The sequence below is a fragment of the Pseudophryne corroboree genome, assembly GCF_028390025.1.
Source record: "Pseudophryne corroboree isolate aPseCor3 chromosome 12 unlocalized genomic scaffold, aPseCor3.hap2 SUPER_12_unloc_1, whole genome shotgun sequence".
Classification (NCBI taxonomy): domain Eukaryota; kingdom Metazoa; phylum Chordata; class Amphibia; order Anura; family Myobatrachidae; genus Pseudophryne; species Pseudophryne corroboree.
This window is the reverse complement of record NW_026967485.1, coordinates 111,322-244,978: the sequence shown is the minus strand read 5'-3', so window position 1 is coordinate 244,978 and position 133,657 is coordinate 111,322. Positions and strand designations below refer to the sequence as shown.

Below are 133,657 nucleotides of genomic sequence, written 5' to 3'. Positions count from 1 at the left end.
CTTACATTAAAGCACACTCGTTCTATCTTTAAACCGATAAAATAAAACCCCAATAAGATGGGGCATGCAAAATTTGAGATAAAACTCAGTTTTGCTCCTCTCCACGGAAATCTTTAGTAAAAGGCAAAGATTTGTTCGTTCTGAAGAGAAACCAGAGCATGACCAAGATTCCACCTGTCGCCTGAGTGCCATGCCAGCAGTCCTCATTCAGCTCAAAGTGAGCACCCAATTTGAAAGAAAGAAAGCAGATTTCTCACCAGGCTTCCCCTTGCTATAAGCATGGTTTGTACTCTTTTCCATGTGCTCCCAGATCTTTCAAGCAATTAGTATGGTCAAGAAAGTTCTGCTTGAAAAGAAACAGACATTTACTGTCATTGTTATACAAATAAACTTACATTAAAGCTAACAAGAAAGCACACTCGTTCTGTCTTTAAACTGATAAAAGAAACCCCAATAATATGGGGCATGCAAAAATTGAGATAAAACTCAGTTTTGCTCCTCTCCACGGAAATCTTTAATAAAAGGCGAAAGATTTGCTCATTCTGAAGAAAAACCAGACCATGACCAAGATTCCACCTGTCGCCTGAGTGCCATGCCAGCAGTCCTCATTCAGATCAAAGTGAGCGCCCAATTTGAAAGAAAGCAGATTTCTCACCTGGCTTCTCCTTGCTATAAGCATGGTTTGTACTGTATTCCATGTGCTCCCAGATCTTTCAAGCAAGTAGCATGGTCAAGAAAGTTCTCTTTGAAAAGAAACAAACATTTACTGTAATTTCTATGCAAATGAGCTTTCATTAAAGCACACTCATTCTATCTTTAAACCGATAAAAGAAACCCCAAAAAGATGGGGCATGCAAAAATTGAGGTAAAACTCAGTTTTGCTCCTCTCCACGGAAATCTTTAGTAAAAGGCGAAAGATTTGTTCGTTCTGAAGAGAAACCAGAGCATGACCAAGATTTTCATCTGAAAATATGTGTTCTCCCTGCAGTTGTTGTCCCCAGATGAGAGTTTCCTTGTGCTGCCTCAGTTGAATCTCCTTTACTTGACAGAGATGTGCCTGAGCAGCGGCCCTCCCCAGCCCTATCCCAAATCATACTTATTTTGCATAGGAGATACCATGGTCATGAAGATTGTTCTCCCAGGGTGAGGTTCATTCATTGCATTCTGGGTATGCTGACCCCTGTGATTTCCCCAAATGTGGGAAACTCGACTGCATTATTTGTGGTAGTGGGGGACTGTGTTTGTGCTTTCCTCTGGTTAGCTCTGGTAAAAGTCAGATTTCTTTGTCTCAGATCTTCCTCTAGCCTTGTTCTTCTTTCGAGAGTTCCCTTGTGCTGCCTCAGTTGGATCTCCTTCACTTGACAGGGGGTGCCCGGAGCAGCAATCCTCCACAGCTCTAGCCGAACTCCTACTTACCTGCTAGGTGAGATACTATGATCTTCACTGTTAGGGCAATCAGGATGTGGAATTCCCTGCCAGGGAAGGTGGTAATGGCGGACTCTGTAATTGGATTTAAAAAAGGAATGGATACATTTCTGAATGAAAAAGCTATCCAAGGTTATAATACTTAAAATATCAACTTGGTTAATCCGGGGGTAACATGAGTTATAGTAGCTAACTAGTCATAAAACATTATTCAGCAAGTATGTAGAATCATCACAACTTAAAACAGGTTGAACACGATGGGCAATTTGCCTCTATTCAACCTCAAAAACTATGTTACTATATGTTACTATATTACTATGTTACTGTAGTATACAGAAAACCAAAATGCAATAAACAGTGATAGTGAGCACTGATGAGGATACTAGAACTGACACTGAGCAGCAAGATGCAGCACTGGACTATTAGTAATGTACTGTAGTATGCTGAGCACCACAATGCAGCACAAGACAATGAGCAGTGATACTGAGCACTGATGAGGATACTACTGAGAACTGACACTGAGCAGGAGAGACACACTACTAGTATTACTGAGCAGCAATAAGTAACCACTGATACTGAGCACTGATATTGAGAATTCCACTGAGAGAACATAGCCACGTCCATTCCGCTCTATCTTCAATGCACGAGTAAAAATGGCGGCAACGCGCAGCTCTTTATATGGAATCCGAATCTCGCGAGAATCCGACAGCGGGATGATGACATTTTCCCTTGTTCAGGTTTTCCGAGTCAGGCGGGAACAACCGAGCCTGCCTCGGACCAGTGTAAACAACGTGGAGTTCGTGGGGAATTCGGTTCTCGGAGAACCGAACCCGCTCCTCTCTACCTTATACCTATCAATTTTTATATTTTCAATCTAAGCCCCTGCAGTTTTCTGTAAGCATCTGCTTCGCTATGATGATCAACAAGTCACAAGGGCAAACACTCAGGGCTTGAGGCGTAGATCTTAGGACCAGCTGCTACAAGCATGGCAGAGGTGTCACTATCACTGGTGACACCCAGAGAGGTGGCGAGGGAGATTGTAATGCAGTGCGCGCAGATAAGCAGCGCAATGGTAAAAAGGAGGCATGGTTTCATAGGTAGGGGCATGGCCTGGTGGCCTGAATCTACATTTTGTTGCTCCGGGTGTCCCGGGGGTTGGGGGCTGCACCCGGGGACTAGTGTGTGAGCGGTGCTGGCTCCTGCACAGTGAAAGGGCATGGCCACCCAGCATGACGCCTCCCTTCTTGACCATGCTGTAATTGCAGTCGCACTGCAGTTCAGCGTGATCATAAAAAATGGTGTAGCCTCCTGCTGGTGCAGACTGTATGTGCGCGCAGGAAGCCGCCACCATTTTTGTGATCACAGCGGCTGAATGTGATGTCATACAGCCGCTGTGACCACGCCCCCTGTGTCTCCTCCGTTGCAGACCCCATTTTGAAGCCTTGCCCCCGCACCGCTCCATCCCTGACTTGGAAATGGAGTGTTGCTGACCCACCTATCCCCCCCCCCCGCCTCGATTGACAGGCAGAGGCGATCGCATTCTCTGCGGGGTGCCGCAGAAAATGCAGGCACATGCGTATGCTCTTAGCAATTTTTGCAGTTGGATCGCTTATTGTGATTGCAATCCAACCTGAATCAGGCCCTAATACCTATCACAATGCGCTGCGGGCAGTACAAAATTGGGTTAATATAGGAGAAAAACCCCCAGACCTGTGCTCCTTAACTGTACCTGGTGGCTAGTGGAGCGGCTGCCCAGTAATCAGTGTCCACGCTTGTGCGCACACGGTCCACCCCCTACGGCCACGCTCCCCTTCATCAGCGGCCTCGTGATCCGGAAGGGTGGTGTGTGTGTGACTGACCTTAGGATGAAACCGGAGCCTCCGCTGCAGTGACCCAGCAACCAGGGCATGGGAGTATACAGCGCCGCTGGGAGTGATGAAGCTGCAGTAAAGATGTCTATTAGACCTAGCCTGCTGCAGCCCTTGTAGATTCTCATAAAACAAGTTCTTCTTTTCTTGTCAAAATTTATAGCTAAGAATAGGCTGCCTGAGGCAGGCCCCTGTTAAGTGGCCTGCTACTGAAGGCACCAACTACAAACTGAGCTCCCTGTTCATGGAAGCGGGGTTATAGAGGAGAATGCACTGAGCATCTTGGGAACAGTCAAAAGCTTTGAGCCGGTTGGTGCCTCAGATCAAGATCCTACTCTACACCCCAATGTGAATCCTTGTGGAGTCCAGTGTACCCCACAGAAGAAATTAATGTGTCACACCCATTGGCAGCAACCTTAGAATAGCTGCTGACGGGCACAATTGAGAATGGAAGGGGGGGGGGGGACATTTGAATCCAGCACATAAATGCAATTCAAATATGTAATTTGTACCTTCCTATTTTAAAATATAATGGATGAACCTCACCCTGTGAGAACAATCTTCATGATCAAGAGATCTCATATGCAAAATAAGTATGAGTTGGGATAGGGCTGGGGAGGGTGGCTGCTCGGGCAGCCCCTCCCCCGTCAAGTTAAGGAGATTCAACTGAGGAAGCACAAGGGAACTCTCGTCTGGGGACAACAACTGCAGGGAGACCACATCTTTTCAGATGAACATGGGAGGGCGGAAGGCTGCCTAATACTGAAGCACCATCAAATATCAAACCATATGCAACATCTAGTACAAGCATTCCTGGGGGAAGGTCTGCAGCAGACGGATTTGCATACAGTGATGTTATCCAAGCAGTGGGCCAAAGTTGGCTGGAACCCTCATCTGCATATGAAAAGAGAAAAGGGGCGTGCAGGGCATGGCGGCCTTTTGCAGTGCTTGGATGACCCCTAGTTCTCATTAAACACCCCCACCCTCCTTTGGTGTGGGGCTCATGTTGGCCATGCCCCATCCCCTGAAGCATTCAAGCTGATTTCTGGCAGCAGCTGGGCACTGTAACAGCTCCAGAGCTGTTCTGTAAGGCAAGTAAAAGGGTGTGGGCCCTGCAGCACCACCTGTAGTTTGCATTGTGCGTTGGAAGGCACAAAGTAAGCAGACGGGAGGAGAAGTCAGGATAGTGCGCAAGGGCATCCTTTTCTCTTAGTCCGTAGAGGATGCTGGGGTCACATTAAGAACCATGGGGTATAGACGGGATCCGCAAGAGACATGGGCACTTTAAGACTATCAAAGGGTGTGAACTGGCTCCTCCCTCTATGCCCCTCCTCCAGACTCCAGTTATAGGAACTGTGCCCAGGGAGACGGACATTTCGAGGAAAGGATTTATTGTTAAACTAAGGTGAGCATCTTACCAGCTCACACCTTAAGCATGCCGCAGAACATGGCATTCAACAGAACACAAGCCAACGGCATGAACAATTGCAGCAAAAAGCTGACCAGAACCATAACACAACATGTGTATAACCACAAGTAATAAATGCAGACACAGTATGGACTGGGACGGGTGCCCAGCATCCTCTACAGACTAAGAGAAAAGGATTTACCGGTAGGTATTAAAATCCTATTTTCTCATACGACCTAGAGGATGCTGGGGTCACATTAAGAACCATGGGGTTATACCAAAGCTCTTGAACGGGTGGAAGAGTGCGTACGACTCTGCAGCACCGAATGACCCAACTTGAGGTTATCATCGGCCAAGGTATCAAACTTGTAAAACTTAGCAAAAGTGTTTACTAAATAGCTGCTCGGCAAAGTTGCAATGCCGAGACTCCCCGACCAGCTGCCCAGGATGAACCCACCTTTCTAGTAGAATGGGTCTTCACCTAAATCAGTAACGGCAATCCTGCCGTGGAATGAGCATGCTGAATCTTACCACAGATCCAGCGCATAATGGTCTGCATGGAAGCAGGACACCCAATCCTGTTGGGAGCATACAGGACAAACAGAGCCTCTGTTTTCCTAATCTGAACCGTTCTGGTGACATAAATTTTCAAAGTTCTGACCACAGCCAGAGACTTTGACTCAACGAAGGTGTCAGTGGCCAAAGGCACCATGTGGAAAGATGAACCACCTTCGGCAGAAATTGTTGACGTGTCCTCAATTCTGCTCTATCTTCATGAAAGATCAAATAAAGGCTCTTGTGATACTGCATGGTTTGTACTGTTTTCCATGTGCTCCCAGATCTTTCAAGCAAGTAGCATGGTCAAGAAAGTTCTGTTTGAAAAGAAACAAACATTTACTGTCATTGTTATGCAAATAAACTTACATTAAAGCTAACAAGAAAGCACACTCGTTCTGTCTTTAAACTGATAAAAGAAACCCCAATAATATGGGCATACCTCCCAACTTTGTCGGCTCGCAAAGAGGGACACACGCGCGGCGAAGTCGCGCGCGCTCCCAAAAGGGCGTGGCCTAAGTAAAAGGGGGCGTGGCTTCGCGGGAGGACCCGCGATCGCGAGTCACGCCCCCGTTTTCGGCACTGAGGGGGCATGCCCAGCGCTTTGTGAGCCGCTGGCATGCCACCTCTCCCTCTGACTTCAGTGAATAGACGCTGTGCGCATGCGCACAGCGTCTATTCACCGCTGCTCTGCTAAGCAGGGCAGCGACAGACAGAGCCTCCCAATTGTCCTCCCCACCGCGGGACACTGCGGCCCGCAGGTGGGACAGCGGGACAGTCCCCAAAAAACGGGACTGTCCCGCGAAAATCGGGACAGTTGGGAGGTATGATATGGGGCATGCAAAAATTGAGATAAAACTCAGTTTTGCTCCTCTCCACGGAAATCTTTAATAAAAGGCGAAATATTTGTTAGTTCTGAAGAGAAACCAGAGCATGACCAAGATTCCACCTGTCGCCTGAGTGCCATGCCAGCAGTTCTCATTCAGCTGAAAGTGAGCACCCAATTTGAATGAAAGAAAGCAGATTTCTCACCAGGCTTCCCCTTGCTATAAACATGGTTTGTACTCTTTTCCATGTGCTCCCAGATCTTTCAAGCAATTAGTGTGGTCAAGAAAGTTCTGTTTGAAAAGAAACAAACATTTACTGTAATTTCTATGCAAATGAGCTTACATTAAAGCACACTCGTTCTATCTTTAAACAGATAAAATAAAACCCCAATAAGATGGGGCATGCAAAAATTGAGATAAAACTCAGTTTTGCTCCTCTCCACGGAAATCTTTAGTAAAAGGCGAAAGATTTGTTCGTTCTGAAGAGAAACCAGAGCATGACCAAGATTCCACCTGTCGCCTGAGTGCCATGCCAGCAGTCCTCATTCAGCTCAAAGTGAGCACCCAATTTGAAAGAAAGAAAGCAGATTTGTCACCAGGCTTCCCCTTGCTATAAACATGGTTTGTACTCTTTTCCATGTGCTCCCAGATCTTTCAAGCAATTAGTATGGTCAAGAAAGTTCTGCTTGAAAAGAAACAGACATTTATTGTCATTGTTATGCAAATAAACTTACATTAAAGCTAACAAGAAAGCACACTCGTTCTGTCTTTAAACTGATAAAAGAAACCCCAATAATATGGGGCATGCAAAAATTGAGATAAAACTCAGTTTTGCTCCTCTCCACGGATAATCTTTAATAAAAGGCGAAAGATTTGTTCGTTCTGAAGAGAAACCAGAGCATGACCAAGATTCCACCTGTCGCCTGAGTGCTGTGCCAGCAGTCCTCATTCAGATCAAAGTGAGCGCCCAATTTGAATGAAAGCAGATTTCTCACCTGGCTTCTCCTTGCTATAAGCATGGTTTGTACTGTATTCCATGTGCTCCCAGATCTTTCAAGCAAGTAGCATGGTCAAGAAAGTTCTGTTTGAAAAGAAACAAACATTTACTGTCATTGTTATGCAAATAAACTTACATTAAAGCTAACAGGAGGGGAGGGGGGGGGGTGTGCAGCGGGAGCCTAATAGCTGTGGGGGCGCTTGTCACAAAAAGAGGCAGCAGCAGGTACTGATGCGGGAGCCGGTCGCGGGATTGGGGGGGTAGCGCGGATAACAATTTGCACTGGATTGTAGGGAGAGGCGGCGCCCGATGCGGCAGCAGTGCGGACCAGGCCAGCGGGTGACTCTCCTTCATGTGCCCTGTGCCCAAATGCAGGGGTGATGGGGGGGGGGACGCGGCGCGGGAGACCATCGCGTGGGGGAGCGGCGGGTAGTCAGTGATGCGGAGCGGACCAGGCCAGCGGGTGACTCTCCTTCATGTGCCCTGTGCCCAAATGCAGGGGTGATGGGGGGGGACGCGGGAGACCATCGCGTGGGGGAGCGGCGGGTAGTCAGTGATAGGCTGATACTGTGGGACCCGGGACCCCGGACTCAGGAGCACAGGCGGCAGCAGGCTGCACATAGCCCACATAACATAGTGGAATGTGTTATGATCGCAGAGGTGGGGGGGCGGCGGCACGGCAGGGTTGCAGAAGTAGGCACACAGTCAGTCAACTCACTTTTGAAGGCAGAGTCAGACAGACGTGTTGGGCGCACACGAGCAGCTCCTCTGTTTCTGCTGAGGCACATGATAAAAAAGTGTTCTCTTTCACTTTCGTTCACTAAGCAGTGCCGCCCTCCAGTGGTCGCCGCCCATAGGCAGCTGCCCAAAGCTGCCTAGTGGTAGCGCCGGCCCTGGCTGAATGAGAACTGCTGGCATGGCACTCAGGCGACAGGTGGAATCTTGGTCATGCTCTGGTTTCTCTTCAGAACTAACAAATATTTCGCCTTTTATTAAAGATTTCCGTGGAGAGGAGCAAAACTGAGTTTTATCTCAATTTTTGCATGCCCCATATCATACCTCCCAACTGTCCCGATTTTCGCGGGACAGTCCCGTTTTTTGGGGACTGTCCCGCTGTCCCACCTGCGGGCCGCAGTGTCCCGCGGTGGGGAGGACAATTGGGAGGCTCTGTCTGTCGCTGCCCTGCTTAGCAGAGCAGCGGTGAATAGACGCTGTGCGCATGCGCACAGCGTCTATTCACTGAAGTCAGAGGGAGAGGTGGCATGCCAGCGGCTCACAGAGCGCTGGGCATGCCCCCTCAGTGCCGAAAACGGGGGCGTGACTCGCGATCGCGGGTCCTCCCGCGAAGCCACACCCCCTTTTACTTAGGCCACGCCCTTTTTGGGAGCGCGCGCTACTTCGCCGCGCGTGTGTCCCTCTATGCGAGCCGACAAAGTTGGGAGGTATGCCCATATTATTGGGGTTTCTTTTATCAGTTTAAAGACAGAACGAGTGTGCTTTCTTGTTAGCTTTAATGTAAGTTTATTTGCATAACAATGACAGTAAATGTTTGTTTCTTTTCAAACAGAACTTTCTTGACCATGCTACTTGCTTGAAAGATCTGGGAGCACATGGAAAACAGTACAAACCATGCAGTATCACAAGAGCCTTTATTTGATCTTTCATGAAGATAGAGCAGAATTAAGGACACGTCAACAATTTCTGCCGAAGGTGGTTCATCTTTCCACATGGTGCCTTTGGCCACTGACACCTTCGTTAAGTCAAAGTCTCTGGCTGTGGTCAGAACTTTGAAAATTTATGTCACCAGAACGGTTCAGATTAGGAAAACAGAGGCTCTGTTTGTCCTGTATGCTCCCAACAGGATTGGGTGTCCTGCTTCCATGTAGACCATTATGCGCTGGATCTGTGGTAAGATTCAGCATGCTCAATCCACGGCAGGATTGCCGTTACTGAATTAGGTGAAGACCCATTCTACTAGAAAGGTGGGTTCATCCTGGGCAGCTGGTCGGGGAGTCTCGGCATTGCAACTTTGCCGAGCAGCTATTTAGTAAACACTTTTGCTAAGTTTTACAAGTTTGATACCTTGGCTGATGATAACCTCAAGTTGGGTCATTCGGTGCTGCAGAGTCGTACGCACTCTCCCACCCGTTCAAGAGCTTTGGTATAACCCCATGGTTCTTAATGTGACCCCAGCATCCTCTAGGTCGTATGAGAAAATAGGATTTTAATACCTACCGGTAAATCCTTTTCTCTTAGTCCGTAGAGGATGCTGGGCACCCGTCCCAGTCCATACTGTGTCTGCAGTTATTACTTGTGGTTATACACATGTTGTGTTATGGTTCTGGTCAGCTTTTTGCTGCAATTGTTCATGCCGTTGGCTTGTGTTCTGTTGAATGCCACGTTCTGCGGCATGCTTAAGGTGTGAGCTGGTAAGATGCTCACCTTAGTTTAACAATAAATCCTTTCCTCGAAATGTCCGTCTCCCTGGGCACAGTTCCTATAACTGGAGTCTGGAGGAGGGGCATAGAGGGAGGAGCCAGTTCACACCCTTTGAAAGTATTAAAGTGCCCATGTCTCTTGCGGATCCCGTCTATACCCCATGGTTCTTAATGTGACCCCAGCATCCTCTACGGACTAAGAGAAAAGGATGCCCTTGCGCACTATCCTGTCCTGACTTCTCCTCCCGTCTGCTTACTTTGTGCCTTCCAACGCACAATGCGAACTACAGGTGGTGCTGCAGGGCCCACACCCTTTTACTTGCCTTACAGAACAGCTCTGGAGCTGTTACAGTGCCCAGCTGCTGCAAGAAATCAGCTTGAATGCTTCAGGGGATGGGGCATGGCCAACATGAGCCCCACACCAAAGGAGGGTGGGGGTGTTTAATGCGAACTAGGGGTCATCCAAGCACCGCAAAAGGCCGCCATGCCCTGCATGCCCCTTTTCTCTTTTCATATGCAGATGAGGGTTCCAGCCAACTTTGGCCCACTGCTTGGATGACATCACCGTATGCAAATCCGTCTTCTGGTCGACTCTCGTATAATTCAGATCTCTTTGTCTCAGGTCTCTCTCCAGCCTAGTTTGCTGTCTGTTTCCACTTCTCTTTTCTTGAGCCGCTCCCTTCTATGCCCTTGCGCACTATCCTGACTTCTCCCGTCTGCTTACTTTGTGCCTTCCAACGCACAATGCGAACTACAGGTAGTGCTGCAGGGCCCACACCCTTTTATTTGCCTTACAGAGCAGCTCTGGAGCTGTTACAGTGCCCAGCTGCTGCAAGAAATCAGCTTGAATGCTTCAGGGGCTGGGGCATAGCCAACATGAGCCCCACACCGAAGGAGGATGGAGGTGTTTAATGCGAACTAGGGGTCATCCAAGCGCCGCAAAAGGCCGCCATGCCCTGCATAACCCTTTTCTCTTTTCATATGCAGATGAGGGTTCCAGCCAAGTTTGGCCCACTGCTTGGATGACATCACCGTATGCAAATTCGTCTCCTGCAGACCTTCCCCCAGGAATGCTTGTACTAGTTATTGCATATGGTTTGATATTTGATGGTGCTTCAGTATTAGGCAGCCTTCCGCCCTCCCATGTTCATCTGAAAAGATGTGGTCTCCCTGCAGTTGTTGTCCCCAGACGAGAGTTCCCTTGTGCCTCCTCAGTTGAATCTCCTTAACTTGACGGGGGAGGGGCTTGCCCGAGCAGCCACCCTCCCCAGCCCTATCCCAACTCATACTTATTTTGCATATGAGATCTCTATATCATGAAGATTGTTCTCACAGGGTGAGGTTCATCCATTATATTTTAAAATAGGAAGGTTCAAATTACATATTTGAATTGCATCTATGTGCTGGATTCAAATGTCCCCCCCCCCTTCCTTTCTCAATTGTGCCCGTCAGCAGCTATTCTAAGGTTGCTGCCAATGGGTGTGACACATTAATTTCTTCTGTGGGGTACACTGGACTCCACAAGGATTCACATTGGGGTGTAGAGTAGGATCTTGATCTGAGGCACCAACCGGCTCAAAGCTTTTGACTGTTCCCAAGATGCTCAGCGCATTCTCCTCTATAACCCCGCTTCCATGAACAGGGAGCTCAGTTTGTAGTTGGTGCCTTCAGTAGCAGGCCACTTAACAGGGGCCTGCCTCAGGCAGCCTATTCTTAGCTATTAATTTTGACAAGAAAATAAGAACTTTTTTTATGAGAATCTACAAGGGCTGCAGCAGGCTAGGTCTAATAGACATCTTTACTGCAGCTTCATCACTCCCAGCGGCGCTGTATACTCCCGTGCCCTGGTTGCTGGATCACTGCAGCGGAGGCTCCGGTTTCTTCCTAAGGTCAGTCACACACACACCGCCCTTCCGGATCACGAGGCCGCTGATGAGGGGGAGCGTGGCCGTAGGGGGTGGACCGTGTGCGCACTGGCGTGGACACTGATTACTGGGCAGCCGCTCCACAAGCCATCAGGTACAGTTAAGGAGCACAGGTCTGGGGGTTTTTCTCCTATATTAAACCAATTTTGTACTGCCCGCAGCGCATTGTGATAGGTAATAGGGCCTGATTCAGGTTGGGTTGCAATCACAATAAGCGATCCAACTGCAAAAATTGCTAAGAGCATACGCATGTGCCTGCATTTTCTGCGGCACCCCGCAGAGAATGCGATCGCCTCTGCCTGTCAATCGGGGCAGGGGGGGAGAGGGGGGTCAGCAACACTCCATTTCCAAGTCAGGGATGGAGCGGTGCGGGGGCAAGGCTTCAAAATGGGGTCTGCAACGGAGGAGACACAGGGGGCGTGGTCACAGCGGCTGTATGACATCACATTCAGCCGCTGTGATCACAAAAATGGTGGCGGCTTCCTGCGCGCACATACAGTCTGCACCAGCAGAAGGCTACACCATTTTTTATGATCACGCTGAACTGCAGTGCGACTGCAATTACAGCATGGTCAAGAAGGGAGGCGTCATGCTGGGTGGCCATGTCCTGTCACTGTGCAGGAGCCAGCACCGCTCACACACTAGTCCCCGGGTGCAGCCCCCAACCCCCGGGACACCCGGAGCAACAAAATGTAGATTCAGGCCACCAGGCCACGCCCCTACCTATGAAACCATGCCTCCTTTTTACCATTGCGCTGCTTATCTGCGTGCACTGCATTACAATCTCCTTCGCCACCTCTCTGGGTGTCACCAGTGATAGTGACACCTCTGCCATGCTTGTAGCAGCTGGTCCTAAGATCTACGCCTCAAGCCCTGAGTGTTTGCCCTTGTGACTTGTTGATCATCATAGCGAAGCAGATGCTTACAGAAAACTGCAGGGGCTTAGATTGAAAATAAAAAAATTGATGGGTATAAGGTAGAGAGGAGCGGGTTCGGTTCTCCGAGAACCGAATTCCCCACGAACTCCACGTGGTTTACACTGGTCCGAGGCAGGCTCGGTTGTTCCCGCCTGACTCGGAAAACCTGAACAAGGGAAAATGTCATCATCCCGCTGTCGGATTCTCGCGAGATTCGGATTTCATATAAAGAGCTGCGTGTTGCCGCCATTTTTACTCGTGCATTGAAGAGAGAGTGGAGAGGACGTGGCTATGTTCTCTCAGTGGAAATCTCAATATCAGTGCTCAGTATCAGTGGTTACTTATTGCTGCTCAGTAATACTAGTAGTGTGTCTCTCCTGCTCAGTGTCAGTTCTCAGTAGTATCCTCATCAGTGCTCAGTATCACTGCTCATTGTCTTGTGCTGCATTGTGGTGCTCAGCATACTACAGTACATTACTAATAGTCCAGTGCTGCATCTTGCTGCTCAGTGTCAGTTCTAGTATCCTCATCAGTGCTCACTATCACTGCTCATTACATTGTGGTGTTCTGTATACTACAGTAACATAGTAATATAGTAACATATAGTAATATAGTTTTTGAGGTTGAAAAGAGGCAAATTGCCCATCGTGTTCAACCTGTTTTAAGTTGTGATGATTCTACATACTTGCTGAATAATGTTTTATGACTAGTTAACTACTACAACTCATGTTACCCCCGGATTAACCATGTTGATATTTTAAGTATTATAACCTTGGATAGCTTTTTCATTCAGAAATGTATCCATTCCTTTTTTAAATCCAATTACAGAGTCCACCATTACCACCTTCCCTGGCAGGGAATTCCACATCCTGATTGCCCTAACAGTGAAGATCATAGTATCTCACCTGGCAGGTAAGTAGGAGTTGGGCTAGAGCTGTGGAGGATTGCTGCTTGGGCACCCCCTGTCAAGTGAAGGAGATCCAACTGAGGCAGCACAAGGGAACTCTCGAAAGAAGAACAAGGCTAGAGGAAGATCTGAGACAAAGAAATCTGACTTTTACCAGAGCTGACCAGAGGAAAGCACAAACACAGTCCCCCACTACCACAAATAATGCAGTCGAGTTTCCCACATTTGGGGAAATCACAGGGGTCAGCATACCCAGAATGCAATGAATGAACCTCACCATGGGAGAACAATCTTCATGACCATGGTATCTCCTATGCAAAATAAGTATGATTTGGGATAGGGCTGGGGAGGGCCGCTGCTCAGGCACATCTCTGTCAAGTAAAGGAGATTCAACTGAGGCAGCACAAGGGAACTCTCATCTGGGGACAACAACTGCAGGGAGAACACATATTTTCAGATGAACATGGGAGGGCAGAAGGCTGCCTAAAACTGAAGCACCCCCAAACAACAAACCAAATGCAACTACTAGTGCAAGCATTCCTGGGGGAAGGCCTGCAGCAGATGGATTTGCATATGGTGATGTCATCCAAGCAGTGGGTCAAAGTTGGCTTCAACCCTCGTCTGCATATGAAAAGAAAAAAGGGGTGTGCAGGGCATGGCGGTCTTTTGCGGCGCTTGGATGACCCCTAGTTCGCATTAAACACCTCCACCCTCCTTCGGTGTGGAGCTCATGTTGGCTATGCCCCAGCCCCTGAAGCATTCAAGCTGATTTCTTGCAGCAGCTGGGCACTGTAACAGCTCCAGAGCTGCTCTGTAAAGCAAGTAAAAGGGTGTTGGCCCTGCAGCACTACCTGTAGTTTGCATTGTGCGTTGGAAGGCACAAAGTAAGCAGACAGGAGAAGTCAGGAGAGTGCACAAGGGCATAGAAGGCAGGGGCTCAAGAAAAGAGAAGTGGAAACAGACAGCAAACTAGGCTGGAGAGAGACCTGAGACAAAGAGATCTGAATTATACGAGTAGCCGACCAGAGGAAACACAAATTATGCAGTCAAGTGTCCCACATTTGGGGAAATCGTAGGAGCAGCACACCCAGAGTGCAATGGGTGAGCCTTGCCCTGGTAGAAGCACCTTCCTGATCATAGTATCTCACTTGGCAGGTAAGTAGGAGTTGGGCTTGAGCTGGGGAGGGTCGCTGCTCGGGCACCCCCCTGTCAAGTGAAGGAGATCCAACTGAGGCAGCACAAGGGAATTCTCGAAAGAAGAACAAGGCTAGAGGAAAATCTGAGACAAAGAAATCTGACTTTTACCAGAGCTGACCAGAGGAAAGCACAAACACAGTCCCCCACTACCACAAATAATGCAGTCAAGTTTCCCACATTTGGGGAAATCACAGGGGTCAGCATACCCAAAATGCAATGAATGAACCTCACCCTGGGAGAACAATCTTCATGACCATGGTATCTCCTATGCAAAATAAGTATGATTTGGAATAGGGCTGGGGAGGGCCGCTGCTCATGCACATCTCTGTCAAGTAAAGGAGATTCAACTGAGGCAGCACAAGGGAACTCTCATCTGGGGACAACAACTGCAGGGAGAACACATATTTTCAGATGAACATGGGAGGGCAGAAGGCTGCCTAAAACTGAAGCACCCCCAAACAACAAACCAAATGCAACAACTAGTGCAAGCATTCCTGGGGGAAGTTCTGCAGAAGACGGATTTGCATACAGTGATGTCATCCAAGCAGTGGGTCAAAGTTGGCTTCAACCCTCATCTGCATATGAAAAGAGAAAAGGAGCGTGCAGGGCATGGCGGCCTTTTGCGGTGCTTGGATGACCCCTAGTTCGCATTAAACACCTCCACCCTCCTTTGGTGTGGGGCTCATGTTGGCCAAGCCCCATCCCCTGAAGCATTCAAGCAGATTTCTTGCAGCAGCTGGGCACTGTAACATCTCCAGAGCTGCTCTGTAAGGCAAGTAAAAGGGTGTGGGCCCTGCAGCACTACCTGTAGTTTGCATTGTGCATTGGAAGGCACAAAGTAAGCAGACGGGAGGAGAAGTCAGGATAGTGCACAAGGGTATAGAAGGGAGCGGCTGAAGAAAAGAGAAGTGGAAACAGACAGCAAACTAGGTTGGAGAGAGACCTGAGACAAAGAGATCTGAATTATACGAGAGCCGACCAGGGGAAACACAAATTATGCAGTTAAGTTTCCCACATTTGGGGAAATCGCAGGGGCAGCACACCCAGAGTGCAATGGGTGAGCCTTGCCCTGGGAGAAACACCTTCATGATCATAGTATCTCACCTGGCAGGTAAGTAGGAGTTGGGCTAGAGCTGGGGAGGGTCTCTGCTTGGGCACCCCCCTGTCAAGTGAAGGAGATCCAACTGAGGCAGCACAAGGGAACTCTCGAAAGAAGAACAAGGCTAGAGGAAGATCTGAAACAAAGAAATCTGACTTTTACCAGAGCTGACCAGAGGAAAACACAAACACAGTCCCCCACTACCACAAATAAAGCAGTCGAGTTTCCCACATTTGGGGAAATCACAGGGGTCAGCATACCCAGAATGCAATGAATGAACCTCACCCTGGGAGAATAATCTTCATGACCATGGTATCTCCTATGCAAAATAAGTATGATTTGGGATAGAGCTGGGGAGGGCCGCTGCTCAGGCACATCTCTGTCAAGTTAAGGAGATTCAACTGAGGCAGCACAAGGTAACTCTCATCTGGGGACAACAACTGCAGGGAGAACACATATTTTCAGATGAACATGGGAGGGCAGAAGGCTGCCTAATACTGAAGCACCCCCAAACAACAAACCAAATGCAACAACTAGTGCAAGCATTCCTGGGGGAAGTTCTGCAGAAGACGGATTTGCATATGGTAATGTCATCCAAGCAGTGGGTCAAAGTTGGCTTCAACCCTCGTCTGCATATGAAAACAGAAAAGGGGCGTGCAGGGCATGGTGGCCTTTTGCGGCGCTTGTCTGACCCCTAGTTTGCATTAAACACCTCTACCCTCCTTCGGTGTGGGGCTCATGTTGGCTATGCCCCAGCCCCTGAAGCATTCAAGCTGATTTCTTGCAGCAGCTGGGCACTGTAACAGCTCCAGAGCTGCTCTGTAAGGCAAGTAAAAGGGTGTGGGCCCTGCAGCACTACCTGTAGTTTGCATTGTGCATTGGAAGGCACAAAGTAAGCAGACGGGAGGAGAAGTCAGGATAGTGCACAAGGGTATAGAAGGGAGCGGCTGAAGAAAAGAGAAGTGGAAACAGACAGCAAACTAGGCTGGAGAGAGACCTGAGACAAAGAGATCTGAATTATACGAGAGCCGACCAGGGGAAACACAAATTATGCAGTCAAGTTTCCCACATTTGGGGAAATCGCAGGAGCAGCACACCCAGAGTACAATGGGTGAGCCTTGCCCTGGGAGAAGCACCTTCATGATCATAGTATCTCACCTGGCAGGTAAGTAGGAGTTGGGCTAGAGCTGGGGAGGGTCGCTGCTCGGGTACCCCCCTGTAAAGTGAAGGAGATCCAACTGAGGCAGCACAAGGGAACTCTCGAAAGAAGAACAAGGCTAAAGGAAAATCTGAGACAAAGAAATCTGACTTTTACCAGAGCTGACCAGAGGAAAGCACAAACACAGTCTCCCACTACCACAAATAATGCAGTCGAGTTTCCCACATTTGGGGAAATGACAGGGGTCAGCATACCCAAAATGCAATGAATGAACCTCACCCTGGGAGAAAAATCTTCATGACCATGGTATCTCCTATGCAAAATAAGTATGATTTGGAATAGGGCTGGGGAGGGCCGCTGCTCATGCACATCTCTGTCAAGTAAAGGAGATTCAACTGAGGCAGCACAAGGGAACTCTCATCTTGGGACAACAACTGCAGGGAGAACATATATTTTCAGATGAACATGGGAGGGCAGAAGGCTGCCTAATACTGAAGCACCCCCAAACAACAAACCAAATGCAACAACTAGTGCAAGCATTCCTGGGGGATGGCCTGCCGCAGATGGATTTGCATATGGTGATGTCATCCAAGCAGTGGGTCAAAGTTGGCTTCAACCCTCGTCTGCATATGAAAAGAGAAAAGGGGCATGCAGGGCATGGTGGCCTTTTGCGGCGCTTGGCTGACCCCTAGTTTGCATTAAACACCTCCACCCTCCTTTGGTGTGGGGCTCATGTTGGCTATGCCCCAGCCCCTGAAGCATTCAAGCTGATTTCTTGCAGCAGCTGGGCACTGTAACAGCTCCAGAGCTGCTCTGTAAGGCAAGTAAAAGGGTGTGGGCCCTGCAGCACTACCTGTAGTTTGCATTGTGCATTGGAAGGCACAAAGTAAGCAGACGGGAGGAGAAGTCAGGATAGTGCACAAGGGTATAGAAGGGAGCGGCTGAAGAAAAGAGAAGTGGAAACAGACAGCAAACTAGGCTGGAGAGAGACCTGAGACAAAGAGATCTGAATTATACGAGAGCCGACGAGGGGAAACACAAATTATGCAGTCAAGTTTCCCACATTTGGGGAAATCGCAGGAGCAGCACACCCAGAGTGCAATGGTTGAGCCTTGCCCTGGGAGAAGCACCTTCATGATCATAGTATCTCACCTGGCAGGTAAGTAGGAGTTGGGCTAGAGCTGGGGAGGGTCGCTGCTCGGGTTCCCCCCTGTGAAGTGAAGGAGATCCAACTGAGGCAGCACCAGGGAACTCTCGAAAGAAGAACAAGGCTAGAGGAAGATCTGAGACAAAGAAATCTGACTTTAACCAGAGCTGACCAGAGGAAAGCACAAACACAGTCCCCCACTACCACAAATAATGCAGTCGAGTTTCCCACATTTGGGAAAATCACAGGGGTCAGCATACCCAGAATGCAATGAATGAACCTCACCCTGGGAGAACAATCTTCATGACCATGGTATCTCCTATGCAAAATAAGTATGATTTGGAATAGGGCTGGGGAGGGCCGCTGCTCATGCACATCTCTGTCAAGTAAAGGAGATTCAACTGAGGCAGCACAAGGGAACTCTCATCTGGGGACAACAACTGCAGGGAGAACACATATTTTCAGATGAACATGGGAGGGCAGAAGGCTGCCTAATACTGAAGCACCCCCAAACAACAAACCAAATGCAACAACTAGTGCAAGCATTCCTGGGGGAAGTTCTGCAGAAGACGGATTTGCATACGGTGATGTCATCCAAGCAGTGGGTCAAAGTTGGCTTCAACCCTCATCTGCATATGAAAAGAGAAAAGGGGCGTGCAGGGCATGGCGGCCTTTTGCGGTGCTTGGATGACCCCTAGTTCGCATTAAACACCTCCACCCTCCTTTGGTGTGGGGCTCATGTTGGCCATGCCCCATCCCCTGAAGCATTCAAGCTGATTTCTTGCAGCAGCTGGGCACTGTAACAGCTCCAGAGCTGCTCTGTAAGGCAAGTAAAAGGGTGTGGGCCCTGCAGCACTACCTGTAGTTTGCATTGTGCATTGAAAGGCACAAAGTAAGCAGACGGGAGGAGAAGTCAGGATAGTGCACAAGGGTATAGAAGGGAGCGGCTGAAGAAAAGAGAAGTGGAAACAGACAGCAAACTAGGCTGGAGAGAGACCTGAGACAAAGAGATCTGAATTATACGAGAGCCGACCAGGGGAAACACAAATTATGCAGTCAAGTTTCCCACATTTGGGGAAATCGCAGGAGCAGCACACCCAGAGTGCAATGGTTGAGCCTTGCCCTGGGAGAAGCACCTTCATGATCATAGTATCTCACCTGGCAGGTAAGTAGGAGTTGGGCTAGAGCTGGGGAGGGTCGCTGCTCGGGTTTCCCCCTGTGAAGTGAAGGAGATCCAACTGAGGCAGCACCAGGGAACTCTCGAAAGAAGAACAAGGCTAGAGGAAGATCTGAGACAAAGAAATCTGACTTTAACCAGAGCTGACCAGAGGAAAGCACAAACACAGTCCCCCACTACCACAAATAATGCAGTCGAGTTTCCCACATTTGGGAAAATCACAGGGGTCAGCATACCCAGAATGCAATGAATGAACCTCACCCTGGGAGAACAATCTTCATGACCATGGTATCTCCTATGCAAAATAAGTATGATTTGGGATAGGGCTGGTGAGGGCCGCTGCTCAGGCACATCTCTGTCAAGTAAAGGAGATTCAACTGAGGCAGCACAAGTGAACTCTCATCTGGGGACAACAACTGCAGGGAGACCACATCTTTTCAGATGAACATGGGAGGGCGGAAGGCTGCCTAATACTGAAGCACCATCAAATATCAAACCATATGCAACAACTAGTACAAGCACTCCTGGGGGAAGTCTGCAGCAGACGGATTTGCATACGGTGATGTTATCCAAGCAGTGGGCCAAAGTTGACTGGAACCCTCATCTGCATATGAAAAGAGAAAAGGGGCATGCAGGGCATGGCGGCCTTTTGCAGTGCTTGGATGACCCCTAGTTCGCATTAAACACCTCCCCCCTCCTTTGGTGTGGGGCTCATGTTGGCCATGCCCCATCCCCTGAAGCATTAAAGCTGATTTCTTGCAGCAGCTGGGCACTGTAACAGCTCCAGAGCTGCTATGTAAGGCAAGTAAAAGGGTGTGGGCCCTGCAGCACTACCTGTAGTTTGCATTGTGCATTGGAAGGCACAAAGTAAGCAGACGGGAGGAGAAGTCAGGATAGTGCACAAGGGTATAGAAGGGAGCGGCTGAAGAAAAGAGAAGTGGAAACAGACAGCAAACTAGGCTGGAGAGAGACCTGAGACAAATAGATCTGAATTATACGAGAGCCGACCAGGGGAAACACAAATTATGCAGTCAAGTTTCCCACATTTGGGGAAATCGCAGGGGCAGCACACCCAGAGTGCAATGGGTGAGCCTTGCCCTGGGAGAAGCACCTTCATGATCATAGTATCTCACCTGGCAGGTAAGTAGGAGTTGGGCTAGAGCTGGGGAGGGTCGCTGTTCGGGCACCCCCCTGTCAAGTGAAAGAGATCCAACTGAGGCAGCACAAGGGAACTCTCGAAAGAAGAACAAGGCTAGAGGAAGATCTGAGACAAAGAAATCTGACTTTTTCCAGAGCTGACCAGAGGAAAGCACAAACACAGTCCCCCACTACCACAAATAATGCAGTCGAGTTTCCCACATTTGGGGAAATCACAGGGGTCAGCATACCCAGAATGCAATGAATGAACCTCACCCTGGGAGAAAAATCTTCATGACCATGGTATCGCCTATGCAAAATAAGTATGATTTGGGATAGGGCTGGGGAGGGCCGCTGCTCAGGCACATCTCTGTCAAGTAAAGGAGATTCAACTGAGGCAGCACAAGGGAACTCTCATCTGGGGACAACAACTGCAGGGAGAACACATATTTTCAGATGAACATGTGAGGGCAGAAGGCTGCCTAATGCTGAAGCACCCCCAAACAACAAACCAAATGCAACAACTAGTGCAAGCATTCCTGGGGGAAGGCCTGCAGCAGATGGATTTGCATATGGTGATGTCATCCAAGCAGTGGGTCAAAGTTGGCTTCAACCCTCGTCTGCATATGAAAAGAGAAAAGGGGCGTGCAGGGCATGGCGGCCTTTTGCAGCGCTTGGATGACCCCTAGTTCGCATTACACACCTCCACCCTCCTTCGGTGTGGGGCTCATGTTGGCTATGCCCCAGCCCCTGAAGCATTCAAGCTGATTTCTTGCAGCAGCTGGGCACTGTAACTGCTCCAGAGCTACTCTGTAAGGCAAGTAAAAGGGTGTGGGCCCTGCAGCACTACCTGTAGTTCGAATTGTGCGTTGGAAGGCACGAAGTAAGCAGACGGGAGAAGTCAGGATAGTGCGCAAGGGCATAGAAGGGAGCGGCTCAAGAAAAGAGAAGTGGAAACAGACAGCAAACTAGGCTGGAGAGAGACCTGAGACAAAGAGATCTGAATTATACGAGAGCCGACGAGGGGAAACACAAATTATGCAGTCAAGTTTCCCACATTTGGGGAAATCGCAGGAGCAGCACACCCAGAGTGCAATGGTTGAGCCTTGCCCTGGGAGAAGCACCTTCATGATCATAGTATCTCACCTGGCAGGTAAGTAGGAGTTGGGCTAGAGCTGGGGAGGGTCGCTGCTCGGGTTCCCCCCTGTGAAGTGAAGGAGATCCAACTGAGGCAGCACCAGAGAACTCTCGAAAGAAGAACAAGGCTAGAGGAAGATCTGAGACAAAGAAATCTGACTTTTACCAGAGCTGACCAGAGGAAAGCACAAACACAGTCCCCCACTACCACAAATATGCAGTCGAGTTTCCCACATTTGGGAAAATCACAGGGGTCAGCATACCCAGAATGCAATGAATGAACCTCACCCTGGGAGAACAATCTTCATGACCATGGTATCTCCTATGCAAAATAAGTATGATTTGGGATAGGGCTGGTGAGGGCCGCTGCTCAGGCACATCTCTGTCAAGTAAAGGAGATTCAACTGAGGCAGCACAAGGGAACTCTCATCTGGGGACAACAACTGCAGGGAGACCACATCTTTTCAGATGAACATGGGAGGGCGGAAGGCTGCCTAATACTGAAGCACCATCAAATATCAAACCATATGCAACAACTAGTACAAGCACTCCTGGGGGAAGGTCTGCAGCAGACGGATTTGCATACGGTGATGTTATCCAAGCAGTGGGCCAAAGTTGACTGGAACCCTCATCTGCATATGAAAAGAGAAAAGGGGCATGCAGGGCATGGCGGCCTTTTGCAGTGCTTGGATGACCCCTAGTTCGCATTAAACACCCCCACCCTCCTTTGGTGTGGGGCTCATGTTGGCCATGCCCCATCCCCTGAAGCACTCAAGCTGATTTCTTGCAGCAGCTGGGCACTGTAACAGCTCCAGAGCTGTTCTGTAAGGCAAGTAAAAGGGTGTGGGCCCTGCAGCACCACCTGTTGTTCGCATTGTGCGTTGGAAGGCACAAATTAAGCAGACGGGAGGAGAAGTCAGGATAGTGCGCAAGGGCATACTTTTCTCTTAGTCCGGGGGCAAGGCTTCAAAATGGGGTCTGCAACGGAGGAGACACAGGGGGCGTGGTCACAGCAGCTTTTCTCTACAGCCTGCACCAGCAGGAGCCTACACCATTTTTTATGATCACGCTGAACTGCAGTGCGACTGCAATTACAGCATGGTCAAGAAGGGAGGCGTCATGCTGGGTGGCCATGCCCTGTCACTGTGCAGGAGCCAGCACAGCTCACACACTAGTCCCCGGGTGCAGCCCCCAACCCCCGGGACACCCGGAGCAACAAAATGTAGATTCAGGCCACCAGGCCACGCCCCTACCTATGAAACCATGCCTCCTTTTTACCATTGCGCTGTTTATCTGCGCGCACTGCATTACAATCTCCCTTGCCACCTCTCTGGGTGTCACCAGTGATAGTGACACCTCTGCCATGCTTGTAGCAGCTGGTCCTAAGATCTACGCCTCAAGCCCTGAGTGTTTGCCCTTGTGACTTGTTGATCATCATAGCGAAGCAGATGCTTACAGAAAACTGCAGGGGCTTAGATTGAAAATAAAAAAATTGATGGGTATAAGGTAGAGAGGAGCGGGTTCGGTTCTCCGAGAACCGAATTCCCCACGAACTCCACGTGGTTTACACTGGTCCGAGGCAGGCTCGGTTGTTCCCGCCTGACTCGGAAAACCTGAACAAGGGAAAATGTCATCATCCCGCTGTCGGATTCTTGCGAGATTCGGAATCCATATAAAGAGCTGCGCGTTGCTGCCATTTTTACTCGTGCATTGAAGAGAGAGCGGAGAGGACGTGGCTATGTTCTCTCAGTGGAAATCTCAATATCAGTGCTCAGTATCAGTGGTTACTTATTGCTGCTCAGTAATACTAGTAGTGTGTCTCTCCTGCTCAGTGTCAGTTCTCAGTAGTATCCTCATCAGTGCTCAGTATCACTGCTCATTGTCTTGTGCTGCATTGTGGTGCTCAGCATACTACAGTACATTACTAATAGTCCAGTGCTGCATCTTGCTGCTCAGTGTCAGTTCTAGTATCCTCATCAGTGCTCACTATCACTGCTCATTGCATTGTGGTGTTCTGTATACTACAGTAACATAGTAATATAGTATATATAGAGGAGCGGGTTCGGTTCTCCGAGAACCGAATTCCCGACGAACTCCACGTGGTTTACACTGGTCCGAGGCAGGCTCGGTTGTTCCCGCCTGACTCGGAAAACCTGAACAAGGGAAAATGTCATCATCCCGCTGTCGGATTCTCGCGAGATTCGGATTCCATATAAAGAGCTGCGCGTTGCCGCCATTTTTACTCGTGCATTGAAGAGAGAGCGGAGAGGACGTGGCTATGTTCTCTCAGTGGAAATCTCAATATCAGTGCCCAGTATCAGTGGTTACTTATTGCTGCTCAGTAATACTAGTAGTGTGTCTCTCCTGCTCAGTGTCAGTTCTCAGTAGTATCCTCATCAGTGCTCAGTATCACTGCTCATTGTCTTGTGCTGCATTGTGGTGCTCAGCATACAACAGTACATTACTAATAGTCCAGTGCTGCATCTTGCTGCTCATGTTGGCTATGCCCCAGCCCCTGAAGCATTCAAGCTGATTTCTTGCAGCAGCTGGGCACTGTAACAGCTCCAGAGCTGCTCTGTAAGGCAAGTAAAAGGGTGTTGGCCCTGCAGCACTACCTGTAGTTTGCATTGTGCGTTGGAAGGCACAAAGTAAGCAGACAGGAGAAGTCAGGAGAGTGCACAAGGGCATAGAAGGCAGGGGCTCAAGAAAAGAGAAGTGGAAACAGACAGCAAACTAGGCTGGAGAGAGACCTGAGACAAAGAGATCTGAATTATACGAGTAGCCGACCAGAGGAAACACAAATTATGCAGTCAAGTGTCCCACATTTGGGGAAATCGTAGGAGCAGCACACCCAGAGTGCAATGGGTGAGCCTTGCCCTGGTAGAAGCACCTTCCTGATCATAGTATCTCACTTGGCAGGTAAGTAGGAGTTGGGCTTGAGCTGGGGAGGGTCGCTGCTCGGGCACCCCCCTGTCAAGTGAAGGAGATCCAACTGAGGCAGCACAAGGAAACTCTCGAAAAAAGAACAAGGCTAGAGGAAGATCTGAGACAAAGAAATCTGACTTTTACCAGAGCTGACCAGAGGAAAGCACAAACACAGTCCCCCACTACCACAAATAATGCAGTCGAGTTTCCCACATTTGGGGAAATCACAGGGGTCAGCATACCCAGAATGCAATGAATGAACCTCACCCTGGGAGAACAATCTTCATGACCATGGTATCTCCTATGCAAAATAAGTATGATTTGGGATAGGGCTGGGGAGGGCCGCTGCTCAGGCACATCTCTGTCAAGTAAAGGAGATTCAACTGAGGCAGCACAAGGGAACTCTCATCTGGGGACAACAACTGCAGGGAGAACACATATTTTCAGATGAACATGGGAGAGCAGAAGGCTGCCTAATACTGAAGCACCCCAAACAACAAACCAAATGCAACAACTAGTACAAGCATTCCTGGGGGAAGGTCTGCAGAAGACGGATTTGCATACGGTGATGTCATCCAAGCAGTGGGCCAAAGTTGGCTGGAACCCTCATCTGCATATGAAAAGAGAAAAGGGGTATGCAGGGCATGGCGGCCTTTTGCGGCGCTTGGATGACCCTTAGTTCGCATTAAACACCTCCACCCTCCGTCGGTGTGGGGCTCATGTTGGCTATGCCCCAGCCCCTGAAGCATTCAAGCTGATTTCTTGCAGCAGCTGGGCACTGTAACAGCTCCAGAGCTGCTCTGAAAGGCAAGTAAAAGGGTGTGGGCCCTGCAGCACTACCTGTAGTTTGTATTGTGCGTTGGAAGGCACAAAGTAAGCAGACAGGAGAAGTCAGGAGAGTGCACAAGGGCATAGAAGGCAGCGGCTCAAGAAAAGAGAAGTGGAAACAGACAGCAAACTAGGCTGGAGAGAGACCTGAGACAAAGAGATCTGAATTATACGAGTAGCCGACTAGAGGAAACACAAATTATGCAGTCAAGTGTCCCACATTTGGGGAAATCGTAGGAGCAGCACACCCAGAGTGCAATGGGTGAGCCTTGCCCTGGGAGAAGCACCTTCATGATCATAGTATCTCACCTGGCAGGTAAGTAGGAGTTGGGCTAGAGATGGGGAGGGTCGCTGCTCGGGCACCCCCCTGTCAAGTGAAGGAGATCCAACTGAGGCAGCACAAGGAAACTCTCGAAAAAAGAACAAGGCTAGAGGAAGATCTGAGACAAAGAAATCTGTATTTTACCAGAGCTGACCAGAGGAAAGCACAAACACAGTCCCCCACTACCACAATTAATGCAGTCGAGTTTCCCACATTTGGGGAAATCACAGGGGTCAGCATACCCATAATGCAATGAATGAACCTCACCCTGGGAGAACAATCTTCATGACCATGGAAACTCCTATGCAAAATAAGTATGATTTGGGATAGGGCTGGGGAGGGCCGCTGCTCAGGCACATCTCTGTCAAGTAATGGAGATTCAACTGAGGCAGCACAAGGGAACTCTCATCTGGGGACAACAACTGCAGGGAGAACACATATTTTCAGATGAACATGGGAGGGCAGAAGGCTGCCTAATACTGAAGCACCCCCAAACAACAAACCAAATGTAACAACTAGTAAAAGCATTCCTGGGAGAAGGTCTGCAGAAGACGGATTTGCATACGGTGATGTCATCCAAGCAGTGGGCCAAAGTTGGCTGGAACCCTCATCTGCATATGAAAAGAGAAAAGGGTTATGCAGGGCATGGCGGCCTTTTGCGGTGCTTGAATGACCCCTAGTTCGCATTAAATACCTCCACCCTCCTTCGGTGTGGGGCTCATGTTGGCTATGCCCCAGCCCCTGAAGCATTCAAGCTGATTTCTTGCAGAAGCTGGGCACTGTAACAGCTCCAGAGCTGCTCTGTACGGCAAGTAAAAGAGTGTGGGCCCTGCAGCACTACCTGTAGTTCGCATTGTGCGTTGGAAGGCACAAAGTAAGCAGACGGGAGAAGTCAGGATAGTGCGCAAGGGCATAGAAGGGAGCGGCTCAAGAAAACAGAAGTGGAAACAGACAGCAAACTAGGCTGGAGAGAGACCTGAGACAAAGAGATCTGAATTATACGAGAGCCGACCAGGGGAAACACAATTTATGCAGTCAAGTTTCCCACATTTGGGGAAATCGCAGGAGCAGCACACCCAGAGTGCAATGGGTGAGCCTTGCCCTGGGAGAACAATCTTTATGACCATGGTATCTCATATGCAAAATAAGTATGATTTGAGATAGGGCTGGGGAGGGCCGCTGCTCAGGCACATCTCTGTCAAGTAAAGGAGATTCAACTGAGGCAGCACAAGGGAACTCTCATCTGGGGACAACAACTGCCGGGAGAACACATATTTTCAGATGAACATGGGAGGGCAGAAGGCTGCCTAATACTGAAGCACGCCCAAACAACAAACCAAATGCAACAACTAGTACAAGCATTCCTGGGAGAAGGTCTGCAGAAGACGGATTTGCATACGGTGATGTCATCCAAGCAGTGGGCCAAAGTTGGCTGGAACCCTCATCTGCATATGTTGAAGATACAATTTGTGAATTGCATTTAACACTATCTCCCTTTCCTGGGGAGAAGATGGTAGGGCCGATTTGAAAAACCGGCGAGGAGGCACCTCTTCGAATTTCAGCTTGTAACCCTGAGAAACAATTTCTATTGCCTAGGGATCCACCTGCGAATGAACCCAGATGTGGCTGAAAACTCGAAGACGTGCCCCCAACTGGGCGGACTCCTTTAGCGGAGCCCAAGCGTCATGCAGTGGATTTTGTAGAGGCCGGGGAGGACTTCTGTTCCTGGGAACTAGCTGTGTTGTGCAGCTTCTTCCCTCTGCCCTTACCTCTGGCAAGAAAGGACGCACCTCGTACTTTCTTGTTTCTCTGTGATCGAAAGGACTGCATTTGATAATGTGGTGCTTTCTTAGGCTGTGAGGGAATATAAGGCAAAAAATTTGATTTACCAGCTGTAGCTGTGGAGACTAGGTCCGAGAGACCTTCCCCAAACAATTCCTCACCCCTGTAAGGTAAAACCTCCATATGCCTTTTTGAGTCGGCATCACCTGTCCATTGCCGGGTCCATAGGACTCGTCTAGCAGAAATCGACATAGCGTTTATTCTAGAACCCAGTAGACTAATGTCACTTTGAGCATCTCTCATATATAGGACAGCATCTTTTATATGCCCTATGGTCAATAACATAGCATCCTTATCTAGGGTCTCAATCTCTGCTGATAAGGTATCTGTCCATGCTGCCACCGCGCTACAACCCCGGCCGACGCAATTGCCGGTCTGAGTAAGGTACCAGAATGTGTGTAAATGGACTTTAGGGTAACCTCCTGCTTGCGGTCAGCAGGGTCCCTGATGGTAGCCGTATCCTGGGATGGCAGCGCTACCTTTTTGGATAAGCGTGTCAATGCTTTATCCACCCTAGGGGAGGATTCCCACCGTATCCTGTCCATTGGCGGGAAAGGATACGCCATAAGAATCCTTTTGGGAATCTGCAGCTTTTTGTCTGTAGATTCCCAAGCTTTTTCACATAATTCGTTCAACTCATGTGAGGGGGGAAAGGTTATCTCAGGTTTCTTTCCCTTATACATGTGTACCCTCGTGTCAGGGACAGGGGACTCTGTGATGTGCAAAACATCTTTTATTGCAATAATCATATATCGAATACATTTAGCCAATTTTGGCTGTAACTTTGCATCATCGTAGTCGACACTGGAGTCAGAATCTGTGTCGGTATCTGTGTCAACTATTTGGGATAGTGGGCGCTTTTGAGACCCCGAAGGTCCCTGCGACATAGGGACAGGCATGGGTTGACTCCCTGACTGTTCCCTAGCTTCAGCTTTGTCTAATATCTTGTGTAATAAGTTTACATTAGCACTTAAAACATTCCACATATCCATCCAGTCAGGTGTCGGCGTTGTCGATGGAGACACCACATTAATTTGCTCCTGCTCCTCTCTAGGAGAGCCTTCTACCTCAGACATGTCGACACACGTGTACCGACACACCATACACTCAGGGAATCCTCTTATCTGAGGACAGTTCCCCAACAAGGCCCTTTGGAGAGACAGAGAGAGAGAGTATGCCAGCACACACCCCAACGCTATATGACCCAGGAAAAAAACACAATAATTTTATGTTTACCCAGTAGCGCTGTATTTCCATATGCGCCTAATTATGTGCCCCCCTCCTCTTTAAGACCCTCTTTCTACCGTGGTATAAGCAGGGGAGAGTCCGTGGAGCTTCCCCTCAGCGGTGCTGTGGAGAAAATGGCGCTGGTGAGTGCTGAGGGAGAAGCCCCACCCCCTCAGCGACGGGCTTCTGTCCCGCTCAAATATAGTAAAAAAATGGCGGGGGCTCTTATATATATATACAGTGCCTAGCTGCATATATATTTATTTTGCCAAAGAGAGGTCTATATTGCTGCCCAGGGCGTCCCCCCTGCGCCCTTCACCCTTACACTGACTGCCGTGTGTGAGGTGTATTGGAGCAATGGAGCACAGCTTTACTGCTGTGCGTTACCTCAGTGAAGATCATGAAGTCTTCCGCCGCCTCTGAAGTCTTCTTTTCTTCTCATACTCACCCGGCTTCTAACTTCCGGCTCTGCGAGTGGGACGGCGGCGCGGCTCTGGGACGGACGGCGAGGGTGAGACCTGCGTACCGATCCCTCTGGAGCTAATGCTGTACAGTAGCCTAAGAAGCAGAGCCTATCAACTCACAGAAGTAGGTGTGCATCTCTCCCCTCCGCCCCTCGATGCAGGGAGTCTGTTGCCAGCAGGCTCCCTGAAAATAAAAAAATCTAACAAATATACTTTCTGTCAGGAAACTCAGGAGAGCTCCCTGAAAAGCACCCAGTCTCCTCTGGGCACAGTAGTAAACTGAGGTCTGGAGGAGGGGCATAAAGGGAGGAGCCAGTGCACACCCAGATCTAAAGTCTTTCTAAAAGTGCCCATGTCTCCTGCGGAGCCCGTCTATCCCCCATGGTCCTTACGGAGTCCCCAGCATCCTCTAGGACGTAAGAGAAAAATTATACTGGCAGAAAAATCCAATTGAGTGATTAAACAGCTCCAGAGCTGCTCTGTAAGGCAAGTAAAAGGGTGTGGGCCCTGCAGCACTACCTGTAGTTTGCATTGTGCATTGGAAGCCTAGTTTGCTGTCTGTTTCCACTTCTTTTTTCTTGAGCCCCTCCCGTCTATACCCTTGTGCACTATCCTGACTTCTCCTCCCGTCTGCTTCCTTTGTGCCTTCCAATGCACAATGCAAACTACAGGTAGTGCTGCAGGGCCCACACCCTTTTACTTGCCTTACAGAGCAGCTCTTGAGCTGTTACAGTGCCCAGCTGCTGCAAGAAATCAGCGTGAATGCTTCAGGGGCTGGGGCATGGCCAACATGAGCCCCACACCGAAGGAGGGTGGGGGTGTTTAATGCGAACTAGGGGTCTCGCACAATGCGAACTACAGGTAGTGCTGCAGGGCCCACACCCTTTTACTTGCCTTACAGAGCAGCTCTGGAGCTGTTACAGTGCCCAGCTGCTGCAAGAAATCAGCTTGAATCCTTCAGGGGCTGGGGCATAGCCAACATGAGCCCCACACCGACGGAGGGTGGAGGTGTTTAATGCGAACTAGGGGTCATCCAAGTGCCGCAAAAGGCCGCCATGCCCTGCACGCCCCTTTTCTCTTTTCATATGCAGACGAGGGTTGAAGCCAACTTTGACCCACTGCTTGGATGACATCGCCATATGCAAATCCATCTGCTGCAGGCCTTCCCCCAGGAATGCTTGCACTAGTTGTTGCATTTGGTTTGTTGTTTGGGGGTGCTTCAGTATTAGGCAGCCTTCTGCCCTCCCATGTTCATCTGAAAATATGTGTTCTCCCTGCAGTTGTTGTCCCCAGATGAGAGTTCCCTTGTGCTGCCTCAGTTGAATCTCCTTTACTTGACAGAGATGTGCCTGAGCAGCGGCCCTCCCCAGCCCTATCCCAAATCATACTTATTTTGCATAGGAGATACCATGGTCATGAAGACTGTTCTCCCAGGGTGCGGTTCATTCATTGCATTCTGGGTATGCTGACCCCTGTGATTTCCCCAAATGTGGGAAACTCGACTGCATTATTTAATGCGAACTAGGGGTCATCCAAGCACCGCAAAAGGCCGCCATGCCCTGCATACCCCTTTTCTCTTTTCATAAGCAGACGAGGTTTGAAGCCAACTTTGACCCACTGCTTGGATGACATCACTTGCTGCCTTTCCAATGAAGCAAGTTTAATTTAATAATAGGTGAAAAACCATCCCTACAAATGTGTTAATCAGATACTTGGCTTTGTGGACACTTTTCAGAGCACAAATTTGTTAGCATAAAAATAAAGCCAGAAAATGAAGAGCTGTTTAATCACTCAATTGGATTTTTCTGCCAGCATATTTCTTTTTCTCTGCAACCCACTGCTAAATTACATCAGAGATTACATCAGAGAAGGCCAGGTACCCTACACCATAACAGGGGGTTTGACATTTTGACTTGTCTACTTAAAGATCACCAAAATCTGATAACAAGGTCAATTAAGTCCCTGGGTGGGATTGAACCACCAACCTTTTGGTTAATAGCCTTACACACTAACTGATTGCGCCACAGCGACACTTTGCAAAAGTGCATACTGACAAAGGCTAATAAGCATTCATCTAGAACGATTCCTAGAAACATTTTAAAAAGTCAATAATGTGGAGAGTTTTTGTAAGATGTTTCTTCCATCAACCAATGAAGAAACACATTGGTACTTTCCCATGATGAGTGAGTGCTTCAGGATCTTTTGCACTTACATGTGCAGCAGAGTACTGTAATGGAAGCATGCTGGGTCCATAACCCAGAGGTAGGCAGATTGAAACTATCCTCTGCTATATGCATTTTTTTTGTTAATTAAAGTAATCCAAAACTGGGATTGATATTTTTGCTCTTTTATTTTTACTTAAAGTACAATAACTTTTACCATTTTAATTTGTTTTAATAGTATATTGACAGTATTGTTTTCTTTCAAAAATCCAATTAATTTTCTTTACCCGATTATTAAAATGGTAATTGACAAAAACAAACTACATTGTCACCAGAAGAGCAATACAAAATGTACAAGTGATATATTAAAATCATCTTTCCAGCTTGAATTTCAATGATGCATTGGGGCAACGATTTTGTGAGAAACATCTTCACCCTTAAATAAAGATTTTCTTAATTCCTTACCTGTGTGCTAATTAGATATCACCTTGTTTTTACATTAAATAGACTTCCACATGAGAAAACAGCAAAGATGCAGTGGCGTTAATGTTTCCTGGTGTCAACCTGTATTATTTCCGTAGATATTGAAATGAGGATGCATCTTGCTGCCTTTCCAATGAAGCAAGTTTAATTTAGTAATAGGTGAAAAACCATCCCTACAAAGATGTTAATCAGATACTTGGCTTTGTGGACACTTTTCAGAGAACAAATTTGTAATCATAAAAATAAAGCCAGAAAATGAAGAGCTGTTTAATCACTCAATTGGATTTTTCTGCCAGCATTTTTCTTTTTCTCTGCAACCCACTGCTAAATTGTGCTTCCTAGCTGTTTTTTTATAAAATCACTTAATCAAATCTAACTCTGATTACATCAGAGAAGGCCAGGTACCCTATACCATAAGAGGGGGTTTGCAATTTTGACTTGTCTACTTAAATATCACCAAAATCTGATCACAAGGTCAATTACGTCCCTGGGTGGGATTGAACCACCAACCTTTTGATAAATAGCTGAACACACTAACCGATTGCGCCACAGAGACACTTTGCAAAAAGCCCATACTGACAAAGACTAATAAGCATTCATCTAGAACGTTTACTAGAAAAACTTTAAAAAGTCAATAATCTGGAGAGTTTTTGTAAAATGTTTCTTCCAGCAACCAATGAAGAAACACATTGGTACTTTCGCATGATGAGTGAGTGCTTCAGGATCTCTTGCACTTACATGTGCAGCAGAGTACTGCAATGGAAGCATGCTGGGCCCATAACCCAGAGGTAGGCAGATTGAAACTATCCTTTGCTATATGAATTTTTTTTTTGTTCTTTAAAGTAATCCAAAACTGGGATTGATATTTTAGCTTTTATTTTTACTTAAAGTACAATAACTTTTACCATTTTAATTTGTTTTAATAGTATATTGACAGTATTGTTTTCTTTCAAAAATCCACTTAATTTTCTTTACCCTATTATTAAAATGGTAATTGACAAAAACAAACTACATTGTCACCATAAGAGCAATACAAAATGTACAAGTGATATATTAAAATCATCTTTCCAGCTTGAATTTCAATGATGCATTGGGGCAACGATTTTGTGAGAAACATCTTCACCCTTAAATAAAGATTTTCTTAATTCCTTACCTGTGTGCTAATTAGATATCACCTTGTTTTCACATTAAACAGACTTCCACATGAGAAAGCAGCAAGGATGCAGTGGCGTTAATGTTTCCTGGTGTCAACCTGTATTATTTCAGTAGATATTGAAATGAGGATGCATCTTGCTGCCTTTCCAATGAAGCAAGTTTAATTTAGTAATAGGTGAAAAACCATCCCTACAAATATGTTAATCAGATACTTGGCTTTGTGGACACTTTTCAGAGAACAAATTAGTTAGTATAAAAATAAAGCCAGAAAATGAAGAGCTGTTTAATCACTCAATTGGATTTTTCTGCCAGCATATTTCTTTTTCTCTGCAACCCACTGCCAAATTGTGCTTCCTAGCTGTTTTTATAAAATCACTGAATCAAATCTAACTCTGATTACATCAGAGAAGGCCAGGTACCCTACACCATAACAGGGGGTTTGAAATTTTGACTTGTCTACTTAAAGATCACCAAAATCTGATAACAAGGTCAATTAAGTCCCTGGGTGGGATTGAACAACCAACCTTTTGGTTAATAGCCTTACACACTAACTGATTGCGCCACAGCTACACTTTGCAAAAGCACATACTGACAAAGGCTAATAAGCATTCATCTAGAACGATTCCTAGAAACATTTTAAAAAGTCAATAATGTGGAGAGTTTTTGTAAGATGTTTCTTCCATCAACCAATGAAGAAACACATTGGTACTTTCCCATGATAAGTGAGTGCTTCAGGACCTCTTGCACTTACATGTGCAGCAGAGTACTGTAATGGAAGCATGCTGGGTCCATAACCCAGAGGTAGGCAGATTGAAACTATCCTCTGCTATATGCATTTTTTTTTGTTAATTAAAGTAATCCAAAACTGGGATTGATATTTTTGCTCTTTTATTTTTACTTAAAGTACAATAACTTTTACCATTTTAATTTGTTTTAAGAGTATATTGACAGTATTGTTTTCTTTCAAAAATCCACTTAATTTTCTTTACCCGATTATTAAAATGGTAATTGACAAAAACAAACTACATTGTCACCAGAAGAGCAATACAAAATGTACAAGTGATATATTAAAATCATCTTTCCAGCTTGAATTTCAATGATGCATTGGGGCAACGATTTTGTGAGAAACATCTTCACCCTTAAATAAAGATGTTCTTAATTCCTTACCTGTGTGCTAATTAGATATCACATTGTTTTCACATTAAACAGACTTCCACATGCGAAAGCAGCAAGGATGCAGTGGCGTTAATGTTTCCTGGTGTCAACCTGTATTATTTCAGTAGACATTGAAATGAAGATGCATCTTGCTGCCTTTCCAATGAAGCAAGTTTAATTTAGTAATAGGTGAAAAACCATCCCTACAAAGGTGTTAATCAGAGACTTGGCTTTGTGGACACTTTTCAGAGAACAAATTTGTTAGTATAAAAATAAAGCCAGAAAATGAAGAGCTGTTTAATCACTCAATTGGATTTTTCTGCCAGCATATTTCTTTTTCTCTGCAACCCACTGCTAAATTGTTCTTCCTAGCTGTTTTTATAAAATCACTGAATCAAATCTTACTCTGATTACATTAGAGAAGGCCAGGTACCCTACACCATAACAGGGGGTTTGAAATTTTGACTTGTCTACTTAAAGATCACCAAAATCTGATAACAAGGTCAATTAAGTCCCTGGGTGGGATTGAACCACCAACCTTTTGGTTAATAGCCTTACACACTAACTGCTTGCGCCACAGCGACACTTTGCAAAAGAACATACTGACAAAGGCTAATAAGCATTCATCTAGAACGATTCCTAGAAACATTTTAAAAAGTCAATAATGTGGAGAGTTTTTGTAAGATGTTTCTTCCATCAACCTATGAAGAAACACATTGGTACTTTCCCATGATGAGTGAGTGCTTCAGGATCTCTTGCACTTACATGTGCAGCAGAGTACTGTAATGGAAGCATGCTGGGTCCATAACCCAGAGGTAGGCAGATTGAAACTATCCTCTGCTATATGCATTTTTTTTTGTTAATTAAAGTAATCCAAAACTGGGATTGATATTTTTGCTCTTTTATTTTTACTTAAAGTACAATAACTTTTACCATTTTAATTTGTTTTAATAGTATATTGACAGTATTGTTTTCTTTCAAAAATCCTATTAATTTTCTTTACCCGATTATTAAAATGGTAATTGACAAAAACAAACTACATTGTCACCAGAAGAGCAATACAAAATGTACAAGTGATATATTAAAATCATCTTTCCAGCTTGAATTTCAATGATGCATTGGGGCAACGATTTTGTGAGAAACATCTTCACCCTTAAATAAAGATGTTCTTAATTCCTTACCTGTGTGCTAATTAGATATCACCTTGTTTTCACATTAAACAGACTTCCACATGAGAAAACAGCAAAGATGCAGTGGCGTTAATGTTTCCTGGTGTCAACCTGTATTATTTCCGTAGATATTGAAATGAGGATGCATCTTGCTGCCTTTCCAATGAAGCAAGTTTAATTTAGTAATAGGTGAAAAACCATCCCTACAAAGATGTTAATCAGATACTTGGCTATGTGGACACTTTTCAGAGAACAAATTTGTTATCATAAAAATAAAGCCAGAAAATGAAGAGCTGTTTAATCACTCAATTGGATTTTTCTGCCAGCATTTTTCTTTTTCTCTGCAACCCACTGCTAAATTGTGCTTCCTAGCTGTTTTTTTATAAAATCACTTAATCAAATCTAACTCTGATTACATCAGAGAAGGCCAGGTACCCTACACCATAAGAGGGGGTTTGCAATTTTGACTTGTCTACTTAAATATTACCAAAATCTGATCACAAGGTCAATTACGTCCCTGGATGGGATTGAACCACCAACCTTTTGATTAATAGCTGAACACACTAACCGATTGCGCCACAGAGACACTTTGTGAAAAATACATACTGACAAAGACTAATAAGCATTCATCTAGAACGTTTCCTAGAAAAACTTTAAAAAGTCAATAATCTGGAGAGTTTTTGTAAGATGTTTCTTCCAGCAACCAATGAAGAAACACATTGGTACTTTCGCATGATGAGTGAGTGCTTCAGGATCTCTTGCACTTACATGTGCAGCAGAGTACTGCAATGGAAGCATGCTGGGCCCATAACCCAGAGGTAGGCAGATTGAAACTATCCTTTGCTATATGCATTTTTTTTTTGTTCATTAAAGTAATCCAAAACTGGGATTGATATTTTAGCTTTTATTTTTACTTAAAGTACAATAACTTTTACCATTTTAATTTGTTTTAATAGTATATTGACAGTATTGTTTTCTTTCAAAAATCCAATTAATTTTCTTTACCCGATTATTAAAATGGTAATTGACAAAAACAAACTACATTGTCACCAGAAGAGCAATACAAAATGTACAAGTGATATATTAAAATCATCTTTCCAGCTTGAATTTCAATGATGCATTGGGGCAACGATTTTGTGAGAAACATCTTCACCCTTAAATAAAGATTTTCTTAATTCCTTACCTGTGTGCTAATTAGATATCACCTTGTTTTCACATTAAACAGACTTCCACATGAGAAAGCAGCAAGGATGCAGTGGCGTTAATGTTTCCTGGTGTCAACCTGTATTATTTCAGTAGATATTGAAATGAGGATGCATCTTGCTGCCTTTCCAATGAAGCAAGTTTAATTTAGTAATAGGTGAAAAACCATCCCTACAAATATGTTAATCAGATACTTGGCTTTGTGGACACTTTTCAGAGAACAAATTCGTTAGCATAAAAATAAAGCCAGAAAATGAAGAGCTGTTTAATCACTCAATTGGATTTTTCTGCCAGCATATTTCTTTTTCTATGCAACCCACTGCTAAATTGTGCTTCCTAGCTGTTTTTTTTATAAAATCACTGATTCAAATCTAACTCTGATTACATCAGAGTAGGCCAGGTACCCTACACCATAAGAAGGGGGTTTGAAATTTTGACTTGTCTACTTAAAGATCACCAAAATCTGATAACAAGGTCAATTACATCCCTGGGTGGGATTGAACCACCAACCCTTTGATTAATAACCAAACACACTAACAGATTGCGCCACAGAGACACTTTACAAACGTACATACTGACAAAGGCTAATAAGCATTCATCTAGAACGTTTCCTAGAAAAACTTTAAAAAGTCAATAATCTGGAGAGTTTTTGTAAGATGTTTCTTCCATCAACCAACGAAGAAACACATTGGTACTTTCCCATGATGAGTGAGTGCTTCAGGATCTCTTGCACTTACATGTGCAGCAGAGTACTGCAATGGAAAAATGCTGGGCCCATAACCCAGAGGTAGGCAGATTGAAACTATCCTCTGCTATATGCATTTTTTTTTTGTTAATTAAAGTAATCCAAAACTGGGATTGATATTTTTGCTCTTTTATTTTTACTTAAAGTGCAATAACTTTTACCATTTTAATTTGTTTTAATAGTATATTGACAGTATTGTTTTCTTTCAAAAATCCACTTAATTTTCTTTACCCTATTATTAAAATGGTAATTGACAAAAACAAACTACATTGTCACCAGAAGAGCAATACAAAATGTACAAGTGATATATTAAAATCATCTTTCCAGCTTGAATTTCAATGATGCATTGGGGTAACGATTTTGTGAGAAACACCTTCACCCTTAAATAAAGATTTTCTTAATTCCTTACCTGTGTGCTAATTAGATATCACCTTGTTTTCACATTAAACAGACTTCAACATGCGAAAGCAGCAAGGATGCAGTGGCGTTAATGTTTCCTGGTGTCAACCTGTATTATTTCAGTAGACATTGAAATGAGGATGCATCTTGCTGCCTTTCCAATGAAGCAAGTTTAATTTAGTAATAGGTGAAAAACCATCCCTACAAAGGTGTTAATCAGAGACTTGGCTTTGTGGACACTTTTCAGAGAACAAATTTGTTAGCATAAAAATAAAGCCAGAAAATAAAGAGCTGTTTAATCACTCAATTGGATTTTTTTGCCAGCATATTTCTTTTTCTCTGCAACCCACTGCTAAATTGTGCTTCCTAGCTGTTTTTATAAAATCACTGAATCAAATCTAACTCTGATTACATCAGAGAAGGCCAGGTACCCTACACCATAACAGGGGGTTTGAAATTTTGACTTGTCTACTTAAAGATCACCAAAATCTGATAATAAGGTCAATTACGTCCCTGGGTGGGATTGAACCACCAACCTTTTGGTTAATAACCATACACACTAACTGATTGCGCCACAGCGACACTTTGCAAAAGTACATACTGACAAAGGCTAATAAGCATTCATCTAGAACGTTTCCTAGAAACATTTTAAAAAGTCAATAATGTGGAGAGTTTTTGTAAGATGTTTCTTCCATCAACCAATGAAGAAACACATTGGTACTTTCCCATGATAAGTGAGTGCTTCAGGACCTCTTGCACTTACATGTGCAGCAGAGTACTGTAATGGAAGCATGCTGGGTCCATAACCCAGAGGTAGGCAGATTGAAACTATCCTCTGCTATATGCATTTTTTTTTGTTAATTAAAGTAATCCAAAACTGGGATTGATATTTTTGCTCTTTTATTTTTACTTAAAGTACAATAACTTTTACCATTTTAATTTGTTTTAATAGTATATTGACAGTATTGTTTTCTTTCAAAAATCCAATTAATTTTCTTTACCCGATTATTAAAATGGTAATTGACAAAAACAAACTACATTGTCACCAGAAGAGCAATACAAAATGTACAAGTGATATATTAAAATCATCTTTCCAGCTTGAATTTCAATGATGCATTGGGGCAACGATTTTGTGAGAAGCATCTTCACCCTTAAATAAAGATTTTCTTAATTCCTTACCTGTGTGCTAATTAGATATCACCTTGTTTTCACATTAAACAGACTTCCACATGAGAAAGCAGCAAGGATGCAGAGGCGTTAATGTTTCCTGGTGTCAACCTGTATTATTTCTGTAGATATTGAAATGAGGATGCATCTTGCTGCCTTTCCAATGAAGGAAGTTTAATTTAGTAATAGGTGAAAAACCATCCCTACAAAGGTGTTAATCAGAGACTTGGCTTTGTGGACACTTTTCAGAGAACAAATTTGTTAGCATAAAAATAAAGCCAGAAAATGAAGAGCTGTTTAATCACTCAATTGGATTTTTTTGCCAGCATATTTCTTTTTCTCTGCAACCCACTGCTAATTTGTGCTTCCTAGCTGTTTTTATAAAATCACTGAATCAAATCTAACTCTGATTACATCAGAGAAGGCCAGGTACCCTACACCATAAGAGGGGGTTTGAAATTTTGACTTGTCTACATAAAGATCACCAAAATCTGATAACAAGGTCAATTACGTCCCTGGGTGGGATTGAACCACCAACCTTTTGGTTAATAGCCTTACACACTAACTGATTGCGCCACAGCGACACTTTGCAAAAGCATATACTGAAAAAGGCTAATAAGCATTCATCTAGAACGTTTCCTAGAAACATTTTAAAAAGTCATTAATGTGGAGAATTTTTGTAAGATGTTTCTTCCATCAACCAATGAAGAAACACATTGGTACTTTCCCATGATGAGTGAGTGCTTCAGGATCTCTTGCACTTACATGTGCAGCAGAGTACTGTAATGGAAGCATGCTGGGTCCATAACCCAGAGGTAGGCAGATTGAAACTATCCTCTGCTATATGCATTTTTTTTGTTAATTAAAGTAATCCAAAACTGGGATTGACATTTTTGCTCTTTTATTTTTACTTAAAGTACAATAACTTTTACCATTTTAATTTGTTTTAATAGTATATTGACAGTATTGTTTTCTTTCAAAAATTCACTTAATTTTCTTTTCTGTGTGCTAATTAGATATCACCTTGTTTTCACATTAAATAGACTTCCACATGAGAAAGCAGCAAGGATGCAGTGGCGTTAATGTTTCCTGGTGGTAGTGGGGGACTGTGTTTGTGCTTTCCTCTGGTCAGCTCTGGTAAAAGTCAGATTTCTTTGTCTCAGATCTTCCTCTAGCCTTGTTCTTCTTTCGAGAGTTCCCTTGTGCTGCCTCAGTTGGATCTCCTTCACTTGACAGGGGCGTACCCGAGCAGCGACCCTCCCCAGCACTAGCCCAACTCCTACTTACCTGCCAGGTGAGATACTATGATCATGAAGGTGCTTCTCCCAGGGCAAGGCTCACCCATTGCACTCTGGGTGTGCTGCTCCTGCGATTTCCCCAAATGTGGGAAACTTGACTGCATAATTTGTGTTTCCCCTGGTCGGCTCTCGTATAATTCAGATCTCTTTGTCTCAGGTCTCTCTCCAGCCTAGTTTGCTGTCTGTTTCCACTTCTCTTTTCTTAAACCGCTCCCTTCTATGCCCTTGCGCACCTTAATTAAATCTAACTCTGATTACGTCAGAGAAGGCCAGGTACCCTACACCATAAGAGGGGGTTTGAAATTTTGACTTGTCTACTTAAAGATCACCAAAATCTGATCACAAGGTCAATTACATCACTGGGTGGGAACCTTTTGGTTAATAGCCCATGTAAGTGCAAGAGATCCTGAAGCACTCACTCATCATGGGAAAGTACTAATGTGTTTCTTACAAAAATTCTCCAGATTATTGACTTTTTAAAGTTTTTCTAGGAAACGTTCTAGATGAATGCTTATTAGCCTTTGTCAGTATGTACTTTTGCAAAGTGTCGCTGTGGCGCAATCAGTTAGTGTGTATGGCTATTAACCTAAAGGTTGGTGATTCAATCCCACCCAGGGACGTAATTGACCTTGTTATCAGATTTTGGTGATCTTTAAGTAGACAAGTCAAAATTTCAAACCCCCTCTTATTGTGTAGGGTACCCAGCCTTCTCTGATGTAATCAGAGTTAGATTTGATTAAGTGATTTTATAAAAAACAGCTAGGAAGAACAATTTAGCAGTGGGTTGCAGAGAAAAAAAATTATGCTGGCAGAAAAGTCCAATTGAGTGATTAAACAGCTCTTCATTTTCTGATTTTATGTTTATGCTAACAAATTTGCTCTCTGAAAAGTGTCCACAAAGCCAAGTCTCTGATTAACACCTTTGTAGGAATGGTTTTTCACCTATTACTGAATTAAACTTGCTTCATTGGAAAGGCAGCAAGATGCATCCTCATTTCAATGTCTACTGAAATAATACAGGTTGACACCAGGAAACATAAACGTCACTGCATCCTTGCTGCTTCCTCATGGGGAAGTCTGTTTAATGTGAAAACAAGGTGATATCTAATCAGCACACAGGTAAGGAATTAAGAAAATCTTTCTTTATGGGTGAAGATGTTTCTCACAAAATTGTTGCACCAAGGCATCATTGAAATTAAAGCTGGAAAGATGATTTTAATATATCACTTGTATATTTTGTACTGCTCTTCTGGTGACAATGTAGTTTGTTTTTGTCAATTACCATTTTAATAATAGGGTAAAGAAAATTAAGTGGATTTTTGAAAGAAAACAATACTGTCAATATACTATTAAAACAAATTAAAATGGTAAAAGTTATTGTACTTTAAGTAAAAATAAAAGAGCAAAAATATCAATCCCAGTTTTGGATTACTTTAATTAACAAAAAACAATGCATATAGCAGAGGATAGTTTCAATCTGCCTACCTCTGGGTTATGGACCCAGCATGCTTCCATTACAGTACTCTGCTGCACATGTAAGTGCAAGAGATCCTGAAGCACTCACTCATCATGGGAAAGTACCAATGTGTTTCTTCATTGGTTGATGGAAGAAACATCTTACAAAAACTCTCCAGATTATTGACTTTTTAAAGTTTTTCTAGGAAACGTTCTAGATGAATGCTTATTAGCCTTTGTCAGTATGTACTTTCGCAAAGTGTCTCTGAGGCACAAACAGTTAGCGTGTTCAGTTGTTAACCAAAAGGTTGGTGGTTCAATCCCACCTAGGGACGTAATTGACCTTGTTATCAGATTTTGGTGATCTTTAAGTAGACAAGTAAAAATTTCAAACCACCTCTTATGGTGTAGGGTACCTGGCCTTCTCTGATGTAATCAGAGTTAGATTTGATTAAGTGATTTTATAAAAAAAACAGCCACGAAGCACAATTTAGCAGTGGGTTGCAGAGAAAAAGAAATATGCTGGCAGAAAAATCCAATTGAGTGATTAAACAGCTCTTCATTTTCTGGCTTTATTTTTATGCTAACAAATTTGTGCTCTGAAAAGTGTCCACAAAGCCAAGTATCTGATTAACACCTTTGTAGGGATGGTTTTTCACCTATTATTAAATTAAACTTGCTTCATTGGAAAGGCAGCAAGTGATGTCATCCAAGCAGTGGGTCAAGGTTGGCTTCAAACCTCGTCTGCTTATGAAAAGAGAAAAGGGGTATGCAGGGCATGGCGGCCTTTTGCGGTGCTTGGATGACCCCTAGTTCGCATTAAATAATGCCGTCGAGTTTCCCACATTTGGGGAAATCACAGGGGTCAGCATACCCAGAATGCAATGAATGAACCGCACCCTGGGAGAACAGTCTTCATGACCATGGTATCTCCTATGCAAAATAAGTATGATTTGGGATAGGGCTGGGGAGGGCCGCTGCTCAGGCACATCTCTGTCAAGTAAAGGAGATTCAACTGAGGCAGCACAAGGGAACTCTCATCTGGGGACAACAACTGCAGGGAGAACACATATTTTCAGATGAACATGGGAGGGCAGAAGGCTGCCTAATACTGAAGCACCCCCAAACAACAAACCAAATGCAACAACTAGTGCAAGCATTCCTGGGGGAAGGCCTGCAGCAGATGGATTTGCATATGGCGATGTCATCCAAGCAGTGGGTCAAAGTTGGCTTCAACCCTCGTCTGCATATGAAAAGAGAAAAGGGGCGTGCAGGGCATGGCGGCCTTTTGCGGCACTTGGATGACCCCTAGTTCGCATTAAACACCTCCACCCTCCGTCGGTGTGGGGCTCATGTTGGCTATGCCCCAGCCCCTGAAGGATTCAAGCTGATTTCTTGCAGCAGCTGGGCACTGTAACAGCTCCAGAGCTGCTCTGTAAGGCAAGTAAAAGGGTGTGGGCCCTGCAGCACTACCTGTAGTTCGCATTGTGCGAGACCCCTAGTTCGCATTAAACACCCCCACCCTCCTTCGGTGTGGGGCTCATGTTGGCCATGCCCCAGCCCCTGAAGCATTCACGCTGATTTCTTGCAGCAGCTGGGCACTGTAACAGCTCAAGAGCTGCTCTGTAAGGCAAGTAAAAGGGTGTGGGCCCTGCAGCACTACCTGTAGTTTGCATTGTGCATTGGAAGGCACAAAGTAAGCAGACGGGAGGAGAAGTCAGGATAGTGCACAAGGGTATAGACGGGAAGGGCTCAAGAAAAAAGAAGTGGAAACAGACAGCAAACTAGGCTTCCAATGCACAATGCAAACTACAGGTAGTGCTGCAGGGCCCACACCCTTTTACTTGCCTTACAGAGCAGCTCTGGAGCTGTTTAATCACTCAATTGGATTTTTCTGCCAGCATAATTTTTCTCTTACGTCCTAGAGGATGCTGGGGACTCCGTAAGGACCATGGGGGATAGACGGGCTCCGCAGGAGACATGGGCACTTTAAGAAAGACTTTAGATCTGGGTGTGCACTGGCTCCTCCCTCTATGCCCCTCCTCCAGACCTCAGTTTACTACTGTGCCCAGAGGAGACTGGGTGCTTTTCAGGGAGCTCTCCTTAGTTTCCTGACAGAAAGTATATTTGTTAGATTTTTTTATTTTCAGGGAGCCTGCTGGCAACAGACTCCCTGCATCGAGGGGCGGAGGGGAGAGATGCACACCTACTTCTGTGAGTTGATAGGCTCTGCTTCTTAGGCTACTGTACAGCATTAGCTCCAGAGGGATCGGTACGCAGGTCTCACCCTCGCCGTCCGTCCCAGAGCCGCGCCGCCGTCCCCCTCGCAGAGCCGGAAGATAGAAGCCGGGTGAGTATGAGAAGAAAAGAAGACTTCAGAGGCGGCGGAAGACTTCATGATCTTCACTGAGGTAACGCACAGCAGTAAAGCTGTGCTCCATTGCTCCAATACACCTCACACACGGCAGTCAGTGTAAGGGTGAAGGGCGCAGGGGGGACGCCCTGGGCAGCAATATAGACCTCTCTTTGGCAAAATAAATATATATGCAGCTAGGCACTGTATATATATATAAGAGCCCCCGCCATTTTTTTACTATATTTGAGCGGGACAGAAGCCCGTCGCTGAGGGGGTGGGGCTTCTCCCTCAGCACTCACCAGCGCCATTTTCTCCACAGCACCACTGAGGGGAAGCTCCATGGACTCTCCCCTGCTTATACCACGGTAGAAAGAGGGTCTTAAAGAAGAGGGGGCACATAATTAGGCGCATATATATATGGAAATACAGCGCTACTGGGTAAACATAAAATGATTGTGTTTTTTTCCTGGGTCATATAGCGCTGGGGTGTGTGCTGGCATACTTTCTCTCTCTGTCTCTCCAAAGGGCCTTGTTGGGGAACTGTCCTCAGATAAGAGGATTCCCTGAGTGTATGGTGTGTCGGTACACGTGTGTCGACATGTCTGAGGTAGAAGGCTCTCCTAGAGAGGAGCAGGAGCAAATTAATGTGGTGTCTCCATCGACAACGCCGACACCTGACTGGATGGATATGTGGAATGTTTTAAGTGCTAATGTAAACTTATTACACAAGAGATTAGACAAAGCTGAAGCTAGGGAACAGTCAGGGAGTCAACCCATGCCTGTCCCTATGTCGCAGGGACCTTCGGGGTCTCAAAAGCGCCCACTATCCCAAATAGTTGACACAGATACCGACACGGATTCTGACTCCAGTGTCGACTACGATGATGCAAAGTTACAACCAAAATTGGCTAAATGTATTCGATATATGATTATTGCAATAAAAGATGTTTTGCACATCACAGAGTCCCCTGTCCCTGACACGAGGGTACACATGTATAAGGGAAAGAAACCTGAGATAACCTTTCCCCCCTCACATGAGTTAAACGAATTATGTGAAAAAGCTTGGGAATCTCCAGACAAAAAGCTGCAGATTCCCAAAAGGATTCTTATGGCGTATCCTTTCCCGCCAATGGACAGGATATGGTGGGAATCCTCCCCTAGGGTGGATAAAGCATTGACACGCTTATCCAAAAAGGTAGCGCTGCCATCCCAGGATACGGCTACCATCAGGGACCCTGCTGACCGCAAGCAGGAGGTTACCCTAAAGTCCATTTACACACATTCTGGTACCTTACTCAGACCGGCAATTGCGTCGGCCGAGGTTGTAGCGCGGTGGCAGCATGGACAGATACCTTATCAGCAGAGATTGAGACCCTAGATAAGGATGCTATGTTATTGACCATAGGGCATATAAAAGATGCTGTCCTATATATGAGAGATGCTCAAAGTGACATTAGTCTACTGGGTTCTAGAATAAACGCTATGTCGATTTCTGCTAGACGAGTCCTATGGACCCGGCAATGGACAGGTGATGCCGACTCAAAAAGGCATATGGAGGTTTTACCTTACAGGGGAGAGGAATTGTTTGGGGAAGGTCTCTCGGACCTTGTCTCCACAGCTACAGCTGGTAAATCAAATTTTTTGCCTTATATTCCCTCACAGCCTAAGAAAGCACCACATTATCAAATGCAGTCCTTTCGATCACAGAGAAACAAGAAAGTACGAGGTGCGTCCTTTCTTGCCAGAGGTAAGGGCAGAGGGAAGAAGCTGCACAACACAGCTAGTTCCCAGGAACAGAAGTCCTCCCCGGCCTCTACAAAATCCACCGCATGACGCTGGGGCTCCGCTAAAGGAGTCCGCCCAGTTGGGGGCACGTCTTCGAGTTTTCAGCCACATCTGGGTTCATTCGCAGGTGGATCCCTAGGCAATAGAAATTGTTTCTCAGGGTTACAAGCTGAAATTCGAAGAGGTGCCTCCTCGCCGGTTTTTCAAATCGGCCCTACCATCTTCTCCCCAGGAAAGGGAGATAGTGTTAAATGCAATTCACAAATTGTATCTTCAACAGGTGGTGGTCAAGGTTCCCCTGCTTCAACAAGGAAAGGGAAATTATTCGACCCTGTTTGTAGTCCCAAAACCGGACGGTTTGGTCAGACCCATATTAAATTTAAAATCCCTGAACCTATACTTGAAAAGGTTCAAGTTCAAGATGGAATCGCTAAGAGCGGTCATCGCCAGCCTAGAAGGGGGGGATTTTATGATATCTCTGGACATAAAGGATGCATACCTTCATGTACTCATTTATCCACCTCATCAGGCGTACCTAAGATTTGCGGTACAGTATTGTCATTACCAATTTCAGACGTTGCCGTTTGGTCTCCGCAGAATTTTCTCCGAGAATTTTCACCAAGGTAATGACGGAAATTATGGTGCTCCTGCGAAAGCAAGGTGTCACAATTATCCCGTACTTGAACGATCTCCTCATAAAAGCGAGATCAAGAGAGCAGTTGCTGAACAGCGTATAACTTTCATTGAAGGTGTTACAGCAAAACGGCTGGATTCTCAATATCCCGAAGTCGCAGTTGGTTCCTACGACTCGTCTGACTTTGCTTGGGCATTATTCTGGATACGGACCAGAAAAGGGTTTATCTTCCGATAGAAAAGGCCCAGGAACTCATGACTCTGGTCAGGAACCTATTGAAACCAAAACAGGTGTCAGTGCATCACTGCACTCGAGTCCTGGGAATGATGGTGGCATCATACGAGGCCATTCCCTTCGGCAGGTTCCATGCGAGGATCTTGCAATGGGACCTACTGGACAAGTGGTCCGGGTCACATCTACAGATTCATCAGTTGATCACCCTGTCCCCCAGGGCCAGGGTATCTCTCCTGTGGTGGCTGCAGAGTGCTCACCTTCTAGAGGGCCGCAGGTTCGGCATTCAGGACTGGATCCTGGTGACCACGAACGCGAGCCTCCGAGGTTGGGGAGCAGCCACACAGGGAAGAAATTTCCAAGGTCTTTGGTCAAGTCAGGAGACTTGTCTTCACATCAACATCCTGGAGCTAAGGGCCATATACAACGCCCTATGTCAAGCGGAGACCTTACTTCGCGACCAACCAGTTCTGATCCAGTCAGACAACGTCACCGCAGTAGTTCATGTAAACCGCCAAGGCGGCACAAGGAGCAGAGTGGCGATGGCGGAAGCCACCAGAATTCTTCGCTGGGCGGAGAATCATGTAAGCGCACTGTCAGCAGTGTTCATTCCGGGAGTGGACAACTGGGAAGCAGACTTCCTCAGCAGACACGACCTACATCCAGGAGAGTGGGGACTCCATCAGGAAGTCTTCGCACAGATTGCAAGTCGGTGGGGACTGTTCCAGATAGACATGATGGCGTCCCGCCTCAACAAAAAGCTACAGAGGTATTGCACCAGGTCAAGAGACCCTCAGGCAGTAGCTGTTTAAACAGCTCTTCATTTTCTGATTTTATGTTTATGCTAACAAATTTGCTCTCTGAAAAGTGTCCACAAAGCCAAGTCTCTGATTAACACCTTTGTAGGAATGGTTTTTCACCTATTACTGAATTGAACTTGCTTCATTGGAAAGGCAGCAAGATGCATCCTCATTTCAATGTCTACTGAAATAATACAGGTTGACACCAGGAAACATTAACGCCACTGCATCCTTGCTGCTTTCGCATGTGGAAGTCTGTTTAATGTGAAAACAAGGTGATATCTAATTAGCACACAGGTAAGGAATTAAGAAAATCTTTATTTAAGGGTGAAGGTGTTTCTCACAAAATCGTTGCCCCAATGCATCATTGAAATTCAAGCAGGAAAGATGATTTTAATATATCACTTGTACATTTTGTATTGCTCTTCTGGTGACAATGTAGTTTGTTTTTGTCAATTACCATTTTAATAATAGGGTAAAGAAAATTAAGTGGATTTTTGAAAGAAAACAATACTGTCAATATACTATTAAAACAAATTAAAATGGTAAAAGTTATTGTACTTTAAGTAAAAATAAAAGAGCAAAAATATCAATCCCAGTTTTGGATTACTTTAATTAACAAAAAAAAATGCATATAGCAGAGGATAGTTTTAATCTGCCTACCTCTGGGTTATGGGCCCAGCATGTTTCCATTGCAGTACTCTGCTGCACATGTAAGTGCAAGAGATCCTGAAGCACTCACTCATCATGGGAAAGTACCAATGTGTTTCTTCGTTGGTTGATGGAAGAAACATCTTACAAAAACTCTCCAGATTATTGACTTTTTAAAGTTTTTCTAGGAAACGTTCTAGATGAATGCTTATTAGCCTTTGTCAGTATGTATGTTTGTAAGGTGTCTCTGTGGCGCAATCGGTTAGTGTGTTTGGTTATTAATCAAAGGGTTGGTGGTTCAATCCCACCCAACGATGTAATTGACCTTGTTATCAGATTTTGGTGATCTTTAAGTAGACAAGTCAAAATTTCAAACCCCCTTCTTATGGTGTAGGGTACCTGGCCTACTCTGATGTAATCAGAGTTAGATTTGAATCAGTGATTTTATAAAAAAACAGCTAGGAAGCACAATTTAGCAGTGGGTTGCAGAGAAAAAGAAATATGCTGGCAGAAAAATCCAATTGAGTGATTAAACAGCTCTTCATTTTCTGGCTTTATTTTTATGCTAACTAATTTGTTCTCTGAAAAGTGTCCACAAAGCCAAGTATCTGATTAACATATTTGTAGGGATGGTTTTTCACCTATTACTAAATTAAACTTGCTTCATTGGAAAGGCAGCAAGATGCATCCTCATTTCAATATCTACTGAAATAATACAGGTTGACACCAGGAAACATTAACGCCACTGCATCCTTGCTGCTTTCTCATGTGGGAGTCTGTTTAATGTGAAAACAAGGTGATATCTAATTAGCACACAGGTAAGGAATAAAGAAAATCTTTATTTAAGGGTGAAGATGTTTCTCACAAAATCGTTGCCCCAATGCATCATTGAAATTCAAGCTGGAAAGATGATTTTAATATATCACTTGTACATTTTGTATTGCTCTTCTGGTGACAATGTAGTTTGTTTTTGTCAATTACCATTTTAATAATCGGGTAAAGAAAATTAATTGGATTTTTGAAAGAAAACAACACTGTCAATATACTATTAAAACAAATTAAAATGGTAAAAGTTATTGTACTTTAAGTAAAAATAAAAGCTAAAATATCAATCCCAGTTTTGGATTACTTTAATGAACAAAAAAAAATGCATATAGCAAAGGATAGTTTCAATCTGCCTACCTCTGGGTTATGGGCCCAGCATGCTTCCATTGCAGTACTCTGCTGCACATGTAAGTGCAAGAGATCCTGAAGCACTCACTCATCATGGGAAAGTACCAATGTGTTTCTTCATTGGTTGCTGGAAGAAACATCTTACAAAAACTCTCCAGATTATTGACTTTTTAAAGTTTTTCTAGGAAACGTTCTAGATGAATGCTTATTAGTCTTTGTCAGTATGTACTTTTTGCAAAGTGTCTCTGTGGCGCAATCGGTTAGTGTGTTCAGCTATTAATCAAAAGGTTGGTGGTTCAATCCCATCCAGGGACGTAATTGACCTTGTGATCAAATTTTGGTAATATTTAAGTAGACAAGTCATATAGCAGAGGATAGTTTCAATCTGCCTACCTCTGGGTTATGGACCCAGCATGCTTCCATTACAGTACTCTGCTGCACATGTAAGTGCAAGAGATCCTGAAGCACTCACTCATCATGGGAAAGTACCAATGTGTTTCTTCATTGGTTGATGGAAGAAACATCTTACAAAAACTCTCCAGATTATTGACTATTTAAAGTTTTTATAGGAAACGTTCTAGATGAATGCTTATTAGCCTTTGTCAGTATGTACTTTTGCAAAGTTTCGCTGTGGCGCAATCAGTTAGTGTGTACGGCTATTAACCAAAAGGTTGGTGGTTCAATCCCACCCAGGGACGTAATTGAACTTGTTATCAGATTTTGTTGATCTTTAAGTAGACAAGTCAAAATTTCGAAAACCCCTGTTATGGTGTAGGGTACCTGGCCTTCTCTGATGTAATCAGAGTTAGATTTGATTCATACTGTTAACTGGGTAGTATATCACAAGTTATACGGTGTGATTGGTGTGGCTGGTATGAATCTTGACCTTGGATTAACAAAAATCCTTTCCTCGTACTGTCTGTCTCCTCTGGGCACAGTTTCTCTAACTGAGGTATGGAGGAGGGGCATAGAGGGAGGAGCCAGTGCACACCCAGATCTGAAGTCTTTCTTAAAGTGCCCATGTCTGCTGCGGAGCCCGTCTATCCCCCATGGTCCTTACGGAGTCCCCATCATCCTCTACGGACTACGAGAAAAAAAAATTACCGGTAGGTTTAAAATGTTATTTTTTTCTCTGCAACCCACTGCTAAATTGTGCTTCCTAGCTGTTTTTTATAAAATCAGTTAATTAAATCTAACTCTGATTACGTCAGAGAAGGCCAGGTACCCTACACCATAAGAGGGGGTTTGAAATTTTGACTTGTCTACTTAAAGATCACCAAAATCTGATGACAAGGTCAATTACATCCCTGGGTGGGATTGAACCACCAACCTTTTGGTTAATAGCCCATGTAAGTGCAAGAAATCCTGAAGCACTCACTCATCATGGGAAAGTACCAATGTGTTTCTTACAAAAATTCTCCAGATTATTGACTTTTTAAAGTTTTTCTAGATGAATGATTATTAGCCTTTGTCAGTATTGACTTTTGCAAGGTGTCTCTGTGGCGCAATCGGTTAGCATGTTTGGCTATTAACCAAAAGGTTGGTGGTTCAATCAGAGTTAGATTTGATTAAGTGATTTTATAAAAAAACAGCTAGGAAGCACAATTTAGCAGTGGGTTGCAGAGAAAAAAAAAATGCTGGCAGAAAAGTCCAATTGAGTGATTAAACAGCTCTTCATTTTCTGATTTTATGTTTATGCTAACAAATTTGCTCTCTGAAAAGTGTCCACAAAGCCAAGTCTCTGATTAACACCTTTGTAGGAATGGTTTTTCACCTATTACTGAAATAAACTTGCTTCATTGGAAAGGCATCAAAGATGCATCCTCATTTCAATGTCTACTGAAATAATACAGGTTGACACCAGGAAACGTCACTGCATCCTTGCTGCTTCCTCACGGGGAAGTCTGTTTAATGTGAAAACAAGGTGATATCTAATCAGCACACAGGTAAGGAATTAAGAAAATCTTTCTTTGTGGGTGAAGATGTTTCTCACAAATTGTTGTCCCAATGCATCATTGAAATTCAAGATGGAAGATGATTTTCATATATCACTTGTACATTTTGCATTGCTCTTCTGGTGACAATGTAGTTTGTTTTTGTCAGTTACCATTTCAGTAATAGGGTAAAGAAAATTAAGTGGATTTTTTAAAGAAAACAATGCTGTCAATATACTATTAAAACAAATTAAAATGATAAAAGTTATTGTACTTTAAGTAAAAATAAAAGAGCCAAAATATCAATCCCAGTTTTTGATTACTTTAATTATAAAAAAAAAAATGCACATAGCAGAGGATAGTTTCGATCAATCGACCTCTGGGTTATGGGCCCAGCATGCTTCCATTGCACTACTCTGCTGCTCATGGAAGTGTAAGAGATCCTGAAGACTAAATTGATTAAAGGCCTAAAAGTACTGGACTATAAGGAAAGACTTACTAGGCTGAATATTTATACACTAGAAAAGAGGTGCCTAAGAGGAGATATTATTAATATCTTCAAATATGTAAAGATACATAACAAAGAGTTATCAGAGGAATTATTTATTAAAAGAACACGTGGTCACTCGCTGCGACTGGAGGAAAGTTCAGAACGCAATGGAGGAAAGGTTTCTTCACTGTTAGGGCAATCAGGATGTGGAATTCCCTGCCAGGGAAGGTGGTAATGGCGGACTCTGTAATTGGATTTAAAAAAGGAATGGATACATTTCTGAATGAAAAAGCTATCCAAGGTTATAATACTTAAAATATCAACATGGTTAATCCGGGGGTAACATGAGTTATAGTAGCTAACTAGTCATAAAACATTATTCAGCAAGTATGTAGAATCATCACAACTTAAAACAGGTTGAACACGATGGGCAATTTGCCTCTATTCAACCTCAAAAACTATGTTACTATATTACTATGTTATTGTAGTATACAGAACACCACAATGCAATGAGCAGTGATAGTGAGCACTGATGAGGATACTAGAACTGACACTGAGCAGCAAGATGCAGCACTGGACTATTAGTAATGTACTGTAGTATGCTGAGCACCACAATGCAGCACAAGACAATGAGCAGTGATACTGAGCACTGATGAGGATACTACTGAGAACTGACACTGAGCAGGAGAGACACACTACTAGTATTACTGAGCAGCAATAAGTAACCACTGATACTGAGCACTGATATTGAGATTTCCACTGAGAGAACATAGCCACGTCCTCTCCGCTCTCTCTTCAATGCACGAGTAAAAATGGCAGCAACGCGCAGCTCTTTATATGGAATCCGAATCTCGCGAGAATCCGACAGCGGGATGATGACATTTTCCCTTGTTCAGGTTTTCCGAGTCAGGCGGGAACAACCGAGCCTGCCTCGGACCAGTGTAAACCACGTGGAGTTCGTGGGGAATTCGGTTCTCGGAGAACCGAACCCGCTCCTCTCTACCTTATACCCATAAATTTTTTTATTTTCAATCTAAGCCCCTGCAGTTTTCTGTAAGCATCTGCTTCGCTATGATGATCAACAAGTCACAAGGGCAAACACTCAGGGTTTGAGGCGTAGATCTTAGGACCAGCTGCTACAAGCATGGCAGAGGTGTCACTATCACTGGTGACACCCAGAGAGGTGGCGAGGGAGATTGTAATGCAGTGCGCGCAGATAAGCAGCGCAATGGTAAAAAGGAGGCATGGTTTCATAGGTAGGGGCGTGGCCTGGTGGCCTGAATCTACATTTTGTTGCTCCGGGTGTCCCGGGGGTTGGGGGCTGCACCCGGGGACTAGTGTGTGAGCGGTGCTGGCTCCTGCACAGTGACAGGGCATGGCCACCCAGCATGACGCCTCCCTTCTTGACCATGCTGTAATTGCAGTCGCACTGCAGTTCAGCGTGATCATAAAAAATGGTATAGGCTCCTGCTGGTGCAGACTGTATGTGCGCGCAGGAAGCCGCCACCATTTTTGTGATCACAGCGGCTGAATGTGATGTCATACAGCCGCTGTGACCACGCCCCCTGTGTCTCCTCCGTTGCAGACCCCATTTTGAAGCCTTGCCCCCGCACCGCTCCATCCCTGACTTGGAAATGGAGTGTTGCTGACCCACCTCTCCCCCCCTTCCCCGCCCCGATTGACAGGCAGAGGCGATCACATTCTCTGCGGGGTGCCGCAGAAAATGCAGGCACATGCGTATGCTCTTAGCAATTTTTGCAGTTGGATCGCTTATTGTGATTGCAATCCAACCTGAATCAGGCCCTATTACCTATCACAATGCGCTGCGGGCAGTACAAAATTGGGTTAATATAGGAGAAAAACCCCCAGACCAGTGCTCCTTAACTGTACCTGGTGGCTAGTGGAGCGGCTGCCCAGTAATCAGTGTCCACCGCAGTGCGCACACGGCCCACCCCCTACGGCCTCGCTCCCCTTCATCAGCGGCCTTGTGATCCGGAAGGGTGGTGTGTGTGTGACTGACCTTAGGATGAAACCGGAGCCTCCGCTGCAGTGACCCAGCAACCAGGGCACGGGAGTATATAGCGCCGCTGGGAGTGATGAAGCTGCAGTAAAGATGTCTATTAGACCTAGCCTGCTGCAGCCCTTGTAGATTCTCATAAAACAAGTTCTTCTTTTCTTGTCAAAATTAATAGCTAAGAATAGGCTGCCTGAGGCAGGCCCCTGTTAATTGGCCTGCTACTGAAGGCACCAACTACAAACTGAGCTCCCTGTTCATGGAAGCGGGGTTATAGAGGAGAATGCACTGAGCTTCTTGGGAACAGTCAAAAGCTTTGAGCCGGTTGGTGTCTCAGATCAAGATCCTACTCTACACCCCAATGTGAATCCTTGTGGAGTCCAGTGTACCCCACAGAAGAAATTAATGTGTCACACCCATTGGCAGCAACCTTAGAATAGCTGCTGACGGGCACAATTGAGAAAGGAAGGGGGGGGGGGGGACATTTGAATCCAGCACATAGATGCAATTCAAATATGTAATTTGTACCTTCCTATTTTAAAATATAATGGATGAACCTCACCCTGTGAGAACAATCTTCATGATCAAGAGATCTAATATGTAAAATAAGTATGAGTTGGGATAGGGCTGGGGAGGGTGGCAGCTCGGGCAGCCCCTCCCCCGTCAAGTTAAGGAGATTCAACTGAGGAAGCACAAGGGAACTCTCGTCTGGGGACAACAACTGCAGGGAGACCACATCTTTTCAGATGAACATGGGAGGGCGGAAGGCTGCCTAATACTGAAGCACCATCAAATATCAAACCATATCCAACAACTAGTGCAAGCATTCCTGGGGGAAGGTCTGCAGCAGACGGATTTGCATACGGTGATGTCATCCAAGCAGTGGGCCAAAGTTGGCTGGAACCCTCATCTGCATATAAAAAGAGAAAAGGGGCATGCAGGGCATGGCGGCCTTTTGCAGTGCTTGGATGACCCCTAGTTCGCATTAAACACCCCCACCCTCCTTTGGTGTGGGGCTCATGTTGGCCATGCCCCATCCCCTGAAGCATTCATGCTGATTTCTTGCAGCAGCTGGGCACTGTAACAGCTCCAGAGCTGCTCTGTAAGGCAAGTAAAAGGGTGTGGGCCCTGCAGCACCACCTGTAGTTCGCATTGTGCGTTGGAAGGCACAAAGTAAGCAGACGGGAGGAGAAGTCAGGATAGTACACAAGGGCATCCTTTTCTCTTAGTCCGTAGAGGATGCTGGGGTCACATTAAGAACCATGGGGTATAGACGGGATCCGCAAGAGACATGGGCACTTTAAGACTTTCAAAGGGTGTGAACTGGCTCCTCCCTCTATGCCCCTCCTCCAGACTCCAGTTATAGGAACTGTGCCCAGGGAGACGGACATTTCGAGGAAAGGATTTATTGTTAAACTAAGGTGAGCATCTTACCAGCTCACACCTTAAGCATGCCGCAGAACGTGGCATTCAACAGAACACAAGCCAACGGCATGAACAATTGCAGCAAAAAGCTGACCAGAACCGTAACACAACATGTGTATAACCACAAGTAATAACTGCAGACACAGTATGGACTGGGACGGGTGCCCAGCATCCTCTACGTACTAAGAGAAAAGGATTTACCGGTAGGTATTAAAATCCTATTTTCTCATACGACCTAGAGGATGCTGGGGTCACATTAAGAACCATGGGGTTATACCAAAGCTCTTGAACGGGTGGGAGAGTGCGTACGACTCTGCAGCACCGAATGACCCAACTTGAGGTTATCATCAGCCAAGGTATCAAACTTGTAAAACTTAGCAAAAGTGTTTACTAAATAGCTGCTCGGCAAAGTTGCAATGCCGAGACTCCCCGACCAGCTGCCCAGGATGAACCCACCTTTCTAGTAGAATGGGTCTTCACCTAATTCAGTAACGGCAATCCTGCCGTGGAATGAGCATGCTGAATCTTACCACAGATCCAGCGCATAATGGTCTGCATGGAAGCAGGACACCCAATCATGTTGGGAGCATACAGGACAAACAGAGCCTCTGTTTTCCTAATCTGAACCGTTCTGGTGACATAAATTTTCAAAGTTCTGACCACAGCCAGAGACTTTGACTCAACGAAGGTGTCAGTGGCCAAAGGCACCATGTGGAAAGATGAACCACCTTCGGCAGAAATTGTTGACGTGTCCTCAATTCTGCTCTATCTTCATGAAAGATCAAATAAAGGCTCTTGTGATACTGCATGGTTTGTACTGTTTTCCATGTGCTCCCAGATCTTTCAAGCAAGTAGCATGGTCAAGAAAGTTCTGTTTGAAAAGAAACAAACATTTACTGTCATTGTTATGCAAATAAACTTACATTAAAGCTAACAAGAAAGCACACTCGTTCTGTCTTTAAACTGATAAAAGAAACCCCAATAATATGGGGCATGCAAAAATTGAGATAAAACTCAGTTTTGCTCCTCTCCACGGAAATCTTTAATAAAAGGCGAAATATTTGTTAGTTCTGAAGAGAAACCAGAGCATGACCAAGATTCCACCTGTCGCCTGAGTGCCATGCCAGCAGTTCTCATTCAGCTCAAAGTGAGCACCCAATTTGAATGAAAGAAAGCAGATTTCTCACCAGGCTTCCCCTTGCTATAAACATGGTTTGTACTCTTTTCCATGTGCTCCCAGATCTTTCAAACAATTAGTGTGGTCAAGAAAGTTCTGTTTGAAAAGAAACAAACATTTACTGTCATTTCTATGCAAATGAGCTTACATTAAAGCACACTCGTTCTATCTTTAAACCAATAAAATAAAACCCCAATAAGATGGGGCATGCAAAAATTGAGATAAAACTCAGTTTTGCTCCTCTCCACGGAAATCTTTAGTAAAAGGCGAAAGATTTGTTCGTTCTGAAGAGAAACCACAGCATGACCAAGATTCTACCTGTCGCCTGAGTGCCATGCCAGCAGTCCTCATTCAGCTCAAAGTGAGCACCCAATTTGAAAGAAAGAAAGCAGATTTCTCACCAGGCTTCCCCTTGCTATAAACATGGTTTGTACTCTTTTCCATGTGCTCCCAGATCTTTCAAGCAATTAGTATAGTCAAGAAAGTTCTGTTTGAAAAGAAACAAACATTTACTGTCATTTCTACGCAAATGAGCTTACATTAAAGCACACTCGTTCTATCTTTAAACTGATAAAAGAAACCCCAATAAGACGGGGCATGCAAAAATTGAGATAAAACTCAGTTTTGCTCCTCTCCACGGAAATCTTTAGTAAAAGGCAAAAGATTTGTTCGTTCTGAAGAGAAACCAGAGCATGACCAAGATTCCACCTGTCGCCTGAGTGCCATGCCAGCAGTCCTCATTCAGCTCAAAGTGAGCACCCAATTTGAAAGAAAGAAAGCAGATTTCTCACCAGGCTTCCCCTTGCTATAAGCATGGTTTGTACTCTTTTCCATGTGCTCCCAGATCTTTCAAGCAATTAGTATGGTCAAGAAAGTTCTGCTTGAAAAGAAACAGACATTTATTGTCATTGTTATGCAAATAAACTTACATTAAAGCTAACAAGAAAGCACACTCGTTCTGTCTTTAATCCGATAAAAGAAACCCCAATAATATGGGGCATGCAAAAATTGAGATAAAACTCAGTTTTGCTCCTCTCCACGGAAATCTTTAGTAAAAGGCGAAAGATTTGTTCGTTCTGAAGAGAAACCAGAGCATGACCAAGATTCCACCTGTCGCCTGAGTGCCGTGCCAGCAGTCCTCATTCAGATCAAAGTGAGCGCCCAATTTGAAAGAAAGCAGATTTCTCACCTGTCTTCTCCTTGCTATAAGCATGGTTTGTACTGTATTCCATGTGCTCCCAGATCTTTCAAGCAAGTAGCATGGTCAAGAAAGTTCTGTTTGAAAAGAAACAAACATTTACTGTCATTTCTATGCAAATGAGCTTACATTAAAGCACACTCATTCTATCTTTAAACCGATAAAAGAAACCCCAAAAACATGGGGCATGCAAAAATTGAGATAAAACTCGGTTTTGCTCCTCTCCACGGAAATCTTTAGTAAAAGGCAAAAGATTTGTTCGTTCTGAAGAGAAACCAGAGCATGACCAAGATTTTTATCTGAAAATATGTGTTCTCCCTGCAGTTGTTGTCCCCAGATGAGAGTTCCCTTGTGCTGCCTCAGTTGAATCTCCTTTACTTGACAGGGGGATGCTCGAGCAGCGACCCTCCCCAGCTCTAGCCCAACTCCTACTTACCTGCCAGGTGAGATACTATGATCATGAAGGTGCTTCTCCCAGGGCAAGGCTCACCCATTGCACTCTGGGTGTGCTGCTTCTGCGATTTCCCCAAATGTGGGAAACTTGACTGCATAATTTGTGTTTCCCCTGGTCGGCTCTCGTATAATTCAGATCTCTTTGTCTCAGGTCTCTCTCCAGCCTAGTTTGCTGTCTGTTTCTACTTCTCTTTTCTTGAGCCGCTCCCTTCTATGCCCTTGCGCACTATCCTGACTTCTCCCGTCTGCTTACTTCGTGCCTTCCAACGCACAATGCAAACTACAGGTAGTGCTGCAGGACCCACACCCTTTTACTTGCCTTACAGAGCGTCTCTGGAGCAGTTACAGTGCCCAGCTGCTGCAAGAAATCAGCTTGAATGCTTCAGGGGCTGGGGAATAGCCAACATGAGCCCCACACCGAAGGAGGGTGGAGGTGTGTAATGCGAACTAGGGGTCATCCAAGCGCCGCAAAAGGCCGCCATGCCCTGCACGCCCCTTGTCTCTTTTCATATGCAGACGAGGGTTGAAGCCAACTTTGACCCACTGTTTGGATGACATCACCATATGCAAATCCATCTGCTGCAGGCCTTCCCCCAGGAATGCTTGCACTAGTTGTTGCATTTGGTTTGTTGTTTGGGGGTGCTTCAGTATTAGGCAGCCTTCTGCCCTCCCATGTTCATCTGAAAATATGTGTTCTCCCTGCAGTTGTTGTCCCCAGATGAGAGTTCCCTTGTGCTGCCTCAGTTGAATCTCCTTTACTTGACAGAGATGTGCCTGAGCAGCGGCCCTCCCCAGCCCTATCCCAAATCATACTTATTTTGCATAGGCGATACCATGGTCATGAAGATTGTTCTCCCAGGGTGAGGTTCATTCATTTCATTCTGGGTATGCTGACCCCTGTGATTTCCCCAAATGTGGGAAACTCGACTGCATTATTTGTGGTAGTGGGGGACTGTGTTTGTGCTTTCCTCTGGTCAGCTCTGGTAAAAATCAGATTTCTTTATCTCAGATCTTCCTCTAGCCTTGTTCTTCTTTCGAGAGTTCCCTTGTGCTGCCTCAGTTGGATCTCTTTCACTTGACAGGGGGGTGCCCGAGCAGCGACCCTCCCCAGCTCTAGCCAAACTCCTACTTACCTGCCAGGTGAGATACTATGATCATGAAGGTGCTTCTCCCAGGGCAAGGCTCACCCATTGCACTCTGGTTGTGCTGCCCCTGTGATTTCCCCAAATGTGGGAAACTTGACTGCATAATTTGTGTTTCCCTTGGTCGGCTCTCGTATAATTCAGATCTCTTTGTCTCAGGTCTCTCTCCAGCCTAGTTTGCTGTCTGTTTCCACTTCTCTTTTCTTGAGCCGCTCCCTTCTATGCCCTTGCGCACTATCCTGACTTCTCCCGTCTGCTTACTTCGTGCCTTCCAACGCACAATGCAAACTACAGGTAGTGCTGCAGGGCCCACACCCTTTTACTTGCTTTACAGAGCAGCTCTGGAGCAGTTACAGTGCCCAGCTGCTGCAAGAAATCAGCTTGAATGCTTCAGGGGCTGGGGCATGGCCAACATGAGCCCCACATCGAAGGAGGGTGGAGGTGTGTAATGCGAACTAGGGGTCATCCAAGCGCCGCAAAAGGCCGCCATGCCCTGCACGCCCCTTTTCTCTTTTCATATGCAGACGAGGGTTGAAGCCAACTTTGACCCACTGCTTGGATGGCATCACCATATGTAAATCCATCTGCTGCAGGCCTTCCCCCAGGAATGCTTGCACTAGTTGTTGCATTTGGTTTGTTGTTTGGGGGTGCTTCAGTATTAGGCAGCCTTCTTCCCTCCCATGTTCATCTGAAAATATGTGTTCTCCCTGCAGTTGTTGTCCCCAGATGAGAGTTCCCTTGTGCTGCCTCAGTTGAATCTCCTTTACTTGACAGAGATGTGCCTGAGCAGCGGCCCTCCCCAGCCCTATCCCAAATCATACTTATTTTGCATAGGAGAGACCATGGTCTTGAAGATTGTTCTCCCAGGGTGAGGTTCATTCATTGCATTCTGGGTATGCTGACCCCTGTGATTTCCCCAAATGTGGGAAACTCAACTGCATTATTTGTGGTAGTGGGGGACTGTGTTTGTGCTTTCCTCTGGTCAGCTCTGGTAAAAGTCAGATTTCTTTGTTTCAGTTCTTCCTCTAGCCTTGTTCTTCTTTCGAGAGTTCCCTTGTGCTGCCTCAGTTGGATCTCCTTCACTTGACAGGGGGGTGCCCGAGCAGCGACCCTCCCCAGCTCTAGCCCAACTTCTACTTACCTGCCAGGTGAGATACTATAATCATGAAGGTGCTTCTCCCAGGGCAAGGCTCACCCATTGCACTCTGGATGTGCTGCCCCTGCGATTTCCCCAAATGTGGGAAACTTGACTGCATAATTTGTGTTTCCCCTGGTCGGCTCTCGTATAATTCAGATCTCTTTGTCTCAGGTCTCTCTCCAGCCTAGTTTGCTGTCTGTTTCCACTTCTCTTTTCTTAAGCCGCTCCATTCTATGGCCTTGCGCACTATCCTTACTTCTCCCGTCTGCTTACTTTGTGCCTTCCAATGCACAATGCAAACTACAGGTAGTGCTGCACGGCCCACACCCTTTTACTTGCCGTACAGAGCAGCTCTGGAGCTGTTACAGTGCCCAGCTACTGCAAGAAATCAGCTTGAATGCTTCAGGGGCTGGGGCATAGCCAACATGAGCCCCACACCAAAGGAGGGTGGAGGTGTTTAATGCGAACTAGGGGTCATCCAAGCGCCGCAAAAGGCCGCCATGCCCTGCACGCCCCTTTTCTCTTTTCATATGCAGACGAGGGTTGAAGCCAACTTTGACCCACTGCTTGGATGACATCACCATATGCAAATCCATCTGCTGCAGGCCTTCCCCCAGGAATGCTTGCACTAGTTGTTGCATTTGGTTTGTTGTTTGGGGGTGCTTCAGTATTAGGCAGCCTTCTGCCCTCCCATGTTCATCTGAAAATATGTGTTCTCCCTGCAGTTGTTGTCCCCAGATGAAAGTTCCCTTATGCTGCCTCAGTTGAATCTCCTTTACTTGACAGAGATGTGCCTGAGCAGCGGCCCTCCCCAGCCCTATCCCAAATCATACTTATTTTGCATAGGAGATACCATGGTCATGAAGATTATTCTCCCAGTGTGAGGTTCATTCATTGCATTCTGGGTATGCTGACCCCTGTGATTTCCCCAAATGTGTGAAACTCGACAGCATTATTTGTGGTAGTGGGGGACTGTGTTTGTGTTTTCCTCTGGTCAGCTCAGGTAAAAGTCAGATTTCTTTGTCTCAGATCTTCCTCTAGCCTTGTTCTTCTTTCGAGAATTCCCTTGTGCTGCCTCAGTTGGATCTCCTTCACTTGACAGGGGGGTACCCGAGCAGCGACCCTCCCCAGCTCTAGCCCAACTCCTACTTACCTGCCAGGTGAGATACTATGATCACGTAGGTGCTTCTCCCAGGGCAAGGCTCACCCATTGCACTCTGGGTGTGCTGCTCCTGCGATTTCCCCAAATGTGGGAAACTTGACTGCATAATTTGTGTTTCCCCTGGTCGGCTCTCGTATAATTCAGATCTCTTTGTCTCAGGTCTCTCTCCAGCCTAGTTTTCTGTCTGTTTCCACTTCTCTATTCTTAAGTGCCTTCCAATGCACAATGCAAACTACAGGTAGTGCTGCAGGGCCCACACCCTTTTACTTGCCGTACAGAGCAGCTCTGGAGCTGTTACAGTGCTCAGCTGCTGCAAGAAATCAGCTTGAATGCTTCAGGGGCTGGGGCATAGCCAACATGAGCCCCACACCGAAGGAGGGTGGGGGCGTTTAATGCGAACTAAGGGTCATCCAAGCGCCGCAAAAGGCCGCCATGCCCTGCATACCCCTTTTCTCTTTTCATATGCAGATGAGGGTTCCAGCCAACTTTGGCCCACTGCTTGGATGACATCACCGTATGCAAATCCGTCTTCTGCAGAACTTCCCCCAGGAATGCTTGTACTAGTTGTTGCATTTGGTTTGTTGTTTGGGGGTGCTTCAGTATTAGGCAGCCTTCTGCCCTCCCATGTTCATCTGAAAATATGTGTTCTCCCTGCAGTTGTTGTCCCCAGATGGGAGTTCCCTTGTGCTGCCTCAGTTGAATCTCCTTTACTTGACTGAGATGTGCCTGAGCAGCGGCCCTCCCCAGCCCTATCCCAAATCATACTTATTTTGCATAGGAGATACCATGGTCATGAAGATTGTTCTCCGAGGGTGAGGTTCATTCATTGCATTTTGGGTATGCTGACCCCTGTGATTTCCCCAAATGTGGGAAACTCGACTGCATTATTTGTGGTAGTGGGGAACTGTGTTTGTGCTTTCCTCTGGTCAGCTCTGGTAAAAGTCAGATTTCTTTGTCTCAGATTTTCCTCTAGCCTTGTTCTTCTTTCGAGAGTTCCCTGGTGCTGCCTCAGTTGGATCTCCTTCACTTGACAGGGGGGTACCCGAGCAGCAACCCTCCCCAGCTCTAGCCCAACTCCTACTTACCTGCCAGGTGAGATACTATGATCATGAAGGTGCTTCTCCCAGGGCAAGGCTCACCCATTGCACTCTGGGTGTGCTGCTCCTGCGATTTCCCCAAATGTGGGACACTTGACTGCATAATTTGTGTTTCCCCTGGTCGGCTCTCGTATAATTTAGATCTCTTTGTCTCAGGTCTCTCTCCAGCCTAGTTTGCTGCCTGTTTCCACTTCTCTTTTCTTGAGCCGCTCCCTTTTATGCCCTTGTGCACTATCCTGACTTCTCCCGTCTGCTTACTTTGTGCCTTCCAACGCACAATGCGAACTACAGGTAGTGCTGCAGGGCCCACACCCTTTTACTTGCCTTACAGAGCAGCTCTGGAGCTGTTACAGTGCCCAGCTGCTGCAAGAAATCAGCTTGAATACTTCAGGGGCTGGGGCATAGCCAACATGAGCCCCACACCGAAGGAGAATGGAGGTGTTTAATGCGAACTAGGGGTCATCCAAGCGCCGCAAAAGGCCGCCATGCCCTGCATAACCCTTTTCTCTTTTCATATGCAGATGAGGGTTCCAGCCAACTTTGGCCCACTGCTTGGATGACATCACCGTATGCAAATCCGTCTTCTGCAGACCTTTTCCCAGGAATGCTTGTACTAGTTGATGCATTTGGTTTGTTGTTTGGGGGTGCTTCAGTATTAGGCAGCCTTCTGCTCTCCCATTTTCATCTGAAAATATGTGTTCTCCCTGCAGTTGTTGTCCCCAGATGAGAGTTCCCTTGTGCTGCCTCAGTTGAATCTCCTTTACTTGACAGAGATGTGCCTGAGCAGCGGCCCTCCCCAGCCCTTTCCCAAATCATACTTATTTTGCATAGGAGATACCATTATCATGAAGATTGTTCTCCCAGGGTGAGGTTCATTCATTGCATTCTGGGTATGCTGACCCCTGTGATTTCCCCAAATGTGGGAAACTCGACTGCATTATTTGTTGTAGTGGGGGACTGTGTTTGTGCTTTCCTCTGGTCAGCTCTGGTAAAAGTCAGATTTCTATGTCTCAGATCTTCATCTAGCCTTGTTCTTTTTTCGAGAGTTTCCTTGTGCTGCCTCAGTTGGATCTCCTTCACTTGACAGGGAGGTGCCCGTACAGCGACCCTCCCCAGCTCTAGCCCAACTCCTACTTACCTGCCAGGTGAGATACTATGATCAGGAAGGTGCTTCTCCCAGGGCAAGGCTCACCCAATGCACTCTGGGTGTGCTGCTCCTACGATTTCCCCAAATGTGGGACACTTGATTACATAATTTGTGTTTCCTCTGGTCGGCTCTCGTATAATTCAGATCTCTTTGTCTCAGGTCTCTCTCCAGCCTAGTTTGCTGTCTGTTTCCACTTCTCTTTTCTTGAGCCGCTCCCTTCTATGCCCTTGTGCACTATCCTGACTTCCCCGTCTGCTTACTTTGTGCCTTCCAACGCACAATGCAAACTACAGGTAGTGCTGCAGGGCCCACACCCTTTTACTTGCTTTACAGAGCAGCTCTGGAGCTGTTACAGTGCCCAGCTGCTGCAAGAAATCAGCTTGAATGCTTCAGGGGCTGGGGCATAGCCAACATGAGCCCCACACCGAAGGAGGGTGGAGGTGTTTAATGCGAACTAGGGGTCATCCAAGCGCCGCAAAAGGCCGCCATGCCCTGCACACCCCTTTTTTATTTTCATATGCAGACGAGGGTTGAAGCCAACTTTGACCCACTGCTTGGATGACATCACCATATGCAAATCCGTCTGCTGCAGGCCTTCCCCCAGGAATGCTTGCACTAGTAGTTGCATTTGGTTTGTTGTTTGGGGGTGCTTCAGTATTAGGCAGCCTTCTGCCCTCCCATGTTCATCTGAAAATATGTGTTCTCCCTGCAGTTGTTGTCCCCAGATGAGAGTTCCCTTGTGCTGCCTCAGTTGAATCTCCTTTACTTGACAGAGATGTGCCTGAGCAGCGGCCCTCCCCAGCCCTATCCCAAATCATACTTATTTTGCATAGGAGATACCATGGTCATGAAGATTGTTCTCCCAGGGTGAGGTTCATTCATTGCACTCTGGGTATGCTGACCCCTGTGATTTCCCCAAATGTGGGAAACTCGACTGCATTATTTGTGGTAGTGGGGGACTGTGTTTGTGCTTTCCTCTGGTCAGCTCTGGTAAAAGTCAGATTTCTTTGTCTCAGATCTTCCTCTAGCCTTGTTCTTCTTTCGAGAGTTCCCTTGTGCTGCCTCAGTTGGATCTCCTTCACTTGACAGGGGGTGCCCGAGCAGCAATCCTCCACAGCTCTAGCCCAACTCCTACTTACCTGCCAGGTGAGATACTATGATCTTCACTGTTAGGGCAATCAGGATGTGGAATTCCCTGCCAGGGAAGGTGGTAATGGCGGACTCTGTAATTGGATTTAAAAAAGGAATGGATACATTTCTGAATGAAAAAGCTATCCAAGGTTATAATACTTAAAATATCAACATGGTTAATCCGGGGGTAACATGAGTTATAGTAGCTAACTAGTCATAAAACATTATTCAGCAAGTATGTAGAATCATCACAACTTAAAACAGGTTGAACACGATGGGCAATTTGCCTCTATTCAACCTCAAAAACTATGTTACTATATGTTACTATATTACTATGTTACTGTAGTATACAGAACACCACAATGTAATGAGCAGTGATAGTGAGCACTGATGAGGATACTAGAACTGACACTGAGCAGCAAGATGCAGCACTGGACTATTAGTAATGTACTGTAGTATGCTGAGCACCACAATGCAGCACAAGACAATGAGCAGTGATACTGAGCACTGATGAGGATACTACTGAGAACTGACACTGAGCAGGAGAGACACACTACTAGTATTACTGAGCAGCAATAAGTAACCACTGATACTGAGCACTGATATTGAGATTTCCACTGAGAGAACATAGCCACGTCCTCTCCGCTCTCTCTTCAATGCACGAGTAAAAATGGCGGCAACGCGCAGCTCTTTATATGGAATCCGAATCTCGCGAGAATCCGACAGCGGGATGATGACATTTTCCCTTGTTCAGGTTTTCCGAGTCAGGCGGGAACAACCGAGCCTGCCTCGGACCAGTGTAAACCACGTGGAGTTCGTCGGGAATTCGGTTCTCGGAGAACCGAACCCGCTCCTCTATATATACTATATTACTATGTTACTGTAGTATACAGAACACCACAATGCAATGAGCAGTGATAGTGAGCACTGATGAGGATACTAGAACTGACACTGAGCAGCAAGATGCAGCACTGGACTATTAGTAATGTACTGTAGTATGCTGAGCACCACAATGCAGCACAAGACAATGAGCAGTGATACTGAGCACTGATGAGGATACTACTGAGAACTGACACTGAGCAGGAGAGACACACTACTAGTATTACTGAGCAGCAATAAGTAACCACTGATACTGAGCACTGATATTGAGATTTCCACTGAGAGAACATAGCCACGTCCTCTCCGCTCTCTCTTCAATGCACGAGTAAAAATGGCAGCAACGCGCAGCTCTTTATATGGAATCCGAATCTCACGAGAATCTGACAGCGGGATGATGACATTTTCCCTTGTTCAGGTTTTCCGAGTCAGGCGGGAACAACCGAGCCTGCCTCGGACCAGTGTAAACCACGTGGAGTTCGTGGGGAATTCGGTTCTCGGAGAACCGAACCCGCTCCTCTCTACCTTATACCCATCAATTTTTTTTATTTTCAATCTAAGCCCCTGCAGTTTTCTGTAAGCATCTGCTTCGCTATGATGATCAACAAGTCACAAGGGCAAACACTCAGGGCTTGAGGCGTAGATCTTAGGACCAGCTGCTACAAGCATGGCAGAGGTGTCACTATCACTGGTGACACCCAGAGAGGTGGCGAGGGAGATTGTAATGCAGTGCGCGCAGATAAACAGCGCAATGGTAAAAAGGAGGCATGGTTTCATAGGTAGGGGCGTGGCCTGGTGGCCTGAATCTACATTTTGTTGCTCCGGGTGTCCCGGGGGTTGGGGGCTGCACCCGGGGACTAGTGTGTGAGCGGTGCTGGCTCCTGCACAGTGACAGGGCATGGCCACCCAGCATGACGCCTCCCTTCTTGACCATGCTGTAATTGCAGTCGCACTGCAGTTCAGCGTGATCATAAAAAATGGTGTAGGCTCCTGCTGGTGCAGACTGTAGAGAAAAGCTGCTGTGACCACGCCCCCTGTGTCTCCTCCGTTGCAGACCCCATTTTGAAGCCTTGCCCCCGGACTAAGAGAAAAGAATGCCCTTGCGCACTATCCTGACTTCTCCTCCCGTCTGCTTAATTTGTGCCTTCCAACGCACAATGCGAACAACAGGTGGTGCTGCAGGGCCCATACCCTTTTACTTGCCTTACAGAACAGCTCTGGAGCTGTTACAGTGCCCAGCTGCTGCAAGAAATCAGCTTGAATGCATCAGGGGATGGGGCATGGCCAACATGAGCCCCACACCAAAGGAGGGTGGGGGTGTTTAATGCGAACTAGGGGTCATCCAAGCACTGCAAAAGGCCGCCATGCCCTGCATGCCCCTTTTCTCTTTTCATATGCAGATGAGGGTTCCAGTCAACTTTGGCCCACTGCTTGGATAACATCACCGTATGCAAATCCGTCTGCTGCAGACCTTCCCCCAGGAGTGCTTGTACTAGTTGTTGCATATGGGCCCTCATTCCGAGTCGTTCGCTCTGTAAATTTCATCGCATCGCAGTGAAATTCTGCTTAGTACGCATGCGCAATATTCGCACTGCGACTGCGCCAAGTAATTTTACAATGAAGAAAGTATTTTTACTCACGGCTTTTTCTTCGCTCCGGCGATCGTAATGTGATTGACAGGAAATGGGTGTTACTGGGCGGAAACAGGCCGTTTTATGGGCGTGTGGGAAAAAACGCTACAGTTTCCGGAAAAAAAGCAGGAGTGGCCGGAGAAACGGGGGAGTGTCTGGGCGAACTCTGGGAGTGTTTGTGACGTCAAACCAGGAACGACAAGCACTGAACTGATCGCAGATGCCGAGTAAGTCTGAAGCTACTCTGAAACTGCTAAGTAGTTTGTAATCGCAATATTGCGAATACATCGGTCGCAATTTTAAGAAGCTAAGATTCACTCCCAGTAGGCGGCGGCTTAGCGTGTGTAACTCTGCTAAAATCGCCTTGCGAGCGATCAACTCGGAATGAGGGCCATGGTTTGATATTTGATGGTGCTTCAGTATTAGGCAGCCTTCCGCCCTCCCATGTTCATCTGAAAAGATGTGGTCTCCCTGCAGTTGTTGTCCCCAGATGAGAGTTCCCTTGTGCTGCCTCAGTTGAATCTCCTTTACTTGACAGAGATGTGCCTGAGCAGCGGCCCTCCCCAGCCCTATCCCAAATCATACTTATTTTGCATAGGAGATACCATGGTCATGAAGATTGTTCTCCCAGGGTGAGGTTCATTCATTGCATTCTGGGTATGCTGACCCCTGTGATTTTCCCAAATGTGGGAAACTCGACTGCATTATTTGTGGTAGTGGGGGACTGTGTTTGTGCTTTCCTCTGGTCAGCTCTGGTAAAAGTCAGATTTCTTTGTCTCAGATCTTCCTCTAGCCTTGTTCTTCTTTCGAGAGTTCCCTGGTGCTGCTTCAGTTGGATCTCCTTCACTTCACAGGGGGGAACCCGAGCAGCGACCCTCCCCAGCTCTAGCTCAACTCCTACTTACCTGCCAGGTGAGATACTATGATCATGAAGGTGCTTCTCCCAGGGCAAGGCTCAACCATTGCACTCTGGGTGTGCTGCTCCTGCGATTTCCCCAAATGTGGGAAACTTGACTGCATAATTTGTGTTTCCCCTCGTCGGCTCTCGTATAATTCAGATCTCTTTGTCTCAGGTCTCTCTCCAGCCTAGTTTGCTGTCTGTTTCCACTTCTCTTTTCTTGAGCCGCTCCCTTCTATGCCCTTGCGCACTATCCTGACTTCTCCCGTCTGCTTACTTCGTGCCTTCCAACGCACAATGCGAACTACAGGTAGTGCTGCAGGGCCCACACCCTTTTACTTGCCTTACAGAGTAGCTCTGGAGCAGTTACAGTGCCCAGCTGCTGCAAGAAATCAGCTTGAATGCTTCAGGGGCTGGGGCATAGCCAACATGAGCCCCACACCGAAGGAGGGAGGAGGTGTGTAATGCAAACTAGGGGTCATCCAAGCGCTGCAAAAGGCCGCCATGCCCTGCACGCCCCTTTTCTGGCCACCCAGCAAAGTTGACTGGAACCCTCATCTGCATATGAAAAGAGAAAAGGGGCATGCAGGGCATGGCGGCCTTTTGCAGTGCTTGGATGACCCCTAGTTCGCATTAAACACCCCCACCCTCCTTTGGTGTGGGGCTCATGTTGGCCATGCCCCATCCCCTGATGCATTCAAGCTGATTTCTTGCAGCAGCTGGGCACTGTAACAGCTCCAGAGCTGTTCTGTAAGGCAAGTAAAAGGGTGTGGGCCCTGCAGCACCACCTGTTGTTCGCATTGTGCGTTGGAAGGCACAAATTAAGCAGACGGGAGGAGAAGTCAGGATAGTGCGCAAGGGCATTCTTTTCTCTTAGTCCGGGGGCAAGGCTTCAAAATGGGGTCTGCAACGGAGGAGACACAGGGGGCGTGGTCACAGCAGCTTTTCTCTACAGTCTGCACCAGCAGGAGCCTACACCATTTTTTATGATCACGCTGAACTGCAGTGCGACTGCAATTACAGCATGGTCAAGAAGGGAGGCGTCATGCTGGGTGGCCATGCCCTGTCACTGTGCAGGAGCCAGCACCGCTCACACACTAGTCCCCGGGTGCAGCCCCCAACCCCCGGGACACCCGGAGCAACAAAATGTAGATTCAGGCCACCAGGCCACGCCCCTACCTATGAAACCATGCCTCCTTTTTACCATTGCGCTGTTTATCTGCGCGCACTGCATTACAATCTCCCTCGCCACCTCTCTGGGTGTCACCAGTGATAGTGACACCTCTGCCATGCTTGTAGCAGCTGGTCCTAAGATCTACGCCTCAAGCCCTGAGTGTTTGCCCTTGTGACTTGTTGATCATCATAGCGAAGCAGATGCTTACAGAAAACTGCAGGGGCTTAGATTGAAAATAAAAAAAAATTGATGGGTATAAGGTAGAGAGGAGCGGGTTCGGTTCTCCGAGAACCGAATTCCCCACGAACTCCACGTGGTTTACACTGGTCCGAGGCAGGCTCGGTTGTTCCCGCCTGACTCGGAAAACCTGAACAAGGGAAAATGTCATCATCCCGCTGTCAGATTCTCGTGAGATTCGGATTCCATATAAAGAGCTGCGCGTTGCTGCCATTTTTACTCGTGCATTGAAGAGAGAGCGGAGAGGACGTGGCTATGTTCTCTCAGTGGAAATCTCAATATCAGTGCTCAGTATCAGTGGTTACTTATTGCTGCTCAGTAATACTAGTAGTGTGTCTCTCCTGCTCAGTGTCAGTTCTCAGTAGTATCCTCATCAGTGCTCAGTATCACTGCTCATTGTCTTGTGCTGCATTGTGGTGCTCAGCATACTACAGTACATTACTAATAGTCCAGTGCTGCATCTTGCTGCTCAGTGTCAGTTCTAGTATCCTCATCAGTGCTCACTATCACTGCTCATTGCATTGTGGTGTTCTGTATACTACAGTAACATAGTAATATAGTATATATAGAGGAGCGGGTTCGGTTCTCCGAGAACCGAATTCCCGACGAACTCCACGTGGTTTACACTGGTCCGAGGCAGGCTCGGTTGTTCCCGCCTGACTCGGAAAACCTGAACAAGGGAAAATGTCATCATCCCGCTGTCGGATTCTCGCGAGATTCGGATTCCATATAAAGAGCTGCGCGTTGCCGCCATTTTTACTCGTGCATTGAAGAGAGAGCGGAGAGGACGTGGCTATGTTCTCTCAGTGGAAATCTCAATATCAGTGCTCAGTATCAGTGGTTACTTATTGCTGCTCAGTAATACTAGTAGTGTGTCTCTCCTGCTCAGTGTCAGTTCTCAGTAGTATCCTCATCAGTGCTCAGTATCACTGCTCATTGTCTTGTGCTGCATTGTGGTGCTCAGCATACTACAGTACATTACTAATAGTCCAGTGCTGCATCTTGCTGCTCAGTGTCAGTTCTAGTATCCTCATCAGTGCTCACTATCACTGCTCATTACATTGTGGTGTTCTGTATACTACAGTAACATAGTAATATAGTAACATATGGTAACATAGTTTTTGAGGTTGAATAGAGGCAAATTGCCCATCGTGTTCAACCTGTTTTAAGTTGTGATGATTCTACATACTTGCTGAATAATGTTTTATGACTAGTTAGCTACTATAACTCATGTTACCCCCGGATTAACCATGTTGATATTTTAAGTATTATAACCTTGGATAGCTTTTTCATTCAGAAATGTATCCATTCCTTTTTTAAATCCAATTACAGAGTCCGCCATTACCACCTTCCCTGGCAGGGAATTCCACATCCTGATTGCCCTAACAGTGAAGATCATAGTATCTCACCTGGCAGGTAAGTAGGAGTTGGGCTAGAGCTGTGGAGGATTGCTGCTCGGGCACCCCCTGTCAAGTGAAGGAGATCCAACTGAGGCAGCACAAGGGAACTCTCGAAAGAAGAACAAGGCTAGAGGAAGATCTGAGACAAAGAAATCTGACTTTTACCAGAGCTGACAAGAGGAAAGCACAAACACAGTCCCCCACTACCACAAATAATGCAGTCGAGTTTCCCACATTTGGGGAAATCACAGGGGTCAGCATACCCAGAGTGCAATGAATGAACCTCACCCTGGGAGAACAATCTTCATGACCATGGTATCTCCTATGCAAAATAAGTATGATTTGGGATAGGGCTGGGGAGGGCCGCTGCTCAGGCACATCTCTGTCAAGTAAAGGAGATTCAACTGAGGCAGCACAAGGGAACTCTCATCTGGGGACAACAACTGCAGGGAGAACACATATTTTCAGATGAACATGGGAGGGCAGAAGGCTGCCTAATACTGAAGCACCCCCAAACAACAAACCAAATGCAACAACTAGTGCAAGCATTCCTGGGGGAAGGCCTGCAGCAGACGGATTTGCAAATGGTGATGTCATCCAAGCAGTGGGTCAAAGTTGGCTTCAACCCTCGTCTGCATATGAAAATAAAAAAGGGGTGTGCAGGGCATGGCGGCCTTTTGCGGCGCTTGGATGACCCCTAGTTCGCATTAAACACCTCCACCCTCCTTCGGTGTGGGGCTCATGTTGGCTATGCCCCAGCCCCTGAAGCATTCAAGCTGATTTCTTGCAGCAGCTGGGCACTGTAACAGCTCCAGAGCTGCTCTGTAAAGCAAGTAAAAGGGTGTGGGCCCTGCAGCACTACCTGTAGTTTGCATTGTGCGTTGGAAGGCACAAAGTAAGCAGACGGGGAAGTCAGGATAGTGCACAAGGGCATAGAAGGGAGCGGCTCAAGAAAAGAGAAGTGGAAACAGACAGCAAACTAGGCTGGAGAGAGACCTGAGACAAAGAGATCTGAATTATACGAGAGCCGACCAGAGGAAACACAAATTATGTAATCAAGTGTCCCACATTTGGGGAAATCGTAGGAGCAGCACACCCAGAGTGCATTGGGTGAGCCTTGCCCTGGGAGAAGCACCTTCATGATCATAGTATCTCACCTGGCAGGTAAGTAGGAGTTGGGCTAGAGCTGGGGAGGGTCGCTGCTCGGGTACCCCCCTGTCAAGTGAAGGAGATCCAACTGAGGCAGCACAAGGAAACTCTCGATAAAAGAACAAGGCTAGATGAATATCTGAGACATAGAAATCTGACTTTTACCAGAGCTGACCAGAGGAAAGCACAAACACAGTCCCCCACTACAACAAATAATGCAGTCGAGTTTCCCACATTTGGGGAAATCACAGGGGTCAGCATACCCAGAATGCAATGAATGAACCTCACCCTGGGAGAACAATCTTCATGATAATGGTATCTCCTATGAAAAATAAGTATGATTTGGGATAGGGCTGGGGAGTGCCGCTGCTCAGGCACATCTCTGTCAAGTAAAGGAGATTCAACTGAGGCAGCACAAGGGAACTCTCATCTGGGGACAACAACTGCAGGGAGAACACATATTTTCAGATGAACATGGGAGGGCAGAAGGCTGCCTAATACTGAAGCACCCCCAAACAACAAACCAAATGCAACAACTAGTAAAAGCATTCCTGGGAGAAGGTCTGCAGAAGACGGATTTGCATACAGTGATGTCATCCAAGCAGTGGGCCAAAGTTGGCTGGAACCCTCATCTGCATATGAAAAGAGAATAAGGGTTATGCAGGGAATGGCGGTCTTTTGCGGCGCTTGGATGACCCCTAGTTCGCATTAAACACCTCCATTCTCCTTCGGTGTGGGGCTCATGTTGGCTATGCCCCAGCCCCTGAAGTATTCAAGCTGATTTCTTGCAGCAGCTGGGCACTGTAACAGCTCCAGAGCTGCTCTGTAAGGCAAGTAAAAGGGTGTGGGCCCTGCAGCACTACCTGTAGTTCGCATTGTGCGTTGGAAGGCACAAAGTAAGCAGACGGGAGAAGTCAGGATAGTGCGCAAGGGCATAGAAGGGAGCGGCTCAAGAAAAGAGAAGTGGAAACAGGCAGCAAACTAGGCTGGAGAGAGACCTGAGACAAAGAGATCTAAATTATACGAGAGCCGACCAGGGGAAACACAAATTATGCAGTCAAGTGTCCCACATTTGGGGAAATCGCAGGAGCAGCACACCCAGAGTGCAATGGGTGAGCCTTGCCCTGGGAGAAGCACCTTCATGATCATAGTATCTCACCTGGCAGGTAAGTAGGAGTTGGGCTAGAGCTGGGGAGGGTTGCTGCTCGGGTACCCCCCTGTCAAGTGAAGGAGATCCAACTGAGGCAGCACAAGGGAACTCTCGAAAGAAGAACAAGGCTAGAGGAAAATCTGAGACAAAGAAATCTGACTTTTACCAGAGCTGACCAGAGGAAAGCACAAACACAGTCCCCCACTACCACAAATAATGCAGTCGAGTTTCCCACATTTGGGGAAATCACAGGGGTCAGCATACCCAAAATGCAATGAATGAACCTCACCCTCGGAGAATAATCTTCATGACCATGGTATCTCCTATGCAAAATAAGTATGATTTGGGATAGGGCTGGGGAGGGCCGCTGCTCAGGCACATCTCTGTCAAGTAAAGGAGATTCAACTGAGGCAGCACAAGGGAACTCCCATCTGGGGACAACAACTGCAGGGAGAACACATATTTTCAGATGAACATGGGAGGGCAGAAGGCTGCCTAATACTGAAGCACCCCCAAACAACAAACCAAATGCAACAACTAGTACAAGCATTCCTGGGGGAAGTTCTGCAGAAGACGGATTTGCATACGGTGATGTCATCCAAGCAGTGGGCCAAAGTTGGCTGGAACCCTCATCTGCATATGAAAAGAGAAAAGGGGTATGCAGGGCATGGCGGCCTTTTGCGGCGCTTGGATGACCCTTAGTTCGCATTAAACACCCCCACCCTCCTTCGGTGTGGGGCTCATGTTGGCTATGCCCCAGCCCCTGAAGCATTCAAGCTGATTTCTTGCAGCAGCTGGGCACTGTAACAGCTCCAGAGCTGCTCTGTACGGCAAGTAAAAGGGTGTGGGCCCTGCAGCACTACCTGTAGTTTGCATTGTGCATTGGAAGGCACTTAAGAATAGAGAAGTGGAAACAGACAGCAAACTAGGCTGGAGAGAGACCTGAGACAAAGAGATCTGAATTATACGAGAGCCGACCAGGGGAAACACAAATTATGCAGTCAAGTTTCCCACATTTGGGGAAATCGCAGGAGCAGCACACCCAGAGTGCAATGGGTGAGCCTTGCCCTGGGAGAAGCACCTACGTGATCATAGTATCTCACCTGGCAGGTAAGTAGGAGTTGGGCTAGAGCTGGGGAGGGTCGCTGCTCGGGTACCCCCCTGTCAAGTGAAGGAGATCCAACTGAGGCAGCACAAGGGAATTCTCGAAAGAAGAACAAGGCTAGAGGAAGATCTGAGACAAAGAAATCTGACTTTTACCTGAGCTGACCAGAGGAAAACACAAACACAGTCCCCCACTACCACAAATAATGCTGTCGAGTTTCACACATTTGGGGAAATCACAGGGGTCAGCATACCCAGAATGCAATGAATGAACCTCACACTGGGAGAATAATCTTCATGACCATGGTATCTCCTATGCAAAATAAGTATGATTTGGGATAGGGCTGGGGAGGGCCGCTGCTCAGGCACATCTCTGTCAAGTAAAGGAGATTCAACTGAGGCAGCATAAGGGAACTCTCATCTGGGGACAACAACTGCAGGGAGAACACATATTTTCAGATGAACATGGGAGGGCAGAAGGCTGCCTAATACTGAAGCACCCCCAAACAACAAACCAAATGCAACAACTAGTGCAAGCATTCCTGGGGGAAGGCCTGCAGCAGATGGATTTGCATATGGTGATGTCATCCAAGCAGTGGGTCAAAGTTGGCTTCAACCCTCGTCTGCATATGAAAAGAGAAAAGTGTCGTGCAGGGCATGGCGGCCTTTTGCGGCGCTTGGATGACCCCTAGTTCGCATTAAACACCTCCACCCTCCTTTGGTGTGGGGCTCATGTTGGCTATGCCCCAGCCCCTGAAGCATTCAAGCTGATTTCTTGCAGTAGCTGGGCACTGTAACAGCTCCAGAGCTGCTCTGTACGGCAAGTAAAAGGGTGTGGGCCCTGCAGCACTACCTGTAGTTTGCATTGTGCATTGGAAGGCACAAAGTAAGCAGACGGGAGAAGTAAGGATAGTGCGCAAGGCCATAGAATGGAGCGGCTTAAGAAAAGAGAAGTGGAAACAGACAGCAAACTAGGCTGGAGAGAGACCTGAGACAAAGAGATCTGAATTATACGAGAGCCGACCAGGGGAAACACAAATTATGCAGTCAAGTTTCCCACATTTGGGGAAATCGCAGGGGCAGCACATCCAGAGTGCAATGGGTGAGCCTTGCCCTGGGAGAAGCACCTTCATGATTATAGTATCTCACCTGGCAGGTAAGTAGAAGTTGGGCTAGAGCTGGGGAGGGTCGCTGCTCGGGCACCCCCCTGTCAAGTGAAGGAGATCCAACTGAGGCAGCACAAGGGAACTCTCAAAAGAAGAACAAGGCTAGAGGAAGAACTGAAACAAAGAAATCTGACTTTTACCAGAGCTGACCAGAGGAAAGCACAAACACAGTCCCCCACTACCACAAATAATGCAGTTGAGTTTCCCACATTTGGGGAAATCACAGGGGTCAGCATACCCAGAATGCAATGAATGAACCTCACCCTGGGAGAACAATCTTCAAGACCATGGTCTCTCCTATGCAAAATAAGTATGATTTGGGATAGGGCTGGGGAGGGCCGCTGCTCAGGCACATCTCTGTCAAGTAAAGGAGATTCAACTGAGGCAGCACAAGGGAACTCTCATCTGGGGACAACAACTGCAGGGAGAACACATATTTTCAGATGAACATGGGAGGGCAGAAGGCTGCCTAATACTGAAGCACCCCCAAACAACAAACCAAATGCAACAACTAGTGCAAGCATTCCTGGGGGAAGGCCTGCAGCAGATGGATTTGCATATGGTGATGCCATCCAAGCAGTGGGTCAAAGTTGGCTTCAACCCTCGTCTGCATATGAAAAGAGAAAAGGGGCGTGCAGGGCATGGCGGCCTTTTGCGGCTCTTGGATGACCCCTAGTTCGCATTACACACCTCCACCCTCCTTCGGTGTGGGGCTCATGTTGGCTATGCCCCAGCCCCTGAAGCATTCAAGCTGATTTCTTGCAGCAGCTGGGCACTGTAACTGCTCCAGAGCTGCTCTGTAAGGCAAGTAAAAGGGTGTGGGCCCTGCAGCACTACCTGTAGTTTGCATTGTGCGTTGGAAGGCACAAAGTAAGCAGACGGGAGAAGTCAGGATAGTGCGCAAGGGCATAGAAGGGAGCGGCTGAAGAAAAGAGAAGTGGAAACAGACAGCAAACTAGGCTGGAGAGAGACCTGAGACAAAGAGATCTGAATTATACGAGAGCCGACCAAGGGAAACACAAATTATGCAGTCAAGTTTCCCACATTTGGGGAAATCACAGGGGCAGCACAACCAGAGTGCAATGGGTGAGCCTTGCCCTGGGAGAAGCACCTTCATGATCATAGTATCTCACCTGGCAGGTAAGTAGGAGTTGGGCTAGAGCTGGGGAGGGTCGCTGCTCGGGCACCCCCCTGTCAAGTGAAAGAGATCCAACTGAGGCAGCACAAGGGAACTCTCGAAAGAAGAACAAGGCTAGAGGAAGATCTGAAATAAAGAAATCTGATTTTTACCAGAGCTGACCAGAGGAAAGCACAAACACAGTCCCCCACTACCACAAATAATGCAGTCGAGTTTCCCACATTTGGGGAAATCACAGGGGTCAGCATACCCAGAATGCAATGAATGAACCTCACCCTGGGAGAACAATCTTCATGACCATGGTATCGCCTATGCAAAATAAGTATGATTTGGGATAGGGCTGGGGAGGGCCGCTGCTCAGGCACATCTCTGTCAAGTAAAGGAGATTCAACTGAGGCAGCACAAGGGAACTCTCATCTGGGGACAACAACTGCAGGGAGAACACATATTTTCAGATGAACATGGGAGGGCAGAAGGCTGCCTAATACTGAAGCACCCCCAAACAACAAACCAAATGCAACAACTAGTGCAAGCATTCCTGGGGGAAGGCCTGCAGCAGATGGATTTGCATATGGTGATGTCATCCAAACAGTGGGTCAAAGTTGGCTTCAACCCTCGTCTGCATATGAAAAGAGACAAGGGGCGTGCAGGGCATGGCGGCCTTTTGCGGCGCTTGGATGACCCCTAGTTCGCATTACACACCTCCACCCTCCTTCGGTGTGGGGCTCATGTTGGCTATTCCCCAGCCCCTGAAGCATTCAAGCTGATTTCTTGCAGCAGCTGGGCACTGTAACTGCTCCAGAGACGCTCTGTAAGGCAAGTAAAAGGGTGTGGGTCCTGCAGCACTACCTGTAGTTTGCATTGTGCGTTGGAAGGCACGAAGTAAGCAGACGGGAGAAGTCAGGATAGTGCGCAAGGGCATAGAAGGGAGCGGCTCAAGAAAAGAGAAGTAGAAACAGACAGCAAACTAGGCTGGAGAGAGACCTGAGACAAAGAGATCTGAATTATACGAGAGCCGACCAGGGGAAACACAAATTATGCAGTCAAGTTTCCCACATTTGGGGAAATCGCAGAAGCAGCACACCCAGAGTGCAATGGGTGAGCCTTGCCCTGGGAGAAGCACCTTCATGATCATAGTATCTCACCTGGCAGGTAAGTAGGAGTTGGGCTAGAGCTGGGGAGGGTCGCTGCTCGAGCATCCCCCTGTCAAGTAAAGGAGATTCAACTGAGGCAGCACAAGGGAACTCTCATCTGGGGACAACAACTGCAGGGAGAACACATATTTTCAGATAAAAATCTTGGTCATGCTCTGGTTTCTCTTCAGAACGAACAAATCTTTCGCCTTTTATTAAAGATTTCCGTGGAGAGGAGCAAAACCGAGTTTTATCTAAATTTTTGCATGCCCCATCTTTTTGGGGTTTCTTTTATCGGTTTAAAGATAGAATGAGTGTGCTTTAATGTAAGCTCATTTGCATAGAAATGACAGTAAATGTTTGTTTCTTTTCAAACAGAACTTTCTTGACCATGCTACTTGCTTGAAAGATCTGGGAGCACATGGAATACAGTACAAACCATGCTTATAGCAAGGAGAAGACAGGTGAGAAATCTGCTTTCTTTCAAATTGGGCGCTCACTTTGATCTGAATGAGGACTGCTGGCACGGCACTCAGGCGACAGGTGGAATCTTGGTCATGCTCTGGTTTCTCTTCAGAACGAACAAATCTTTCGCCTTTTACTAAAGATTTCCGTGGAGAGGAGCAAAACTGAGTTTTATCTCAATTTTTGCATGCCCCATATTATTGGGGTTTCTTTTATCGGATTAAAGACAGAACGAGTGTGCTTTCTTGTTAGCTTTAATGTAAGTTTATTTGCATAACAATGACAATAAATGTCTGTTTCTTTTCAAGCAGAACTTTCTTGACCATACTAATTGCTTGAAAGATCTGGGAGCACATGGAAAAGAGTACAAACCATGCTTATAGCAAGGGGAAGCCTGGTGAGAAATCTGCTTTCTTTCTTTCAAATTGGGTGCTCACTTTGAGCTGAATGAGGACTGCTGGCATGGCACTCAGGCGACAGGTGGAATCTTGGTCATGCTCTGGTTTCTCTTCAGAACGAACAAATCTTTCGCCTTTTACTAAAGATTTCCGTGGAGAGGAGCAAAACTGAGTTTTATCTCAATTTTTGCATGCCCCGTCTTATTGGGGTTTCTTTTATCAGTTTAAAGATAGAACGAGTGTGCTTTAATGTAAGCTCATTTGCGTAGAAATGACAGTAAATGTTTGTTTCTTTTCAAACAGAACTTTCTTGACTATACTAATTGCTTGAAAGATCTGGGAGCACATGGAAAAGAGTACAAACCATGTTTATAGCAAGGGGAAGCCTGGTGAGAAATCTGCTTTCTTTCTTTCTTTCAAATTGGGTGCTCACTTTGAGCTGAATGAGAACTGCTGGCATGGCACTCAGGCGACAGGTAGAATCTTGGTCATGCTGTGGTTTCTCTTCAGAACGAACAAATCTTTCGCCTTTTACTAAAGATTTCCGTGGAGAGGAGCAAAACTGAGTTTTATCTCAATTTTTGCATGCCCCATCTTATTGGGGTTTTATTTTATTGGTTTAAAGATAGAACGAGTGTGCTTTAATGTAAGCTCATTTGCATAGAAATGACAGTAAATGTTTGTTTCTTTTCAAACAGAACTTTCTTGACCACACTAATTGTTTGAAAGATCTGGGAGCACATGGAAAAGAGTACAAACCATGTTTATAGCAAGGGGAAGCCTGGTGAGAAATCTGCTTTCTTTCATTCAAATTGGGTGCTCACTTTGAGCTGAATGAGAACTGCTGGCATGGCACTCAGGCGACAGGTGGAATCTTGGTCATGCTCTGGTTTCTCTTCAGAACTAACAAATATTTCGCCTTTTATTAAAGATTTCCGTGGAGAGGAGCAAAACTGAGTTTTATCTCAATTTTTGCATGCCCCATATTATTGGGGTTTCTTTTATCAGTTTAAAGACAGAACGAGTGTGCTTTCTTGTTAGCTTTAATGTAAGTTTATTTGCATAACAATGACAGTAAATGTTTGTTTCTTTTCAAACAGAACTTTCTTGACCATGCTACTTGCTTGAAAGATCTGGGAGCACATGGAAAACAGTACAAACCATGCAGTATCACAAGAGCCTTTATTTGATCTTTCATGAAGATAGAGCAGAATTGAGGACACGTCAACAATTTCTGCCGAAGGTGGTTCATCTTTCCACATGGTGCCTTTGGCCACTGACACCTTCGTTGAGTCAAAGTCTCTGGCTGTGGTCAGAACTTTGAAAATTTAAGTCACCAGAACGGTTCAGATTAGGAAAACAGAGGCTCTGTTTGTCCTGTATGCTCCCAACATGATTGGGTGTCCTGCTTCCATGCAGACCATTATGCGCTGGATCTGTGGTAAGATTCAGCATGCTCATTCCACGGCAGGATTGCCGTTACTGAATTAGGTGAAGACCCATTCTACTAGAAAGGTGGGTTCATCCTGGGCAGCTGGTCGGGGAGTCTCGGCATTGCAACTTTGCCGAGCAGCTATTTAGTAAACACTTTTGCTAAGTTTTACAAGTTTGATACCTTGGCTGATGATAACCTCAAGTTAGGTCATTCGGTGCTGCAGAGTCGTACGCACTCTCCCACCCGTTCAAGAGCTTTGGTATAACCCCATGGTTCTTAATGTGACCCCAGCATCCTCTAGGTCGTATGAGAAAATAGGATTTTAATACCTACCAGTAAATCCTTTTCTCTTAGTACGTAGAGGATGCTGGGCACCCGTCCCAGTCCATACTGTGTCTGCAGTTATTACTTGTGGTTATACACATGTTGTGTTACGGTTCTGGTCAGCTTTTTGCTGCAATTGTTCATGCCGTTGGCTTGTGTTCTGTTGAATGCCACGTTCTGCGGCATGCTTAAGGTGTGAGCTGGTAAGATGCTCACCTTAGTTTAACAATAAATCCTTTCCTCGAAATGTCCGTCTCCCTGGGCACAGTTCCTATAACTGGAGTCTGGAGGAGGGGCATAGAGGGAGGAGCCAGTTCACACCCTTTGAAAGTCTTAAAGTGCCCATGTCTCTTGCGGATCCCGTCTATACCCCATGGTTCTTAATGTGACCCCAGCATCCTCTACGGACTAAGAGAAAAGGATGCCCTTGTGTACTATCCTGACTTCTCCTCCCGTCTGCTTACTTTGTGCCATCCAACGCACAATGCGAACTACAGGTGGTGCTGCAGGGCCCACACCCTTTTACTTGCCTTACAGAACAGCTCTGGAGCTGTTACAGTGCCCAGCTGCTGCAAGAAATCAGCATGAATGCTTCAGGGGATGGGGCATGGCCAACATGAGCCCCACACCAAAGGAGGGTGGGGGTGTTTAATGCAAACTAGGGGTCATCCAAGCACTGCAAAAGGCCGCCATGCCCTGCATGCCCCTTTTCTCTTTTTATATGCAGATGAGGGTTCCAGCCAACTTTGGCCCACTGCTTGGATGACATCACCGTATGCAAATCCGTCTGCTGCAGACCTTCCCCCAGGAATGCTTGTACTAGTTGTTGGATATGGTTTGATATTTGATGGTGCTTCAGTATTAGGCAGCCTTCCGCCCTCCCATGTTCATCTGAAAAGATGTGGTCTCCCTGCAGTTGTTGTCCCCAGACGAGAGTTCCCTTGTGCTTCCTCATTTGAATCTCCTTAACTTGACGGGGGAGGGGCTGCCCGAGCTGCCACCCTCCCCAGCCCTATCCCAACTCATACTTATTTTACATATTAGATCTCTTGATCATGAAGATTGTTCTCACAGGGTGAGGTTCATCCATTATATTTTAAAATAGGAAGGTACAAATTACATATTTGAATTGCATCTATGTGCTGGATTCAAATGTCCCCCCCCCTTCCTTTCTCAATTGTGCCCGTCAGCAGCTATTCTAAGGTTGCTGCCAATGGGTGTGACACATTAATTTCTTCTGTGGGGTACACTGGACTCCACAAGGATTCACATTGGGGTGTAGAGTAGGATCTTGATCTGAGGCACCAACCGGCTCAAAGCTTTTGACTGTTCCCAAGAAGCTCAGTGCATTCTCCTCTATAACCCCGCTTCCATGAACAGGGAGCTCAGTTTGTAGTTGGTGCCTTCAGTAGCAGGCCAATTAACAGGGGCCTGCCTCAGGCAGCCTATTCTTAGCTATTAATTTTGACAAGAAAAGAAGAACTTGTTTTATGAGAATCTACAAGGGCTGCAGCAGGCTAGGTCTAATAGACATCTTTACTGCAGCTTCATCACTCCGAGCGGCGCTGTATACTCCCGTGCCCTGGTTGCTGGGTCACTGCAGTGGAGGCTCCGGTTTCATCCTAAGGTCAGTCACACACACACCACCCTTCCGGATCACGAGGCCGCTGATGAAGGGGAGCGAGGCCGTAGGGGGTGGGCCGTGTGCGCACTGCGGTGGACACTGATTACTGGGCAGCCGCTCCACTAGCCACCAGGTACAGTTAAGGAGCACAGGTCTGGGGGTTTTTCTCCTATATTAACCCAATTTTGTACTGCCCGCAGCGCATTGTGATAGGTAATAGGGCCTGATTCAGGTTGGATTGCAATCACAATAAGCGATCCAACTGCAAAAATTGCTAAGAGCATACGCATGTGCCTGCATTTTCTGCGGCACCCCGCATAGAATGTGATCGCCTCTGCCTGTCAATCGGGGCGGGGAAGGGGGGGAGAGGTGGGTCAGCAACACTCCATTTCTAAGTCAGGGATGGAGCGGTGCGGGGGCAAGGCTTCAAAATGGGGTCTGCAACGGAGGAGACACAGGGGGCGTGGTCACAGCGGCTGTATGACATCACATTCAGCCGCTGTGATCACAAAAATGGTGGCGGCTTCCTGCGCGCACATACAGTCTGCACCAGCAGGAGCCTACACCATTTTTTATGATCACGCTGAACTGCAGTGCGACTGCAATTACAGCATGGTCAAGAAGGGAGGCGTCATGCTGGGTGGCCATGCCCTGTCACTGTGCAGGAGCCAGCACCGCTCACACACTAGTCCCCGGGTGCAGCCCCCAACCCCCGGGACACCCGGAGCAACAAAATGTAGATTCAGGCCACCAGGCCACGCCCCTACCTATGAAACCATGCCTCCTTTTTACCATTGCGCTGCTTATCTGCGCGCACTGCATTACAATCTCCCTCGCCACCTCTCTGGGTGTCACCAGTGATAGTGACACCTCTGCCATGCTTGTAGCAGCTGGTCCTAAGATCTACGCCTCAAACCCTGAGTGTTTGCCCTTGTGACTTGTTGATCATCATAGCGAAGCAGATGCTTACAGAAAACTGCAGGGGCTTAGATTGAAAATAAAAAAATTGATGGGTATAAGGTAGAGAGGAGCGGGTTCGGTTCTCCGAGAACCGAATTCCCCACGAACTCCACGTGGTTTACACTGGTCCGAGGCAGGCTCGGTTGTTCCCGCCTGACTCGGAAAACCTGAACAAGGGAAAATGTCATCATCCCGCTGTCGGATTCTCGCGAGATTCGGATTCCATATAAAGAGCTGCGCGTTGCTGCCATTTTTACTCGTGCATTGAAGAGAGAGCGGAGAGGACGTGGCTATGTTCTCTCAGTGGAAATCTCAATATCAGTGCTCAGTATCAGTGGTTACTTATTGCTGCTCAGTAATACTAGTAGTGTGTCTCTCCTGCTCAGTGTCAGTTCTCAGTAGTATCCTCATCAGTGCTCAGTATCACTGCTCATTGTCTTGTGCTGCATTGTGATGCTCAGCATACTACAGTACATTACTAATAGTCCAGTGCTGCATCTTGCTGCTCAGTGTCAGTTCTAGTATCCTCATCAGTGCTCACTATCACTGCTCATTGCATTGTGGTGTTCTGTATACTACAATAACATAGTAACATAGTTTTTGAGGTTGAATAGAGGCAAATTGCCCATCGTGTTTAACCTGTTTTAAGTTGTGATGATTCTACATACTTGCTGAATAATGTTTTATGACTAGTTAGCTACTATAACTCATGTTACCCCCGGATTAACCATGTTGATATTTTAAGTATTATAACCTTGGATAGCTTTTTCATTCAGAAATGTATCCATTCCTTTTTTAAATCCAATTACAGAGTCCGCCATTACCACCTTCCCTGGCAGGGAATTCCACATCCTGATTGCCCTAACAGTGAAGAAACCTTTCCTCCATTGCGTTCTGAACTTTCCTCCAGTCGCAGCGAGTGACCACGTGTTCTTTTAATAAATAATTCCTCTGATAACTCTTTGTTATGTATCTTTACATATTTGAAGATATTAATAATATCTCCTCTTAGGCACCTCTTTTCTAGTGTATAAATATTCAGCCTAGTAAGTCTTTCCTTATAGTCCAGTACTTTTAGGCCTTTAATCAATTTAGTCTTCAGGATCTCTTACACTTCCATGAGCAGCAGAGTAGTGCAATGGAAGCATGCTGGGCCCATAACCCAGAGGTTGATTGATCGAAACTATCCTCTGCTATGTGCATTTTTTTTTTTATAATTAAAGTAATCAAAAACTGGGATTGATATTTTGGCTCTTTTATTTTTACTTAAAGTACAATAACTTTTATCATTTTAATTTGTTTTAATAGTATATTGACAGCATTGTTTTCTTTAAAAAATCCACTTAATTTTCTTTACCCTATTACTGAAATGGTAATTGACAAAAACAAACTACATTGTCACCAGAAGAGCAATGCAAAATGTACAAGTGATATATGAAAATCATCTTCCATCTTGAATTTCAATGATGCATTGGGACAACAATTTGTGAGAAACATCTTCACCCATAAAGAAAGATTTTCTTAATTCCTTACCTGTGTGCTGATTAGATATCACCTTGTTTTCACATTAAACAGACTTCCCCATGAGGAAGCAGCAAGGATGCAGTGACGTTTCCTGGTGTCAACCTGTATTATTTCAGTAGACATTGAAATGAGGATGCATCTTTGATGCCTTTCCAATGAAGCAAGTTTATTTCAGTAATAGGTGAAAAACCATTCCTACAAAGGTGTTAATCAGAGACTTGGCTTTGTGGACACTTTTCAGAGAGCAAATTTGTTAGCATAAACATAAAATCAGAAAATGAAGAGCTGTTTAATCACTCAATTGGACTTTTCTGCCAGCATATTTTTTTTTCTCTGCAACCCACTGCTAAACTGTGCTTCCTAGCTGTTTTTTTTATAAAATCACTTAATCAAATCTAGCTCTGATTACATCAGAGAAGGCCAGGTACCCTACACCATAAGGGGTTTTTTTGAAATTTTGACTTGTCTACTTAAAGATCACCAAAATCTGATTACAAGGTCAATTACATCCCTGGGTGGGATTGAACCACCAACCTTTTGGTTAATAGCCAAACATGCTAACCGATTGCGCCACAGAGACACGTTGCAAAAGTCAATACTGACAAAGGCTAATAATCATTCATCTAGAACGTTTCCTAGAAAAACTTTAAAAAGTCAATAATCTGGAGAATTTTTGTAAGAAACACATTGGTACTTTCCCATGATGAGTGAGTGCTTCAGGATTTCTTGCACTTACATGGGCTATTAACCAAAAGGTTGGTGGTTCAATCCCACCCAGGGATGTAATTGACCTTGTCATCAGATTTTGGTGATCTTTAAGAAGACAAGTCAAAATTTCAAACCCCCTCTTATGGTGTAGGGTACCTGGCCTTCTCTGACGTAATCAGAGTTAGATTTAATTAAGTGATTTTATAAAAAACAGCTAGGAAGCACAATTTAGCAGTGGGTTGCAGAGAAAAAAATAACATTTTAAACCTACCGGTAATTTTTTTTTCTCGTAGTCCGTAGAGGATGATGGGGACTCCGTAAGGACCATGGGGGATAGACGGGCTCCACAGCAGACATGGGCACTTTAAGAAAGACTTTAGATCTGGGTGTGCACTGGCTCCTCCCTCTATGCCCCTCCTCCATACCTCAGTTAGAGAAACTGTGCCCAGAGGAGACGGACAGTACGAGGAAAGGATTTTTGTTAATCCAAGGTCAAGATTCATACCAGCCACACCAATCACACCGTATAACTTGTGATATACTACCCAGTTAACAGTATGAAAACAACATAGCATCAGTCCAAGACCGATGAAAACTAACATATAACCCTTATGTAAGCAATAACTATATACAAGTCTTGCAGAAGTAGACCGCACTTGGGACGGGCACCCAGCATCCTCTACGGACTACGAGAAAAAGATTTACCGGTAGGTTTAAAATCTTATTTTCTCTTACGTCCTAGAGGATGCTGGGGACTCCGTAAGGACCATGGGGATTATACCAAAGCTCCCAAACGGGCAGGAGAGTGCGGATGACTCTGCAGCACCGATTGAGCAAACAGGAGGTCCTCCTCAGCCAGGGTATCAAACTTATAGAACTTTGCAAAGGTGTTTGAACCAACTTTGACCCACTGCTTGGATGACATCACCATATGCAAATCCATCTGCGGCAGGCCTTCCCCCAGGAATGCTTGCACTAGTTGTTGCATTTGGTTTGTTGTTTGGGGGTGCTTCAGTATTAGGCAGCCTTCTGCCCTCCCATGTTCATCTGAAAATATGTGTTCTCCCTGCAGTTGTTGTCCCCAGATGAGAGTTCCCTTGTGCTGCCTCAGTTGAATCTCCTTTACTTGACAGAGATGTGCCTGAGCAGCGGCCCTCCCCAGCCCTATCCCAAATCATACTTATTTTGCATAGGAGATACCATGGTCATGAAGATTGTTCTCCCAGGGTTAGGTTCATTCATTGCATTCTGGGTATGCTGACCCCTGTGATTTCCCCAAATGTGGGAAACTCAACTGCATTATTTGTGGTAGTGGGGGACTGTGTTTGTGCTTTCCTCTGGTCAGCTCTGGTAAAAGTCAGATTTCTTTGTCTCAGATCTTCCTCTAGCCTTGTTCTTCTTTCGAGAGTTCCCTTGTGCTGCCTCAGTTGGATCTCCTTCACTTGACAGGGGGGTTCCCGAGCAGCGACCCTCCCCAGCTCTAGCCCAACTCCTACTTACCTGCCAGGTGAGATACTATGATCATGAAGATGCTTCTCCCAGGGCAAGGCTCACCCATTGCACTCTGGGTGTGCTGCCCCTGCGATTTCCCCAAATGTGGGAAACTTGACTGCATAATTTGTGTTTCCCCTGGTCGGCTCTCATATAATTCAGATCTCTTTGTCTCAGGTCGCTCTCCAGCCTAGTTTGCTGTCTGTTTCCACTACTTTTTCTTGAGCCCCTCCCTTCTATACCCTTGTGCACTATCCTGACTTCTCCCGTCTGCTTACTTTGTGCCTTCCAACGCACAATGCAAACTACAGGTAGTGCTGCAGGGCCCACACCCTTTTACTTGCTTTACAGAGCAGCTCTGGAGCTGTTACAGTGCCCAGCTGCTGCAAGAAATCAGCTTGAGTGCTCCAGGGGCTGGGGCATAGCCAACATGAGCCCCACACCGAAGGAGGGTGGAGGTGTTTAATGCGAACTAGGGGTCATCCAAGCGCCGCAAAAGGCCGCCATGCCCTGCACACCCCTTTATTCTTTTCATATGCAGACGAGGGTTGAAGCCAACTTTGACCCACTGCTTGGATGACATCACCATATTCAAATCCATCTGCTGCAGGCCTTCCCCCAGGAATGCTTGCACTAGTTGTTGCATTTGGTTTGTTGTTTGGGGGTGCTTCAGTATTAGGCAGCCTTCTGCCCTCCCATGTTCATCTGAAAATATGTGTTCTCCCTGCAGTTGTTGTCCCCAGATGAGAGTTCCCTTGTGCTGCCTCAGTTGAATCTCCTTTACTTGACAGAGATGTGCCTGAGCAGCGGCCCTCCCCAGCCCTATCCCAAATCATACTTATTTTGCATAGGAGATACCATGGTCATGAAGATTGTTCTCCCAGGGTTAGGTTCATTCATTGCATTCTGGGTATGCTGACCCCTGTGATTTCCCCAAATGTGGGAAACTCAACTGCATTATTTGTGGTAGTGGGGGACTGTGTTTGTGCTTTCCTCTGGTCAGCTCTGGTAAAAGTCAGATTTCTTTGTCTCAGATCTTCCTCTAGCCTTGTTCTTCTTTCGAGAGTTCCCTTGTGCTGCCTCAGTTGGATCTCCTTCACTTGACAGGGGGGTGCCCGAGCAGCGACCCTCCCCAGCTCTAGCCCAACTCCTACTTACCTGCCAGGTGAGATACTATGATCATGAAGATGCTTCTCCCAGGGCAAGGCTCACCCATTGCACTCTGGGTGTGCTGCCCCTGCGATTTCCCCAAATGTGGGAAACTTGACTGCATAATTTGTGTTTCCCCTGGTCGGCTCTCATATAATTCAGATCTCTTTGTCTCAGGTCTCTCTCCAGCCTAGTTTGCTGTCTGTTTCCACTTCTTTTTTCTTGAGCCCCTCCCTTCTATACCCTTGTGCACTATCCTGACTTCTCCCGTCTGCTTACTTTGTGCCTTCCAACGCACAATGCAAACTACAGGTAGTGCTGAAGGCCCACACCCTTTTACTTGCTTTACAGAGCAGCTCTGGAGCTGTTACAGTGCCCAGCTGCTGCAAGAAATCAGCTTGAATGCTTCAGGGGCTGGGGCATAGCCAACATGAGCCCCACACCGAAGGAGGGTGGAGGTGTTTAATGCGAACTAGGGGTCATCCAAGCGCCGCAAAAGGCCGCCATGCCCTGCACACCCCTTTATTCTTTTCATATGCAGACGAGGGTTGAAGCCAACTTTGACCCACTGCTTGGATGACATCACCATATTCAAATCCATCTGCTGCAGGCCTTCCCCCAGGAATGCTTGCACTAGTTGTTGCATTTGGTTTGTTGTTTGGGGGTGCTTCAGTATTAGGCAGCCTTCTGCCCTCCCATGTTCATCTGAAAATATGTGTTCTCCCTGCAGTTGTTGTCCCCAGATGAGAGTTCCCTTGTGCTGCCTCAGTTGAATCTCCTTTACTTGACAGAGATGTGCCTGAGCAGCGGCCCTCCCCAGCCCTATCCCAAATCATACTTATTTTGCATAGGAGATACCATGGTCATGAAGATTGTTCTCCCAGGGTTAGGTTCATTCATTGCATTCTGGGTATGCTGACCCCTGTGATTTCCCCAAATGTGGGAAACTCAACTGCATTATTTGTGGTAGTGGGGGACTGTGTTTGTGCTTTCCTCTGATCAGCTCGGGTAAAAGTCAGATTTCTTTGTCTCAGATCTTCCTCTAGCCTTGTTCTTCTTTCGAGAGTTCCCTTGTGCTGCCTCAGTTGGATCTCCTTCACTTGACAGGGGGGTGCCCGAGCAGCGACCCTCCCCAGCTCTAGCCCAACTCCTACTTACCTGCCAGGTGAGATACTATGATCATGAAGATGCTTCTCCCAGGGCAAGGCTCACCCATTGCACTCTGGGTGTGCTGCCCCTGCGATTTCCCCAAATGTGGGAAACTTGACTGCATAATTTGTGTTTCCCCTGGTCGGCTCTCATATAATTCAGATCTCTTTGTCTCAGGTCTCTCTCCAGCCTAGTTTGCTGTCTGTTTCCACTTCTTTTTTCTTGAGCCCCTCCTTCTATACCCTTGTGCACTATCCTGACTTCTCCCGTCTGCTTACTTTGTGCCTTCCAACGCACAATGCAAACTACAGGTAGTGCTGCAGGGCCCACACCCTTTTACTTGCTTTACAGAGCAGCTCTGGAGCTGTTACAGTGCCCAGCTGCTGCAAGAAATCAGCTTGAATGCTTCAGGGGCTGGGGCATAGCCAACATGAGCCCCACACCGAAGGAGGGTGGAGGTGTTTAATGCGAACTAGGGGTCATCCAAGCGCCGCAAAAGACCGCCATGCCCTGCACACCCCTTTTTTCTTTTCATATGCAGACGAGGGTTGAAGCCAACTTTGACCCACTGCTTGGATGACATCACCATATGCAAATCCATCTGCTGCAGGCCTTCCCCCAGGAATGCTTGCACTAGTAGTTGCATTTGGTTTGTTGTTTGGGGGTGCTTCAGTTTTAGGCAGCCTTCTGCCCTCCCATGTTCATCTGAAAATATGTGTTCTCCCTGCAGTTGTTGTCCCCAGATGAGAGTTCCCTTGTGCTGCCTCAGTTGAATCTCCTTTACTTGACAGAGATGTGCCTGAGCAGCGGCCCTCCCCAGCCCTATCCCAAATCATACTTATTTTGCATAGGAGATACCATGGTCATGAAGATTGTTCTCCCAGGGTGAGGTTCATTCATTGCATTCTGGGTATGCTGACCCCTGTGATTTCCCCAAATGTAGGAAACTCGACTGCATTATTTGTGGTAGTGGGGGACTGTGTTTGTGCTTTCCTCTGGTCAGCTCTGGTAAAAGTCAGATTTCTTTGTCTCAGATCTTCCTCTAGCCTTGTTCTTCTTTCGAGAGTTCCCTTGTGCTGCCTCAGTTGGATCTCCTTCACTTGACAGGGGGTGCCCAAGCAGCAATCCTCCACAGCTCTAGCCCAACTCCTACTTACCTGCCAGGTGAGATACTATGATCTTCACTGTTAGGGCAATCAGGATGTGGAATTCCCTGCCAGGGAAGGTGGTAATGGTGGACTCTGTAATTGGATTTAAAAAAGGAATGGATACATTTCTGAATGAAAAAGCTATCAAAGGTTATAATACTTAAAATATCAACATGGTTAATCCGGGGGTAACATGAGTTGTAGTAGTTAACTAGTCATAAAACATTATTCAGCAAGTATGTAGAATCATCACAACTTAAAACAGGTTGAACACGATGGGCAATTTGCCTCTTTTCAACCTCAAAAACTATATTACTATATGTTACTATATTACTATGTTACTGTAGTATACAGAACACCACAATGTAATGAGCAGTGATAGTGAGCACTGATGAGGATACTAGAACTGACACTGAGCAGCAAGATGCAGCACTGGACTATTAGTAATGTACTGTAGTATGCTGAGCACCACAATGCAGCACAAGACAATGAGCAGTGATACTGAGCACTGATGAGGATACTACTGAGAACTGACACTGAGCAGGAGAGACACACTACTAGTATTACTGATCAGCAATAAGTAACCACTGATACTGAGCACTGATATTGAGATTTCCACTGAGAGAACATAGCCACGTCCTCTCCACTCTCTCTTCAATGCACGAGTAAAAATGGCGGCAACGCGCAGCTCTTTATATGAAATCCGAATCTCGCGAGAATCCGACAGCGGGATGATGACATTTTCCCTTGTTCAGGTTTTCCGAGTCAGGCGGGAACAACCGAGCCTGCCTCGGACCAGTGTAAACCACGTGGAGTTCGTGGGGAATTCGGTTCTCGGAGAACCGAACCCGCACCTCTCTACCTTATACCCATAAATTTTTTTATTTTCAATCTAAGCCCCTGCAGTTTTCTGTAAGCATCTGCTTCGCTATGATGATCAACAAGTCACAAGGGCAAACACTCAGGGCTTGAGGCGTAGATCTTAGGACCAGCTGCTACAAGCATGGCAGAGGTGGCACTATCACTGGTGACACCCAGAGAGGTGGCGAAGGAGATTGTAATGCAGTGCGCGCAGATAAGCAGCGCAATGGTAAAAAGGAGGCATGGTTTCATAGGTAGGGGCGTGGCCTGGTGGCCTGAATCTACATTTTGTTGCTCCGGGTGTCCCGGGGGTTGGGGGCTGCACCCGGGGACTAGTGTGTGAGCGGTGCTGGCTCCTGCACAGTGACAGGACATGGCCACCCAGCATGACGCCTCCCTTCTTGACCATGCTGTAATTGCAGTCGCACTGCAGTTCAGCGTGATCATAAAAAATGGTGTAGCCTTCTGCTGGTGCAGACTGTATGTGCGCGCAGGAAGCCGCCACCATTTTTGTGATCACAGCGGCTGAATGTGATGTCATACAGCCGCTGTGACCATGCCCCCTGTGTCTCCTCCGTTGCAGACCCCATTTTGAAGCCTTGCCCCCGCACCGCTCCATCCCTGACTTGGAAATGTAGTGTTGCTGACCCCCCTCTACCCCCCTGCCCCGATTGACAGGCAGAGGCGATCGCATTCTCTGCGGGGTGCCGCAGAAAATGCAGGCACATGCGTATGCTCTTAGCAATTTTTGCAGTTGGATCGCTTATTGTGATTGCAACCCAACCTGAATCAGGCCCTATTACCTATCACAATGCGCTGCGGGCAGTACAAAATTGGTTTAATATGGGAGAAAAACCCCCAGACCTGTGCTCCTTAACTGTACCTGGTGGCTTGTGGAGCGGCTGCCCAGTAATCAGTGTCCACGCCAGTGCGCACACGGTCCACCCCCTACGGCCACGCTCCCCTTCATCAGCGGCCTCGTGATCCGGAAGGGCGGTGTGTGTGTGACTGACCTTAGGAAGAAACCGGAGCCTCCGCTGCAGTGATCCAGCAACCAGGGCACGGGAGTATACAGCGCCGCTGGGAGTGATGAAGCTGCAGTAAAGATGTCTATTAGACCTAGCCTGCTGCAGCCCTTGTAGATTCTCATAAAAAAAGTTCTTATTTTCTTGTCAAAATTAATAGCTAAGAATAGGCTGCCTGAGGCAGGCCCCTGTTAAGTGGCCTGCTACTGAAGGCACCAACTACAAACTGAGCTCCCTGTTCATGGAAGCGGGGTTATAGAGGAGAATGCGCTGAGCATCTTGGGAACAGTCAAAAGCTTTGAGCCGGTTGGTGCCTCAGATCAAGATCCTACTCTACACCCCAATGTGAATCCTTGTGGAGTCCAGTGTACCCCACAGAAGAAATTAATGTGTCACACCCATTGGCAGCAACCTTAGAATAGCTGCTGACGGGCACAATTGAGAAAGGAAGGGGGGGGGGACATTTGAATCCAGCACATAGATGCAATTCAAATATGTAATTTGAACCTTCCTATTTTAAAATATAATGGATGAACCTCACCCTGTGAGAACAATCTTCATGATATAGAGATCTCATATGCAAAATAAGTATGAGTTGGGATAGGGCTGGGGAGGGTAGCTGCTCGGGCAAGCCCCTCCCCCGTCAAGTTAAGGAGATTCAACTGAGGAGGCACAAGGGAACTCTCGTCTGGGGACAACAACTGCAGGGAGACCACATCTTTTCAGATGAACATGGGAGGGCGGAAGGCTGCCTAATACTGAAGCACCATCAAATATCAAACCATATGCAATAACTAGTACAAGCATTCCTGGGGGAAGGTCTGCAGGAGACGAATTTGCATACGGTGATGTCATCCAAGCAGTGGGCCAAAGTTGGCTGGAACCCTCATCTGCATATGAAAAGAGAAAAGGGTTATGCAGGGCATGGCGGCCTTTTGCGGCGCTTGGATGACCCCTAGTTCGCATTAAACACCTCCACCCTCCTTCGGTGTGGGGCTCATGTTGGCTATGCCCCAGCCCCTGAAGCATTCAAGCTGATTTCTTGCAGCAGCTTGGCACTGTAACAGCTCCAGAGCTGCTCTGTAAGGCAAATAAAAGGGTGTGGGCCCTGCAGCACTACCTGTAGTTCGCATTGTGCGTTGGAAGGCACAAAGTAAGCAGACGGGAGAAGTCAGGATAGTGCGCAAGGGCATAGAAGGGAGCGGCTCAAGAAAATAGAAGTGGAAACAGACAGCAAACTAGGCTGGAGAGAGACCTGAGACAAAGAGATCTGAATTATACGAGAGTCGACCAGGGGAAACACAAATTATGCAGTCAAGTTTCCCACATTTGGGGAAATCGCAGGGGCAGCACACCCAGAGTGCAATGGGTGAGCCTTGCCCTGGGAGAAGCACCTTCAAGATCATAGTATCTCACCTGGCAGGTAAGTAGGAGTTGGGCTAGAGCTGGGGAGGGTCGCTGCTCGGGCACCCCCCTGTCAAGTGAAGGAGATCCAACTGAGGCAGCACAATGGAACTCTCGAAAGAAGAACAAGGCTAGAGGAAGATCTGAGACAAAGAAATCTGACTTTTACCAGAGCTGACCAGCGGAAAACACAAACACAGTCCCCCACTACCACAAATAATGCAGGCGAGTTTCCCACATTTGGGGAAATCACAGGGGTCAGCATACCCAGAATGCAATGAATGAACCTCACCCTGGGTGAACAATTTTCATGACCATGGTGTCTCCTATGCAAAATAAGTATGATTTGGGATAGGGCTGGGGAGGGCCGCTGCTCAGGCACATCTCTGTCAAGTAAAGGAGATTCAACTGAGGCAGCACAAGGGAACTCTCATCTGGGGACAACAACTGCAGGGAGAACACATATTTTCAGATGAACATGGGAGGGCAGAAGGCTGCCTAATACTGAAGCACCCCCAAACAACAAACCAAATGCAACAACTAGTGCAAGCATTCCTGGGGGAAGGCCTGCAGCAGATGGATTTGCATATGGTGATGTTATCCAAGCAGTGGGTCAAAGTTGGCTTCAACCCTCATCTGCATATGAAAAGAGAAAAGGGGCGTGCAGGGCATGGCAGCCTTTTGCGGTGCTTGGATGACCCCTAGATTGCATTAAACACCCCCACCCTCCTTTGGTGTGGGGCTCATGTTGGCCATGCCCCATCCCATGAAGCATTCAAGCTGATTTCTTGCAGCAGCTGGGCACTGTAACAGCTCCAGAGCTGCTCTGTAAGGCAAGTAAAAGGGTGTGGGCCCTGCAGCACTACCTGTAGTTTGCATTGTGCGTTGGAAGGCACAAAGTAAGCAGACGGGAGGAGAAGTCAGGATAGTGCACAAGGGTATAGAAGGGAGGGGCTCAAGAAAAAAGAAGTGGAAACAGACAGCAAACTAGGCTGGAGAGAGACCTGAGACAAAGAGATCTGAATTATACGAGAGCCGACCAGAGGAAACACAAATTATGCAGTCAAGTGTCCCACATTTGGGGAAATCGTAGGAGCAGCACACCCAGAGTGCAATGGGTGAGCTTTGCCCTGGGAGAAGCACCGTCCTGATTATAGTATCTCACCTGGGTGTGCTGCCCCTGCGATTTCCCCAAATGTGGGAAACTTGACTGCATAATTTGTGTTTCCCCTGGTCGGCTCTCATATAATTCAGATCTCTTTGTCTCAGGTCTCTTTCCAGCCTAGTTTGCTGTCTGTTTCCACTTCTTTTTTCTTGAGCCCCTCCCTTCTATACCCTTGTGGACTATCCTGACTTCTCCTCCTGTCTGCTTACTTTGTGCCTTCCAATGCACAATGCAAACTACAGGTAGTGCTGCAGGGCCCACACCCTTTTACTTGCCTTACAGAGCAGCTCTGGAGCTGTTACAGTGCCAAGCTGCTGCAAGAAATCAGCTTGAATGCTTCAGGGGCTGGGGCATGGCCAACATGAGCCCCACACCGAAGGAGGGTGGGGGTGTTTAATGCGAACTAAGGGTCATCCAAGCGCCGCAAAAGGCCGCCATGCCCTGCATACCCCTTTTCTCTTTTCATATGCAGATGAGGGTTCCAGCCAACTTTGGCCCACTGCTTGGATGACATCACTGTATGCAAATCCGTCTTCTGCAGACCTTCCCCCAGGAATGCTTGTACTAGTTGTTGAATTTGGTTTGTCGTTTGGGGGTGCTTCAGTATTAGGCAGCCTTCTGCCCTCCCATGTTCATCTGAAAATATGTGTTCTCACTGCAGTTGTTGTCCCCAGATGGGAGTTCCCTTGTGCTGCCTCAGTTGAATCTCCTTTACTCTAAAACTTTTAAAACTTAGCAAAAGTGTTTACTAAATAGCTGCTCGGCAAAGTTGCAATGCCGAGACTCCCTGACCAGCTGCCCAGGATGAACCCACCTTTCTAGTAGAATGGGTCTTCACCTAATTCAGTAACGGCAATCCTGCCGTGGAATGAGCATGCTGAATCTTACCACAGATCCAGCGCATAATGGTCTACATGGAAGCAGGACACCCAATCCTGTTGGGAGCATACAGGACAAACAGAGCCTCTGTTTTCCTAATCTGAACCGTTCTGGTGACATAAATTTTCAAAGTTCTGACCACAGCCAGAGACTTTGACTCAACGAAGGTGTCAGTGGCCAAAGGCACCATGTGGAAAGATGAACCACCTTCGGCAGAAATTGTTGACGTGTCCTCAATTCTGCTCTATCTTCATGAAAGATCAAATAAAGGCTCTTGTGATACTGCATGGTTTGTACTGTTTTCCATGTGCTCCCAGATCTTTCAAGAAAGAAGCATGGTCAAGAAAGTTCTGTTTGAAAAGAAACAACATTTACTGTCATTGTTATAGAATTTGGGAGAAAAAACAAGAAGAAATCTGCACTGTTGATGCACTGGACAGAATGAATGAATCATAAAATATAACCTTTATTAAGTATGTATTAAAATTGGATAAATATTAATATTATTATCCCAAACTGCAGTGAAACATAAAGGTTAAAATCACAGTACTAACATACATGTGCATAAGAAGAATAAAGAGATGTGAAAAAAAGGTTTAAAAAGCGTGTCCGTGTGTGATTATTTTTGAAGGCACAACCCTGGCGGGGTTGTTTATATAGATATATATGTTGCTAATAATCACTTTCTAGCGTAATGTTATTAAATAGCTGTTAGTATCTATGTCGTCAGGTACCACTGGGTCGTATCCTATATACTCCTGTGGGAAACTTGACTGCATAATTTGTGTTTCCCCTGGTCGGCTCTCGTATAATTCAGATCTCTTTGTCTCAGGTCTCTCTCCAGCCTAGTTTGCTGTCTGTTTCCACTTCTCTTTTCTTGAGCCGCTGCCTTCTATGCCCTTGTGCACTCTCCTGACTTCTCCTGTCTGCTTACTTTGTGCCTTCCAACGCACAATGCAAACTACAGGTAGTGCTGCAGGGCCCACACCCTTTTACTTGCCTTACAGAGCAGCTCTGGAGCTGTTACAGTGCCCAGCTGCAGCAAGAAATCAGCTTGAATGCTTCAGGGGCTGGGGCATAGCCAACATGAGCCCCACACCGACGGAGGGTGGAGGTGTTTAATGCGAACTAGGGGTCAGCCAAGCGCCGCAAAAGGCCGCCATGCCCTGCATGCCCCTTTTCTCTTTTCATATGCAGACGAGGGTTGAAGCCAACTTTGACCCACTGCTTGGATGACATCACCATATGCAAATCCATCTGCGGCAGGCCTTCCCCCAGGAATGCTTGCACTAGTTGTTGCATTTGGTTTGTTGTTTGGGGGTGCTTCAGTATTAGGCAGCCTTCTGCCCTCCCATGTTCATCTGAAAATATGTGTTCTCCCTGCAGTTGTTGTCCCCAGATGAGAGTTCCCTTGTGCTGCCTCAGTTGAATCTCCTTTACTTGACAGAGATGTGCCTGAGCAGCGGCCCTCCCCAGCCCTATCCCAAATCATACTTATTTTGCATAGGAGATACCATGGTCATGAAGATTGTTCTCCCAGGGTTAGGTTCATTCATTGCGTTCTGGGTATGCTGACCTCTGTGATTTCCCCAAATGTGGGAAACTCAACTGCATTATTTGTGGTAGTGGGGGACTGTGTTTGTGCTTTCCTCTGGTCAGCTCTGGTAAAAGTCAGATTTCTTTGTCTCAGATCTTCCTCTAGCCTTGTTCTTCTTTCAAGAGTTCCATTGTGCTGCCTCAGTTGGATCTCCTTCACTTGACAGGGGGGTGCCCGAGCAGCGACCCTCCCCAGCTCTAGCCCAACTCCTACTTACCTGCCAGGTGAGATACTATGATCATGAAGTTGCTTCTCCCAGGGCAAGGCTCACCCATTGCACTCTGGGTGTGCTGCCCCTGCGATTTCCCCAAATGTGGGAAACTTGACTGCATAATTTGTGTTTCCCCTAGTCGGCTCTCATATAATTCAGATCTCTTTGTCTCAGGTCTCTCTCCAGCCTAGTTTGCTGTCTGTTTCCACTTCTTTTTTCTTGAGCCCCTCCCTTCTACACCCTTGTGCACTATCCTGACTTCTCCTCCTGTCTGCTTACTTTGTGCCTTCCGATGCACAATGCAAACTACAGGTAGTGCTGCAGGGCCCACACCCTTTTACTTGCCTTACAGAGCAGCTCTGGAGCTGTTACAGTGCCAAGCTGCTGCAAGAAATCAGCTTGAATGCTTCAGGGGCTGGGGCATGGCCAACATGAGCCCCACACCGAAGGAGGGTGGGGGTGTTTAATGCGAACTAAGGGTCATCCAAGCGCCGCAAAAGGCCGCCATGCCCTGCATACCCCTTTTCTCTTTTCATATGCAGATGAGGGTTCCAGCCAACTTTGGCCCACGGCTTGGATGACATCACTGTATGCAAATCCGTCTTCTGCAGACCTTCCCCCAGGAATGCTTGCACTAGTTGTTGCATTTGGTTTGTTGTTTGGGGGTGCTTCAGTATTAGGCAGCCTTCTGCCCTCCCATGTTCATCTGAAAATATGTGTTCTCCCGGCAGTTGTTGTCCCCAGATGAGAGTTCCTTTGTGCTGCCTCAGTTGAATCTCCTTTACTTGACAGAGATGTGCCTGAGCAGCGGCCCTCCCCAGCCCTATCCCAAATCATACTTATTTTGCATAGGAGATACCATGGTCATAAAGATTGTTCTCCCAGGGTGAGGTTCATTCATTGCATTCTGGGTATGCTGACCCCTGTGATTTCCCCAAATGTGGGAAACTCAACTGCATTATTTGTGGTAGTGGGGGACTGTGTTTGTGTTTTCCTCTGGTCAGCTCTGGTAAAAGTCAGATTTCTTTGTCTCAGATCTTCCTCTAGCCTTGTTCTTCTTTCGAGAGTTCCATTGTGCTGCCTCAGTTTGATCTCCTTCACTTGACAGGGGGGTACCCGAGCAGCGACCCTCCCCAGCTCTAGCCCAACTCCTACATACCTGCCAGGTGAGATACTATGATCATGAAGGTGCTTCTCCCAGGGCAAGGCTCACCCATTGCCAGGGGCGGATCCAGAAAAAAATTACAGGGGGGGCACCATAAGGGGCGTGGCTTCGTTGGAATGGGCGCGGCTTCGTTTGAATGGGCGTGGTATTGCAGGAAAAGACTACCTTATACCCCAGTTTTGCAACCTGCACGCCCAGACGTTGGCCACCACAGGAAAGAAAAATAATCCTGATTCATGCCCCTTACATTATTTGTCATTTTTCCTCCTTATAGTAATGCCCAGTATACATTATTCCACATACTGCAATGGCCCTTAGACATTATTCCACACACAATAATGCACATGACACAATATGCACACACTGTAATGCCCCAGACACATTATGCCACACACCGTAATGCCTGTGACACATTATGACAGGAATCGCAATGCCCGTTATACATTATGCTACACACTGCACTGCCCCTGATACATTATAGCACATACAATGTCTGTGACACATTATGCCACACACTGCAATGACCTTGAGACATTATACCACAATGCCCGTGATATAGTATACCATACACCGTAATGCCTGTGACACATACCGCAATGCCCGTTATACCCTATGCCACACACCGCAATGCCTGTTATATATTATGCCACACTGCAATGACCCTGAGACATTATACCACATACCACAATGCCCGTGATATAGTATACCACACACCGTAATGCCTGACACATTATGACACACACCGCAATGTCCGTGATACATTATGCCACACACTGCAATGACCCTGAGACATTATACCACATATCACAATGCCAGCGATATAGTATACCATACACCGTAATGCCTGTGACACATTATGACACACACCGCAATGTCCGTGATACATTATGCCACACACCGTAATGCCCATTACACAATAAGTCTTACAGTAAGGCTTCTAATTACTTTTCGAATACCTGCTCGTTGTCAGGGGTTTCATGCACTGGGTGTCATGCTCGTTGCCAGGGGTTTCATGCTCTTGGTTCCATGCACGGTGCCAGGGGTTTTCATGCTCAGGGTGTCATGCTCGTTGCCAGGGGTTTCATGCACTGGGTGTCATGCTCGTTGCCAGGGGTTTCATGCACTGGGTGTCATGCTCGTTGCCAGGGGTTTCATGCACTGGGTGTCATGCTCGTTGCTAGGAGGTAGTCCTTGTTGCTAGGGCTGTGCTCCCAGTGCCACATATGTCCCCAGTGCCAGATATTCCCCCACGGTGCCAGGTACTCACATGCCCCCAGTGCCAAATATAGCCCCCCCCCATGTGCCAGGTACACATATACCCCCAGTGCCAGATATTCCCCGACAGTGCCACATATGCCCCAGTGCCAGATATCGCCCCCCCCAGTGCTATATATGCCCCCAGTGCCACATATGCCTCAGTGCCAGATATTCCCCCCCCCAGTGCCACATATGCCCCCAGTGCCAGATATCCCCCCCCAGTGCCACATATGCCCCCAGTGCCAGATATCCCCCCCCAGTGCCATATATGCCCCCAGTGCCAGATATTCCCCCCAGTGCCATATATGTCCCCAGTGCCAGATATTCTCCCCCCCCTCCCTGCCAAATATGCCCCCAGTGCCAGATATTCCTCCCAGTGCCATATATGTCCCCAGTGCCAGATATTCCCCCCCCTCCCTGCCAAATATGCCCCCAGTGCCAGATATTCCCCCCCAGTGCGTCCCCCCCTTCCTCCGCCGCCGCTGCTCCCCCCCCCCTCCCCTGCTGTTAGGAGGGACACGGAGGGCACAGGGCACAGTGCACGCCTCCCTGTGTCCCTCCTGTGTCTCCGGCGGCCGCGGGTCACTGTAATAAAGGAAGTGCTCACGAACGGCACTTCCTTTATGAGACCAGCGGCCGCCGGAGACCCAGGAGGGACACAGGAGAGGCGCGCACTGTGCCCTCCGTGTCCCTCCTAACAGCAGGGAGGAAACGAGACCGCAGACTGACATGCGGACCCTCGTCCGCATGTCAGTCTGCACTAAAAATGACAGGGGGGGCACGTGCCTTGGTGCCCCCCCCCTAAATCCGCCACTGCCCATTGCACTCTGGGTGTGCTGCTCCTGCGATTTCCCCAAATGTGGGAAACTTGACTGCATAATTTGTGTTTCCCCTGGTCGGCTCTCGTATAATTCAGATCTCTTTGTCTCAGGTCTCTCTCCAGCCTAGTTTGCTGTCTGTTTCCACTTCTCTTTTCTTGAGCCGCTGCCTTCTATGCCCTTGTGCACTCTCCTGACTTCTCCTGTCTGCTTACTTTGTGCCTTCCAACGCACAATGCAAACTACAGGTAGTGCTGCAGGGCCCACACCCTTTTACTTGCTTTTCAGAGCAGCTCTGGAGCTGTTACAGTGCCCAGCTGCTGCAAGAAATCAGCTTGAATGCTTCAGGGGCTGGGGCATAGCCAACATGAGCCCCACACCGACGGAGGGTGGAGGTGTTTAATGCGAACTAAGGGTCATCCAAGCGCCGCAAAAGGCCGCCATGCCCTGCATACCCCTTTTCTCTTTTCATATGCAGATGAGGGTTCCAGCCAACTTTGGCCCACTGCTTGGATGACATCACCGTATGCAAATCCGTCTTCTGCAGACCTTTTCCCAGGAATGCTTGTACTAGTTGTTGCATTTGGTTTGTTGTTTGGGGGTGCTTCAGTATTAGGCAGCCTTCTGCTCTCCCATGTTCATCTGAAAATATGTGTTCTCCCTGCAGTTGTTGTCCCCAGATGAGAGTTCCCTTGTGCTGCCTCAGTTGAATCTCCTTTACTTGACAGAGATGTGCCTGAGCAGCGGCCCTCCCCAGCCCTATCCCAAATCATACTTATTTTGCATAGGAGATACCATTGTCATGAAGATTGTTCTCCCAGGGTGAGGTTCATTCATTGCATTCTGGGTATGCTGACCCCTGTGATTTCCCCAAATGTGGGAAACTTGACTGCATTTTTTGTGGTAGTGGGGGACTGTGTTTGTGCTTTCCTCTGGTCAGCTCTGGTAAAAGTCAGATTTCTTTGTCTCAGATCTTCCTCTAGCCTTGTTCTTTTTTTGAGAGTTTCCTTGTGCTGCCTCAGTTGGATCTCCTTCACTTGACAGGGGGGTGCCCGAACAGCGACCCTCCCCAGCTCTAGCCCAACTCCTACTTACCTGCCAGGTGAGATACTATGATCAGGAAGGTGCTTCTCCCAGGGCAATGCACTCTGGGTGTGCTGCTCCTACGATTTCCCCAAATGTGGGACACTTGATTACATAATTTGTGTTTCCTCTGGTCGGCTCTCGTATAATTCAGATCTCTTTGTCTCAGGTCTCTCTCCAGCCTAGTTTGCTGTCTGTTTCCACTTCTCTTTTCTTGAGCCGCTCCCTTCTATGCCCTTGTGCACTATCCTGACTTCTCCCGTCTGCTTACTTTGTGCCTTCCAACGCACAATGCAAACTACAGGTAGTGCTGCAGGGCCCACACCCTTTTACTTGCTTTACAGAGCAGCTCTGGAGCTGTTACAGTGCCCAGCTGCTGCAAGAAATCAGCTTGAATGCTTCAGGGGCTGGGGCATAGCCAACATGAGCCCCACACCGAAGGAAGGTGGAGGTGTTTAATGCGAACTAGGGGTCATCCAAGCGCCGCAAAAGGCCGCCATGCCCTGCACACCCCATTTTTATTTTTATATGCAGACGAGGGTTGAAGCCAACTTTGATCCACTGCTTGGATGACATCACCATATGCAAATCCATCTGCTGCAGGCCTTCCCCCAGGAATGCTTGCACTAGTAGTTGCATTTGGTTTGTTGTTTGGGGGTGCTTCAGTATTAGGCAGCCTTCTGCCCTCCCATGTTCATCTGAAAATATGTGTTCTCCCTGCAGTTGTTGTCCCCAGATGAGAGTTCCCTTGTGTTGCCTCAGTTGAATCTCCTTTACTTGACAGAGATGTGCCTGAGCAGCGGCCCCCCCCAGCCCTATCCCAAATCATACTTATTTTGCATAGGCGATACCATGGTCATGAAGATTGTTCTCCCAGGGTGAGGTTCATTCATTGCACTCTGGGTATGCTGACCCCTGTGATTTCCCCAAATGTGGGAAACTCGACTGCATTATTTGTGGTAGTGGGGGACTGTGTTTGTGCTTTCCTCTGGTCAGCTCTGGTAAAAGTCAGATTTCTTTGTCTCAGATCTTCCTCTAGCCTTGTTCTTCTTTCGAGAGTTCCCTTGTGCTGCCTCAGTTGGATCTCCTTCACTTGACAGGGGGTGCCCGAGCAGCAATCCTCCACAGCTCTAGCCCAACTCCTACTTACCTGCCAGGTGAGATACTATGATCTTCACTGTTAGGGCAATCAGGATGTGGAATTCCCTGCCAGGGAAGGTGGTAATGGCGGACTCTGTAATTGGATTTAAAAAAGGAATGGATACATTTCTGAATGAAAAAGCTATCCAAGGTTATAATACTTAAAATATCAACATGGTTAATCCGGGGGTAACATGAGTTATAGTAGCTAACTAGTCATAAAACATTATTCAGCAAGTATGTAGAATCATCACAACTTAAAACAGGTTGAACACGATGGGCAATTTGCCTCTATTCAACCTCAAAAACTATGTTACTATATGTTACTATATTACTATGTTACTGTAGTATACAGAACACCACAATGTAATGAGCAGTGATAGTGAGCACTGATGAGGATACTAGAACTGACACTGAGCAGCAAGATGCAGCACTGGACTATTAGTAATGTACTGTAGTATGCTGAGCACCACAATGCAGCACAAGACAATGAGCAGTGATACTGAGCACTGATGAGGATACTACTGAGAACTGACACTGAGCAGGAGAGACACACTACTAGTATTACTGAGCAGCAATAAGTAACCACTGATACTGAGCACTGATATTGAGATTTCCACTGAGAGAACATAGCCACGTCCTCTCCGCTCTCTCTTCAATGCACGAGTAAAAATGGCGGCAACGCGCAGCTCTTTATATGGAATCCGAATCTCGCGAGAATCCGACAGCGGGATGATGACATTTTCCCTTGTTCAGGTTTTCCGAGTCAGGCGGGAACAACCGAGCCTGCCTCGGACCAGTGTAAACCACGTGGAGTTCGTCGGGAATTCGGTTCTCGGAGAACCGAACCCGCTCCTCTCTACCTTATACCCATCAATTTTTTTATTTTCAATCTAAGCCCCTGCAGTTTTCTGTAAGCATCTGCTTCGCTATGATGATCAACAAGTCACAAGGGCAAACACTCAGGGCTTGAGGCGTAGATCTTAGAACCAGCTGCTACAAGCATGGCAGAGGTGTCACTATCACTGGTGACACCCAGAGAGGTGGCGAGGGAGATTGTAATGCAGTGCGCGCAGATAAGCAGTGCAATGGTAAAAAGGAGGCATGGTTTCATAGGTAGGGGCGTGGCCTGGTGGCCTGAATCTACATTTTGTTGCTCCGGGTGTCCCGGGGGTTGGGGGCTGCACCCGGGGACTAGTGTGTGTGCGGTGCTGGCTCCTGCACAGTGACAGGGCATGGCCACCCAGCATGACGCCTCCATTCTTGACCATGCTGTAATTGCAGTCGCACTGCAGTTCAGCGTGATCATAAAAAATGGTGTAGCCTCCTGCTGGTGCAGACTGTATGTGCGCGCAGGAAGCCGCCACCATTTTTGTGATCACAGCGGCTGAATGTGATGTCATACAGCTGCTGTGACCACGCCCCCTGTGTCTCCTCCGTTGCAGACCCCATTTTGAAGCCTTGCCCCCGCACCGCTCCATCCCTGACTTGGAAATGGAGTGTTGTTGACCCCCCTCTCCCCCCCCCCGCCCCGATTGACAGGCAGAGGCGATCGCATTCTCTGCGGGGTGCCGCAGAAAATGCAGGCACATGCGTATGCTCTCAGCAATTTTTGCAGTTGGATCGCTTATTGTGATTGCAATCCAACCTGAATCAGGCCCTATTACCTATCACAATGCGCTGCGGGCAGTACAAAATTGGGATAATATAGGAGTAAAACTCCCAGACCTGTGCTCCTTAACTGTACCTGGTGGCTAGTGGAGCGGCTGCCCAGTAATCAGTGTCCACGCCAGTGCGCACACGGTCCACCCCCTACGGCCACGCTCCCCTTCATCAGCGGCCTCGTGATCCGGAAGGGCGGTGTGTGTGTGCCTGACCTTAATAAGAAACTGGAGCCTCCGCTGCAGTGACCCAGCAACCAAGGCACGGGAGGATACAGCGCCGCTGGGAGTGATGAAGCTGCAGTAAAGATGTCTATTAGACCTAGCCTGCTGCAGCCCTTGTAGATTCTCATAAAACAAGTTCTTCTTTTCTTGTCAAAATTAATAGCTAAGATTAGGCTGCCTGAGGCAGGCCCCTGTTAAGTGGCCTGCTACTGAAGGCACCAACTACAAACTGAGCTCCCTGTTCATGGAAGCGGGGTTATAGAGGAGGATGCGCTGAGCATCTTGGGAACAGTCAAAAGCTTTGAGCCGGTTGGTGCCTCAGATCAAGATCCTACTCTACACCCTAATGTGAATCCTTGTGGAGTCCAGTGTACCCCACAGAAGAAATTAATGTGTCACACCCATTGGCAGCAACCTTAGAATAGCTGCTGACGGGCACAATTGAGAAAGGAAGGGGGGGGGGGGGACATTTGAATCCAGCACATAGATGCAATTCAAATATGTAATTTGTACCTTCCTATTTTAAAATATAATGGATGAACCTCACCCTGTGAGAACAATCTTCATGATCAAGAGATCTCATATGCAAAATAAGTATGAGTTGGGATAGGGCTGGGGAGGGTGGCTGCTCGGGCAGCCCCTCCCCCGTCAAGTTAAGGAGATTCAACTGAGGACGCACAAGGGAACTCTCGTCTGGGGACAACAACTGCAGGGAGACCACATCTGTTCAGATGAACATGGGAGGGTGGAAGGCTGCCTAATATTGAAGCACCATCAAATATCAAACCATATGCAACAACTAGTACAAGCATTCCAGGGGGAAGGTCTGCAGAAGACGGATTTGCATACGGTGATGTCATCCAAGCAGTGGGCCAAAGTTGGCTGGAACCCTCATCTGCATATGAAAAGAGAAAAGGGGCATGCAGGGCATGGCGGCCTTTTGCGGTGCTTGGATGACCCCTAGTTCGCATTAAACACCCCCACCCTCCTTTGGTGTGGGGCTCATGATGGCCATGCCACATCCCCTGAAGCATTCAAGCTGATTTCTTGCAGCAGCTGGGCACTGTAACAGCTCCAGAGCTGTTCTGTAAGGCAAGTAAAAGGGTGTGGGCCCTGCAGCACCACCTGTAGTTCGCATTGTGCGTTGGAAGGCACAAAGTAAGCAGACGGGAGGAGAAGTCAGGATAGTGCGCAAGGGCATCCTTTTCTCTTAGTCCGTAGAGGATGCTGGGGTCACATTAAGAACCATGGGGTATAGACGGGATCCGCAAGAGACATGGGCACTTTAAGACTTTCAAAGGGTGTGAACTGGCTCCTCCCTCTATGCCCCTCCTCCAGACTCCAGTTATAGGAACTGTGCCCAGGGAGACGGACATTTCGAGGAAAGGATTTATTGTTAAACTAAGGTGAGCATCTTACCTGCTCACACCTTAAGCATGCCGCAGAACGTGGCATTCAACAGAACACAAGCCAACGGCATGAACAATTGCAGCAAAAAGCTGACCAGAACCATAACACAACATGTGTATAACCACAAGTAATAACTGCAGACACAGTATGGACTGGGACGGGTGCCCAGCATCCTCTACGGACTAAGAGAAAAGGATTTACCGGTAGGTATTAAAATCCTATTTTCTCATACGACCTAGAGGATGCTGGGGTCACATTAAGAACCATGGGGTTATACCAAAGCTCTTGAACGGGTGGGAGAGTGCGTACGACTCTGCAGCACCGAATGACCCAACTTGAGGTTATCATCAGCCAAGGTATCAAACTTGTAAAACTTAGCAAAAGTGTTTACTAAATAGCTGCTCGGCAAAGTTGCAATGCCGAGACTCCCCGACCAGCTGCCCAGGATGAACCCACCTTTCTAGTAGAATGGGTCTTCACCTAATTCAGTAACGGCAATCCTGCCGTGGAATGAGCATGCTGAATCTTACCACAGATCCAGCGCATAATGGTCTACATGGAAGCAGGACACCCAATCCTGTTGGGAGCATACAGGACAAACAGAGCCTCTGTTTTCCTAATCTGAACCGTTCTGGTGACATAAATTTTCAAAGTTCTGACCACAGCCAGAGACTTTGACTCAACGAAGGTGTCAGTGGCCAAAGGCACCATGTGGAAAGATGAACCACCTTCGGCAGAAATTGTTGACGTGTCCTCAATTCTGCTCTATCTTCATGAAAGATCAAAGATCAAAAGCTCTTGTGATACTGCATGGTTTGTACTGTTTTCCATGTGCTCCCAGATCTTTCAAGCAAGTAGCATGGTCAAGAAAGTTCTGTTTGAAAAGTAACAACATTTACTGTCATTGTTATAGAATTTGGGAGAAAAAACAAGAAGAAATCTGCACTGTTGACGCACTGGACAGAATGAATGAATCATAAAATATAACCTTTATTAAGTATGTATTAAAATTGGATAAATATTAATATTATTATCCCAAACTGCAGTGAAACATAAAGGTTAAAATCACAGAACTAACATACATGTGCATAAGAAGAATAAAGAGATGTGAAAAAAAGGTTTAAAAAGCGTGTCCGTGTGTGATTATTTTTGAAGGCACAACCCTGGCGGGGTTGTTTATATAGATATATATGTTGCTAATAATCACTTTCTAGCGTAATGTTATTAAATAGCTGTTAGTATCTATGTCGTCAGGTACCACTGGGTCATATCCTATATACTCCCTTCACTCAATAGGGGTTACCTCCCGGGAAGCCATCCCCATTGGCGAATTTGTGGGGGTGATTGAGTATAACCGGTAAGCTAACCTCCAATTTGTGGGGTGCTTAGGTAGATGGGGATCACTTATTTCTCTGTGTCCCCTAAGACTATATTCCTAAATTCAATACCATAGGGGGATAGCTTTCTATATCGGATAAGGAATCACTTGATAGGGAAATCTCTATGCATCATGGAAAGATCATATTTATTAATATCCAAACTAAAAAAATGATGAATATCTTTAATTTAGCTGTTTAGATATAGTTAATTGGCGAGATATACCAACAGGTGCGGTTGCCTTAAGGAATATGGCAATTCCAATATAAATAGCAGCCCTCCTTCATATAATCAGCCAGATCTTATTAAATCTGGTCCAGATATAGCCGTTCAGATATACTTAATTGACAACATATATCAATCGGTGGGGTTGCCTTAAGGAATATAGCAATTCCAATTCTCATATAAATAGCAACCTTCCTTCATATATTCAGCCAGATCTTATTTAATCTGATCTAGGCGTAGGCAATAATGCTTTCCTTAGAGGTATAGCCACCTCAATTCTTATTAGGAAGCAAAGTGTCTGTCATAATGGTTTATCCAATTCATCTAAGAAATAATATATTCCATGTGTCAGAGATTCATTACTCTCTATTTACACTGTTAAAGAGTTAATTCTTATTATGTTACAGTGTAATGAAATTATCATATAGGGAGATGTGGCAATTCCATGTGCTATATATATAATAACCCTTAGTGGTCCAGATTCCACAATGAGGAATTTTCTTATAAACCGCTGAAACACACTGCTGTTTGACTGACTTCCAAATATATCTATCTCACTTTGTAACAGTCTTATGATAGAGAAACTGTTACATATTCGGTCACTTAGTTATCTAAAGGTAAACAGACTCAGTGTGAGGGTAATATAATATATCAAATGCGCTGTCAATAATCGTGGTAACTGGTGTAATAAGGTGGTATATTGAGTATGCTAGTAAGGCATATAACTGCTCTCCAGCCTTTAAGTGTTACCAATCAATTTGTTACACTGTAAAGGATTTATGGTGTCCTGTTAGGACATGCAGCTGCTAGGCTGACTCAAAGATTTATCCATTTGTAACAATTATGTAACAGTTATATACATGTTACTGGTATTACATAGAAATAGTATGACACAGGCCAGCAGTCCCATGTGTCTAGATTCCACAATAGGAGATTTTCTTTGTCTTATAAACTGCTGGAACACACAGCTGCTAGACTGACTTCAAATATATATATTACTTTGTAACAGTCTTATAGTAAAGAGACTGTTACACACTGTCATTTAGTTATCTCAAGGTTAGCAGATTCTGTGTGAGGATAGTGTTCTGTTAGAACATGCAGCTGCTAGGCTGACTCATAGAAAATGTATCCATTTGTAACAAATGACACATACAGCATTAAATTAATATCTATAGCAGCCCATGTGACATCTCTACTCTTATCATAATTGTCTGGTTATTGCCAATCTGGACAGCAGGAGTGATATATATTCACTAGTCCCAATATCCCATCATATAAATATACCCACACTGATATACTTTCTTATCAAGAGTTATTAGTAGCTATCTGTATGCACTTTAGACATTGTAATTGCTAAGTGACATCATATCTAGTGTATTCCTTTCTTATAGCTCAGCTTCTATTCCCTATTAGTGGAGACTAACAGCTAACATCATAATCATATATTTTTGTTTTATAACATTTCACATGAGTCAAATACACGCGGACACGCCGTGCCCTACACCCGTGTTTCACTGCATCTATGGCAACTTACATTAAAGCTAACAAGAAAGCACACTCGTTCTGTCTTTAAACTGATAAAAGAAACCCCAATAATATGGGGCATGCAAAAATTGAGACAAAACTCAGTTTTGCTCCTCTCCACGGAAATCTTTAGTAAAAGGCGAAAGATTTGTTCGTTCTGAAGAGAAACCAGAGCATGACCAAGATTCCACCTGTCGCCTGAGTGCCATGCCAGCAGTCCTCATTCAGCTCAAAGTGAGCACCCAATATGAAAGAAAGAAAGCAGATTTCTCACCAGGCTTCCCCTTGCTATAAGCATGGTTTGTACTCTTTTCCATGTGCTCCCAGATCTTTCAAGCAATTAGTATGGTCAAGAAAGTTCTGCTTGAAAAGAAACAGACATTTACTGTCATTGTTATACAAATAAACTTACATTAAAGCCAACAAGAAAGCACACTCGTTCTGTCTTTAAACTGATAAAAGAAACCCCAATAATATGGGGCATGCAAAAATTGAGATAAAACTCAGTTTTGCTCCTCTCCACGGAAATCTTTAATAAAAGGCGAAAGATTTGTTCATTCTGAAGAGAAACCAGAGCATGACCAAGATTCCACCTGTCGCCTGAGTGCCATGCCAGCAGTCCTCATTCAGATCAAAGTGAGCGCCCAATTTGAAAGAAAGCAGATTTCTCACCTGGCTTCTCCTTGCTATAAGCATGGTTTGTACTGTATTCCATGTGCTCCCAGATCTTTCAAGCAAGTAGCATGGTCAAGAAAGTTCTGTTTGAAAAGAAACAAACATTTACTGTAATTTCTATGCAAATGAGCTTTCATTAAAGCACACTCATTCTATCTTTAAACCGATAAAAGAAACCCCAAAAAGATGGGGCATGCAAAAATTGAGGTAAAACTCAGTTTTGCTCCTCTCCACGGAAATCTTTAGTAAAAGGCGAAAGATTTGTTCGTTCTGAAGAGAAACCAGAGCATGACCAAGATTTTCATCTGAAAATATGTGTTCTCCCTGCAGTTGTTGTCCCCAGATGAGAGTTCCCTTGTGCTGCCTCAGTTGAATCTCCTTTACTTGACAGAGATGTGCCTGAGCAGCGGCCCTCCCCAGCCCTATCCCAAATCATACTTATTTTGCATAGGAGATACCATGGTCATGAAGATTGTTTTCCCAGGGTGAGGTTCATTCATTGCATTCTGGGTATGCTGACCCCTGTGATTTCCCCAAATGTGGGAAACTCGACTGCATTATTTGTGGTAGTGGGGGACTGTGTTTGTGCTTTCCTCTGGTCAGCTCTGGTAAAAGTCAGATTTCTTTATCTCAGATCTTCCTCTAGCCTTGTTCTTCTTTCGAGAGTTCCCTTGTGCTGCCTCAGTTGGATCTCCTTCACTTGACAGGGGGTGCCCGAGCAGCAATCCTCCACAGCTCTAACCCAACTCCTACTTACCTGCCAGGTGAGATACTATGATCTTCACTGTTAGGGCAATCAGGATGTGGAATTCCCTGCCAGGGAAGGTGGTAATGGCGGACTCTGTAATTGGATTTAAAAAAGGAATGGATACATTTCTGAATGAAAAAGCTATCCAAGGTTATAATACTTAAAATATCAACATGGTTAATCCGGGGGTAACATGAGTTATAGTAGCTAACTAGTCATAAAACATTATTCAGCAAGTATGTAGAATCATCACAACTTAAAACAGGTTGAACACGATGGGCAATTTGCCTCTATTCAACCTCAAAAACTATGTTACTATATGCTACTATATTACTATGTTACTGTAGTATACAGAAAACCAAAATGCAATGAACAGTGATAGTGAGCACTGATGAGGATACTAGAACTGACACTGAGCAGCAAGATGCAGCACTGGACTATTAGTAATGTACTGTAGTATGCTGAGCACCACAATGCAGCACAAGACAATGAGCAGTGATACTGAGCACTGATGAGGATACTACTGAGAACTGACACTGAGCAGGAGAGACACACTACTAGTATTACTGAGCAGCAATAAGTAACCACTGATACTGAGCACTGATATTGAGATTTCCACTGAGAGAACATAGCCACGTCCATTCCGCTCTCTCTTCAATGCACGAGTAAAAATGTCGGCAACGCGCAGCTCTTTATATGGAATCCGAATCTCGCGAGAATCCGACAGCGGGATGATGACATTTTCCCTTGTTCAGGTTTTCCGAGTCAGGCGGGAACAACCGAGCCTGCCTCGGACCAGTGTAAACCACGTGGAGTTCGTGGGGAATTCGGTTCTCGGAGAACCGAACCCGCTCCTCTCTACCTTATACCCATCAATTTTTTTATTTTCAATCTAAGCCCCTGCAGTTTTCTGTAAGCATCTGCTTCGCTATGATGATCAACAAGTCACAAGGGCAAACACTCAGGGCTTGAGGCGTAGATCTTAGGACCAGCTGCTACAAGCATGGCAGAGGTGTCACTATTACTGGTGACACCCAGAGAGGTGGCGAGGGAGATTGTAATGCAGTGCGCGCAGATAAGCAGCGCAATGGTAAAAAGGAGGCATGGTTTCATAGGTAGGGGCGTGGCCTGGTGGCCTGAATCTACATTTTGTTGCTCCGGGTGTCCCGGGGGTTGGGGGCTGCACCCGGGGACTGGTGTGTGAGCGGTGCTGGCTCCTGCACAGTGAAAAGGCATGGCCACCCAGCATGACGCCTCCCTTCTTGACCATGCTGTAATTGCAGTCGCACTGCAGTTCAGCGTGATCATAAAAAATGGTGTAGCCTCCTGCTGGTGCAGACTGTATGTGCGCGCAGGAAGCCGCCACCATTTTTGTGATCACAGCGGCTGAATGTGATGTCATACAGCCGCTGTGACCACGCCCCCTGTGTCTCCTCCGTTGCAGACCCCATTTTGAAGCCTTGCACCCGCACCGCTCCATCCCTGACTTGGAAATGGAGTGTTGCTGACCCACCTATCCCCCCCCCGCCCCGATTGACAGGCAGAGGCGATCGCATTCTCTGCGGGGTGCCGCAGAAAATGCAGGCACATGCGTATGCTCTTAGCAATTTTTGCAGTTGGATCGCTTATTGTGATTGCAATCCAACCTGAATCAGGCCCTATTACCTATCACAATGCGCTGCGGGCAGTACAAAATTGGGTTAATATAGGAGAAAAACCCCCAGACCTGTGCTCCTTAACTGTACCTGGTGGCTAGTGGAGCGGCTGCCCAGTAATCAGTGTCCACGCCAGTGCGCACACGGTCCACCCCCTACGGCCACGCTCCCCTTCATCAGCGGCCTCGTGATCCGGAAGGGTGGTGTGTGTGTGACTGACCTTAGGATGAAACCGGAGCCTCCGCTGCAGTGACCCAGCAACCGGGGCACGGGAGTATACAGCGCCGCTGGGAGTGATGAAGCTGCAGTAAAGATGTCTATTAGACCTAGCCTGCTGCAGCCCTTGTAGATTCTCATAAAACAAGTTCTTCTTTTCTTGTCAAAATTTATAGCTAAGAATAGGCTGCCTGAGGCAGGCCCCTGTTAAGTGGCCTGCTACTGAAGGCACCAACTACAAACTGAGCTCCCTGTTCATGGAAGCGGGGTTATAGAGGAGAATGCACTGAGCATCTTGGGAACAGTCAAAAGCTTTGAGCCGGTTGGTGCCTCAGATCAAGATCCTACTCTACACCCCAATGTGAATCCTTGTGGAGTCCAGTGTACCCCACAGAAGAAATAAATGTGTCACACCCATTGGCAGCAACCTTAGAATAGCTGCTGACGGGCACAATTGAGAATGGAAGGGGGGGGGGGGACATTTGAATCCAGCACATAAATGCAATTCAAATATGTAATTTGTACCTTCCTATTTTAAAATATAATGGATGAACCTCACCCTGTGAGAACAATCTTCATGATCAAGAAATCTCATATGCAAAATAAGTATGAGTTGGGATAGGGCTGGGGAGGGTGTCTGCTCTGGCAGCCCCTCCCCCGTCAAGTTAAGGAGATTCAACTGAGGAAGCACAAGGGAACTCTCGTCTGGGGACAACAACTGCAGGGAGACCACATCTTTTCAGATGAACATGGGAGGGCGGAAGGCTGCCTAATACTGAAGCACCATCAAATATCAAACCATATGCAACATCTAGTACAAGCATTCCTGGGGGAAGGTCTGCAGCAGACGGATTTGCATACAGTGATGTTATCCAAGCAGTGGGCCAAAGTTGGCTGGAACCCTCATCTGCATATGAAAAGAGAAAAGGGGCGTGCAGGGCATGGCGGCCTTTTGCAGTGCTTGGATGACCCCTAGTTTTCATTAAACACCCCCACCCTCCTTTGGTGTGGGGCTCATGTTGGCCATGCCCCATCCCCTGAAGCATTCAAGCTGATTTCTTGCAGCAGCTGGGCACTGTAACAGCTCCAGAGCTGTTCTGTAAGGCAAGTAAAAGGGTGTGGGCCCTACAGCACCACCTGTAGTTCGCATTGTGCGTTGGAAGGCACAAAGTAAGCAGACGGGAGGAGAAGTCAGGATAGTGCGCAAGGGCATCCTTTTCTCTTAGTCCGTAGAGGATGCTGGGGTCACATTAAGAACCATGGGGTATAGACGGGATCCGCAAGAGACATGGGCACTTTAAGACTTTCAAAGGGTGTGAACTGGCTCCTCCCTCTATGCCCCTCCTCCAGACTCCAGTTATAGGAACTGTGCCCAGGGAGACGGACATTTCGAGGAAAGGATTTATTGTTAAACTAAGGTGAGCATCTTACCAGCTCACACCTTAAGCATGCCGCAGAACGTGGCATTCAACAGAACACAAGCCAACGGCATGAACAATTGCAGCAAAAAGCTGACCAGAACCATAACACAACATGTGTATAACCACAAGTAATAACTGCAGACACAGTATGGACTGGGACGGGTGCCCAGCATCCTCTACAGACTAAGAGAAAAGGATTTACCGGTAGGTATTAAAATCCTATTTTCTCATACGACCTAGAGGATGCTGGGGTCACATTAAGAACCATGGGGTTATACCAAAGCTCTTGAACGGGTGGAAGAGTGCGTACGACTCTGCAGCACCGAATGACCCAACTTGAGGTTATCATCGGCCAAGGTATCAAACTTATAAAACTTAGCAAAAGTGTTTACTAAATAGCTGCTCGGCAAAGTTGCAATGCCGAGACTCCCCGACCAGCTGCCCAGGATGAACCCACCTTTCTAGTAGAATGGGTCTTCACCTAATTCAGTAACGGCAATCCTGCCGTGGAATGAGCATGCTGAATCTTACCACAGATCCAGCGCATAATGGTCTGCATGGAAGCAGGACACCCAATCCTGTTGGGAGCATACAGGACAAACAGAGCCTCTGTTTTCCTAATCTGAACCGTTCTGGTGACATAAATTTTCAAAGTTCTGACCACAGCCAGAGACTTTGACTCAACGAAGGTGTCAGTGGCCAAAGGCACCATGTGGAAAGATGAACCACCTTCGGCAGAAATTGTTGACGTGTCCTCAATTCTGCTCTATCTTCATGAAAGATCAAATAAAGGCTCTTGTGATACTGCATGGTTTGTACTGTTTTCCATGTGCTCCCAGATCTTTCAAGCAAGTAGCATGGTCAAGAAAGTTCTGTTTGAAAAGAAACAAACATTTACTGTCATTGTTATGCAAATAAACTTACATTAAAGCTAACAAGAAAGCACACTCGTTCTGTCTTTAAACTGATAAAAGAAACCCCAATAATATGGGCATACCTCCCAACTTTGTCGGCTCGCATAGAGGGACACACGCGCGGCGAAGTCGCGCGCGCTCCCAAAAAGGGCGTGGCCTAAGTAAAAGGGGGTGTGGCTTCGCGGGAGGACCCGCGATCGCGAGTCACGCCCCCGTTTTCGGCACTGAGGGGGCATGCCCAGCGCTCTGTGAGCCGCTGGCATGCCACCTCTCCCTCTGACTTCAGTGAATAGACGCTGTGCGCATGCGCACAGCGTCTATTCACCGCTGCTCTGCTAAGCAGGGCAGCGACAGACAGAGCCTCCCAACTGTCCTCCCCACCGCGGGACACTGCGGCCCGCAGGTGGGACAGCGGGACAGTCCCCAAAAAACGGGACTGTCCCGCGAAAATCGGGACAGTTGGGAGGTATGATATGGGGCATGCAAAAATTGAGATAAAACTCAGTTTTGCTCCTCTCCACGGAAATCTTTAATAAAAGGCGAAATATTTGTTAGTTCTGAAGAGAAACCAGAGCATGACCAAGATTCCACCTGTCGCCTGAGTGCCATGCCAGCAGTTCTCATTCAGCCAGGGCCGGCGCTACCACTAGGCAGCTTTAGGCAGCTGCCTATGGGCGGCGACCACTGGAGGGCGGCACTGCTTAGTGAACGAAAGTGAAAGAGAACACTTTTTTATCATGTGCCTCAGCAGAAACAGAGGAGCTGCTCGTGTGCGCCCACCACGTCTGTCTGACTCTGCCTTCAAAAGTGAGTTGACTGACTGTGTGCCTACTTCTGCAACCCTGCCGTGCCGCCGCCCCCCCACCTCTGCGATCATAACACATTCCACTATGTTATGTGGGCTATGTGCAGCCTGCTGCCGCCTGTGCTCCTGAGTCCGGGGTCCCGGGTCCCACAGTATCAGCCTATCACTGACTACCCGCCGCTCCCCCACGCGATGGTCTCCCGCGTCCCCCCCCATCACCCCTGCATTTGGGCACAGGGCACATGAAGGAGAGTCACCCGCTGGCCTGGTCCGCTCCGCATCACTGACTACCCGCCGCTCCCCCACGCGATGGTCTCCCGCGCCGCATCCCCCCCCCATCACCCCTGCATTTGGGCACAGGGCACATGAAGGAGAGTCACCCGCTGGCCTGGTCCGCACTGCTGCCGCATCGGGCGCCGCCTCTCCCTACAATCCAGTGCAAATTGTTATCCGCGCTACCCCCCCAATCCCGCGACCGGCTCCCGCATCAGTACCTGCTGCTGCCTCTTTTTGTGACAAGCGCCCCCACAGCTATTAGGCTCCCGCTGCACCCCCCCCTCCCCTCCTGCATCTTGTAGCTTTGTTCACTTCTCCCCCCCCTTCTGCATCTTGTAGCTTTGTTCACTTCTCCCCCCCCTTCTGCATCTTGTAGCTATGTTCACTTCTCCCCCCCCTTCTGCATCTTGTAGCTATGTTCACTTCTCCCCCCCCACCTCTGCCTCTTCTAATTACCAGCTCCCCCACAGCTATTAGGCTCCCGTTGCTCCCCCCCCCCCCTCCTGCATCTTGTAGCTAGGTTCACTTCTTCCCCCCCCCCCCTCTGCCTCTTCTTATTACCAGCTCCCCCACAGCTATTAGGCTCCCGCTGCTCCCCCCCCCCTCCTGCATCTTGTAGCTAGGTTCACTTCTTCCCCCCCCTCTGCCTCTTCTTATTTAATTTATGTGAAAGGCAATAGGTTCTGCAGCAGCTGCGCCTCTCTAGTGCCTGAGAGGTGGCAGCTGTCTGTAGGTGGCCACAATAAACGGCCACAGTAATATACACGTGTGTGTATATATATATATATATATATATATATATATATATACAATGCAGCAGGCCCGGCACTCCACGAGTAATACAGAAACTGGGTTTGGTGCCCTTACACAAACAGCATGTAGAGAAACAAACGTACGGCACTCATAACCTCTTGGCAGCAAAAACGACAGGAAACCGTTCAGGAGTACAACGTTTCAAACTCTAATTGAGTTTTTCGTCAGGTAAACATATACATACAGACAATGAACTCACCTTATATCCCCTCCAAACTACCATCACCAGCCCCGTGATTGCACGCGCTGCCGGGCGCAGGAGACCCGGCCCGTCCCTCTGGCGCGGCTTAACTGACGTCACCGCGTAGCTACGCGGCGCACGTCATGAGTGTAACTAGGCAACATGCTAAACAACGCCGCTACATAACACCATGACAACCAGCTAGTGACATCCGATAACTGCACAGACAATCATAATTAGCGTGACGGGCAACACACCGCTAATATCAGAGCCATCACAATAGCACGAACTAATAATCAAAATATTAGTATATAATAACTTTAAGAGCACTATCAGAATACACTTTAGATCAATAACGAACATTGCAGTATCGTAGAAAGCCAACACATCCTAAAAATCATGATAACAGACCACAAACCACAGAAGCAGATAAAGTTAAATGGCACAAAATCATTACAGCAGGGATCAATATCATATCATGTCCCTAGCTGTTGTAACAAAATGTGTACACAGACAGCAGAGATATTAACGGAAACTAATGAATGAGTTCATTTCGTTTAACCCTTTAGGATGGATAACATCCAATCTGTGAATCCACTCTGCCTCTCTCTTCAAAAGTTTTAAATTGCGATTGCCACCCCTATAGGTGGCAATCGCAATTTAAAACTTTTGAAGATATGATATTGATCCCTGCTGTAATGATTTTGTGCCATTTAACTTTATCTGCTTCTGTGGTTTGTGGTCTGTTATCATGATTTTTAGGATGTGTTGGCTTTCTACGATACTGCAATGTTCGTTATTGATCTAAAGTGTATTCTGATAGTGCTCTTAAAGTTATTATATACTAATATTTTGATTATTAGTTCGTGCTATTGTGATGGCTCTGATATTAGCGGTGTGTTGCCCGTCACGCTAATTATGATTGTCTGTGCAGTTATCGGATGTCACTAGCTGGTTGTCATGGTGTTATGTAGCGGCGTTGTTTAGCATGTTGCCTAGTTACACTCATGACGTGCGCCGCGTAGCTACGCGGTGACGTCAGTTAAGCCGCGCCAGAGGGACGGGCCGGGTCTCCTGCGCCCGGCAGCGCGTGCAATCACGGGGCTGGTGATGGTAGTTTGGAGGGGATATAAGGTGAGTTCATTGTCTGTATGTATATGTTTACCTGACGAAAAACTCAATTAGAGTTTGAAACGTTGTACTCCTGAACGGTTTCAAAAATCCACTTAATTTTCTTTACCCTATTATTAAAATGGTAATTGACAAAAACAAACTACATTGTCACCATAAGAGCAATACAAAATGTACAAGTGATATATTAAAATCATCTTTCCAGCTTGAATTTCAATGATGCATTGGGGCAACGATTTTGTGAGAAACATCTTCACCCTTAAATAAAGATTTTCTTAATTCCTTACCTGTGTGCTAATTAGATATCACCTTGTTTTCACATTAAACAGACTTCCACATGAGAAAGCAGCAAGGATGCAGTGGCGTTAATGTTTCCTGGTGTCAACCTGTATTATTTCAGTAGATATTGAAATGAGGATGCATCTTGCTGCCTTTCCAATGAAGCAAGTTTAATTTAGTAATAGGTGAAAAACCATCCCTACAAATATGTTAATCAGATACTTGGCTTTGTGGACACTTTTCAGAGAACAAATTAGTTAGCATAAAAATAAAGCCAGAAAATGAAGAGCTGTTTAATCACTCAATTGGATTTTTCTGCCAGCATATTTCTTTTTCTCTGCAACCCACTGCCAAATTGTGCTTCCTAGCTGTTTTTATAAAATCACTGAATCAAATCTAACTCTGATTACATCAGAGAAGGCCAGGTACCCTACACCATAACAGGGGGTTTGAAATTTTGACTTGTCTACTTAAAGATCACCAAAATCTGATAACAAGGTCAATTAAGTCCCTGGGTGGGATTGAACAACCAACCTTTTGGTTAATAGCCTTACACACTAACTGATTGCGCCACAGCTACACTTTGCAAAAGTACATACTGACAAAGGCTAATAAGCATTCTTCTAGAACGATTCCTAGAAACATTTTAAAAAGTCAATAATGTGGAGAGTTTTTGTAAGATGTTTCTTCCATCAACCAATGAAGAAACACATTGGTACTTTCCCATGATAAGTGAGTGCTTCAGGACCTCTTGCACTTACATGTGCAGCAGAGTACTGTAATGGAAGCATGCTGGGTCCATAACCCAGAGGTAGGCAGATTGAAACTATCCTCTGCTATATGCATTTTTTTTTTTGTTAATTAAAGTAATCCAAAACTGGGATTGATATTTTTGCTCTTTTATTTTTACTTAAAGTACAATAACTTTTACCATTTTAATTTGTTTTAATAGTATATTGACAGTATTGTTTTCTTTCAAAAATCCACTTAATTTTCTTTACCCGATTATTAAAATGGTAATTGACAAAAACAAACTACATTGTCACCAGAAGAGCAATACAAAATGTACAAGTGATATATTAAAATCATCTTTCCAGCTTGAATTTCAATGATGCATTGGGGCAACGATTTTGTGAGAAACATCTTCATCCTTAAATAAAGATTTTCTTAATTCCTTACCTGTGTGCTAATTAGATATCACTTTGTTTTCACATTAAACAGACTTCCACATGCGAAAGCAGCAAGGATGCAGTGGCGTTAATGTTTCCTGGTGTCAACCTGTATTATTTCAGTAGACATTGAAATGAAGATGCATCTTGCTGCCTTTCCAATGAAGCAAGTTTAATTTAGTAATAGGTGAAAAACCATCCCTACAAAGGTGTTAATCAGAGACTTGGCTTTGTGGACACTTTTCAGAGAACAAATTCGTTAGCATAAAAATAAAGCCAGAAAATGAAGAGCTGTTTAATCACTCAATTGGATTTTTCTGCCAGCATATTTCTTTTTCTCTGCAACCCACTGCTAAATTGTGCTTCCTAGCTGTTTTTTTTATAAAATCACTGATTCAAATCTAACTCTGATTACATCAGAGTAGGCCAGGTACCCTACACCATAAGAAGGGGGTCTGAAATTTTGACTTGTCTACTTAAAGATCACCAAAATCTGATAACAAGGTCAATTACATCCCTGGGTGGGATTGAACCACCAACCCTTTGATTAATAACCAAACACACTAACCGATTGCGCCACAGAGACACTTTAAAAAACGTACATACTGACAAAGGCTAATAAGCATTCATCTAGAACGTTTCCTAGAAAAACTTTAAAAAGTCAATAATCTGTAGAGTTTTTGTAAGATGTTTCTTCCAGCAACCAATGAAGAAACACATTGGTACTTTCGCATGATGAGTGAGTGCTTCAGGATCTCTTGCACTTACATGTGCAGCAGAGTACTGCAATGGAAGCATGCTGGGCCCATAACCCAGAGGTAGGCAGATTGAAACTATCCTTTGCTATATGCATTTTTTTTTGTTCATAAAAAGTAATCCAAAACTGGGATTGATATTTTAGCTTTTATTTTTACTTAAAGTACAATAACTTTTACCATTTTAATTTGTTTTTATATTGACAGTATTGTTTTCTTTCAAAAATCCAATTAATTTTCTTTACCCGATTATTAAAATGGTAATTGACAAAAACAAACTACATTGTCACCAGAAGAGCAATACAAAATGTACAAGTGATATATTAAAATCATCTTTCCAGCTTGAATTTCAATGATGCATTGGGGCAACGATATTGTGAGAAACATCTTCACCCTTAAATAAAGATTTTCTTAATTCCTTACCTGTGTGCTAATTAGATATCACCTTGTTTTCACATTAAACAGACTTCCACATGAGAAAGCAGCAAGGATGCAGTGGCGTTAATGTTTCCTGGTGTCAACCTGTATTATTTCAGTAGATATTGAAATGAGGATGCATCTTGCTGCCTTTCCAATGAAGCAAGTTTAATTTAGTAATAGGTGAAAAACCATCCCTACAAAGATGTTAATCAGATACTTGGCTTTGTGGACACTTTTCAGAGAACAAATTTGTTAGCATAAAAATAAAGCCAGAAAATGAAGAGCTGTTTAATCACTCAATTGGATTTTTTTGCCAGCATATTTCTTTTTCTCTGCAAACCACTGCTAAATTGTGCTTCCTAGCTGTTTTTATAAAATCACTGAATCAAATCTAACTCTGATTACATCAGAGAAGGCCAGGTACCCTACACCATAAGAGGGGGTTTGCAATTTTGACTTGTCTACTTAAATATTACCAAAATCTGATCACAAGGTCAATTACGTCTCTGGATGGGATTGAACCACCAACCTTTTGATTAATAGCTGAACACACTAACCGATTGCGCCACAGAGACACTTTGCGAAAAGTACATACTGACAAAGACTAATAAGCATTCATCTAGAACGTTTCCTAGAAAAACTTTAAAAAGTCAATAATCTGTAGAGTTTTTGTAAGATGTTTCTTCCAGCAACCAATGAAGAAACACATTGGTACTTTCGCATGATGAGTGAGTGCTTCAGGATCTCTTGCACTTACATGTGCAGCAGAGTACTGCAATGGAAGCATGCTGGGCCCATAACCCAGAGGTAGGCAGATTGAAACTATCCTTTGCTATATGCATTTTTTTTTGTTCATTAAAGTAATCCAAAACTGGGATTGATATTTTAGCTTTTATTTTTACTTAAAGTACAATAACTTTTACCATTTTAATTTGTTTTAATAGTATATTGACAGTATTGTTTTCTTTCAAAAATCCAATTAATTTTCTTTACCCGATTATTAAAATGGTAATTGACAAAAACAAACTACATTGTCACCAGAAGAGCAATACAAAATGTACAAGTGATATATTAAAATCATCTTTCCAGCTTGAATTTCAATGATGCATTGGGGCAACGATATTGTGAGAAACATCTTCACCCTTAAATAAAGATTTTCTTAATTCCTTACCTGTGTGCTAATTAGATATCACCTTGTTTTCACATTAAACAGACTTCCACATGAGAAAGCAGCAAGGATGCAGTGGCGTTAATGTTTCCTGGTGTCAACCTGTATTATTTCAGTAGATATTGAAATGAGGATGCATCTTGCTGCCTTTCCAATGAAGCAAGTTTAATTTAGTAATAGGTGAAAAACCATCCCTACAAAGATGTTAATCAGATACTTGGCTTTGTGGACACTTTTCAGAGAACAAATTTGTTAGCATAAAAATAAAGCCAGAAAATGAAGAGCTGTTTAATCACTCAATTGGATTTTTTTGCCAGCATATTTCTTTTTCTCTGCAAACCACTGCTAAATTGTGCTTCCTAGCTGTTTTTATAAAATCACTGAATCAAATCTAACTCTGATTACATCAGAGAAGGCCAGGTACCCTACACCATAAGAGGGGGTTTGCAATTTTGACTTGTCTACTTAAATATTACCAAAATCTGATCACAAGGTCAATTACGTCTCTGGATGGGATTGAACCACCAACCTTTTGATTAATAGCTGAACACACTAACCGATTGCGCCACAGAGACACTTTGCGAAAAGTACATACTGACAAAGACTAATAAGCATTCATCTAGAACGTTTCCTAGAAAAACTTTAAAAAGTCAATAATCTGTAGAGTTTTTGTAAGATGTTTCTTCCAGCAACCAATGAAGAAACACATTGGTACTTTCGCATGATGAGTGAGTGCTTCAGGATCTCTTGCACTTACATGTGCAGCAGAGTACTGCAATGGAAGCATGCTGGGCCCATAACCCAGAGGTAGGCAGATTGAAACTATCCTTTGCTATATGCATTTTTTTTTGTTCATTAAAGTAATCCAAAACTGGGATTGATATTTTAGCTTTTATTTTTACTTAAAGTACAATAACTTTTACCATTTTAATTTGTTTTAATAGTATATTGACAGTATTGTTTTCTTTCAAAAATCCAATTAATTTTCTTTACCCGATTATTAAAATGGTAATTGACAAAAACAAACTACATTGTCACCAGAAGAGCAATACAAAATGTACAAGTGATATATTAAAATCATCTTTCCAGCTTGAATTTCAATGATGCATTGGGGCAACGATTTTGTGAGAAACATCTTCACCCTTAAATAAAGATTTTCTTAATTCCTTACCTGTGTGCTAATTAGATATCACCTTGTTTTCACATTAAACAGACTTCCACATGAGAAAGCAGCAAGGATGCAGTGGCGTTAATGTTTCCTGGTGTCAACCTGTATTATTTCAGTAGATATTGAAATGAGGATGCATCTTGCTGCCTTTCCAATGAAGCAAGTTTAATTTAGTAATAGGTGAAAAACCATCCCTACAAATATGTTAATCAGATACTTGGCTTTGTGGACACTTTTCAGAGAACAAATTCGTTAGCTTAAAAATAAAGCCAGAAAATGAAGAGCTGTTTAATCACTCAATTGGATTTTTCTGCCAGCATATTTCTTTTTCTCTGCAACCCACTGCTAAATTGTGCTTCCTAGCTGTTTTTTTTATAAAATCACTGATTCAAATCTAACTCTGATTACATCAGAGTAGGCCAGGTACCCTACACCATAAGAAGGGGGTCTGAAATTTTGACTTGTCTACTTAAAGATCACCAAAATCTGATAACAAGGTCAATTACATCCCTGGGTGAGATTGAACCACCAACCCTTTGATTAATAACCAAACACACTAACCGATTGCGCCACAGAGACACTTTAAAAAATGTACATACTGACAAAGGCTAATAAGCATTCATCTAGAACGTTTCCTAGAAAAACTTTAAAAAGTCAATAATCTGGAGAGTTTTTGTAAGATGTTTCTTCCATCAACCAACGAAGAAACACATTGGTACTTACCCATGATGAGTGAGTGCTTCAGGATCTCTTGCACTTACATGTGCAGCAGAGTACTGCAATGGAAAAATGCTGGGCCCATAACCCAGAGGTAGGCAGATTGAAACTATCCTCTGCTATATGCATTTTTTTTTGTTAATTAAAGTAATCCAAAACTGGGATTGATATTTTTGCTCTTTTATTTTTACTTAAAGTACAATAACTTTTACCATTTTAATTTGTTTTAATAGTATATTGACAGTATTGTTTTCTTTCAAAAATCCACTTAATTTTCTTTACCCTATTATTAAAATGGTAATTGACAAAAACAAACTACATTGTCACCAGAAGAGCAATACAAAATGTACAAGTGATATATTAAAATCATCTTTCCAGCTTGAATTTCAATGATGCATTGGGGCAACGATTTTGTGAGAAACACCTTCACCCTTAAATAAAGATTTTCTTAATTCCTTACCTGTGTGCTAATTAGATATCACCTTGTTTTCACATTAAACAGACTTCCACATGCGAAAGCAGCAAGGATGCAGTGGCGTTAATGTTTCCTGGTGTCAACCTGTATTATTTCAGTAGACATTGAAATGAGGATGCATCTTGCTGCCTTTCCAATGAAGCAAGTTTAATTTAGTAATAGGTGAAAAACCATCCCTACAAAGGTGTTAATCAGAGACTTGGCTTTGTGGACACTTTTCAGAGAACAAATTTGTTAGCATAAAAATAAAGCCAGAAAATGAAGAGCTGTTTAATCACTCAATTGGATTTTTTTGCCAGCATATTTCTTTTTCTCTGCAACCCACTGCTAAATTGTGCTTCCTAGCTGTTTTTATAAAATCACTGAATCAAATCTAACTCTGATTACATCAGAGAAGGCCAGGTACCCTACACCATAACAGGGGGTTTGAAATTTTGACTTGTCTACTTAAAGATCACCAAAATCTGATAACAAGGTCAATTACGTCCCTGGGTGGGATTGAACCACCAACCTTTTGGTTAATAACCATACACACTAACTGATTGCGCCACAGCGAAACTTTGCAAAAGTACATACTGACAAAGGCTAATAAGCATTCATCTAGAACGTTTCCTAGAAACATTTTAAAAAGTCAATAATGTGGAGAGTTTTTGTAAGATGTTTCTTCCATCAACCAACGAAGAAACACATTGGTACTTTCCCATGATGAGTGAGTGCTTCAGGATCTCTTGCACTTACATGTGCAGCAGAGTACTGTAATGAAAGCATGCTGGGTTCATAACCCAGAGGTAGGCAGATTGAAACTATCCTCTGCTATATGCATTTTTTTTTGTTAATTAAAGTAATCCAAAACTGGGATTGATATTTTTGCTCTTTTATTTTTACTTAAAGTACAATAACTTTTACCATTTTAATTTGTTTTAATAGTATATTGACAGTATTGTTTTCTTTCAAAAATCCACTTAATTTTCTTTACCCTATTATTAAAATGGTAATTGACAAAAACAAACTACATTGTCACCAGAAGAGCAATACAAAATGTACAAGTTATATATTAAAATCATCTTTCCAGCTTGAATTTCAATGATGCATTGGGGCAACGATTTTGTGAGAAACATCTTCACCCTTAAATAAAGATTTTCTTAATTCCTTACCTGTGTGCTAATTAGATATCAACTTGTTTTCACATTAAACAGACTTCCACATGAGAAAGCAGCAAGGATCCAGTGGCGTTAATGTTTCCTGGTGTCAACCTGTATTATTTCAGTAGATATTGAAATGAGGATGCATCTTGCTGCCTTTCCAATGAAGCAAGTTTAATTTAGTAATAGGTGAAAAACCATCCCTACAAAGATGTTAATCAGATACTTGGCTTTGTGGACACTTTTCAGAGAACAAATTTGTTAGCATAAAAATAAAGCCAGAAAATGAAGAGCTGTTTAATCACTCAATTGGATTTTTTTGCCAGCATATTTCTTTTTCTCTGCAAACCACTGCTAAATTGTGCTTCCTAGCTGTTTTTATAAAATCACTGAATCAAATCTAACTCTGATTACATCAGAGAAGGCCAGGTACCCTACACCATAACAGGGGTTTTTGAAATTTTGACTTTTCTACTTAAAGATCACCAAAATCTGATTACAAGGTCAATTACATCCCTGGGTGGGATTGAACCACCAACCCTTTGGTTAATAACCAATCACACTAACCGATTGCGCCACAGAGACACTTTGCAAAAGTCCATACTGACAAAGGATAATAAGCATTCATCTAGAACGTTTCCTAGAAAAACTTTAAAAAGTCAATAATCTGGAGAGTTTTTGTAAGATGTTTCTTCCATCAACCAACGAAGAAACACATTGGTACTTTCCCATGATGAGTGAGTGCTTCAGGATCTCTTGCACTTACATGTGCAGCAGAGTACTGTAATGAAAGCATGCTGGGTTCATAACCCAGAGGTAGGCAGATTGAAACTATCCTCTGCTATATGCATTTTTTTTTTGTTAATTAAAGTAAACCAAAACTGGGATTGATATTTTTGCTCTTTTATTTTTACTTAAAGTACAATAACTTTTACCATTTTAATTTGTTTTAATAGTATATTGACAGTATTGTTTTCTTTCAAAAATCCACTTAATTTTCTTTACCCGATTATTAAAATGGTAATTGACAAAAACAAACTACATTGTCACCAGAAGAGCAATACAAAATGTACAAGTGATATATTAAAATCATCTTTCCAGCTTGAATTTCAATGATGCATTGGGGCAACGATTTTGTGAGAAACATCTTCACCCTTAAATAAAGATTTTCTTAATTCCTTACCTGTGTGCTAATTAGATATCACCTTGTTTTCACATTAAACAGACTTCCACATGAGAAAGCAGCAAGGATGCAGTGGCGTTAATGTTTCCTGGTGTCAACCTGTATTATTTCAGTAGATATTGAAATGAGGATGCATCTTGCTGCCTTTCCAATGAAGCAAGTTTAATTTAGTAATAGGTGAAAAACCATCCCTACAAAGATGTTAATCCGATACTTGGCTTTTTGGACACTTTTCAGAGAACAAATTTGTTAGCATAAAAATAAAGCCAGAAAATGAAGAGCTGTTTAATCACTCAATTGGATTTTTCTGCCAGCATATTTCATTTTCTCTGCAACCCACTGCTAAATTGTGCTTCCTAGCTGTTTTTTTATAAAATCACTTAATCAAATCTAACTCTGATTACATCAGAGTAGGCCAGGTACCCTACACCATAAGAGGGGGTTTGAAATTTTGACTTGTCTACTTAAAGATCACCAAAATCTGATGACAAGGTCAATAACATCCCTGGGTGGGATTGAACCACCAACCCTTTGGTTAATAACCAAACACACTAACCGATTGCACCACAGAGACACTTTGCAAAAGTACATACTGACAAAGGCTAATAAGCATTCATCTAGAACGTTTCCTAGAAAACTTTAAAAAGTCAATAATCTGGAGAGTTTTTGTAAGATGTTTCTTCCATCAACCAATGAAGAAATGCATTGGTACTTTCCCATGATGAGTGAGTGCTTCAGGATCTCTTGCACTTACATGTGCAGCAGAGTACTGCAATGGAAGCATGCTGGGCCCATAACCCAGAGGTAGGCAGATTGAAACTATCCTCTGCTATATGCATTTTTTTTTTGTTAATTAAAGTAATCCAAAACTGGGATTGATATTTTTGCTCTTTTATTTTTACTTAAAGTACAATAACTTTTACCATTTTAATTTGTTTTAATAGTATATTGACAGTATTGTTTTCTTTCAAAAATCCACTTAATTTTCTTTACCCTATTATTAAAATGGTAATTGACAAAAACAAACTACATTGTCACCAGAAGAGCAATACAAAATGTACAAGTGATATATTAAAATCATCTTTCCAGCTTGAATTTCAATGATGCATTGGGGCAACGATATTGTGAGAAACATCTTCACCCTTAAATAAAGATTTTCTTAATTCCTTACCTGTGTGCTAATTAGATATCACCTTGTTTTCACATTAAACAGACTTCCACATGAGAAAGCAGCAAGGATGCAGTGGCGTTAATGTTTCCTGGTGTCAACCTGTATTATTTCAGTAGATATTGAAATGAGGATGCATCTTGCTGCCTTTCCAATGAAGCAAGTTTAATTTAGTAATAGGTGAAAAACCATCCCTACAAAGATGTTAATCAGATACGTGGCTTTGTGGACACTTTTCAGAGAACAAATTTGTTAGCATAAAAATAAAGCCAGAAAATGAAGAGCTGTTTAATCACTCAATTGGATTTTTTTGCCAGCATATTTCTTTTTCTCTGCAAACCACTGCTAAATTGTGCTTCCTAGCTGTTTTTATAAAATCACTGAATCAAATCTAACTCTGATTACATCAGAGAAGGCCAGGTACCCTACACCATAACAGGGGTTTTTGAAATTTTGACTTGTCTACTTAAAGATCACCAAAATCTGATAACAAGGTCAATTACGTCCCTGGGTGGGATTGAACCACTAACCTTTTGGTTAATAGCCGTACACACTAACTGATTGCGCCACAGCGACACTTTGCAAAAGTATATACTGACAAAGGCTAATAAGCATTCATCTAGTACGTTTCCTAGAAAAACTTTAAATAGTCAATAATCTGGAGAGTTTTTGTAAGATGTTTCTTCCATCAACCAATGAAGAAACACATTGGTACTTTCCCATGATGAGTGAGTGTTTCAGGATCTCTTGCAATTACATGTGCAGCAGAGTACTGTAATGGAAGCATGCTGGGTCCATAACCAAGAGGTAGGCAGATTGAAACTATCCTCTGCTATATGCATTTTTTTTTGTTAATTAATGTAAACCAAAACTGGGATTGATATTTTTGCTCTTTTATTTTTACTTAAAGTACAATAACTTTTACCATTTTAATTTGTTTTAATAGTATATTGACAGTATTGTTTTCTTTCAAAAATCCACTTAATTTTCTTTACCCGATTATTAAAATGGTAATTGACAAAAACAAACTACATTGTCACCAGAAGAGCAATACAAAATGTACAAGTGATATATTAAAATCATCTTTCCAGCTTGAATTTCAATGATGCATTGGGGCAACGATTTTGTGAGAAACATCTTCACCCTTAAATAAAGATTTTCTTAATTCCTTACCTGTGTGCTAATTAGATATCACCTTGTTTTTACATTAAACAGACTTCCACATGAGAAAGCAGCAAGGATGCAGTGGCGTTAATGTTTCCTGGTGTCAACCTGTATTATTTCAGTAGATATTGAAATGAGGATGCATCTTGCTGCCTTTCCAATGAAGCAAGTTTAATTTAGTAATAGGTTAAAAACCATCCCTACAAAGGTGTTAATCAGAAACTTGGCTTTGTGGACACTTTTCAGAGAACAAATTTTCCAATGCCTAGCTCTTTGCAAAAGAGAGATATCGGCAAGGAAAAGCTGTATTGTACCTTTGCATTTTTCTCCCAAACGAAAGACACTAGAATGAAAAATTTAAAGCCTCCTGTTAGTGCTTCATCTACACGTTATAGCCCTGAATTTTCCAATGCCTAGCTCTTTGCAAAAGAGAGATATCGGCAAGGAAAAGCTGTATTGTACCTTTGCATTTTTCTCCCAAACGAAAGACACTAGAATGAAAATTTTAAAGCCTCCTGTTAGTGCTTCACCTACACGTTATAGCCCTGAATTTTCCAATGCCTATCTCTTTGCAAAAGAGAGATATCGGCAAGGAAAAGCTGTATTGTACCTTTGCATTTTTCTCCCAAACGAAGGACACTAGAATGAAAATTTTAAAGCCTCCTATTAGTGCTTCATCTACACGTTATAGCCCTGAATTTTTCAATGCCTATCTCTTTGCAAAAGAGAGATATCGGCAAGGAAAAGCTGTATTGTACCTTTGCATTTTTCTCCCAAACGAAAGACACTAGAATGAAAATTTTAAAGCCTCCTGTTAGTGCTTCATCTACACGTTATAGCCCTGCATTTTCCAATGCCTATCTCTTTGCAAAAGAGAGATATCGGCAAGGAAAAGCAGCATTGTACCTTTGCATTTTTCTCCCAAACGAAAGACACTAGAATGAAAATTGTAAAGCCTCCTGTTAGTGCTTCATCTACACGATATAGCCCTGCATTTTCCAATGCCTAGCTCTTTGCAAAAGAGAGATATTGGCAAGGAAAAGCTGTATTGTACCTTTGCATTTTTCTCCCAAACGAAAGACACTAGAATGAAAATTTTAACGCCTCCTGTTAGTGCTTCATCTACACGTTATAGCCCTGCATTTTCCAATGCCTATCTCTTTGCAAAAGAGAGATATCGGCAAGGAAAAGCAGCATTGTACTTTTGCATTTTTCTCCCAAACGAAAGACACTAGAATGAAAATTTTAAAGCCTCCTGTTAGTGCTTCATCTACACGTTATAGCCCTGAATTTTCCAATGCCTAGCTCTTTGCAAAAGAGAGATATTGGCAAGGAAAAGCTGTATTGTACCTTTGCATTTTTCTCCCAAACGAAGGACACTAGAATGAAAATTTTAAAGCCTCCTATTAGTGCTTCATCTACACGTTATAGCCCTGAATTTTCCAATGCCTAGCTCTTTGCAAAAGAGAGATATCGGCAAGGAAAAGCTGTATTGTACCTTTGCATTTTTCTCCCAAACGAAAGACACTAGAATGAAAATTTTAAAGCCTCCTGTTAGTGCTTCATCTACACGTTATAGCCCTGAATTTTCCAATGCCTATCTCTTTGCAAAAGAGAGATATCAGCAAGGAAAAGCTGTATTGTACCTTTGCATTTTTCTCCCAAACGAAGGACACTAGAATGAAAATTTTAAAGCCTCCTATTAGTGCTTCATCTACACGTTATAGCCCTGAATTTTCCAATGCCTATCTCTTTGCAAAAGAGAGATATCGGCAAGGAAAAACTGTATTGTACCTTTGCATTTTTCTCCCAAACGAAAGACACTAGAATGAAAATTTTAAAGCCCCCTGTTAGTGCTTCATCTACACGTTATAGCCCTGAATTTTCCAATGCCTAGCTCTTTGCAAAAGAGAGATATCGGCAAGGAAAAGCTGTATTGTACCTTTGCATTTTTCTCCCAAACGAAGGACACTAGAATGAAAATTTTAAAGCCTCCTGTTAGTGCTTCATCTACACGTAATAGCCCTGAATTTTCCAATGCCTATCTCTTTGCAAAAGAGAGATATCGGCAAGGAAATGCTGTATTGTACCTTTGCATTTTTCTCCCAAACGAAAGACACTAGAATGAACATTTTAAAGCCTCCTGTTAGTGCTTCATCTACACGTTATAGCCCTGCATTTTCCAATGCCTATCTCTTTGCAAAAGAGAGATATCGGCAAGGAAAAGCTGCATTGTACTTTTGCATTTTTCTCCCAAACGAAAGACACTAGAATGAAAATTTTAAAGCCTCCTGTTAGTGCTTCATCTACACGTTATAGCCCTGCATTTTCCAATGCCTATCTCTTTGCAAAAGAGAGATATCGGCAAGCAAAAGCTGCATTGTACTTTTGCATTTTTCTCCAAAACGAAAGACACTAGAATGAAAATTTTAAAGCCTCCTGTTAGTGCTTCATCTACACGTTATAGCCCTGAATTTTCCAATGCCTATCTCTTTGCAAAAGAGAGATATCGGCAAGGAAAAGCTGTATTGTACCTTTGCATTTTTCTCCCAAACGAAAGACACTAGAATGAAAATGTTAAAGCCTACTGTTAGTGCTTCATCTACACGTTATAGCCCTGAATTTTCCAATGCCTATCTCTTTGCAAAAGAGAGATATCGGCAAGGAAAAGCTGTATTGTACCTTTGCATTTTTCTCCCAAACGAAGGACACTAGAATGAAAATTTTAAAGCCTCCTATTAGTGCTTCATCTACACGTTATAGCCCTGAATTTTCCAATGCCTATCTCTTTGCAAAAGAGAGATATCGGCAAGGAAAAACTGTATTGTACCTTTGCATTTTTCTCCCAAACGAAAGACACTAGAATGAAAATTTTAAAGCCTCCTGTTAGTGCTTCATCTACACGTTATAGCCCTGAATTTTCCAATGCCTAGCTCTTTGCAAAAGAGAGATATCGGCAAGGAAAAGCTGTATTGTACCTTTGCATTTTTCTCCCAAACGAAGGACACTAGAATGAAAATTTTAAAGCCTCCTGTTAGTGCTTCATCTACACGTAATAGCCCTGAATTTTCCAATGCCTATCTCTTTGCAAAAGAGAGATATCGGCAAGGAAATGCTGTATTGTACCTTTGCATTTTTCTCCCAAACGAAAGACACTAGAATGAGCATTTTAAAGCCTCCTGTTAGTGCTTCATCTACACGTTATAGCCCTGCATTTTCCAATGCCTATCTCTTTGCAAAAGAGAGATATCGGCAAGGAAAAGCTGCATTGTACTTTTGCATTTTTCTCCCAAACGAAAGACACTAGAATGAAAATTTTGAAGCCTCCTGTTAGTGCTTCATCTACACGTTATAGCCCTGCATTTTCCAATGCCTATCTCTTTGCAAAAGAGAGATATCGGCAAGGAAAAGCTGCATTGTACTTTTGCATTTTTCTCCCAAACGAAAGACACTAGAATGAAAATTTTAAAGCCTCCTGTTAGTGCTTCATCTACACGTTATAGCCCTGAATTTTCCAATGCCTATCTCTTTGCAAAAGAGAGATATCGGCAAGGAAAAGCTGTATTGTACCTTTGCATTTTTCTCCCAAACGAAAGACACTAGAATGAAAATGTTAAAGCCTACTGTTAGTGCTTCATCTACACGTTATAGCCCCGAATTTTCCAATGCCTATCTCTTTGCAAAAGAGAGATATCGGCAAGGAAAAGCTGTATTGTACCTTTGCATTTTTCTCCCAAACGAAAGACACTAGAATGAAAATTTTAAAGCCTCCTGTTAGTGCTTCATCTACACGTTATAGCCCTGAATTTTCCAATGCCTATCTCTTTGCAAAAGAGAGATATCGGCAAGGAAAAGCTGTATTGTGCCTTTGCATTTTTCTCCCAAACGAAAGACACTAGAATGAAAATGTTAAAGCCTCCTGTTAGTGCTTCATCTACACGTTATAGCCCTGAATTTTCCAATGCCTAGCTCTTTGCAAAAGAGAGATATCGGCAAGGAAAAGCTGTATTGTACCTTTGCATTTTTCTCCCAAACGAAGGACACTAGAATGAAAATTTTAAAGCCTCCTATTAGTGCTTCATCTACACGTTATAGCCCTGAATTTTCCAATGCCTATCTCTTTGCAAAAGAGAGATATCGGCAAGGAAAAACTGTATTGTACCTTTGCATTTTTCTCCCAAACGAAAGACACTAGAATGAAAATTTTAAAGCCTCCTGTTAGTGCTTCATCTACACGTTATAGCCCTGAATTTTCCAATGCCTATCTCTTTGCAAAAGAGAGATATCGGCAAGGAAAAGCTGTATTGTACCTTTGCATTTTTCTCCCAAACGAAAGACACTAGAATGAAAATTTTAAATCCTACTGTTAGTGCTTCATCTACACGTTATATCCCTGAATTTTCCAATGCCTATCTCTTTGCAAAAGAGAGATATCGGCAAGGAAAAGCTGTATTGTACCTTTGCATTTTTCTCCCAAACGAAGGACACTAGAATGAAAATTTTAAAGCCTCCTGTTAGTGCTTCATCTACACGTAATAGCCCTGAATTTTCCAATGCCTATCTCTTTGCAAAAGAGAGATATCGGCAAGGAAATGCTGTATTGTACCTTTGCATTTTTCTCCCAAACGAAAGACACTAGAATGAAAATTTTAAAGCCTCCTGTTAGTGCTTCATCTACACGTTATAGCCCTGCATTTTCCAATGCCTATCTCTTTGCAAAAGAGAGATATCGGCAAGGAAAAGCTGCATTGTACTTTTGCAATTTTCTCCCAAACGAAAGACACTAGAATGAAAATTTTAAAGCCTCCTGTTAGTGCTTCATCTACACGTTATAGCCCTGCATTTTCCAATGCCTATCTCTTTGCAAAAAAGAGATATCGGCAAGGAAAAGCTGCATTGTACTTTTGCATTTTTCTCCCAAACGAAAGACACTAGAATGAAAATTTTAAAGCCTCCTGTTAGTGCTTCATCTACACGTTATAGCCCTGAATTTTCCAAAGCCTATCTCTTTGCAAAAGAGAGATATCAACAAGGAAAAGCTGTATTGTACCTTTGCATTTTTCTCCCAAACGAAAGACACTAGAATGAAAATTTTAAAG

At 45.3% G+C, this 133,657-nt stretch overlaps 77 non-coding genes and 11 pseudogenes across 77 annotated transcripts; 36 read left to right on the top strand and 52 right to left on the bottom strand.

Moving 5' to 3' along the window:
- Positions 1–45: 45 nt before the first annotated feature.
- On the bottom strand, positions 46–160 carry LOC134982421 (U5 spliceosomal RNA). The gene has a single exon (XR_010191119.1). It is a non-coding gene; the product is annotated as a U5 spliceosomal RNA (small nuclear RNA).
- Positions 161–446: 286 nt separating this feature from the next.
- Positions 447–562, bottom strand: LOC134982447 (U5 spliceosomal RNA). Its single transcript, XR_010191142.1, has one exon. It is a non-coding gene; the product is annotated as a U5 spliceosomal RNA (small nuclear RNA).
- Positions 563–832: 270 nt separating this feature from the next.
- LOC134982334 (U5 spliceosomal RNA) lies at positions 833–948 on the bottom strand. The gene has a single exon (XR_010191039.1). It is a non-coding gene; the product is annotated as a U5 spliceosomal RNA (small nuclear RNA).
- A 144-nt stretch (positions 949–1,092) lies between these two features.
- Positions 1,093–1,256, top strand: LOC134982575 (U1 spliceosomal RNA). The gene has a single exon (XR_010191259.1). It is a non-coding gene; the product is annotated as a U1 spliceosomal RNA (small nuclear RNA).
- A 4,822-nt stretch (positions 1,257–6,078) lies between these two features.
- Positions 6,079–6,191, bottom strand: LOC134982457 (U5 spliceosomal RNA). Its single transcript, XR_010191151.1, has one exon. It is a non-coding gene; the product is annotated as a U5 spliceosomal RNA (small nuclear RNA).
- Positions 6,192–6,466: 275 nt separating this feature from the next.
- Positions 6,467–6,582, bottom strand: LOC134982345 (U5 spliceosomal RNA). Its single transcript, XR_010191049.1, has one exon. It is a non-coding gene; the product is annotated as a U5 spliceosomal RNA (small nuclear RNA).
- Positions 6,583–6,868: 286 nt separating this feature from the next.
- Positions 6,869–6,985, bottom strand: LOC134982440 (U5 spliceosomal RNA). The gene has a single exon (XR_010191136.1). It is a non-coding gene; the product is annotated as a U5 spliceosomal RNA (small nuclear RNA).
- A 1,043-nt stretch (positions 6,986–8,028) lies between these two features.
- Positions 8,029–8,141, top strand: LOC134982456 (U5 spliceosomal RNA). The gene has a single exon (XR_010191150.1). It is a non-coding gene; the product is annotated as a U5 spliceosomal RNA (small nuclear RNA).
- A 5,290-nt stretch (positions 8,142–13,431) lies between these two features.
- On the bottom strand, positions 13,432–13,595 carry LOC134982606 (U1 spliceosomal RNA). Its single transcript, XR_010191287.1, has one exon. It is a non-coding gene; the product is annotated as a U1 spliceosomal RNA (small nuclear RNA).
- A 671-nt stretch (positions 13,596–14,266) lies between these two features.
- On the bottom strand, positions 14,267–14,430 carry LOC134982277 (U1 spliceosomal RNA). Its single transcript, XR_010191008.1, has one exon. It is a non-coding gene; the product is annotated as a U1 spliceosomal RNA (small nuclear RNA).
- Positions 14,431–14,582: 152 nt separating this feature from the next.
- LOC134982533 (U1 spliceosomal RNA) lies at positions 14,583–14,746 on the bottom strand. The gene has a single exon (XR_010191220.1). It is a non-coding gene; the product is annotated as a U1 spliceosomal RNA (small nuclear RNA).
- A 674-nt stretch (positions 14,747–15,420) lies between these two features.
- LOC134982944 (U1 spliceosomal RNA) lies at positions 15,421–15,583 on the bottom strand. The gene has a single exon (XR_010191569.1). It is a non-coding gene; the product is annotated as a U1 spliceosomal RNA (small nuclear RNA).
- A 152-nt stretch (positions 15,584–15,735) lies between these two features.
- LOC134982650 (U1 spliceosomal RNA) lies at positions 15,736–15,899 on the bottom strand. Its single transcript, XR_010191326.1, has one exon. It is a non-coding gene; the product is annotated as a U1 spliceosomal RNA (small nuclear RNA).
- A 674-nt stretch (positions 15,900–16,573) lies between these two features.
- Positions 16,574–16,736, bottom strand: LOC134982890 (U1 spliceosomal RNA). Its single transcript, XR_010191520.1, has one exon. It is a non-coding gene; the product is annotated as a U1 spliceosomal RNA (small nuclear RNA).
- A 152-nt stretch (positions 16,737–16,888) lies between these two features.
- LOC134982728 (U1 spliceosomal RNA) lies at positions 16,889–17,052 on the bottom strand. Its single transcript, XR_010191399.1, has one exon. It is a non-coding gene; the product is annotated as a U1 spliceosomal RNA (small nuclear RNA).
- Positions 17,053–17,753: 701 nt separating this feature from the next.
- LOC134982992 (U1 spliceosomal RNA) lies at positions 17,754–17,889 on the bottom strand (annotated as a pseudogene).
- A 152-nt stretch (positions 17,890–18,041) lies between these two features.
- LOC134982748 (U1 spliceosomal RNA) lies at positions 18,042–18,205 on the bottom strand. Its single transcript, XR_010191416.1, has one exon. It is a non-coding gene; the product is annotated as a U1 spliceosomal RNA (small nuclear RNA).
- A 674-nt stretch (positions 18,206–18,879) lies between these two features.
- Positions 18,880–19,042, bottom strand: LOC134982921 (U1 spliceosomal RNA). Its single transcript, XR_010191548.1, has one exon. It is a non-coding gene; the product is annotated as a U1 spliceosomal RNA (small nuclear RNA).
- A 152-nt stretch (positions 19,043–19,194) lies between these two features.
- LOC134982735 (U1 spliceosomal RNA) lies at positions 19,195–19,358 on the bottom strand. The gene has a single exon (XR_010191405.1). It is a non-coding gene; the product is annotated as a U1 spliceosomal RNA (small nuclear RNA).
- Positions 19,359–20,031: 673 nt separating this feature from the next.
- Positions 20,032–20,194, bottom strand: LOC134982794 (U1 spliceosomal RNA). Its single transcript, XR_010191459.1, has one exon. It is a non-coding gene; the product is annotated as a U1 spliceosomal RNA (small nuclear RNA).
- Positions 20,195–20,346: 152 nt separating this feature from the next.
- Positions 20,347–20,510, bottom strand: LOC134982623 (U1 spliceosomal RNA). Its single transcript, XR_010191302.1, has one exon. It is a non-coding gene; the product is annotated as a U1 spliceosomal RNA (small nuclear RNA).
- A 698-nt stretch (positions 20,511–21,208) lies between these two features.
- LOC134982991 (U1 spliceosomal RNA) lies at positions 21,209–21,344 on the bottom strand (annotated as a pseudogene).
- Positions 21,345–21,496: 152 nt separating this feature from the next.
- LOC134982611 (U1 spliceosomal RNA) lies at positions 21,497–21,659 on the bottom strand. The gene has a single exon (XR_010191291.1). It is a non-coding gene; the product is annotated as a U1 spliceosomal RNA (small nuclear RNA).
- Positions 21,660–24,083: 2,424 nt separating this feature from the next.
- LOC134982275 (U1 spliceosomal RNA) lies at positions 24,084–24,247 on the bottom strand. The gene has a single exon (XR_010191006.1). It is a non-coding gene; the product is annotated as a U1 spliceosomal RNA (small nuclear RNA).
- Positions 24,248–24,399: 152 nt separating this feature from the next.
- LOC134982562 (U1 spliceosomal RNA) lies at positions 24,400–24,563 on the bottom strand. Its single transcript, XR_010191247.1, has one exon. It is a non-coding gene; the product is annotated as a U1 spliceosomal RNA (small nuclear RNA).
- A 670-nt stretch (positions 24,564–25,233) lies between these two features.
- LOC134982963 (U1 spliceosomal RNA) lies at positions 25,234–25,397 on the bottom strand. The gene has a single exon (XR_010191578.1). It is a non-coding gene; the product is annotated as a U1 spliceosomal RNA (small nuclear RNA).
- Positions 25,398–25,549: 152 nt separating this feature from the next.
- Positions 25,550–25,713, bottom strand: LOC134982646 (U1 spliceosomal RNA). Its single transcript, XR_010191322.1, has one exon. It is a non-coding gene; the product is annotated as a U1 spliceosomal RNA (small nuclear RNA).
- A 671-nt stretch (positions 25,714–26,384) lies between these two features.
- On the bottom strand, positions 26,385–26,547 carry LOC134982286 (U1 spliceosomal RNA). Its single transcript, XR_010191016.1, has one exon. It is a non-coding gene; the product is annotated as a U1 spliceosomal RNA (small nuclear RNA).
- Positions 26,548–30,312: 3,765 nt separating this feature from the next.
- On the top strand, positions 30,313–30,491 carry LOC134982299 (U1 spliceosomal RNA; annotated as a pseudogene).
- Positions 30,492–39,845: 9,354 nt separating this feature from the next.
- LOC134982818 (U1 spliceosomal RNA) lies at positions 39,846–40,008 on the top strand. Its single transcript, XR_010191481.1, has one exon. It is a non-coding gene; the product is annotated as a U1 spliceosomal RNA (small nuclear RNA).
- Positions 40,009–42,090: 2,082 nt separating this feature from the next.
- LOC134982319 (U1 spliceosomal RNA) lies at positions 42,091–42,269 on the bottom strand (annotated as a pseudogene).
- A 13,517-nt stretch (positions 42,270–55,786) lies between these two features.
- Positions 55,787–55,902, bottom strand: LOC134982428 (U5 spliceosomal RNA). Its single transcript, XR_010191125.1, has one exon. It is a non-coding gene; the product is annotated as a U5 spliceosomal RNA (small nuclear RNA).
- Positions 55,903–56,177: 275 nt separating this feature from the next.
- On the bottom strand, positions 56,178–56,293 carry LOC134982391 (U5 spliceosomal RNA). The gene has a single exon (XR_010191090.1). It is a non-coding gene; the product is annotated as a U5 spliceosomal RNA (small nuclear RNA).
- A 274-nt stretch (positions 56,294–56,567) lies between these two features.
- LOC134982372 (U5 spliceosomal RNA) lies at positions 56,568–56,683 on the bottom strand. The gene has a single exon (XR_010191073.1). It is a non-coding gene; the product is annotated as a U5 spliceosomal RNA (small nuclear RNA).
- Positions 56,684–56,969: 286 nt separating this feature from the next.
- LOC134982352 (U5 spliceosomal RNA) lies at positions 56,970–57,085 on the bottom strand. The gene has a single exon (XR_010191055.1). It is a non-coding gene; the product is annotated as a U5 spliceosomal RNA (small nuclear RNA).
- Positions 57,086–57,355: 270 nt separating this feature from the next.
- Positions 57,356–57,471, bottom strand: LOC134982376 (U5 spliceosomal RNA). The gene has a single exon (XR_010191077.1). It is a non-coding gene; the product is annotated as a U5 spliceosomal RNA (small nuclear RNA).
- Positions 57,472–57,615: 144 nt separating this feature from the next.
- LOC134982910 (U1 spliceosomal RNA) lies at positions 57,616–57,778 on the top strand. Its single transcript, XR_010191539.1, has one exon. It is a non-coding gene; the product is annotated as a U1 spliceosomal RNA (small nuclear RNA).
- Positions 57,779–58,449: 671 nt separating this feature from the next.
- Positions 58,450–58,613, top strand: LOC134982682 (U1 spliceosomal RNA). Its single transcript, XR_010191357.1, has one exon. It is a non-coding gene; the product is annotated as a U1 spliceosomal RNA (small nuclear RNA).
- Positions 58,614–58,765: 152 nt separating this feature from the next.
- LOC134982248 (U1 spliceosomal RNA) lies at positions 58,766–58,928 on the top strand. The gene has a single exon (XR_010190989.1). It is a non-coding gene; the product is annotated as a U1 spliceosomal RNA (small nuclear RNA).
- Positions 58,929–59,599: 671 nt separating this feature from the next.
- Positions 59,600–59,763, top strand: LOC134982522 (U1 spliceosomal RNA). Its single transcript, XR_010191210.1, has one exon. It is a non-coding gene; the product is annotated as a U1 spliceosomal RNA (small nuclear RNA).
- Positions 59,764–59,915: 152 nt separating this feature from the next.
- On the top strand, positions 59,916–60,078 carry LOC134982232 (U1 spliceosomal RNA). Its single transcript, XR_010190977.1, has one exon. It is a non-coding gene; the product is annotated as a U1 spliceosomal RNA (small nuclear RNA).
- Positions 60,079–60,749: 671 nt separating this feature from the next.
- On the top strand, positions 60,750–60,913 carry LOC134982755 (U1 spliceosomal RNA). Its single transcript, XR_010191422.1, has one exon. It is a non-coding gene; the product is annotated as a U1 spliceosomal RNA (small nuclear RNA).
- A 152-nt stretch (positions 60,914–61,065) lies between these two features.
- LOC134982937 (U1 spliceosomal RNA) lies at positions 61,066–61,228 on the top strand. Its single transcript, XR_010191563.1, has one exon. It is a non-coding gene; the product is annotated as a U1 spliceosomal RNA (small nuclear RNA).
- A 615-nt stretch (positions 61,229–61,843) lies between these two features.
- LOC134982595 (U1 spliceosomal RNA) lies at positions 61,844–62,007 on the top strand. The gene has a single exon (XR_010191277.1). It is a non-coding gene; the product is annotated as a U1 spliceosomal RNA (small nuclear RNA).
- A 152-nt stretch (positions 62,008–62,159) lies between these two features.
- On the top strand, positions 62,160–62,301 carry LOC134982952 (U1 spliceosomal RNA; annotated as a pseudogene).
- A 692-nt stretch (positions 62,302–62,993) lies between these two features.
- On the top strand, positions 62,994–63,157 carry LOC134982568 (U1 spliceosomal RNA). The gene has a single exon (XR_010191252.1). It is a non-coding gene; the product is annotated as a U1 spliceosomal RNA (small nuclear RNA).
- A 152-nt stretch (positions 63,158–63,309) lies between these two features.
- LOC134982294 (U1 spliceosomal RNA) lies at positions 63,310–63,472 on the top strand. The gene has a single exon (XR_010191022.1). It is a non-coding gene; the product is annotated as a U1 spliceosomal RNA (small nuclear RNA).
- A 670-nt stretch (positions 63,473–64,142) lies between these two features.
- Positions 64,143–64,306, top strand: LOC134982692 (U1 spliceosomal RNA). Its single transcript, XR_010191366.1, has one exon. It is a non-coding gene; the product is annotated as a U1 spliceosomal RNA (small nuclear RNA).
- A 3,239-nt stretch (positions 64,307–67,545) lies between these two features.
- LOC134982723 (U1 spliceosomal RNA) lies at positions 67,546–67,709 on the top strand. Its single transcript, XR_010191394.1, has one exon. It is a non-coding gene; the product is annotated as a U1 spliceosomal RNA (small nuclear RNA).
- Positions 67,710–67,861: 152 nt separating this feature from the next.
- LOC134982990 (U1 spliceosomal RNA) lies at positions 67,862–67,997 on the top strand (annotated as a pseudogene).
- Positions 67,998–70,848: 2,851 nt separating this feature from the next.
- LOC134982208 (U1 spliceosomal RNA) lies at positions 70,849–71,012 on the bottom strand. The gene has a single exon (XR_010190972.1). It is a non-coding gene; the product is annotated as a U1 spliceosomal RNA (small nuclear RNA).
- Positions 71,013–71,682: 670 nt separating this feature from the next.
- Positions 71,683–71,845, bottom strand: LOC134982291 (U1 spliceosomal RNA). The gene has a single exon (XR_010191020.1). It is a non-coding gene; the product is annotated as a U1 spliceosomal RNA (small nuclear RNA).
- A 152-nt stretch (positions 71,846–71,997) lies between these two features.
- Positions 71,998–72,161, bottom strand: LOC134982689 (U1 spliceosomal RNA). Its single transcript, XR_010191363.1, has one exon. It is a non-coding gene; the product is annotated as a U1 spliceosomal RNA (small nuclear RNA).
- A 693-nt stretch (positions 72,162–72,854) lies between these two features.
- Positions 72,855–72,996, bottom strand: LOC134982951 (U1 spliceosomal RNA; annotated as a pseudogene).
- Positions 72,997–73,148: 152 nt separating this feature from the next.
- LOC134982601 (U1 spliceosomal RNA) lies at positions 73,149–73,312 on the bottom strand. Its single transcript, XR_010191282.1, has one exon. It is a non-coding gene; the product is annotated as a U1 spliceosomal RNA (small nuclear RNA).
- A 615-nt stretch (positions 73,313–73,927) lies between these two features.
- LOC134982936 (U1 spliceosomal RNA) lies at positions 73,928–74,090 on the bottom strand. The gene has a single exon (XR_010191562.1). It is a non-coding gene; the product is annotated as a U1 spliceosomal RNA (small nuclear RNA).
- Positions 74,091–74,242: 152 nt separating this feature from the next.
- LOC134982753 (U1 spliceosomal RNA) lies at positions 74,243–74,406 on the bottom strand. Its single transcript, XR_010191421.1, has one exon. It is a non-coding gene; the product is annotated as a U1 spliceosomal RNA (small nuclear RNA).
- Positions 74,407–75,077: 671 nt separating this feature from the next.
- Positions 75,078–75,240, bottom strand: LOC134982231 (U1 spliceosomal RNA). The gene has a single exon (XR_010190976.1). It is a non-coding gene; the product is annotated as a U1 spliceosomal RNA (small nuclear RNA).
- A 152-nt stretch (positions 75,241–75,392) lies between these two features.
- Positions 75,393–75,556, bottom strand: LOC134982520 (U1 spliceosomal RNA). The gene has a single exon (XR_010191209.1). It is a non-coding gene; the product is annotated as a U1 spliceosomal RNA (small nuclear RNA).
- Positions 75,557–76,227: 671 nt separating this feature from the next.
- Positions 76,228–76,390, bottom strand: LOC134982247 (U1 spliceosomal RNA). The gene has a single exon (XR_010190988.1). It is a non-coding gene; the product is annotated as a U1 spliceosomal RNA (small nuclear RNA).
- A 152-nt stretch (positions 76,391–76,542) lies between these two features.
- Positions 76,543–76,706, bottom strand: LOC134982579 (U1 spliceosomal RNA). Its single transcript, XR_010191262.1, has one exon. It is a non-coding gene; the product is annotated as a U1 spliceosomal RNA (small nuclear RNA).
- A 671-nt stretch (positions 76,707–77,377) lies between these two features.
- Positions 77,378–77,540, bottom strand: LOC134982908 (U1 spliceosomal RNA). Its single transcript, XR_010191538.1, has one exon. It is a non-coding gene; the product is annotated as a U1 spliceosomal RNA (small nuclear RNA).
- Positions 77,541–77,684: 144 nt separating this feature from the next.
- On the top strand, positions 77,685–77,800 carry LOC134982404 (U5 spliceosomal RNA). The gene has a single exon (XR_010191102.1). It is a non-coding gene; the product is annotated as a U5 spliceosomal RNA (small nuclear RNA).
- A 270-nt stretch (positions 77,801–78,070) lies between these two features.
- On the top strand, positions 78,071–78,186 carry LOC134982351 (U5 spliceosomal RNA). Its single transcript, XR_010191054.1, has one exon. It is a non-coding gene; the product is annotated as a U5 spliceosomal RNA (small nuclear RNA).
- A 286-nt stretch (positions 78,187–78,472) lies between these two features.
- LOC134982368 (U5 spliceosomal RNA) lies at positions 78,473–78,588 on the top strand. The gene has a single exon (XR_010191069.1). It is a non-coding gene; the product is annotated as a U5 spliceosomal RNA (small nuclear RNA).
- Positions 78,589–78,866: 278 nt separating this feature from the next.
- Positions 78,867–78,982, top strand: LOC134982390 (U5 spliceosomal RNA). Its single transcript, XR_010191089.1, has one exon. It is a non-coding gene; the product is annotated as a U5 spliceosomal RNA (small nuclear RNA).
- Positions 78,983–79,257: 275 nt separating this feature from the next.
- LOC134982427 (U5 spliceosomal RNA) lies at positions 79,258–79,373 on the top strand. Its single transcript, XR_010191124.1, has one exon. It is a non-coding gene; the product is annotated as a U5 spliceosomal RNA (small nuclear RNA).
- Positions 79,374–84,749: 5,376 nt separating this feature from the next.
- Positions 84,750–84,823, bottom strand: TRNAN-AUU (transfer RNA asparagine (anticodon AUU)). The gene has a single exon. It is a non-coding gene; the product is annotated as a tRNA-Asn (tRNA).
- A 1,304-nt stretch (positions 84,824–86,127) lies between these two features.
- LOC134982424 (U1 spliceosomal RNA) lies at positions 86,128–86,291 on the top strand. The gene has a single exon (XR_010191121.1). It is a non-coding gene; the product is annotated as a U1 spliceosomal RNA (small nuclear RNA).
- A 152-nt stretch (positions 86,292–86,443) lies between these two features.
- On the top strand, positions 86,444–86,585 carry LOC134982856 (U1 spliceosomal RNA; annotated as a pseudogene).
- A 691-nt stretch (positions 86,586–87,276) lies between these two features.
- LOC134982412 (U1 spliceosomal RNA) lies at positions 87,277–87,440 on the top strand. The gene has a single exon (XR_010191110.1). It is a non-coding gene; the product is annotated as a U1 spliceosomal RNA (small nuclear RNA).
- A 152-nt stretch (positions 87,441–87,592) lies between these two features.
- Positions 87,593–87,734, top strand: LOC134982855 (U1 spliceosomal RNA; annotated as a pseudogene).
- Positions 87,735–88,425: 691 nt separating this feature from the next.
- LOC134982399 (U1 spliceosomal RNA) lies at positions 88,426–88,589 on the top strand. Its single transcript, XR_010191098.1, has one exon. It is a non-coding gene; the product is annotated as a U1 spliceosomal RNA (small nuclear RNA).
- Positions 88,590–88,741: 152 nt separating this feature from the next.
- LOC134982853 (U1 spliceosomal RNA) lies at positions 88,742–88,883 on the top strand (annotated as a pseudogene).
- Positions 88,884–89,574: 691 nt separating this feature from the next.
- Positions 89,575–89,738, top strand: LOC134982603 (U1 spliceosomal RNA). The gene has a single exon (XR_010191284.1). It is a non-coding gene; the product is annotated as a U1 spliceosomal RNA (small nuclear RNA).
- A 3,304-nt stretch (positions 89,739–93,042) lies between these two features.
- LOC134982845 (U1 spliceosomal RNA) lies at positions 93,043–93,205 on the bottom strand. The gene has a single exon (XR_010191504.1). It is a non-coding gene; the product is annotated as a U1 spliceosomal RNA (small nuclear RNA).
- Positions 93,206–93,357: 152 nt separating this feature from the next.
- Positions 93,358–93,521, bottom strand: LOC134982734 (U1 spliceosomal RNA). Its single transcript, XR_010191404.1, has one exon. It is a non-coding gene; the product is annotated as a U1 spliceosomal RNA (small nuclear RNA).
- Positions 93,522–94,195: 674 nt separating this feature from the next.
- Positions 94,196–94,351, bottom strand: LOC134982324 (U1 spliceosomal RNA). The gene has a single exon (XR_010191031.1). It is a non-coding gene; the product is annotated as a U1 spliceosomal RNA (small nuclear RNA).
- Positions 94,352–96,712: 2,361 nt separating this feature from the next.
- Positions 96,713–96,876, top strand: LOC134982618 (U1 spliceosomal RNA). Its single transcript, XR_010191298.1, has one exon. It is a non-coding gene; the product is annotated as a U1 spliceosomal RNA (small nuclear RNA).
- Positions 96,877–97,028: 152 nt separating this feature from the next.
- On the top strand, positions 97,029–97,163 carry LOC134982972 (U1 spliceosomal RNA; annotated as a pseudogene).
- Positions 97,164–97,865: 702 nt separating this feature from the next.
- On the top strand, positions 97,866–98,029 carry LOC134982553 (U1 spliceosomal RNA). The gene has a single exon (XR_010191239.1). It is a non-coding gene; the product is annotated as a U1 spliceosomal RNA (small nuclear RNA).
- A 3,012-nt stretch (positions 98,030–101,041) lies between these two features.
- LOC134982680 (U1 spliceosomal RNA) lies at positions 101,042–101,205 on the top strand. The gene has a single exon (XR_010191353.1). It is a non-coding gene; the product is annotated as a U1 spliceosomal RNA (small nuclear RNA).
- Positions 101,206–102,180: 975 nt separating this feature from the next.
- Positions 102,181–102,344, top strand: LOC134982506 (U1 spliceosomal RNA). Its single transcript, XR_010191196.1, has one exon. It is a non-coding gene; the product is annotated as a U1 spliceosomal RNA (small nuclear RNA).
- Positions 102,345–108,976: 6,632 nt separating this feature from the next.
- On the bottom strand, positions 108,977–109,092 carry LOC134982379 (U5 spliceosomal RNA). The gene has a single exon (XR_010191079.1). It is a non-coding gene; the product is annotated as a U5 spliceosomal RNA (small nuclear RNA).
- A 286-nt stretch (positions 109,093–109,378) lies between these two features.
- On the bottom strand, positions 109,379–109,494 carry LOC134982410 (U5 spliceosomal RNA). The gene has a single exon (XR_010191109.1). It is a non-coding gene; the product is annotated as a U5 spliceosomal RNA (small nuclear RNA).
- Positions 109,495–109,764: 270 nt separating this feature from the next.
- Positions 109,765–109,880, bottom strand: LOC134982332 (U5 spliceosomal RNA). Its single transcript, XR_010191038.1, has one exon. It is a non-coding gene; the product is annotated as a U5 spliceosomal RNA (small nuclear RNA).
- Positions 109,881–110,024: 144 nt separating this feature from the next.
- On the top strand, positions 110,025–110,188 carry LOC134982497 (U1 spliceosomal RNA). The gene has a single exon (XR_010191188.1). It is a non-coding gene; the product is annotated as a U1 spliceosomal RNA (small nuclear RNA).
- A 4,820-nt stretch (positions 110,189–115,008) lies between these two features.
- Positions 115,009–115,121, bottom strand: LOC134982454 (U5 spliceosomal RNA). Its single transcript, XR_010191149.1, has one exon. It is a non-coding gene; the product is annotated as a U5 spliceosomal RNA (small nuclear RNA).
- Positions 115,122–133,657: the final 18,536 nt, after the last annotated feature.